This window comes from Leptidea sinapis, chromosome 3 (assembly GCF_905404315.1).
Source record: "Leptidea sinapis chromosome 3, ilLepSina1.1, whole genome shotgun sequence".
In the NCBI taxonomy this organism is placed as follows: Eukaryota; Metazoa; Arthropoda; class Insecta; order Lepidoptera; family Pieridae; genus Leptidea; species Leptidea sinapis.
The window spans coordinates 16,005,437-16,149,615 of record NC_066267.1 but is presented as its reverse complement, the minus strand read 5'-3'; the positions used below and the strand labels follow the sequence as shown (position 1 = coordinate 16,149,615).

The following is a 144,179-nucleotide window of genomic DNA, read 5'->3' as shown; positions in this document are numbered from 1 at the left end:
TGGAATGGTGCTCACAGAGGATTATGAAGTACGACCACGAACATTCTAATGCTGTTTATGGCATTGTCACAGGAGACGAAACGTGGATTTATTGTTTTGATCCCGAAAAAAAACAGCAATCTTGTGAATGGGTGTTGAAAATGAGAACAGGACAATAAAATAAAAGGCAGGCGAGAGCTTTGTTCTCAGCTATGGATCCTATCTGCACAATTCCATTTGAAGGTCAAAAGAGCGTTAATGCCGAGTGGCATTCTACTATTTGTTTACACAGGATGTTAACAAAAAGCTCGCGAAAGACGACCAAAAATCCGCTTTCAGCTACATCATGACAACGCTTCTTCACACACGGCCAACAAAACTAAGTTAATTTTAGCTTCCGAAAAAGTACAACTCGTCAACCATCCTACACTTAGCCCCGACCCGATGAGAGGTATCACCAATTATTCCGAAGAAGCAGTGATAGTGTTCAATCAGAACGTAAAGGACGTGCCTACAGATCTGTGGTCCTCCTGTTTCAAAAAATGGTTCGATCGCATGAAAAATTGTTTAAATGTATAGGAGAGTATTTTGAAAAGCATAAAACATAACTACTTACTGATACTAACACAGCGAGATTAATTTCTTTCAGTTATTTTCATTGTCAGCATTATGTCATATGGAAATGTGCTATGGAGCAAAGCAGTTGATATCGAAACAATATCTATTTCTATGTGTAGATAGTATATTGGGAACGATCATTAATGCAGTGTTATAAAGTGATAATATTTGATGACGTTAACGTGTTACACAAATGGGGCTAATCATATTTTTATAGTAACCAGCTTTAAATGTTCAAGACAGCAATTAATATTGTAATAACCGGTGAAAAGGATTGATTTTAAAGTAAAAAATTACCCCGGCTTTGTGTTGTTACTAACAATACCTACAAAATATTAAAAGGTATTTTAACAGACTTCAAAAAAGGAGGATGTTCTCAATTCCTCGGTATGTTTTTTTATGTGTGTTACCTCAGAACTTTTGACGGGGTGAACCGATTTTGATAATTATTTTTTATATGAAAGCCGGTGCTTCCCATGTGGTCTCATTGTAATTAAGTCTAGATCTGACAATAGCATCTATGAGAAAACAATAAAAGTCTTAAATTTGCTATTATATGTGCACGACAAATGGATGAATAACTTAATATCGCGCCAACTGATTTCTAAGATTCTTTTTTTATTGGAAAGAATATATCAATGGTAGTTTGGTGAGAATTTGGTAAGGTTCTGATTATGGGATCCATGCCAAAGTAACGGAATTCCTCAATTCTTAGAAGCAAATTAACGATACTCGGCCGAATCTTTTTTATGCTATCCGGATATTTGAGTCATTGTCGTAGTCGAATATGATGATCAGTTGAACTCCTTAACGACTTTCATTAAGGGTGCGATCTGTGGCAGAATTTCAAACAATCTGTAATCAAATCGCAATGCGCTTTCGTACCTTGCTGCATTGCAAAATTTAGTAGGTCTACACATATTTAGACAAACCAATGAATAAATTTTACAAAAAAATATTCAACTTAAAAAAAACTATTCAGAACTATACATATAATATGCACTAAAAAGTAAAAAAAAAAAAATTGCGTATTTTTATACAACCTAGTTAATTAATCTTATTCTAGTAACAATTATTGTAATTTTTGGAGTCAGTGTTAGCCAAGGATTTGCAACTATATAGTTGTAGATGTGCTTGTGTTGCACGCGCAACATGACAAGTCGAGGGCTGTGCCGCGGTGTAAGGACACCGATTCCAAAAATATCAAAAATTGTAAATAGAATTAGATTAATTAATTAGGATAATAAGCTTGTATAAAAATACGTAATATATTTTTAATTTTTTTGTGCGTATTATACCTGTTGTTTTGGTAAAATTTTTTTGAAGTCGATTGGTTTTTTGTTAAATTTTAATTTTATTAAAAAGTGATAATAATAACCCATTATAAATAGTAGTAAAATAACACAATACAGCACATTAAACAACTAATTACATCATCTTAACACAACTCTCCGGTACCTGATCGCAGAACCTACTCGTACTAGTATTATAAACGCGAAAGAATGTAAAAATCTGTGTTGGATTGATTCTCTTTCACGCAAAAACTACTAAATGGATTTTAAGGAAACCTTACAATAATACAGCTTCCACATCGCGTTGTCTATAATTTTTAAATTTATATTGTCAATTATCCAAAATGTAAAGATAAGTGTAAGATAAGTGTCAAGTAAGTAGAAAAAAAATCTGCCAACTAAAAACCTATCTATGCGTGTGCCGCAAAAACGATAGGAGTTACAAATGAAGGTACATAATATAATTTATAATAGAAAAGTTTATCTTAAAATGACCTATGAAAAAGCCCGCGACAGCACATATCTATCTTTTATTTGTAAGCCATTATTGCCAAAATAGTAAACCACATATACAATACAAATTATTAATTTATTTCCATAAAATCCAATTTTCTATAAAACTAACAGATTTTCATTATTTTTAATTTTGTTGTATTTGTCTCCGTCCCGAATATCAGAATAATATAAAAAGTTTGTAATATTGATAAAAAATCTCTGTATCTACTGAACGTTATTTAATTATGCATCTTTACCATTCTCGAATCCACAAAAAAATTCATCACTATTGATCCAGTCGTTTAGGAGAACTCCTCCTCTTCCATGACACACACGCATAGAAAAATTATATATATATTTCCAGGTCAGGCTGTCATCTCATTTGCTTCCTCTAACAATATAAGGTACAATAGTAGTTGAAATTGTTGCAGAATGTTGTCTGTAATGCAGATATGGACACGAGTTAAACTGCTGATGGGTGGACTAAATTACGTCAAAGATTAATTATCATGTTTTATTTATCTTTAAACAATCAATGTATTATATATACCCGATAGCATAATCATAATATTATTATTGGCTAAATTAATTTTTAGTATCAGTTAACAGAAGCAAAAAACACGATTATAATAATGTTTATGGCCAAAGCGTTCCTCTCGTCTATTGGAGCTTCCAGAGAATATGCACGTAAGCCACCAGCTTTCACACTGTCAATGCATATAAAAATATAATAAATAATGCTTGAACCCGAAACCGCTGGGGTTCCCCAAGGGTGTGTACTATCTCCTATACTGTTTCTTCAGTATATCAATGTTTATTAGACGCCTCCAACATGCTTTGCGGAAGCTAATACGGGACACGCCGTATACATGGGCCATCCAGGTCTCTCTCGGGAAATAATCGACCAGTGCTGAAAGCAAGGAAAGTACCTCTCCTCGTTTGCTGTCATCTGAGGGGCTAGGCCAAATTGTCTAAAAAGAATGGGGGGGGGGGGAGAGCAAGGAACTAAATACTTAAAGCTGACCCAATTTCTAGCGCTCTATAAAGCGCATTTCATTCATCAAAGGTCATCTCTGTTATGGTGTACCCTTGTTTTAGCTCGAACCATTTGATCGCATACATCGCAGTTATATTTGGATTATCGGAGATCAAGTGCTCTGTGAACGGCAAGATCACTTGGTGTTTCGTGAATACTTCACTTCATTGTGTGTATTCTTCCGCACTTACTAACGGAGTGTTTCGAGTCTGTTTGGCCTGATTTCTGCCACCGAATTTCACCTTCACGCGATACATCACACACTCGTCTTGTATTCAAAATTTGGTCCAAAGAGTAATGTGAACTGCAAACATTCAATTTATACATTTCACATTTTTAAATTGCTTATTTCTATTTTAATACTCTTCTTTAGTTAATCCATTTCCGGCTTAGTACTTAGTTGATTATACTTACTTGTTTGATTATCGAGATAATTATATCGTATTCAACTGTTTCATTATATTAATTATAGATACAGTTTCTCCTAATCATTATGAAAAATAATTTTACAGAGATTATGAACATCGTTTATTTTACAGGACTCTGAAACAAATACTTATCTCATAAGTGGTTATTAAGCATTTATTAGATTTCAAGCATAGTATGCTATCGGAAATATAATTGTCAAATCTGATAATGTCATATCTATCACAGTATATCACTTATAGTACAAAAGACTTAGAGTAACTGTTAGTGTGTTTTGCTTCGCTATGATGATTAGACGAAGAATTTTAGCCATTTTAGTGTTTGTGGTTCAATTGGGAAATGCAGCGCGAATACTGGCGGTGCTCCCGATGCCATCAATCAGCCATCAATTGGCATTCCGTCCAGTTATTCATGGTTTAGTAAAAAGAGGGCACGAAGTGACAGTTATTACTCCGGATCCAGCCTTTAATGAAACAAGTACTCTCGCAAATTTAACAGAAATAGATGTCCATGATGTATCATATTCAATAATGCGTGAAGTTTTTAAGCAAGTTAGAGGTGAGAGGATGGGTTTTGGAGAGACTGCAAAACATATGCTTGAACTACTTTTATTTGTGTTTGAACAACAGCTGAGACAACCTCAAGTGCAAAAATTATTGAATACTGACAAAAATGATTTTGATCTTATAATTACTGAATCTTTGTATCGAACTGCTCTCTGCTTTGGTCATTTATATAAAGCCCCTATTATACAAATTAGCTCCATGGGTACAATAGAAGATATATACAAAAGGTTTGGTGCACCTAACCATCCTTTATTGTATCCTTTACCCATGGCGCAAAGGATTTATAATCTTTCATTTACTGAAAAAATAACTGCACTTTGGAATGGAGCGCTAGGAGAATATGCGTTTTCTTCCACAGTAGATATTGAACGAGAAGTAATGAAGAAATATTTTGGTGACGATTTGCCCAGCTATAGTGATTTAGAAAAAAATGTACAACTTTTATTTTTGAATGAACATCCACTTTGGGCAAATAACCGACCTGTTCCACCGAATATAGTATTTATTGGTGGTATACACGAAAGACCTGAGGTCAAATTATCAAAAGTAATTATAACCATTTTTGCGGACAATTTACAATTTAATGTCAACAGTGATATTTATTTATTAATAAGAATTATATTTTTAGGATCTATTAAATCTTTTAGACTCCTCAAAAAATGGCATAATTTATGTTAGTTTTGGATCTAATGTGCAAACATCCTTCCTACCATCGCAAAAAATTACAATTATGTTGGAAGCTTTCTCTCAACTTCCATTTGATGTATTACTAAAATGGGAAAAAGATGATATTTTACCCGGTCTCCCTGCAAACGTAAAAGTTTTCAAATGGTTCCCTCAATCAGAACTTTTAAGTAAGTGTCTTAGAAACCTATTATTAATAAACAATTTGTTCTAATCAATGTCAATTTATTACTAACAAAACGTGTTTTGATGCAGAACATCCAAAGATAAAACTTTTTATAACACAAGGCGGACTTCAGTCAACGGATGAAGCTATCAATGCAGGAGTCCCGCTAGTAGGAATACCTATGATGGCAGACCAATACTACAATGTTGAGAAATATGTTCATCTCGGCATTGGCTTGCAACTGGATATAAATACACTAACTTTTGATGAATTTAAAAACTCTGTAGAGACAATTTTATACGAAGGAAGGTAAGCATTATAATTCTTTACTTAAAGATAAGCCCACATCAGATTCGTCAATTAAAAACGAATGAATCTAAAATAACAAAAGCTGCACTACTTGGTTAGCTGATATATTTTACAGAAAACTCTAATAACAAGAACTCCTTCAATTAAGTAAAGCTAAAATCGAACAAGAACGCGTATGTGTATAAACATAAAATTCGAACATATAACATAGATATTATCTTGGCTCAAGTGAGAAAAATGAAGAAAATGATGTATGATAAGAGTTTCTATTAATATGATTAGACCTTTTTAATTAATAAAAATATTTCATTTTGATGAAGATTATACTTTGTAGTCTTCTTCGTACATGGCACAACTTCAACATATTTCAATTTAAAATTTGAAAAACCAAATTTTATGATCGAACTCGAACCCACGACCTCTTGGCGTTCCGTGCCATTGCTCTAACCAACTTAGCCAACCGTTCGAGTGACATATCGTCGTATATAATAATTTCCTAATATGCAAATGTTGGGGCTGAGCAGGTTATCAACTGTAAAGTAGATCCTGTAGATGAAGCCACAACCTGAGAGTTGAACAAAGCATACAAGATGTATGACGATACGTCACTCGAACGGTTGGCTCAGTTGGTTAGAGCACTGGCAAGGAAAGCCAGAGATCGTGGGTTCGAGTCCCGTATCGTTCATAAACTTTTGTTTTTAAAATTTTATTTGTGTATTAATCCTAGAAGTGAGGGTTATCACTTTAAAAAAACAAATATTTCAATTTGTTCCCGACTCACAGATCCACCGGTTCGACGGCTGCAAATTCTATATGCTAGCTTCGAAATACTTGAGCATAGTATTTATCCACCCAACCTAGCCCCGAAATTTTTTATCTCCTTCCATTATTGGAAAGAATAGAGCATTTTAAGAAATTTTGAGAGTGAACAAAAAATTTAGATAAAATACTAGAATGTATTTTTATCTAAATTTTTGTCTGTCCAGTATTTCATGCTAAACGGCTAAACTAATCTAAAAATAAATTAAATTAAAAAAGTTTCCTGCAATATACGCACACATACACAATAAAATACACAAAACAGAATAAAACTGAATATTTTAAATACATTTTAGATTCAAAACCAATATACTGAGACTTCGAGGTATTATGAGAGATCATCCAGTCAAGCCATTAGACTTGGCAATTTGGTGGGTTGAACATATTTTGGAATACGGCGGTTCACATCTACGATCACCAGCTGCAGGAATTTCATGGACAGAGTACTATGAAATCAAATTGATAATAACTATATTAATAATTATTGTATTAACTGTTGTGGCATTGTTGTCTTTGGTATGTTATTTTATTATATTAGGGAAGAATTCACTTTCAATTATTATAAACGGAAAAAAGAATAAAGTTGATTAAAATAGAAAAGGTATGTGATTTTTATTAGTAATTATATAAAATTGATCTGGAGTGTATTTTAAATGAAATAGTTACAAGGATGCCATCTGAAAATCTTATTTTACTTTTAATGTCAGTAGTTAGGAATATGGCTCAATAAATATGATAAAACACCTTGGCATTTTCGAGTTTAATTTTAACTTGAAATGAGGTATTAAGGTACAATTTGTATTCACACAATTAATGCTAATTTTGTAACTATAATTATTTCAGGTTTACTAGGAAATTTTAAGTAGACATTATTGATTAAACGAGGTTAACAGACAAATCAAACTTATCTTTATTCGACTGACTGCTGGCAAACAACGTCATAATATTATATTCGCGGGATTATTACGATATTAAAATGTAATTATTTCATGAAATTAAATTCAATGAAATAAGCAATTTGTATAATTATGTTTTTTCAATTTGCACTTCATGGTCTTTTGGGGGCAAAAGCAACATTATTCGCTTTTTTTATAAGTTTTACAAAGATAGCCTCACGTGCATCTAATAATATTTGTTGAGGAATTTTTATGCGTGATTTTCACCCACTTCAAGTAGTCTCATTAACTTTATAATTTGCAGCCGTTTCAAGGACCATCCTATTTTCATTACTTTGGTATTGAACACCAGGATAATAGAATCTATGTATGTGTACAATGGAAAAATTTTAAGTGATTTTAAACCACCTCAAGACATAATATTAGACTTTAGTAGAATTTTCCATGATACAAAGTGACTAATATGACGCTACATTCTGAAAGTAATTAATTAACGTTATATCTAATATACCTATAAAATGCTCGTGTCATGGTGTTAAACTTTGAACTCCTCCGAAACGGCTTGACCGATTCTCATGATATATTGGGTAGGTCTGAGAATCGGACAACATCTATTTTTCATCCCCCTAAATGTTAAGGGTGGTCCACAGGATTTTCTTTTTTAATGTTTTTTGACATTTTTTTTTAAATTTGATTTGATTATGAGTCAGCATTAAAACATTCATACAACTTCAAATTTTCACCCATCTACGATCAACAGTTACTTTTGTATCGCGATTTTTATATCGGCAATACAACGTTTGGTGGGTCAGCTAGTAATAATAATAATAATTTGATTCAGAAAATTCCATAATAATTGTTAGTAAAATGACCTAAATTATGTAAGTATAATTATAACTTAACAGGCACGTAATATCATCCTTTATAACACAATTTTATTTCATTCATATCTGAAATTAATTCGCTTAGTCACTTTGGCTGATAATCACGTCAGTTCGAATGCATGACTCAATACAAACAACCAGTAGCATGCTGTTATTCACGTGGTGAGTCTGTGTTATATAATATTTTGGTTATCAGTATGACGTTTTATAGATTAAATGAAATAACAGCGCTCTTAGGGTAATATATATTAAAGGATTCAGGATGAAGATGGTAATGCTTCTGCAGTGTACCTAGGTAACACTGAAAATGTTTAGAAAATGAAAAATGGCTTAATGTAGCAGGTTGCCAATACTTTTATTGTTTTTCGAAGTAATCTCCGTTCCTCTCTACACATCGTCGCATTAGATGGAACCACTTAGAAAAGCAGTGGGCCCATTCTTCCTTAGGGGTCTCTTCTATGGCATTTTCGTACGCTTTCACCGCATCTTCAGGGCTCGTAATGCAAATACCTCGAATTTTATCTTTAGTTCTTGGGAATAAATAAAAGTCGCAGGGCGCCAGGTCAGGACTGTATGGCGGATAACTCATTACACACACCTGCCATAGTCAAATATTCAACAGTCCGGTTTGCGGAGTGCGCTGAAGCATAGTCGTGGTGAAGGAGGATCCTGCTTTAAGGGCGCTGCTATCGAATTTTTTCCAAGACAACAGGCAAACAGCTATTGACATACCAGTCTGCAGTAACTGTGCTTCAATCTTCTAGCACAACTGTCGCGAAATGACCTTTCCGATCAAAGAATGAGGCAATCATCTTTTTTCCTTGACTTCTTCCTTTCTTTACCTTAGTTGGCAGATCCTCGAAAGGAAACACCTACTGAGCTGATTGTTTTTTGGTTTCGGGTTCGTAGCAATATATCTAGCTCAATATATTAATCACATGTCAAATACAGCATTTGAGTCACCGCCGTTGAACTTATCTAACATTTGGCGACACCAGTCCATGCGAAGGTGTTTCTGGTCGTCGGTTAAAGTATGGGGAATCCATCTGGTACAAAGCTTCCTGACGCCTAAATGTTCGTGTAATATTTTTTAAACTTGACTCACACCAATGCCTAGGCTTGCCCGTATCTGCTTATATCGTTATCAAGAGTTTTAGATTTGCCGCCAATTCACAAAAACAAATGACAAATGAATGCAATATACCACATTAGGTTACCAAAGAGTTCTAAAATTGAAATTCAAAAAAGTTTTTTTTTTATGGAATAGGAGGACAAACGAGCGTACGGGTCACCTGGTGATAAGTGATCACCGCCGCCCACACTCTCTTGCAACAGCAGAGGAATCACAGGAGCGTTGCCGGCCTTTATGGTAGGTGTACGCGCTTTTCTTGAAGGTACCCATGTCGTATCGTCCCGGAAACACCGCACAAGGAAGCTCATTCCACAGCTTCGTAGTGCGAGGAAGAAAGCTCCTTGAAAACCGCACTGTGAAGGACCGCCACACATCCAGATGATGGGGATGATATCGTAACTTGTGGCGTGTCGTGCGAAGGTGAAATTCGGCGGCAGGAATTGCTTGAAGTATTGCCGTGCTCTATTTATGACGCCCAGCTTCTTCAAAGCCAATTTGGCTTTGCCCTCCAGATGGCCACGGAATTGGCAATCGATCGAGATTTCGAGACCCAGTATTCCGATACTAGGCGAGGCTTTAAGGGAAGTGTTCTCGAAGAGCAGTGATACGGCAAATGGGGTTTTTTTAGTGGTAAACGCGCAAACTTGAGTCTTCTGGGGGTTAAATTGGACAAGGTTCAACTTACCCCGCGACCTTCTCGAGAGAGGACTCGATAGAAGACACAAGTTTCTCTCGGCACTGCTCGACGTTTTCCCGAGAGAGACCTGCATGGCCCGTGTATACGCCATCACCAGTGCTGTCGTCTGCATAGCAATGCATGTTGGCGGTTTTTTCATTAGCAATGTTTCTAACTGGCCAGTTCTAAACATTTTCAGCGTTACCCACGTATTACAGATTGCAAGTATCTCTGCGTTGCAAAGTGTGTTCCAGATTTAACTCCATTCTGAAAACTATAGCAGGGAGATAGTATTCCTTGCTTATGAATTGTATGATTCAAAGATGTTTACTGGCTCAAACTTTGACAGAGTATCAGCCAAATTTCATCAGTTCAGCTATTTAGAATCCAAACTGTCACAGCTGGAGCAGTTCTTACCTTTAGAACAATTATTAATTAAATCATACATCTGTTGTAAAGATATAAATACGTGTATATTTTGGCACGTCGGATCAGCTACTTCAATGCGTTGTAATTGTTATGAAAATGAGAATAACAAAGTAATGTCTCTCCATGAACAAAATGTGTATTACAGTGGCAAACGACAATAAATTAGAAAAAAAAAAGTTTTTTTTTCTAGGCGCGCGTCGAGACGAAATACATTGCGTACTAATGTATGTAATGTATGTTTTTATATTATTGAAATGTGAAAATTATGTTTATAAACTTATTTTAACTACGTTTTAATGATGCACATAAAATAGCTCTCTTATAATATATTGTGTATTGTGTTTTTCCACATAGACATTTTGGTGTACGCCTAGTATACACACTCCGGAAACGTAATATTCCTCTTTTATATTCATCACGTTTTCATCGAAAGATGTATGTAAATGTTACAAAATAACCCGCAATGTATGTAGCCATTTATTTGAACTACCTTCCTTTACTTTGTACAACTTTTACCTTACAACTATGGCTACATACATTGCGGGTTATTTTGTAACATTTACATCGTTAACGATGATAGAAGAAAGTATTACTGACTTATTTTACCACAAACATTTGTTATGTTTTAAAGTATTTACCCTCGCTTTTGGGATAAATTACACAAATAAAACTGAAAACAAAATTTTTAACGATGCGGGACTCGAACCCGCTACCTTTCTCGTTCCGTGCGAGCGCACCAACTATACCAACCATTCGAGTGACGTATTATTTATAAAATCTAGTATGGTTTGTTCAACTCTCAGGTTATGAATTCATATACAGGATTTACTTTACAGTTGATACCCTGCTCAACCCAAATATTAGTATATTAGGAAATTGACTTGAGATGTCGCTCTTGCAAATCCAAACAATTTGTTATGTTTTAAATTGATAACCATCACTTCTGGGATAAATTACACAAATTAAACCTCAACCTTAGAGTTGAACAACTCTCAGGTTGTAGTTTACACACAAGATTTTATAACGATCCGCCACTCGAACGGTTGCCTTAGTTGGAAAGAGCGCTCGCACGGAACGCGAGAGGTCGCGGGTTCGAGTCCCGCATCGGTCGTAAAATTTTGTTTTCCGTTTTATTTATTTTACCTTAGTTATGTACCTTGGAGCAATACTAACGCTAGTTTTATATCTAAAAAAATTTTTTCACGTCGCGGTGAGCGATTGACTACCGACTGCATATCTATGTTGCGAATTGTTTTAATTTTGTAACATAATATAATTTTTGAAAATACAACAAATTTGTTTCCGAAGCGGTAGTAGTATTTAGTAATTATTAGAAATGACATCAAAAAGAATTCTAAAGGTATCAAATTTGAGAAAATAAATGCCTTTTATGCCTTTAATCACACGGTGCTAGGTCTGGACTGTTTGGTGGATGCATCATCAGTTCTTTATTGGTGATTCTAAAATCTAAAAATATGAAAACTAAATCGTTTAAAGGTTAATCGGTTGAAGGACTTTACTGCGAGGAAGTTTTTCACAATCTATCAAAAATTCTAGGCATGCATGTTGTAAATATATACCATAGTTTCAATTACAGCAGTCGCCAGGCGGCCTATACGAAAATCATTACTGATCTGAATTTACTCAAAACTACAAATATACATAAAATACAGCTAGGAATACAGAGCCACGCAATGGGTCTTCAACACTAAATAGCAATTGAAGGCTCTGGCAACATTTTTGTTGACTTAATCCGCAGCGAAAAATATAAAAGTAAATGTTTGTTAAATAATTGTATTGCGAATGGCCAGTCCAGCTTCATAATTAATAGTAATAATGGCCCATTTTCTCTATTATGGAATCAGAATCAAGTCTCTCTGACTTCATACTTCTTATCAGTGGCAATAAACGTCGGAATGTTGGTAACTTGGAAAATATCAGCAGGATCACCAGATTTAATGGGCATCCCACAGGGTTCAATTCTCGCCCCGTACTTGTTTTAAGTATGTCAATGACTTTCCTAAATAGATAATAATCTTTGAGATTTAAATTTTGACAGTTATATATATTGGCCACTTTTCGGAACTTATTGATGAAATATATTTGAAATTACGAGAACATGAATGAGAAAAAGATTTTCCATGCATTACTAACAATAAAATCTGTTAAAATAATGAAGAACACACACAAATATGAAATATCACAAACATTGCAATCAATGCGCACGCAATATGAAATTCTTTGTATTACACTTGATAGAAAATGGATTCACTGATTCAACAATCGCAAATTCGGGAAAAATGTGAATGCTTTTGTATTCTAAAAGTAAATATAATATCGTAAAAACCTCTTTTTTATTCTGTATTGTATTTGCATTGAATATTTACGTTTAATATTTTTTTTGTGGAATAAAAATGATTAGTTAGAGATTAAATTACAGAGTTAGCACCAAATAGTTTTGGAACATTTGGAGGTCCTAGGTCGATTCTAAAACAATTGATATAAGAATCTATAGAAATGATAAACAAACTTGCAAGGCACGGCTCTTAAGTTAGATATTATTAAGGTTAATTATATCTAACTTAAGAGCCGTGCCTTGCAATATATTCTTTCAGCATAAAACTAAACTAATAGTGTCAATGAGCGGTCAGTTTATTGTATCATATATATCAATAAACAAAAAATATTAATGTAGAGAGAGGGAGTAAAACAGAATTTTGAAAATGCGGCTTTACATGAAAAATCCTCAGCCTCATGTGCTGAGTACACAAGTTGAAGTTTTTTTTTTTCGTATTAGTAAGTCTGAGAATTGATCCTCATTAAACAGTTCCTGAGCATTGGTTTTGGGTCCGAAGATTGGTAAAATTTTATAGGTTTGAAACAAACATTGCAGCTATGCGTATCATGCCTAAGAAAACTGAAATGATTCAATGCAGCACTTAAACGATAAAAGATTCCCAGGAACAATTTTATACCGTTCGCCAACCCATGACGATACGATCGATTCATAACAATCCAGACTCTTATAGCACCAGTGAAAATTATTAGCCTTGATAAAATTAAAGGTCGGAACGCATTACAGCGGAGATGCGCTGCGCGTCGCTTCACGTCGCTAGACGGTACCTACCACTACAACTGCAGTAAGCGGCAGCTCGCGTCATTTCTGTAGCACTTCACGTGCGAGCATTACAAGATGAGCGATATTGTTTAGAATTTGGTCATTATTTCTTTATTGTGTGCAGAAGAATTAATTATTAATGGTAGACAAAAAAAAAACAAAGTCAAATAAGCTTTATTCAATTAGGCTCCAACTAAGGGCTTTTGAATCGTCACTATAAATTGTTCTTAATTGCTGAATCTACCATAATGTTCGGGAAAAGTAGAACTCTTGAAAATAACATACTTACAAAAAACACAAATGCCAATTCTTTCAATCAATAGAGTATTTTACAATGGCTGTAATATACAAAACATATTAGTTTTGTAAGGGTATGCATCCGATATATATAAACAAAATAATAATGAAATGAAACTTATAAAATTAATTATTAAATTATTTTTATTTAGTTATAATTAAATTATAAGACAAAATTCTAAAGACTTAACAATTAACAGTATACATACCGAAGCGACGCGCCGCCTGCTGTGTCGCACTGAATTGGTGCGACATGCTCCATACAAAATGTTTGAAATAATATTATGACGCTTAGTACCGCGCAGTGCAGCGCTGCGCAGCGCCGCGCTAATGGGTTCGGCCTTAATGCTCTTACGTTACTTCCGAGGAACTTGTATTAAGAAGGTACCTAAGTATTATATTAAGCAATTAGTTAAAACAAATTTAAACTTATAATAATTTATCATATTTTATCACAAATTATTAACCTTTTGCAACATCAAGTTTTCCTTGAAATGACAAATATTTTAATAAAATATGTTCCATCTGTACAAATATGAAATCATTAACTGGCTGGAAACAATTATATTATATTCATTTGAACTGTATGATAGCAAAAGATATTAGCTCTTTATTGCAAAATAAACTCAAGAAATTTATTAAATTTTAATTTGATTGTTAATACCAAACTGTGAAACTGTGTTTATTAGATATGTTTAGATTAATCATATTTCTTCTTTGTGCATATTCAAAAACAATAAATACCTACAGAATATTGGCAGTTTTTCCAACTCCGTCAATAAGCCTCCAAATAGTATTTCGTCCATTGACGCAGGAACTTGCACGGCGTGGTCACGAGGTAACTGTTATAACTACATACCCGGCATTTTCGAACGAAGAAAATCCTGACCATCTTATAGAAATAGATGTACACGATGTCTCATATGAACTGTGGCAACAAAATTTGAAAAAGAACAAACTTGGAAAAAGTAATATAATTGATGAATTGAACAGGGCTATTAATGTATCAACGAGAATAGTTGAAGCACAAATTAGATCAATAAATGTACAATATTTAATAAAGAATAAGAAGTTTGATGTTTTAATTCTAGAGGCTGCTGTACGACCACTTTTAGTATACTCGTATATATTTAGATGTCCAATAATACAAATTAGTTCATTTGGAATGGTACTTGGAAATAATAAAGATTATGGCATTGCAATAAATCCCATAGTATATCCAATGTTGGGACAGCAAAGAATTTATAACTTATCATTTTGGGAGACATTATGTGAATTATATAAACAATGGATGATAAAATCTCAATTTGATGCAAACGAAGGTTTGGAACACAATACTATCTCGAAATGTTTGCTGCGTAATAATTTACCAAATTATGGGGTACTTAGGGATAATCTTCATATGTTATTATTGAATACACATACATTATGGATGGACAAGAAACCGTTTCCTTCAAATATAATATCGATTTGGGGAGTTCACAAAAAAATACAACATGACTTACCACAGGTATGGCAATATTTTATATCTCCAAATGTTGAGTCTTAAGTTAAATATACTTAGTAATGTTAGTGAGATATAAGGCAAGTCTTAGAAATTGAATGATTATACATAGTTTATCCTACATAAGTACTCAAGTTTTTGTCGCTGTTAAAAAATTTTGTTACTAAATATTTCACAGTTTTCTATTAATATATCTCTAAATAATACTTCTACAACTATTTTCACAACAAAATGAATATCATAATTGTTTTGCAGTTTTGTGCAGTATTTGGATCATGGTCAACTAATCAATCGTAATGAGCCATAACATATACAGCACAAAAATATGCTATTTGCTACTCCTATCCTATAATTTGATGGCCGCTTCATGTGCTGGTTAACACTATTAATACACTGTGAAACACAAACGATGTCTTTATTCGATACATGTGTCCCAAATATCCTATTCGTAAGTTTACTTGTTCTTTGTGGAACAACGCCTTAGTTCATATTTTACTAATGTTCAGTTTTGCACCATCTGACATTTATCACTCATCGGCAACTATAGTTTATACTTAAAACTAGGTTGTCAATGTTTTGGTTGGGTATGAGGTATCATAGTATTTTATTTGATAAACATGAGCCTTGATACACAGTTATTTTAAAATAAAATACTTTTAAAGGATTAAAACGCGTATAATTGTTACTGTACATTAATGTTTAGTAAAAGTTGCGTTTTCATTATTAATTATCTTACCCGACGATTCGTGATCTTTGCAGGATCACGTTTCCAGTCACACTGGACATATAAGGTACCATGTTCTTTGTGTATGTTTGTTCGATTATTTCTCCTTGGTATACGTTGGCCTTGATAGAACTTCCTGTTGGTGTTATTAACGGCTAACTCTACCTGGAGTTCTCCAAACCACATTAATTTGAATACAGAACCATGACTACAATAAAAATTATTAATTTATTTCTAACGCACATTTGGTACTAATATGGTATGGTAATCTGAACCGATGTTGAAAATTCTGTTACCAATACAAAGCCACATTTTTTGTGATTGTCATAGGCAATATATTATTAACCCGAAAAAGGAAAAGCCTTTGGTAAATGGATTTAAAAATATTAAGTCGCAGAAAAAACGGCGGTACACTAAAGATTACTTATATGGCAAAACAACGTTTGATGATTGTTGTTTTACATACTCTGATCCACCATTTTACCAGCGGGAGGCTCCTTTGCACAGAATGCCAGCTAGATTAGGGGTACCACAACGGCGCCTATTTTTGCCGTGAAGCAGTGTATGTGTAAACATTCTTATTCATTCATTCATATTCATTTATTTGCTATTAAATACAAATTTGGTCTTACAATAGCTTAGAGTATCTCCTATTTAGCCATTACCAATAGCATGCAAACTTGGTCTTGGGCAATTTTTTTTTATTACAATATAAATTAATTTATTTTATATAACACAAAATTATAATTTTATACAATAAAAAAAATATTTAAGTCAAGATAAGAATAATCCACTTAGAATGCAATTTCAAAATCCTTTACTTTTTGTGGTCAAAAAACTCTTCTATAGAATAAAATGTGTTTTGAAGAAGCCAACTGTGTAAGGATACTTTAAATCTTGAAAAATTTACTTATTGTGTTACGGTCTGAAGGGTGCAGTAGCTAGTGAATTTATTTATTTATTTATTCATGTATTCATGTATAGGAAACAAACAGTATTATGATACTTAAATATTAACAAATCTTAAAACTTACACTTTCACCAGTGAAGTTTCCAACAATTTATACGACACTTTTAGTTAAAAGGTAAGCAACGGTAAGATAAAAACCACAAAACAAAAGTATTACAAATTAACAACTAATTACAAGCTATATAAGTTACACAAGTTTACTAGGCAAATGAGAATTAACATCTTATGTCTCAAGGTTGTCTTATGTCGCAATTATTGTTTTTCAAGAATCCTGAGCGGCACTGCACGGTAATGGACAGGGCGTATCAATTGCCATCAGCGGAACGTCACGCTCGTCCCTTATTTGCATAAATAAAATTCATTGGATAGGTACCACAGCTATTACAATTTTCAATATGATATAGTTATAAATATTGATTCTTCATTATAGGAACTCAAGACTTACTTAGATTCATCTAAAGATGGTGTAATATATATGAGTTTTGGAACAAATGCTTTATCATCAATGTTACCCAAGGAAAAGATTGACATTTTCACTAAAGTTTTTTCACGGTTGCCTTACGACGTGCTATGGAAATGGGAGGAAGATGAATTACATAACAGACCTCGTAATGTCAGAATATCAAAATGGGTACCACAGTACGATACATTGCGTAAGTAATAACTTTATTATTTCTCTGTTGGATCAAAGGAATAATAAAGGCAGCGGTACTTTATTTATTGCTCGTCATTCCTTGACTCTATGACTCACCCATTTGGGCTTTCTTATAATTCGTTGTAACTTTACTACTAGATTTCGTTCAAACTAGTTTGCGCAGTTTGCATTGTAATGTACATCATAATATATTTTTTTGAGTTTTATCATATTCTGGGAACTTGTTGTAAAAGCTTATAACATCACCCCACCAAAGACTTACTAACTCGATTTAGCTGAGTAGTAGTTTATGTCTGTTCCTTGTGTTAACATTTTCTGTTTGATATTTTCTAGCAAATTCACTTATGTGCCTATGTACATTCATAACATTATCAAGAATATACTGAGGAGCAACAGTTAAGATCTTTCTTTCTTTAAATTTTGCTCTCAATGATTTATTAGGAACTAGGTACATAAGTTTAAATAGCGCGAACAGCCCTCTTCTGCAGTACAAAGAAGTTTATTATTATCGACAGCGTTACCCCATAGCAATATACCACAGGACTTAATACTATGAAAATAACTAAAGGAAACAAGTCGCACCTTATCTATGTCAGTTTATTGTCTAATCTTTTTAACCACGTATGACCGCAGAAGTAAATCTATTAGCCAATCCTTCAATTGTGGGGCCCCATTGTAATGTGGAATGACGAGTTATACCTAGAAATATAGCAGGTTCCACCGGTTTAATGACCATTTAACAAAACACTTGCATCTACCTTTTAGACATTGATATTTAAAGATTAAAGAAGTACCCATTTGAAGTGAGGATTTGCTGTGAAAATCGAAAAGTGTACATTGCTGGATTGATTTCTATGAAAATGACAAAAGTAAGAAAAATCGATTGAAAAGGTTTTAGTAACAATATTTTAATCATTTTAGGACACCCTAATATAAAACTATTTATAACCCAAGGGGGCCTACAATCCATTGATGAGACAATTGACGCAGGGGTCCCTCTTATTGGTGTGCCAATGCTTGGTGACCAATGGTATAATGTTGAGAAATGTGTGCATTACAAAATAGGCGTTCAACTTGATATGGCAACTTTAGATGAAGACCAACTCGTCGAAGCAATCGAAAAAGTTTTGAAAGATGAAAGGTATATATTTAAAATTCAAATATAAAATATATAATGTATAATGTATACAAATAATTACGGGGATATAAGATATTAAATAAGATGCAGTTCCTGAAAAACGTTACAAGCCTCAAACATCACATTACAATTACTTAAAGTAATTCATCTTTAAAGTTTTATAAATATTAGTGTATTCCATACATGTGGGTTGGGCAACTGAGTCTTGATGTCATTTAAAGAGTGACAGTAGGGCTACCATTTTTTGTCAGTCCGTTAATATGAATCACGTTCTTAACTCAATTTCGACGTAATTGTGGTTTGGATCGTTTTTCTGGAATAACGTCCATTATTGCCCTTTCGTCTTGAAAAATTCAAGCATTATTTTAAGGTAAAATACATTTAATCGAAGTATTTACCCTAGTTATACATAAACTATTGCCATCTTTAGGTCTAGTCTTTATCCTTTTGTGGTAAAAGTCTGGAGTCCTGGAATAAACAATGTCTGTGAAAGCATTTTGATTTCTTTCTTAAGAACAACAATTTTACAACAATTTTTTTGTTGTAATGGTAGTTATAGTACGAAAAAATTAAGAAAAGTCAACCCTATTATGTTGATGTCTTATCATTATCATTTTACAGCCGAGCGTTTTGCGAGAAACATCTTGCCACGCAAAGCCACTTTAAATAATTTACTGGATGCAGTTTTCCCGAACCGATACGACTTAGGGACTATTAAGCTTAAAGCATACTCCCAACTTCAAGGCCCACAACGCATCTGACCCCTGGTGTTTTGGATGTTACCCATGTTAATATAAATGTATACACTTTTATAATTAAGTCCTACTACTCCACAGCTGAATATCTAAGTGATCCGACAGCCTGGGACTAGATTATGATTATTTTATAGCAATAACAATGACAGTACAATATTGTATATATCATTAAAAAGAACGCAGAAGAATGCTGGGAGAGTTTCTTGCGCCGCCTCTTCTCTCTCATCATTTGTTTCCGAAGCGGTAGTAGTATCTAGTATATTAGAAATTATATAATTCTTAGATGGAACGCCTAAATATAAGATAAGTTAAATAATAACCTATAATAATTTCATTTAAAAAAATCAACAAAAAATGGTAAATACAAACATTTTGAAGAAATAGATATAATTTTATATTATTTATGCAATGTCAATACGAAATATATTGGTCTCCGGTAGTCACTACTCAAATATCCCAACAGAGGAAGTTAAGTATATGGATGTTTGAAGTCGGTATTTTTTTCTATTAACTTCACCAGGTGATGTTTTCTCTATACAAGGGCTTTTTCAGTTGTTGAAAAAATTGCCTTCGTATGCCCATAAATTATGTAGCGTTTCTTCAATTGCTCAAACTAAATGATGTTCTAGAAACTAGACTCATCAAAGTAGAGCAATCATCTTTTAACAGTAATGCAACTACTTATAAGGAAAATTGTAAAGATGCTAAACTATCAGTTTTTTCGTTTTCAGTTACAGAAAAAATATCTTAAATCTTCGAAGTTTAATGAATGACCAACCCCAGAGTCCTTTGGATCGAGGCGTTTGGTGGGTCGAGTATGTTCTTCGTCACGGTGATGCAAGGCATCTTCGAGCGCCAGCAGCCAATATGTCCCTTATGGAGTATTTTGATATTGAACTTTGGATTGTAACTTTAATGTTCTTTATTTTAATATGTTTACTGATGATTATTTCCTTAATCATTCTTTATAGATTTTTAATTAAGACCTTGTGTACCAAACAGACAAATTTAGTTATTTAAGCCACGTTTTCAATAAGTCTATTTAAGATAACAAAATAAAAGTAGGTTCATGTGACTTTGGCATGGCTAAGTTTATGGAAGTCATAAGTGATCCAAATTTACAAATTAACATGTCAATAGATGGGAAACAACTTGAGCAAGTACAATAACATGAATATCTCGGTTCTCTCGTAAATGAAGATGAGGATCAGACCAAGACGTCAAAAACGGCACTATTAAAACAAACGAGGCTCATTTAAATAAATTGTGTAATATTCTATGTTGCTGACGATTGTATATAAAGCTCGGGCTGAAGTTATTTTACTGTATATATCTAGCAAGCCTTTCAGATGAGCATTAACTGGACACAAAACGTCAAGAATGAAATTATATTTCTGCCCTGAAAGTAAAAGCTTACTATAAAGAAACGCAAGATTGAGTATCTCGGCCATGTGCTAAAACACTACTAATATGCGCTTCTTCAGCTGATTACGATGGACAAGGCAATATTATGCGTGGAATGGATAAGCTGGACGAAGAAGCGAATCCAGGTAACGGAACATCCGAGACTTAAGAATTACCTCCGTCGAGCAATTGTTATGTTTTGCTGGTGATGGGAACAAATTGAAAAGCTGACATCAAAAAGTACCTAATTGCTTATTGCCATATTATATTTACCTTAATTTTTAGATTATTCTTCTTGTCAATATAATTTTAATAAGTTTTTTGTGCTTTCATTGTGTTATGTACAATTTTACTACATTATTCTAATATCACATTAATTCAGTTCAAATTATTTTTAATGTCAGGCTAATATGCAGAACTTAATAGAGAGAAATTAACTTAACTAAGATGAAGTTACAAGAAACTCAGGGAGCAAATTTATTTGTGATTACGTATAACAATGGGACTATATGAATAATTAACTATAGAGATTATTAAGAGCCACCTATTTCTTTGCCAAGCAGCCTTATTATTAATGAAGTCTCTTAAACTGTAATATAACTTATAACTCAAATTATTTTAAGCATAATGTTTAAATTTATTTAAAATTTTGGAAATCAAATCAACTACTTACTTATTGTATGTAGCCTAGTTTTCAGCACTTAAAGTTATTTCTTAAAATTTAACTGTGACGTATGCTATTTCTTGAACATTTACATTTAGAATAGACATTCATTATTTTGTCTCTGAGTATATCTTTAAGCATCTCACGTGGGCCCATTCCATATATAGCGTGGACATCCCTCTTCTACAACACATCAATGCAGTTATGAAGCTGCATGTGAATATAGAAAATGCCACAGGGGAGATTCGTCAGTTAGGCCTGTCGGATCATGACACAGCACAGTTCTTAGTAGTACCGACAAAAATAAATAATTCAGCACCGTCGTATAAGTTAATTTTCAAAAGAGATTTATGTAATCAAAACATAAACAAATTTAAGGACTGTATAAGAAGTCTTAACTGGATATACGTGTATGATGCTCAGAAATTGGACAAATCTTTTGATGAATTTTACAATACATTAATCATATTTTATAAATTATGTTTTCCTCTTCTTAAGTATGAAATTAATATTTCAAATTCGAAAATAAAATGGTTGTCCAGAGGTATAAAATATCATGTGCAACAAAAAGAAAATAAAGGTATCAATATTATAAGAATAAAATACCTGCCAACAAAAACAAATTGAATAATTATTCAAAGATTCTCAACAAGTGTATAGACCTAGCTCAGAGAAGTAGTAACAACAAATATATACTATACTCGAAAAATGTATGCAAAGCGTCGTGGAATGTGATTAAAAATAAAACTAACTCTAATGTAGGAAGTATCGATGAAATTAATTATGAAAATAAAATTCTCCAATAATCCAACTCAGATTGCTACTATTTTTAATAATTATTTTATAAATACAGTCATACAAAGTCAAAGTCAAAATGTAAAAAATAAAAAACCTGCATATAAATTAAAACATAACAATTTAAATATTTTCTTAATGCCAACTGATGAAATGGAGATAATAACCGTTATTAAGTCACTTAATAATTCAAATTCCACGGGCTGCGATGAAATAGCAACAAAGGTAATAAAGAAATGTGCAAAGGAACTAGCTCCAGTCCTAGCCTACTTAATAAATCTATCTTTTGAAGAAGGTAAGTTCCCATCAAATTAAAAAAAGTCAAAAGCCTTAACACCTTTACTCAAAGCGGGAGATAAAAAGGATGTTTACAACTATCGACCAATCACACTCATTCCTGTTATCTCAAAAATTTTTGAAAAGATACTGCACAAGCGATCAACATCTTTTTTAACAAAACATAATATCATTTTGGAGGAACAAAATGGTTTCCAAAAAGTAAAATCAACAAAGTTAGCGTGTTTTTCGCTAATAAAAGAAATATCGGAATGCATGGACACAAAAATTCCAGCAACATCAGTATTTTTTGATATGAGCAAAGCTTTTGACAATGTTTGTCATGAAAAACTATTAGATAAATGCGCTCAATATGGTATTCGAGGTCTAGCAAATGACTGGCTTAAAAGTTATCTTTCAAACCGCACTCAATACGTTGAAATTGCTTAGTTAAATAATAAACAAGAATTAATGCCTTATTGATCAGAACTTAGACTTAAAACAAAAGTTGTACCATAAGGAAGTATATTGGGTCCACTTCTATTCATAATCTACATAAACGACTTACCTAGCATTACTACTTAAAACTGTACTCTTTTTGTACATCTCTACTGTAATTAAATGTAACATTGAATTGACATATGATATAGAAATTAATAAAACAATAAAGGACACAATTGAATGGCTTACTGAAAATAACCTGACTGTAAATATAAAAAAACAATGTATATGCAGTATTATAATAAGATTGGGAAAGGAAAAGATATTAATGTTAATTATCATAATGAGAATATTAAAGAAGCACAACTTGTCAATTTTCTTGGTATTACTTTAGACAACAACTTGTCCTTCAAGTCACATGTTGACAAAATTAGCAAAAAAATTAACCAACATGTATTTGTCCTCAAACGCGTATCAAAAACAATAGGTGGAGAAACAGCGCTAATGGCATATCATGCATTTGTGGTTTCAGCTTTAAGATATGGATTGGTCATATGGGGCAACTCGGTGAGCATAGGGCATTTATTTATTGGACAGAAGAAGTGTATCAGGGCGGTTTGTGGAGCCGGCCCCCTAGATTCTTGTCGACCGCTATTTAAAAAATTGAAAATTCTATCGCTGCCATGCCTATACATTTATGAGATAAGCTTATCTGTTCAAAAACATATGTTTGATTTCTATACAAAAAAAAGCCAGAAGGTTTTAAGCACAAGGTATCCAAATAAACGCATAATGCCCTTCTGTAGAACTGCATGTTGTAGTAGAAATTGTTTCAGCATGTCTGTGAAAATATATAATAAATTGCCCAATGAATTGAAAGATTTACCGTTCAAAGTTTTTAAAAGAAGACTGCATCAGTGGTTAACAAATAAGTGCTCCTATAGTTTAAATGAATTTTTCAATACAGAATGAATTAGTCTATTTGATAATAATATATGTAAATTAATATACTTTTATGACATTGAATTTGTTAATATTATACATAGGTACTAAATGAATTATTAAGTTATTTACGTCTCATATTATAATATCTTAAAATGTCATTTTATAAATATTTTTGAGATCATTGTGAAATCCGACATGTTTCGGTATAACAGTACGAGTAGTGTTTAGACAATTTTGTAACATATTTTGTATATCAATTGACGAAACATATTGGATTATCCATTATATTGTTAACATCTTAAGTACAATGTTTCCTAGAAATAAAATTTCATTTCATTTCATGAAAGTAACTAAAGTAAACGAGACAGGATTGGTCTCCGCTGCGTTGCAACTAGATACAACATCTTAGTCGCAAAGTGCGGCAACTAATAATATGCACAAGTGGGCGAACCTACTTGAGACAGTCTCGAACAATGTGACGTTGACGCGTCACATGTTCTGTCAAACGTTGCTAATAATTGAAACTAAAATGTCGGGTTGCGTAGTACGACTTTGTAAAAATAATAATACTAGAAAATATAACAAAGACACTGCGATCACATATCATCAGAAAGTATTTTGTATTTTATTAATTTCTATATACTGTTATTTACTGCTACGGAACCCTTCATGGGCGAGTCCGACTCGCAGTTGGCCGCTTTTTATTAGTACTATTACTAAGTGGAGGGGCCGACTTTATTTGTAACTTACAGAGAAGGTTTCATAGTACCTATCAATATCCCAATACACAATTATTTACACGAGACTTTTTACTGTGTACCATTTCTACTATATTATTCGTTAATGCACTCAACTCCAATTGTATAACATAAGAATTATATGCGCAGGTTTGCACAAAAATGAGAAAACAATGAATAGTCGTATCACATTTATTTCTGGTATTCTACATCGGCCTGTTTCACAAAAAACATTTAGCCTCGCACAGCTACATTGCAGGAACTTTCTGATAATACGTCTTTAATCTATATCTCTAATATGTCTTTCTTTACTATCCATGAGCTGAGACGCATTTTCGTTTACCTCCTCAATTTATAAAATACTTAAATAAGAATGACAGGTAGCTAATTCAAACGTAATACTAGTTTTCTTCAAAAAGAAGGCTGTAGTATTACTATTTTGGCCAGACTATTCATTCCAGTTGTAAGGAAAATCAACTGATAAGCTTAAATATATCTTCACAGTTACAGACATTAATAAAAAAAAAGTAAAAAAGGAAGTAGCAGAGCCTCTGAAGCAATTTTGCAACACCATAGAACCTTTTTTATTGATAAAGATGAATAATTTTAAACATTTTAAATAAAAAATAAAAAATATAAATAAGCGAGTTTCATAACCACCAATAATAACCAAATGTAAATCGGCAGTACCACTGTAGTATTTGAATGCATTTCTGTCAAGATTTCTTAATTTTATGTTTTTTTATAAAATTATGTAACACATATTTCCATACAAAACATAGGAATATGACTATGAAAATTTTGCATGTAATTATCAATAATAGTATTGTTACTATAAATTGTATTTCGTAATACTCCATCCAGGACATATTGGCTGCCGGTGATCGAAGATGTTTCGCTCCACCGTGACGTAACACATACTCCGTCCACCAAACTGCTCGATCCAGGGCTTTTTGAGGCTCGTCACTAAGCAAACTACGAAGTCTTACAATATTTTCCTGGTAGCTGGAAGTAAAAATAAAAAAATTAACTCTTTTTGGTTGGGGCTTGCTTTTTAATGGAAAAGGAGGGCAAACGAGCATACGGGTCACCTGGTGTTAAGTAATCACCGCCGCCCACATCCTCTTGCAACACCAGAGGAATCACAAAAGCGTTGCCAGCCTTTAAGGAAGGTGTACGCACTTTTTTGATGGTACCTATGTCGAATCGTCCCGGAAACACCGCACAAGGAAGATCATTCCACAGCTTTGTAGTACGTTGAAGAAAGATCCTTGAAATCCACACTGTGTAGGACCGCCACACATCCTGATAGTGAGGATGATATCCTAACTTGTGGCGTGTCGTGCGAACAAAAAATAGATTCTCAGCCATACAGTGCGTACACCCGATACTAAGTGAAATACCCTGCGCAATTAATTGCTGTAAGGGATTCTTCAACAAGTTGAGTAGTAATTGTTACTACACTACTGCTAGGCAGCAGAAAAAAACAGCCTTGGTAGGTAGGTATATTGAAGCAGCTTCCCACTGGATCATATTATCCTGCCCTGCCTATTTCAGCGTCACATTACACATTGGTGCCCAGAGACGCGGAGAATGTACAAATTACTATCTACGTGCCTCAATAGGGCTACTATACACCCAAGTTCTGGGAGCCTTTTCGTTCAACGTATCAGCCTCTTTTTGGTCAATCCGAAGCATCTTTAGTATATTAATCCGAAGGATTTGATTTAGAATAATGATTTGTACAATATAAGGACAGACAAGACAAACGATAGTAAGTAACAATGTTAATTTTAACATGATAACCTGACGCAATCTTTAGAAAAGTTTTGACTATTTTGACGAAAGGTCAAGTAAGACATGTTATTCTTATAAAAGTGTTAAGAGATGTTTTAGAGGTATCGCTAAAAATAATTTGATTGAGTTGTTATCGAATGTCGTGCAACTAGAAGACGACACATGCGAAAATATTGTTATTTCATCTTATTTCTTACCTCTTATCCATCATCACTTTGTCAATTGTTGTTTTAAGTTGCGTTTCGGTCAATGTGTCCATTTCAAGACGAATACCAATTCTGTGATGAGCGTATTTTTCCACATTATACCATTGATCACCGTGCATTGGCATACCAATAAGCGGTACTCCAGCGTTAATTGCTTCTTCTGTTGATTGAAGACCTCCTTGTGTTATGAAGAGTTTTATGTTCGGGTGATCTGTTATTTAAGTAAATTATAATAGTAATTTTGAGAAAACATTTTCTTATTAATTAAATCTATAAATGTGATTTTGTATGTAAATAAATACAATTATCAAAAAACTTATTTTTTGCAAGACTTACAATTCGTTGATGTAAATTTGAAACAATATTTCAGACATTTTATAATAATTACTTAGTAATTAATCTTCTTTTACTTCTTATATATAAAATGAAAATTGTCTTTGTTTGAGGCTCTATCACGCCTAAAACACTGATCGTATCGACATGAAACTATATTTATCCTAAATGGTTTATGGCTCCTTATTGTTTATTTGTATTTGTAATAAGATGAACAAAATTTAATTTATTTTCATTTAAAATTCGCTAGTATTAATACATATTAATTTAAAAATTCATTCATACAATTCTCAATTATTTTTCTTGTTTCAACTAATAAAGTTATTTCAGTCACTTCGAAATAAAAGTTAGGAGCTAACTAATAGTTAATACGTAAGTATCCATCCCTACACTATAAATTCTATTTCTGTTAATAAAAATGTGTTCCAGGAAAATTCCTTGCTTTGAATAATACCTAATATCATAAACATCGTAACAAAATATTATTATTAATCTAAAATTTTAAAAATATTATTTTAATGTGAATTAAACATTCTGGTACGTACGCGTAGACAGATTCTAAATATCGTGTGATTTCCAATTACTAAAGTAATACTCACATAAGAGATCTGACTGTGGAAACCATTTAGATATTTTCACATTTTTAGGCTTGCCAGGTAATTCATCTTTCTCCCATTTCCATAAAACGTCATATTGCAATTGTGAAAATACTCGTATAAATATTTGAAGAATTTCTTGAGGTAACCTGGACGATGGGGCATTTGAACCTAAGCTCATATATATTACTCCTTTCTTTGATGAATCCAAATAAGATTTGAGGTCCTGAAATAGTAATAAACGGGATTGGTAAAACTTATAAAATATACTAGTTACTATACTAAAGTTATTTGTAGTAGAAATAAGCTCATTACAACATAATTTTTATAATAAATTAAAATATAATATCAACCACTAAGTGGCGAAATATAAAAAGGCTAAAAAGCATTGCAAAAATGTATTATAGAATGTTAACAACGATCTATAAACATTTAGCTATATTAGATAAAACGTTCAAGAAATGCCAATTTAATCAACTTTATTGTTACTGGGACGTACCTGGGGTAGTTCTTTTAGAGTAGTTTTGTGTATTCCCCATATCGAAATAACATTCATAGGTAAGGGTTGATTATCGGTCCATATTGGATGGATGTTCAGAAATAACATGTCAACATTGTTTTTCAATACATTATAACTAGGCAAATCAACTCCTAGAATGCTCTCAAACATTTCCAGTTCTTTAAATTCTGAGCTGTCATACATACTTTTCATTTTCAGGTGTTTATACAGTTCATCTATCTTCTCCCAAAAAGATAAATTATACAATCTTTGATGCATTATTGTTGGGTATAAAAATGGGTGTGTTGGTGAACCTACAATTTCTGCACTTCCCAGCATCATTCCAAATGAGCTTACTTGTATAACAGGAACTTTATATAGATGCGAGAATATTAAAGTCGGTCTGACGCAAGCCTCAATTAATAGCAAATCAAAACTGATATTTTTATCATTCAATATACTTTGAACATCAGATGATTTTGTTTGATCTGCAAAGATACCACTTAGCTGTTCAAATAAATGTATAATTTGATCAAAGACTAAATCTTTTCTTCCAAAATCAGCGGTTTCTACGAAATCCTCTTTCATTTTGTAAGATATATCATGTACATCTATTTCTGTTAAATTTTCTGGTCCTTTTCCTTTTTCAAATGTTGGGTTGGGTGTTATAACTGTAACTTGATGACCACGTCGTACCAATTCTTGTGTCAGAGGTCGAAAAATTACTTGGTGGCTAATCGAAGGCCCAGGAAAAACTGCCAATATTCTTGCCCCATTTGTTGCTTTTACAAGTGTATATAATATTATAACGTAAATATTATACATAATGCATTCGTTGTTACTGCTGTTCCAGTAAACTGAGTGACGTTTTTCTATAAAAGATGAATAATATATATTACAATTATTATTAAGATTAACTGGTAATTAAAGCTATCAGTCATTTTAAAATACTTATAACATCACGATAAATATTATAATGAACAACGCATTGTTACATTGTTAAAACAATTAAGAACAACATGATAAGTAAGCAATTAGTAATAATTTTTTGTATAATTAAACGTTTTATGCATCACAGTTCATCAGTTTAGTCTTCCATTTTTGTGACCGAATTCCACCTTCGCGCCACACACCAGAAATATGGATACTTATTAATCTCCACCATCTGGAGTGTGAGTGATCAGTGATGAAAACATGGGTGTTTTAATGCCTAATTATGTACAGTTACTTAAACTTGTACTTTATCTACACAATAATCATAACAGGTGTATTTCATAATATTGTTTTGGGTCTTAAAGTATTGGTATCAACCAAAAGAATATTGTAAAGTGGCAAAAGTCATATTCTGATCATAGATAATTTAAAAGTCTAGATAGAGTTTCTTGCTGTGACACAACCGATGAAAAAAGGCCACGAATATTAGTTTAGTGTGCGTGACAAACTAACTTGCGATTTGTATGAAACTTTGTGGTTGTGTGCGTGAATTGCTCAAAATAGAGGTTAGTTCTAATTTCAGACGTTTTCACAGCCCTCAGATTCTGATTCATACACATTGAACTGTGGAGGCAGGGTGGACTGACTTCTCCAATCCTATTTAATCTGTATGTCGACGCACTGATCGAGGAACCGAGTTCAGTCCATGTCGGATGTCATATTGGCGGATTTAATTCCAGTAACATAAATTAAGCGGATGACATGGTGCTCGTTAGTGCCTTGATGAAGGGTCTTAGAGGACTGGTCATCTATCAAAAAAATTGCTGGCATAGAGAGAGAAAGGCGAAGTTTAACTGTAAAATCTTATATGATTATAAGAAGATAATATAAGCAATGCAGTTAAAATCTTATACAATGCTTCTATTTACCTCATATTATCAGTCTTTTCAATTCAAGCAATCTCTGGGTTAATAATTATAATTGTAAAGCCATTAACAACTTAAGTGTTCAATTTAACAACGCATTTAGAATGTTTATGGACCTGCCGCGTTATTGTAGCGCTTCCTTAGTGTTAACACTGTATAGGGTAAATGATTTTTGGAACGAAGTTCCTTATAGGACGATGCGGAGGGGTACCCTAATCGGGAAAAAACGTCCGGAACGTAAGATTAATATTATTTATATATAAATAATTGACAAGTAACAATTATAGGCATTTGACACATTTCTGACAAATTACATTGATTGTTTATTTTATATATTCAGAGCATTGGTAACAAGGCCAAACTAAACCAATATGCAATAAATAAATTAATCATATTTAAATAGGCTTATATTTAAATCATATTTAAATAGGACGAGTAAAAAAAGAAGGACTCCGCGCCGTCGTATTAGCAAGTGAAACAGCGTAATGCTAGTGTGTGTGCGGTTACGGGGGATACCACACCAAAACCACTCGGTTTTTATGCAGTAAGTTGAAAAAATATTTTCCTATTAGAGACCGCATTAGTAAAAGTTCCAATATTGTTTTAAATATAGTGAAAAGTTATAACAATGTAATGAATAGACATTGGCTACTAAAATTAAAGTTTCATAAAATGTATTTCATGTGTGACTAGTCCTAGAATAAGATTTTACATTAAATTGGCTATATTATGTGGCATAAAATAAATGATATTATTATTATTATTACTACATCATATGCCTTCATGATGCGTTCAGGAGCCGTATCTTATAAACACAATCGATAATGGCGGTAATGAAAAGTCTTCTGACAGCTGTCATAGTTTTTTTTTTAATTCAGAGACAAACTAGAGAAGGCCCCAACTACCATATCGTTCGAAATCTTACTAGCAAATGGAACATTCAAATTTGTTTGCAAATTCACATTTCATTTTAAACCAAACGTTATCTCGACTGATATTAGAATAGAGGTCAAATAATTTTATCATATTAAGAAATAATAATGTGATTATTTAACAATAATAACATTTGTACAGATATGAAATTTGTTTTAACAATACAGTCTATTTAAAGTTGGTCATAATATAATAAAGAACCGCACGTGCTTGAACGCTCCATGGAGGGTCTTTTTTTTTATAGAATAGGACAAACGAGCGTACGGGTCACCTGGTGTTAAGTGATCACCGCCGTCCACATTCTCTTGCAACACCAGAGGAATCACAAGAGCGTTGCCGGCCTTTAAGGAAGGTGTAAGCGTCTATTTGAGTATATAAAATAATAGTACCTATTGTTATTTTTATGTGGACAATTATATATTAATATTTAATTCTCATCTTAAAAATACAAGAAAAAAATCTGCACAAACTTGATAATTATTGTAATTTGCACAAGTTTTGAACACAAATATAAACAATTAACTTTACGTACTTACTCTATTTCAGCGTACTGTAAAGTTAAATAAAAAGAAAAATAAAAAAAAAGTCCCCGGTGACAAACTAAACACATTACATCATAATATTATGTCGCGTGTGTTTGTGACGGAAGATACTAGTGGACTTAAGTATACATTACCGCGAAGACGTAGATTCAATTATCGTTTGAGGAACAAACCAGTCACAAGTTTTAATTGAGTAATCGTTTTCCTCCTCATCATCACGATACCACGGATAAGAAACTGGTTTGATGCAGTTTCTACTAAATAGCATTTAATAGGTATTTCAATTTTATAGACGTTATACAACAATAGAATAGCCTTCTATAATAAATTAGTTGACCCGACAGACGTTGTTCTGTACACAATAAATAAAATACTGTTTTTTATGTATTTGTCATATTTCATTACAATTTGATATGATTTAAAGTTATAACCCTCATTCTGGGAGTTGAACAAAGCATAATAGATTTACCAACGATACGTTACTCGAATGGTTAGCTCAGTTGGAAGAGTGCTCGAACGGAACGCGAGAGGTCGCGGGGTGGTGCATAAATTTCATTTGTGTAATATTTCATTACATAAAGAATGAATTAATTAAAAATGCTCCCTGTTCTTATATTAAAATTTTAAATAAATTCTCTCATAAAAATGTGTCCATACAAAACAATTATTGGAAAAAAATATATTTATGGCTCCCAAAGCGAAATGAAAATTATCGTATTTCTCAAGTTTGACTAAACTTACTCCATGAAGTAATCCCCATTAAAATCCGTTCATTAGTTTAGGAGTTCACTGGGAACAAAAATCAGGATACTAGATTTATTTATATATTATGATATCATTCATTGTTTATAAATCTACAGAAAGACAATAGAATACAGATAAAAATATATTTGTAATCCAATAAAACGTTTATTTTTGTTACGTTCAAATTGCATAATTACAAACCAATGACGTCCTATACTTAATATAAACAATTTACGTCAAACAAAGACGAATTATGGGACATAAATCCCCCCCCCCCCCCCCCAACAAAATATGGGAGCGGTCCGTAAAAAGATATTACCCCAGGAGGGTACCAGAGCCGGAGAATCCCTCCCCGAGCACTCTCGCTCGGGCTGCCCTTCGAATTCTAGGGTGGGCACAGAACCGCGCATGACCAAGGACAAACGAGGCAGTAACACCACGGCACCCCGCTCCACGCTCAACGTGGACTTTTGCAATATCAGGGGAATTCACTCCAATTTAAACGCCGTCCACCACCACCTTGAGATGGCGCAGCCGATCTTGTGTTTCCTTACGGAGACACAGATATCTCGACCTAACGATCATAGCGTCATATTTAACGTACCCCGGGTACAAAATTGAGCACAATTTTTTGCCTCATGCCGGGGTATGTGTGTACGTTAGGGAGGATATCTGCTGTCGCCGTTTCGGCAATTTTGAGGGTAGGGACCTGTCTACTCTCTGGCTCCGCGTAGATTTAGAGGACCGCGTCCGTATTTATGCGTGTGTCTACAGGTCCCATAGTGGTAACACAGAAACCGATCATCTCATGGGCTGCGTTCAAGCGGCAATTGACGACGTGCTTGCACAGATACCCTCCACTGAAATCGTAGTCTTGGGTGATTTCAACGGGCACAATGGCAAATGGCTTGGATCACGTACCACAGACTATGCAGGGCGATCTGTGCATGATTTTGCATTGGCGTATGGTCTGTCTCAATTGTCGCCAACGCGGCTCTCGGATGTGGATAGCCACATGCCGTCCTTATTAGATCTTCTGCTGACTACACATCCCGATGGTTACCAGGTCTTTGTCAACGCCCCTCTCGGAACGTCTGACCATTGCCTGGTCAGGAGTGTAGTGCCTATCCGACGCCAACGTCGCAGACTACCAGCGACCCGCCGCGTTCTGCACTACAAGTCAGCAGATTGGGATAGGATGCTTTCCTATTTTGCATCATAACCTTGGGGCAAGGTTTGTTTCCCTTCGGATGATCCTAGTGCCTGCGCCGCGCTGTTGCAGTAGCCGATGTGATACTGCAGGGCATGGAGATTTTTATACCAAGCTCTGTAGTACCGATCGGTGGCAGATCACAGCCCTGGTTCGATGCGTCAGTTAAAGCAGCATCTGACTGCAAAAAACAGGCGTACCGAACTTGGGTTGCGGCGCTGGGCACAAGGGATCCGAACTACAAAGTTCTTAAGAGGAAATATAACCGTGCCTCCAGATTTTTTAAGCGGCAAATCACCCGTGTGAATTCTAAGCACGTCGTCAAAATCGGCGAGTAGCTTTCCAGTTACCCGACCGGAACACGCAAGTTCTGGTCGTTGTAGAAAGCTGCTCTTGGTAACTTCTACCAGCCGTCCATGCCGCCGTTGTATATGAGGAATGACACCCTGGCCCATACGGCAAAAGAGAAAGCCGAGCTCCTGTGCGCTCTTTTCACCTCCAACTCGACTCTTGACGACAATGGAAAAACTCCGCCGACCATCCCGCGGTGTCGGAGCTCTATGAATACAGTTCAGACAGAAAACTGTTAGGCGAGCTCTGTTTTCGTTGGACGTCAGGAAGTCGAGCGGGCCGGATGGCATTTCTCCAATCATGCTTAGAACGTGGGCCCTTGAGTTGACGCCGGTGGTAACGCGTTTATTCCGGCACTCTTATTCCAAAGGCGTAGTCCCTGACACATGGAAGTGAGCCCTTGTCCATCCGATCCAAACCAAAAAGGAGACAGTTCGGATCCGGCGAACTACAGGCCTATTGCTATCACCTCCCTCCTCTCCAAAATCATGGAGAGCATAATTAGCCGCCAGCTTTTAGTATACCTAACACATAGATGGGCGGCGGCTATTGAAAGCAAGGGGGAAGGCCTGGCAGTTAGCCTGAATATAGCGAAGGCCTTTGATCGTGTATGGCACAAGGCACTCCTCTCAAAACTTCCATCATTTGGGCTTCCCGAGAGCTTGTGCAAGTGGACTTCCAGCTTCCTCACGGGGCGTAGCATACAGGTCGTTGTCGACGGATATTGCTCGAACCCGAAGCCCGTGAATGCTGGAGTGCCCCAAGGCTGTGTGCTATCTCCTACGCTGTTTCTTCTGCATATCAATGATATGTTGGACACCTCCAACATGTATTGCTATGCAGATGACAGCACTGGTGATGCCGTATACACGGGCCATGCAGGTCTCTCTCGGGAAATCGTCGACCAGTGCCGGGACAAACTTGTGTCTTCTATCGAGTCCTCTCTCGAGAAGGTCGCGGAATGGGGTAAATTGAACCTTGTCCAATTTAACCCCCAGAAGACTCAAGTTTGCGCGTTTACTTTAGTGGTAAAACCCCATTTGTCGTATCACCGCTCTTCGAGAACACTTCTCTTAAAGCCGCGCCTAGTATCGGAATACTGGGTCTCGAAATCTCGAGCGATTGCCAATTCCGTGGCCATCTGGAGGGCAAAGCCAAATTGACTTCGAAGAAGCTGGGTATCATCAATAGAGCACGGCAATACTTCAAGCCAGCCCACATTCTAGCGCTCTACAAAGCGCAGGTCCGGCCACACATGGAGTATTGCTGTCATCTCTGGTCTGGCGCACCCCAGTATCTGCTCGATTCATTTGACCGCGTGCAACGTAGAGCAGCTCAAATTGTCGGGGACTCAGTGCTCTGTGAACGATCTCTTGGCGTTGCGTAGAAACATCGCTTCATTGTGTGTCTTCTACCGCATTTATCACGGGGAGTGTTCCGAAGAGCTGTTTAACCTGATTCCTGCCGCCGAATTCCAACTTCGCACGTTGTGTGATTCCTTGTGATTCCTCTGGTGTTGCAAGAGAATGTGGGCGGCGGTGACCACTTAACACCAGGTGACCCGTACGCTCGTTTCTCCTCCTATTCAACAAAAAAAAATATTATTAGTCAATAGGCAGCAATGTAAACATTTTTTATTGGTCAATAGGTAGCAATGTAAACATTTTTTCAGTTTAAGCTGCGTATTTTGAATTTAGAGTCCGATTTGGACAGTGACCTCAGTGGAGTAGCAGTCAGGTATTATTTTTTTTAACCCTGCCGAAGAAGAGAATTGCTATTAGTTTTACTTTTGTCAGTCTGTCCCTATTTTCTGATGAAGATCTGTTCAGTCGTAGGTTTTTTACGTTGAAGGGGAAAGTTTGTAAGTTTATTTATTGGTTTGTGTGTATATTTGATACTTCTTAACGTTCTTAATGGATTTGCATATAAAAGTTAAGGTAACCTATAATGAGAGAAACAAACACTCAAATATAAAATTTTCATTTACCTCATTACCTCATTAGGTAAACTGCTTATTCAAAAGTTCCCGGAATCAAATTAAATTTGTTAAAATTTGTCTTTTAGTCTTAGACATCTTTTCCAGCTTATCTTTTTGGTAAATGTGTAGTGTAAACTGACATCAGTCTTTTATCTTTGTATGACAGCTTTTACCGAAATAAAAATATGGCTAAGTTTGACTTTTATGTGTGCGTCAATTTGATTAAATATATTGACATACGAAAATGATTTCGTCATACCTTTGAGCATGAATTTTTAAATGCTTAAATACTTTAGTGGTGAAATATAAATCAGCTTCGAGGAAATTATTAGAGCAAATAACACTCGACTTATTTGATTTCTTTAATTATATCTCTCTCTTTCTACCAACTAGCACTAACTCTCTTTCATTATCTCATGTACGTGTTCTTGTGTAAGCTGAAAAATATCAGCTTTTACAGATTTGCAGTGTAAAAAAAAAAGTTAAAAAAGTTTAATTTTCACTAGGTGGTATATATATACTTATATATATATATATATATATATATATATATATATATATGCTGCTCGTGTCCTTTCATCTGTCTCATTGAATTTGAAATTTAAGTATGTTTAATATTAAAAAACTTCTAATTAATTAATAACCTAAAAAATAAAAAGTACAAGGACAGTTATTTTCACAGCATCATGACGTACGGTATTTTACTGTGGGGTCATACTGCTGACATTGATATAGTGTTTGCTCTGCAACAGAGAGCTGTTCGTGCAATATTTTATTATAGACAGCCTCTCAAAGAAAAATTTAGAGAAATAAATATTATGACTGTTTATTGTCAATATATTTATAAAAAAATAATATGCGTTCACAAAAATCGTCACCTTTTTGCTCTTAACAGTGATTTTCATTATTATAATAATAGAAATAAGGGATTGCTTGTAACTAATTCTAGTAGGCTTCATAAGATACATAATAGCGTTAAGGGTAAATGAATACACTTTTACAATAAAGTCCAAGGCACTGTTCAGGCATTCTCTCTAAATAAATTTAAATGTCTTATTAAAAAATAGCTCAGTCGTAAATTCTAATACTCCACAGCTGTATATCTAAGTGATCGGACAGCCTGGGACTAGATTATGATTATTTTATAGCGATAACAATGACAGAACAATAGTGTACATTTCATTGAAAAGAGCGCAAAAAATAATGCTGGGAGAGTTTCTGGCACCGCTTCTTCTCTCTCAGAGCTCCATTTGTTTCCGAAGCGGTAGTAGTATCTAGTATTAAGAAATGTCATCAAAAAGAATTCGAAAAGTATTATTGAATGCCTTTTTTTTCGAGAGGAGGAAATACATTTAGGTATTCAAGGCCCCTGAAGCGGGGCCGATACGCCGGGCTCGGGTATAAACACCGACTAACAAACCTTCTCTTTGCTCATAGCCCTAGGTTTTTTCAGCGAAGCCGAGCGGAGGCCTTGTAGGCCGAAAATATAGCTCACAGGCGTGGGGCGTCTCGGAAGGAGGCTCGAACCTCGGACCGCCTGCTCACTAGGCTGGATGGAGAGAAGATCAGTAACGATCTAATATATCTGTTAGTCCAATGGACTCTAGGTTTGAAGAGACTTCACACCCGCCGGCGAGTGCGGTGATATATGTATGTGTGTTTGTAAATATGTGTATTCACACATATTTACAAACAAGTGTGTTACTATTTGTGTGTAGTGTTATTGTAGGTGTGTGATTTGTGATGTGAGTGTGAGTGATGTTAAACGATTACAGGACGAGGACTATCTCGTCGGGCTTCTAACAAAGTGTGTGAATTGTATTAGGTTGCGGCCGCTGGAAATCGTCAAAGTGATGAGTGGCAGTGGTTTGTTGTACATGGCCGCGCCTACGTCTACGAGGCGGTGTGAGGCCTTTTATGCCATTCTGATAAGTGGTGCAAGCAAGATTGCCCAACCCACTTTCTGACGAGAGAACTAGGGCACCACTAAAGCTCAATTTTATTGTATTATAGGTATTATTTTTCTTTGAATAATAGCAGATATAACCATTCAGATACTTGTTTTTGTACTAAATCAATAATAAATTGTAAGGTAAAATATCTTCTGCATTATTGGACTTACACTTTGCAATTACTTTTTCTAATTGACTACGTAGTCCTGGAGAATACGTCCTTGAATTAGAATAGAATTATAATAATAGATAATAATAATAGAATTTACAATTAGGACCCTTGCGTAATGGGGAATGCTCCAGCTGCCCCGCTGTAAGTGGAAAAACTATGCTGACTGAGAAAGACGCTCAAATCTCCCCCCTCCACATTCAGGGGGTTTAGATCTTATTTAAATGCCAGTCAACTCTATCTGGAGACGGTGAAGCTAATCCTGCTCTTTTTCACCAAGACACAGGTGGCCTCTCTGGCTGAAACATCTTACCTCTCCTACCTTAGGTATAAACTGTAACACTTCTTTACACCACGATCTGATGTGTGCGGTTACGTCAGGGAGGATGTCTGTTCTCTACGCCTGTGTATCCTTGAAGGACAGGACCTACCCATTATCTGGCAACGCATAGACAGCAACAACCATCGGCAAAACTACGCATGGTTGTATAGGTCACATAATGGTAACGCGGAGACTGATAGACTCCATGAGCATATCCAAATGGCTACAGATTCCATGATACCACACATGATTCTTGGCGATATCAATGCCCACAACGTCGATTGGCTGGGCCCACGTATCACTGATCATACACTACACGACCACTGAGATCTATTCATGACTTGACTTTAGGATATGGGCTGACACAATTAAATGGCTCAATAGCCATGTCTTGGATTCACGTCGGCATCAATATGCCGACGTGAATCCAAGACGTGGATCATGCACATTAACAGTCAGACCTTCTGAGGATCTCACATCCGTACGGCTACCTAATTACCGTTGACCCTTCTGTGGGATCGTCAGACCACTGCTTAATTCAGAGCACCGTACCGAACACGCGCCTAACAGGGTAATGCTTTTAAGGTTGCTACGTGTGGCTAGGTCAGTAGAGTGGAGCGATATGCAGTATTTATTTGCATCCTACCCGTGGAGGCAGGTTTGTTTTTTTCTGGACGATCCAGATGCCACTGCTGTCGCTGTTGCTGGTGTGGTACTGCAAGATACGGAACTCTTCATTCCATCCTCTTCAGTACCTATCGGTGGTAGGTCAAAACCTTGGTTTGACAGCTCCTACAAAATGGCCTCTTGCCGAAAGTAGGAGTGCTATGAGTCTTGGGTAAATGGAGTGGTATAGGTACAGGTACGGAAACCGTATTGGCAATCTAGGTATCTTCTCTAGGTATCTCAATAGAAAAATAATAAAATAGAATAGATTTCTCTAATAAACTAAACCAAGCAGTGGTGTGTAGCATCTTGGTCATCCAAATTCGTATTCGACGAGTACAGAGAGCCCATGAGCTCTTTTATGGTTATTCTTGGTAAAGCACCTCTTGTACACTTCACGGCAGACCTGTTTCACTGCGACCAATATTTTACATTAATTTACATAATATATTAACTCGGTAAATTTATTTACAAGAACAGGAGCATTTATTTCCTAATAACGATCTATTGCCGCAAATATGGCAGCTGTGCAATAATTTTGACAGACCTTTCACAAAGCTATGGTAATCTCAGGTGCCTAGGCAACTGAGATGGAATAATATGACTTACATAAATTAATATGATTTATAAAATAACAATTTGATTTTAAAAAACTCGTGCCAGATTTCAGTCTCGTGCCAGATTTTGGCGAGACAACACGTCCTGAGGATGCCTCGTGTAGAGGCGAAACACGTGTCGAATTGTTTTTAAAAACAAATATTGGCGGAATTAACACTGAAGAAAACTTAAATCATTTGTATTTTTTTAAGAGTAATAAGGGTAATAATAATTTATGGACAATAATTTAAAAAAAATATTCATGGGTCCAAATTTAATAGTCTTAAATTTGATTCATATTACACTGCCTTAGCATGGGTAATTTAAGGAATAATAATGTATATAATTACGAATTAAGAAGTTATGGTGTAGACAAATAAAGGAAACGATACAATGATGATTATTATAATAATACTAAATTCTTTATTTCGCCCAACAAAGGATCATAGTATGTTAGTAATAAAGTAACTTAAAACCTAGTGTTAGTACAGGATATCTTACAATCCAAGCCCTGATAACATAGGACAGTACCAACTTGCCAAATGTCATCAAAGCTGAAAGCCATATAACTTCTATCGATATAATATTATCCTCTAATGCTTCTAGAACGAGACAATCATGTATTTTCTACGTTCCTATATATTACGCAGTCTTAATTTTCATATTTGCTATGCAATTGCGAAGTATATATTTCCATAAGATAAAAACAGAAACAGCAAAAACGATACTGCATACAAAGACGAATATAAGTACTGTTAGTATCAATTGTATTTCATAATACTCGATCCAAGACATATTCGCTGCCGGTGATCGAAGATGCTTGGCTCCATTGTGACGTAACACATATTCTGTCCACCAAATAGCACGATCCAAGGCTTTTTGGGGTTCGTCACTCAGCAATGTCCGAAGTTTTAGAATATTTTCTTTGTAACTGAAAACATATCAAATTTGCAACTATGAATCGTGTGGTGAAGGAGAATTAGTTGATCTCGTCGCGAACTCATTGGAAAAAAAACGAGCTTAATGAAAAAAACTATCGAGCCGATATGCTCTTGCAAAACCGGTGGATTCAAATTGTCCTGAAAATATCAAGTTTCGAAGCCTATTCCGTAGTTTGGTTATGTGTGAAATTCCCTTAAACTCACAGTTGATTTACAAATTGGGTTAATCAGTCAATCATCATAACACTATGATGATGGAATACAGAAGCAGGTAGTCGATCAGATCAAACGGCATTATAACACTCTCCGTGACAATACGATCAAGCCGTTGACAGACTATTGGATCCCAATGATTCGAGCTCTATGTTGTAGGCCATTATATAATAAGTTCTACTGCTGTACAATTTACTTCAATATGAGATGATAACAATATCAAACCTTTTGTCCATCAAGATTTTGTGTATTGCTGCTTTTAATTGTTCTTCATTTAATGTGTCTATGTCCAGTTTAATCCCAATTCCGTGATAGACATATTTTTCTACATTATACCATTGATCAGCCATCATCGGTATACCAATAAGTGGTACTCCCGCATTTATGGCTTCTTCTGTTGATTGAAGACCGCCTTGTGTTATAAATAGTTTTATGTTTGGGTGCTCTGCAAAGAAATAGTGTTTAATATTCAAATAAACAAAATACTTATATGGGTTATAATGATGGAGAAAGGGGTTTCTCGTTCACTTTAAAAGAAAGAACCTAGAAAATGATAAAGAGCTACGGAGAATAGGAATTTCTGGAGTGCTATCAGTACTTTAGGGGATTTTGAATCTTCTTTGGAGGATGTTTGCATTTGCAGAAATAAAACATCTATTATATGCACGTGCATTTCCTCTGGGTGATGTTAAACGAACCGAAAACGACGAGCATCAGGAAACAGAAGTAATAATGATAGCACTCGATGCTTGACGGAGCAATCTGATTAGAATAAGCAACAAAAATATTGTAAAACTCGAAGTCTCCGTGTAATTAATTAGCAAGGGGAAACAACTACAACTTCACTTACCAACGTTTTTTTTGAATTGATTCCAAAACTGGCAACTTAAAAATTCAAATATTTTTATTCTATATATGATGTGACATCACTTATTGAAAATCCAAAAAAAACTACCACCCATTCCAAAATGAATACCTGACAAGAAAGGACACAACAAACTCAGCGGGCTTTTTTTCATCAAAAAATATGTTTGCAAAGTAACATTTTACAATTAAACAAATTATTTAATAGCCTGAGGGCGGTCGCTCCATTACCAATTTGTGGTATCATTTAAAAAGTCATTTATGTTATAGTAAACTTTACCACACAAACGTTTTTTAACAATTCTTTTGAATAACGTAATTTGTTTTGAACATTTTCTGGGAACTTGTTGCAAAAGTATATACATCGCCCCACAAAAGACTTACTAACTATTAGTAGGCATTATAAGCTTATATCTGTTCCTGGTGTTAACATTATGGTTATAACAATTTCTAGCAAATTCACTTATGAGCCTATTAATATACATTACCTTATTAAGAATATATTGAGAAGTAACAGTCAAGATATTAATTTCTTTGAATTTTGTTCTCAATGATTCTATAGGACCTAGGTTATAAATAGCGCGAATAGCCCTCTTCTGCAGTACAAATATTGTATTAATGTAAGCAACGCTGCCACGTAGCAATATACCGTAGGACATAATACTATGGAAATAAATAAAATATACTAGTCGCGCCGTAACTATGTCAGTTTATTGTCTAATCTTTTTAACCGTGTATGCTGCAAAACTAAGTCTGTTCGCCAATTCTTCAATATGGGGGCCCCATTGTAATTTGGAATCCTGAGTAATGCCAAGAAATATAGCAGATTTCAACGGTTTTATCACGTCTCCGTGTAACAAAACACTTGCATCAACATTTTTGACGTTTGGTACAGTAAATTTATATATTTCGTTTTCTTGCTATTTAAGGTTATTAGCGCTAGGCCAGTACACGATGTCATATAGAATATCGTTCACTTCGTCATACATAGCTTGGTTTATTTTCACTTTGAAAAGAAGTAAAGTGTCGTCCGCAAACAATACTACCTTATGTTTTTTCTCTATAAGATTAGTAAGATCATTTATATAGATAAGGAAGAGGAACGGTCCAAAAATAGACCCTTGTGGTACCCCCATACTGAGAGGAGTCTCAGAAGAGCTCCTGCCATTCACGTCGACCTTCTGAATTCTATTTTTTAGATATGAAATCAGAAGATATGAAATAGTGACATAGCTTCCTGACCAGCGTTGAATGTTGAACACTATCAAAAGCCTTTGATAAATCACAGAAGATGCCAAGTGAATTCTGCAATTCCTCCCAGGCATCAAAAACATTCTTGATTAGCTCAACACCTGCATCCGGTGTTGAACGTCCCCTAGTAAAGCCAAATTGTTTCAAATGAAGTAACTAATGGGAGTTAAAGTATGTAAGCATTTGGCTTAAAATATTTTTTTCAATAATTTTACAAAACCGACACAAGACGATATTTATTCGGGTCAGAAGAGCATCCCGACTTAAATGTTGGTGTAATTTTACTATGTTTCTGAGGGTCAGCAAACACGCCATGATTTACATGACGCCAATTATTAAAGTCTATTGCAAGATATGGTACTATGACATTACATTATTGAAGTTATTATTTTAACAGAAATGCCCCAGATTTCAGCAGTTTTTTCATGTCTAGAGATTTAAAAGTTTTAATTTTTTCTTCAGGGCTAACAAAACTAAAATTGAAACTAGTTGCCATTCTCTAACATTTTCCAAAAGAAGTGACTCAGCAACACTAGTGGAGGAGACAAGAGTGTTTGTGATAGAATCTGGAATCTCAGAAAAAAATCTAAAAAGCAGTAGCAACTTCCTGCTGAGATTGAATTATTGTATTGTTTATTGGTAGATTGTATACAATGTTGCGATATTTCAATGTTCCAGATTCCCAGTTAATAACATTCCAAGTCATCTTTATTGTATTCGGAGCATTTTTAATTATTTGTCTGATATGCACAGACCTTGCAATAGAACAAACACTTTTAAATAATTTAGAGTATTTTTAACATACTCGAGAAAAGATGCATCATGATTATACAATGATCTCTCACTATATAGTTCATAAAGCCTTTGTCTGCTCCTATGAATGTCAGCTGTTTCCCAATCAGTGATTCAATAAATGACAGGAGACCACCTGATTTGACTGTCTTAGAAGTAAATATAGAAGCAAACTCTGTTTTAATTATTTTAAATAACATATACATTTCATTGGGATCAATATTATATTTGAATAAATGCAAATTTGAGAGTTTAACTGACACTTTACCTCTATATTTCTCCATTGGCCTATTATTCACAGGTACAAACGTAAACTCTTTAATTTTAGTACATTTATTGACCTCAATATTAAAGGAGGTAAATGGCCAAAGTGGTTTAAACTCAGTTTGTTTATTATTGCCTGAGAAATTGGTGCATAATTGGTATTTATACACATATTTATGTTATCAAAACAGCTTTTGGAGGTGCCGGTAGTCGAATATGTTGATCAATGGAACTCCTTAACGACTATCTGTGGCAGAATTTCTAAGTGTCTGTAATCAAATTTTAATGCGCTTACGTTCATTGCTGAAGTGCTATATTTAGTGGATCTACACATATTTAGACAAATTATTATTTAGTGTACTTCAAATTCACCAAAAATCTGAAAAAAAAAATAACAAAAATATAACCGATCTCAAAAACACTATTCCAAAACAATAGATATAATATGCAGTAAAAATATAAAAATAATTGCGTATTCTTAAACAATCTAATAAATTAATCTAAAAATTATGTATTATATATTATATTTACAATTTTATCTATTTGTGTGCGTGTGTGTTATACGTAATCAATTTTAAACTATAAGTAAATATAAAGATTGATATGTTTTACATCTTATTACTACTATATACTTTATTTATTTTATAAAACAATAAATAGTCGTACCTGAACTAATGGTTCTTATATTTTTAACAATAACTTTACATGACCATTGTTTGTATGTTCGCACGGCCTTGGTGTCTATCGCTAGCACGATGCTTACATTCTAAACATAATTATATTAATACAGCGTGCGAACGCCCGGGTTACCGGACAGGACAGATAACTGGTCATACACTCACATCAAATCAAATCAAATCAAATCAAATCAAATCAAATCAAATCAAATCAAATCAAATCAAATCAAATCAAATCAAATCAAATCAAATCAAATCAAATCAAATCAAATCAAATCAAATCAAATCAAATCAAATCAAATCAAATCAAATCAAATCAAATCAAATCAAATCAAATCAAATCAAATCAAATCAAATCAAATCAAATCAAATCAAATCAAATCAAATCAAATCAAATCAAATCATATCAAATCAAATCAAATCAAATCAAATCAAATCAAATCATATCAATCAAATCAAATCAAAACTATTTACAGAATGTGCGTATTTCCTAAACACTTTTTCACGTTAAATAAATACAAAATTATAATTTATACTGGTTATAAATTATACCGATGTTATTCAAATCCAATTATAGCTGTAAGCAACTTACGTCATCAGAAATTTTATTTAAAAAAAATCGTACGATCATCATATTTTTATGTTTTGAATAAACATTAACTAAGTAATCGACAGATAAGTGGTTCTCTCCTAATACAGGTTATCTTAATCTACCAGGAGAGTTTCTTATGTGCGTGTTTTGGATTTATTTTTGCATTATTTTTAAAAGGTGTTAAATTTTCTTCTCAAGAAGCAATACAAAATGTCTTCAAATATTCTATTCAGTCTAGATCCACAGAGTGCTACCATAATGCTACTATGCTTACCTTCTATTTATATATTATTATCTATGATTATAATAATATTAATTTAATGGAACTCAATTTGTCATGGTCATGAAAGCTGTTAAAATAATGCAAAAATAAATCCAATTCACGCACATAAGAGCACCAAATTACAATAGGACCACACAGAATATGCCATCTGCCATTATTAAAAATTGTCAATAATTGTGTTACGTCAAATTTGTGTTATATACATCGTAACGCTCCTACCTTAGATTGAGAATTGGTCTCCGCTGCGTTCCAACAAGGTACCGCAGGCGTTGTGAGGCAACTAATGCTACGCCCAAGTGTCCGTACTTGAGCCAGTCTCGATGAATGTGTGACGTTGACGTGCCACATGTAATTGAAACTAAAATACCGTGTTGCGTAGAAAAACTTAAAAATAATACTACAAGAAATAAGAAAGACACTGGGATCACATATCATCAGTCAGTATTTTGTATTTTATTAATTTTAGTATAAATTAACAAAAAGCGTATGTTACAAAATTCGAAGGATGCCATGGAGTGACAAAAACACACTAGCATCAAATAGTTGACGTAATAAATAAGCTATTGTTCTTAGGTAGTGCGGTATCTAGCTGGAGCGCAGCGGCGACCAATCCTTAATCTAAGTAAGCTATATTATTCTAAATCTTCATCAAAATCCGTTTTATAGTTTTTGCATCAAACAGTAACAAAAATCTATTCATCCTGACAAACTTATGTATTTGCATAATTATAATATTAATAATAGGCAGGATGAATTTTTTTTTATGGAATATAAGGACAAACGAGCGTACGGGTCACCTGGTGTTAAGTGATCACCGCCGCCCACGTTCTCTTGCAACACCAGAGGAATCACAAGAGCGCTGCCGGCGCTAAGGAAGGTATACGCGCTTTTGGAAGTTCCCATGTCGTATCGTCCCGAAAACACCATACAAGGAAGCTCATTTCACAGCTTTGTAGTACGTGGAAGAAAGCTCCTTGAAAACCGCACTGTAGAGGACCGCCACACATCCAGTATAAATAATCCTAATTGTAAATTTTAATGGCAATAGATTTTATTTTGTAAATGTTTGTATGATAAAATGAGATAATCCCGTAAACTACTTATATTACGATTATAACATTTGTTTCCGCCAAGTATGTTTGTATTTAATCGTATTATAATATTAAATTTCTTGTTGTTTTTGTTTAACGCCTACTACTCAGCTTACGGCCGTTTTCAATAACCTATCTATCTTTAGTTTAACTTACTAGACGTAGATAAATCTATCCTTTAACCCGTACTTACATTTCAATAACCTATCGACAGATAGCATTGAACTATAACTATATTGGACATAACTATGGATAGATAAAATCTTGTCATTAAACGGTAACAGCAATGTATCCGTTAGTTAAACTAAGGTTATTGAAAACAGCCATTCGTCAAGTTACTAAGTCTTTTGTGGGGCGATGTATATGTTTTTACAACAAGATCCCCGAAAATGTTCAAAACAAAAGTTTTATGATATTCAAAAGAATTGTAAAAAACGTTTTTTTTTATGGATTAGGAGGATAAACGAGCGTACGGGTCACCTGGTGTTAAGTGATCACCGCCGCCCACACGTTTGTGTGGTAAAGGTAATTATAACATAAATGACTTTCTTAATGATACCATTGATTGGGAATGGAGCAACCCCCCAGGTTCAGGTTATTAAATAATAAGTTTAATTGTACGATATTACTATGTAACCATTTTTTTACGCCGCTGAGTTTGCTGCGCGGGCGCAAGATCTGAGGCAATCTTTTTGGAAATGGGTTGTAGTTTTTGACTTTCAATAAGTGATATCAAAATATTTGAATTTCAAATCAACGTAAAGAAAATTTTTACTGGGTTTTTCTTTATAGACGGTCGAAAGTATGGAAAAATTTGCATTGAAATAAATTGTCCTACTTTCTGCCCTTGTAGGGTAAGTAATATCTTTTACTCTAAAGGTGAAATTGGTGGCTACCATGATAAAAAAATGATGATGGTAATGTAAACTATTTTATATAAGTATTTTGATGTAAGTAACTTACTCAATAGATCAGATTGTGGAAACCATTTTGATATTTTTACATTTTGTGGTCTGCCAGGCAATTCATTTTTCTCCCATTTCCATAAAACGTTGTATGGTAAGTTAGAAAACACCCGAATGAACAATTGAATTATTTCTGGAGGTAGCTTTGACGATGGAGCGTTTGAGCCAAAACTCAAATATATTACGCCTTGTTTGCTTAAATCCAAAAATGTTCTGAGGTCCTAGAAATAATGGTTAAAAAAATTATTTAAATGAAAACCGAAGTTAATGAACGTGCCTATTTCAAATTATGTTTGTCATTTTACTACTTAATTATTTTAAGTAATTGTAAACTTTTGTAAGTGAAAACTTCTTTAACGGCGTTGAACACTTTTCTTGTGATGGGTATAAATGTATTATAGGATTCAAATTAGATTGTCGACAAACTTTAACATCAGGATATATATTGATAACTGCGTATTTTTATACAATCTAATTAATTAATGTTATTCTAGTTACGACTACTGTTATTTTTGGAATCGGTGTCCTTCCGCCGCAACCCGCTCTCGCCTCTCGCCTCCTCACGACTCAAGCACATCTCACCTATAACTATGTATGTAGTAACAAACCTACCTTGGATGACTTTGTTCAACTCTCAGTTTGTGGCTTCATCTACAGGATCTACTAGTTTAGATCTAAATGTTTAGACTTACAGGAGCGACATCTCAATTTCCTAATATCCAAATACTGGGCTTGAGCAGGTTATCAACTGAAAGTAGATGATGATCCTGTAGATGAAGCCACAACCTGAGAGTTGAACAAAGCATACAAGATTTTATGACGATACGTCACTCGAACGGTTAGCCCAGTTGGAAGAGCACTCGCACTGAACGCGAGAGGCCGTGGTCCCGCATCGTTCATAAAATTTTCACTTTAAAAACATAACAAATAGTTTATAATAACATGTAAGAAGTAAAATAAGAAAATTCACGAAATATACGTTATTTCAGACAGAGGCGAGACATATTTTATATGTATAGGTAACGAAATTATCTATTATGATATTAAATGCAAAGATAATGTTATCAATTAAGAAAAGTAGGCATTCTCTTATCTTAACTCAAGGAGCTATGCAATCTATACGTTTAAATATTTAAGAATTTTCTGGTATAACAAAATAATAGCTTTTTATTTAATTTATTTAACATTGATATGTATGTTTACACAGTACTTACAACAGAAGATAACTGTTAACAATCTCGTCTGTCTGTTTGTAGCGAGACTGATTATTACCATACTTCTACTGGCATTTAGCTCATAATATATGGAGTAATATAGACAATGTTTTTTCAATTAAAAATTGTGAAAATAAAGGTTGCACAAAACATAATAATCTATGAAATTGTAAACATGATCCGAATCGGGTAAAATTGGATAGAATTCCACGTAGGTACGCGAATTCTACGCAAACTTGCCTCAATTGCTTGTATAACATTATAATTACGTAGATATGCTTAAATTTCTGATTTAATTACTCATATGCATCGTGTATTAAAACTATAATTTTATAAAGTTCGTAATAAAATAGAAAAGTTAATAATAAATTAATTGGTAGAATATCTTCTCGAAGTACAATATCGATCGAAAATGTTTTCGAGATATCATATATCATATATATCATCCCTAGAAGCTTTGGGGGTTAAACCTGCGTGTAAGACAATTAGCTAGCTAATTCATTGGTACCAACCTGTGGTAGTTCCTTCGGTATTTTTTCATGAATTCCCCAAATAGAAATAACATTAGGTGGCAGAGGTTGATTATTATTCCACATTGGATGAGTATTTACAAAAAGCATATCAACATTATTCTTTAATACTTTTAAACTAGGCAACTCATTCCCAATAATCTTTTGTAATTGCTTATATTCCAACTCCTCTAATTTTTTATATATTCTGCTTAATCTCATGTATTTGTATAGTTCAATCAGCTTTTCATAAATTGATAAATTATACAATCTTTGGTTCGTTGATACTGGGTATATTAATGGGTGTGTCGGTAATCCCACGATTTCATCACTCTCAAGCATCATTCCAAAAGAACTTATTTGTATAACTGGAATTTTAAATATGTGAGAGAATACTAAAGCCGGTCTCGCACAAGCTTCCAATAACAATAAATAAAATTTGATATCTTTGTTGTTTATAATATTCTGAACTTCTTTTGTTTTCATTTGCGCTTCAATTACATGACCAAATTGGTTAAGTATTGCTTCAGTCTGTTTAATAAAAATATCTTCTTTGCCGAATTCGCTGCTTTCAACGAAATTTTTTTTCCATATTTTATACGATATATCATGGACGTCTATTTCTGTTAAATTGCTTGGTGCTGTTCCTTTATCAAATACTGGATCAGGTGTTATAATTGTTACGTGATGACCACGTCGCACCAGTTCATGTACAAGAGGACGAAATATTACTTGGTGACTTATCGAAGGTGATGGAAAGACTGCCAGTATCCTAGATGCACTTATATGCGTTATAATTGCATATACTGTTATTATGAATAATTTGCACATGTTGTCTGAGTTACGTTTGGAACGACTATAACTTGACTGTTAGATTATAATATATAATTTAATTATTTTTAATATACTACTTTACGCGTGTATAAATTATAATTATCAGTTATCTAAATATACACAACGATAAAACACAATGAATCTGCTTGAAAATTCTAGTTTGCGAAAACAACTTATGTAATTACTTATCTCTTTTTCCCAGGTTAAAAGGAATAGTTTTTATGTGTTGATTGAGAATCAATAATAAACAATTTAAAAAATTGCTATTAAATTCTTATAAATATCAATGACACTGTAGTAGATGGTACAAAAACCTAACCAAAATATTATTTTAAAGTGCATAAATATTATATTAAAATTCAAATTCAAATATTGTTATTCAAAATAGGATGAGACATCACTTATTGAAAGTCAAAAAAAACTACCACATATTTCAAAATGAATGCCTCAGGCCTGAGAAGAATGGGCGCAACAAACTCAGCGGGCTTTTTTTGTCATCAAAAAATATGTTTACAAAGTAATATTGTACAATTAAACTTATTATTTAATAGCCTGAGGGCGCTCCATTTCCAATCTGTGGTATCATTAAGAAAGTCATTTATGTTATAGTAACCTTTACCACACAAACGTTTTTTAAGAATTCTTTTAAATAACGTAATACTTTTGTTTTGAACATTTACTGGGATCTTGTTGTAAAAGCATGTACATCGCCCCATAAAAGACCTACTAACTCGACTTAGCTGAGTAGTAGGCATTATAAGCTTATGTCTGTTCCCAGTGTTAACATTTTAAATCATGATTTCAACGAACCCTTGGCAGGCCTGGGTCTGTCAGACCCACCAGGCACTGCTTCAGAAAAACATCGATATTTTTAGTTTTTTGCATTGGGCGTCTCTACAGCTTCAAGATACAGACTAGACGTCAGTTAACCACCCCTTCCGCATTTCTCCACGTGCACGCGTCCGAGTGAAACAGACAGTGGGGCCCTACCAGACATATGGCGTGACTCTTTTTGGTAAGAAAATAATAATAATAAAACTGACACACTCTTACACAAATTATCTTGCCCCAAACTAGGCATAGCCTGCACTATGGGTACGACAACGATATTTTTAATACATTATACTTACTTCAACATACATAAATACATATAAACATCCATGACTCGGAAACAAACATCCATATCATGATATAAATGATTGCACCTACCGAGATTCGAACCCGGGACCTCAAGCTGTTTTATATAAAAAAAATGTTTTGTAATTTTATGGTTTATTCTTTATTATATACATAGTCTGCACTAAAAGTATCGGGAATGGAATATTTCCACTGTTCTTGTCATATTAAAATCATTTTAATTGAAAACTCCTTGGTTTTACAAATCGAATACCATTTATTTATTTAAAAAAGATTCTCGGTCTTGTCACAAGGTCTTGTCAAACTTGTTTAGTCGTTGAGAAAATGGAATTGACTCGAGAAAATTCTAGAACGATGATTTATTATGACTTTCGAAGTGGTTTAACACAAAAACAGTGTGTTGACCGGATGATTTCTGCATTTAGTGATGAAGTCACATCCTGTTTTGAATAAAAATATTTGAATATCAAATCAACGTACTGAAATTTTTACTGGGTTTTTCTTTATAGATGGTCGAAAGTATGGAAAAATTCGCATTGAAATAAATTGTCCTACTTGCTGCCCTTGTAGGGTAATATCTTATATTCTAAAGGTGAAAATGGTGGCTACCATGATAAAAAAATGATGATGCTAATGTAAACTATTTTATATAAATATTTTGATGTAAGTAACTTACTCAAGAGATCAGATTGTGGAAAAGATTTTGATATTTTTACATTTTGTGGTCTGTCAGGCAATTCATTTTTCTCCCATTTTCATAAGACGTTGTATGGTAAGTTAGAAAACACCCGAATGAACAATTGAATTATTTCTGGAGGTAGCTTTGACGATGGAGCGTTTGAGCCAAAACTCAAATATATTACGCCTTGTTTACTTAAATCCAAATATGTTCTGAGGTCCTAGAAATAATGGTTAAAAAAATTATTTAAATGAAAACCGAAGTTAATGAACGTGCCTATTTCAAATTATGTTTGTCATTTTACTACCTAATTATTTTAAGTAATTGTAAACTTTTGTAAGTGAAAACTTCTTTAACGGCGTTGAACACTTTTCTTGTGATGGGTATAAATGTATTATGGAAAGTGAATTTTCAGTGAAAGGTTATAAGATTCAATTTAGACTGTCGACAAAATTTAACTTCAGTTGATAAATTAATATCAACATAAGACAGTCTTTTAAAGTATGGACGAAAGGTGATTTTTCTGAGAGATAAACTCTCTAATGTAAAATAATTGTAATAGTTCTGAAGTGTAAAATTTTATGTAATATAAATTATCATTTTTGTATTCGATAGCGCAATAAAGGAATATTGTATTTAACCACATAAAATAGTAAAAAAGCTAGTACTTGATACTGATAAAAAAAATTAACAAAAAAAACAACCGCCATCAAAATCACTATACCAAAACAATAGATATAATGTGCACTAAAAAGTATAAAAATAACTAAATATCATGATATAAATGATTGCACCTACCAAGATTCGAACCCGGGACCTCAAGCTGTTTTATATAAAAAAATGTTTTGTAATTTTATGGTTTATTCTTTATTATATACATAGTCTGCACTAAAAGTATCGGGAATGGAATATTTCCACTGTTCTTGTCATATTAAAATCTTTTTAATTGAAAACTCCTTGGTTTTACAAATCGAATACAATTTATTTATTTAAAAAAGATTCTCGGTCTTGTCACAAGGTCTTGTCAAACTTGTTTAGTCGTTGAGAAAATGGAATTGACTCGAGAAAATTCTAGAACGATGATTTATTATGACTTTCGAAGTGGTTTAACACAAAAACAGTGTGTTGACCGGATGATTTCTGCATTTGGTGATGAAGTCCCATCCAAAACCACAATTTATCGCTGGTTTGCTGAATTTCAACGTGGACGTGTCAAGTTCAGTGATGATCCTCGTCAAGGTCGTCCAAAAACTGCAGTCACGAAAGAAAACGTTGATGCTGTGCGTAAGGTGATTGAGGAAGATCGACATATGACATACCGCGAAATTCAGGCAACTTAAGAACCCGAAACAAAAAAACCAGTCTCGAAACCGAAGAAAAAAAAATGGTGGCCACGTTTGACTCCGAAACCGGCCATGTTGCGACTATTCCTCTTGCGGACAAAGAACGGTTAATGCAGAATGGTATGCTAGCATTTGTTTGCCACAGGTCGTTTCTGAAGTCCGTAAAGAGAACTGCAACCGCCGCATCATCCTCCATCACGACAATGCGAGTTCTCACACCGCGCTCAGAACAAAAGAGTTTTTAGAGCAAGAAAACATAGAATTATTAGACCGTCCGCCGTACAGCCCCGACCTAAGCCCTAATGATTTCTATACTTTCCCTAAAATAAAGAATAAATTGCGTGTTCAGAGATTTTCATCACCTGAAGAAGCTTCGGACGCCTACAAAACGGCCATTTTGGAGACCCCAACTTCCGAATGGAATGGTTGCTTCAATGATTGGTTCCATCGCATGGAAAAATGTGTCAAATTTCGCGGAGAATACTTCGAAAAGCAATAAATACGTATTTAAATAGAAATGTTGTTTCACTTCCTTGATTCGCGAAATTTTCAGTGCCACCCTCGTATTACCAATTAAGTAGTGATAACTTAAAACGTATTTTAGAAGAGATTATGACGAAAGTGGGGGCGACTCTGATCAGTTTAGTGTTCGGCATGACTCGGAAGAATATGTTGAGGAATTGGTTGTCCCAAGACAAAGTGGAACATGAAGTGACAAGGAAATGAATCAACCAATAGCGAATTTCGCTACACCATCCATCTATGAAGGAAAGACAATACAATATGGTAAGTCTTTGCGGCCTCCACGGCCCACGTCCTACTTCGCTGTAAAAGCCAGAGCTAACAGCATAGAGGAGGTTATAGTTTATGTGTCCGCTTACGCGGAGACTCAAGTCCGACATATTACGCCCCGTTCCGGGGCGTAAATACGTAACAGTATTTCCTCCTCTCACAAAAAAAAAAGAAAGATAAGGTATCGTTGTTTGTTCAATTGTATCTACTGATTTTAACGTGGTCAGGCTTATTAACTTACAGTCTACCCCCGACAAAAGTTATAAATGGCTTTTACACTAGGGATCATGCAACAATATTCAGTTTTCTCCGACTTATAATTTCAAAAAGAGCGGCTGAAGTAGCAATCGAACTATTAAAAATTTTCTTGAAAGTTGGTTGTCCTCATATTCTACAACGTTGCTTTAATGATAAAAATTATGTCTAAGTCTTACCAGATAATTCTTTTAAAATATACCAAAGAAAAGATTTTTTGTCATTTCACGGAACCAATTCTGGTATTTTATCAAATCACTAGATTTGTATAGAGAAATGATAAAATCCTGTTGTTATTTTAATATCTTCCGCGATTTGATCAAATCACTTAGAGAATTGACCAAATCTCTGTTTTTATCATATCCCTGCGACATATATTATATGGATGACCCCACCATATGACCATTTTATTGAAATAAAATAAACACGACTGTTGGTACCATGAAGAGCAATAAAGCATGAATACCACCAATTTAGTGTCTAGGAAAGAAGTAATAATCAAAATTTTATAATGTTTCTTCAATCTCGCACCCGGGAGGTTTTCTTTTCATCGAAAGTGGCTACCAGTGATACCAAAATGGCAAAGGCATGCTTAAGCCCCTAACATGTCGTTATTTGTATGTTATTTTAACGGAGTATTAGACTTAAACAAATTAATTACTCTAGATATCTTCATGTTAGAAAGGGATAAATTGAAGCATAAAATTATTAAATTACACAATTCTAAAGCAGTGCCTTACTCATTTGTTTAAAATATATACATATTGTTATCTACTAACCACACACATACGCTTTCACACCCGTGCACACACGCACAAACATGGCGTGTCGTGCGAAGGTAGAATTCGGCGGCAGGAATCAGGTTGAATAGCTCTCCGGAACACTCCCCGTGATAAATGCGGTAGAAGACACACAATGAAGCGACGTCTCTACGCAACGCCAAGTGATCTAGCCGTTCACAGAGCACTGGGTCCCCGACAATTTGAGCTGCTCTGCGTTGCACGCGGTCAAATGGATCGAGCTGATACTGGGGTGCACCAGACCAGAGATGACAGCAATACTCCATGTGTGGCCGGACCTGCGCTTTGTAGAGCGCTATAAATAATCTATAATGGCATTAAGAACTATGTTGTATATTATTGTTTATTAACGTTTACTGTAACGCTGTTGATTACCAATAAATAAATAAATAATATTAGGCCTAAAATTGTACTGAGTGTGATAAAACGCTAACTTGACTTTTACATTGCCCTGTCTTAGCTTAATTAAGCTCAGCTTAATTTCAACTCTCAAATTACTTTAAAAACTAAATAAAAGATTATGCTAAGATAACCACTCAGTAAGCTACGCTTACGCTAAGCTTACGTAAGCTAAGTACGCTTCTAAGTTTTTTTTATGAAAATAAGGGACGAGACGAGCACGACGTTCTGCTGATGGTAATTGATACGACCTGCCTATATATGCATAAAGGATTATTATTATTACAATGCAGTGCCACTCAGGATTCTTGAAAAACCCAAAAATTCTGAGCGGCACTACAATAATTGCGCTCGTCACCTTCAGACATAAGATGTTAAGCCTCATTTGCCCAGTAATTTCACTAGCTACGGCGCCCTTCAGACCGAAACACAGTAATGTTTACACATTACTGCTTCACGGCAGAAATAGGCGCCGTTGTGGTACCCATAATCTAGCCGGCTTCCAGTGCAAAGGAGCCTCCCACTGGTACGCTCTATACATCTCAAGCCTTAGTATTATGAATAATATTAGGTTAAATTCAAACGTAGTACAGTTAAGCTCAACTACTATCATTGTAGATCCTCGTTACCTTATCTAACTTGACTTGACTTCTCATAAAATACTTTTTAATGTCAAGGAGATAAGAGCGCTTCCATACTAACTTCTTAACTCTACCCAACGGCAGGATTTTGTTTGAAGTGTCTCTGTAAGATCCCAAACTTATGCCCCTTTTATAAAAGTGAAGTACAATTGACATCGTTTAGGAAATGTAAGGTTTAGTAGTAAATATATACAAGCTAATGTAAGAAATAATTTAACAATTGAAATATTAAATATTTTTTCAGTAAAAACTTTTTTAGCGCTGAGCACTTAGCTTTGTGGGTATTTATGTCAATGATCCCTCTCGGATGAAATGCTGAAGCATTTGCAAAAAATGAAATAATATATTGTATTTCTCGGTGGGCCTCTACGAGCGAATAGTACCTTGGAAAGTAAGTACTAATGTAAGGCTTACTTTCTACTGATTTAAAATTTTTCAACTGCAACTATAAACATAATAGCGTAGTCCTAGATTAAATACAATACACAAAAATCGTCACCTTTTTCCGCTTAATAGTGTTTTTTCTTATGGAATAGGAGGACAAACGAGCGTACGGGTCACCTGTCGTTAAGTGATCACCGCCGCCCACAATCTCTTGCAACACCAGAGGAATCACAGGAGCGTTGCCGGCCTTTAAGGAAGGTGTACGCGCTTTTTTTGAAGGTACCCATGTCGTATCGACCCTGAAACACCACACAAGGAAGCTCATTCCACAGCTTTGTAGTACGTGGAAGAAAGCTCCTTGAAAACCGCACTGTGGAGGGCCGCCACACATCCAGACGGTGAGGATGATATCCTAACTTGTGGCGGCAAGAATCAGGTTAAACAGCTCTTCGGAACACCCCCCGTGATAAATGATTTCATTATTATAACACTAGAAATAAGGGTTTGCTTGTAACTAATTCTAGTAGGCTTCATAAGATACATAATAGCTTGAAGGGTAAATGTATACACTTCTATAATAAAGTCCCAGCCACTGTTCAGGCATTATCTATAAATAAATTTAAATGTTTTATAAAAAAATGGCTCTGTTGTAAATCCTATTACTCCACTGCTGGATATCTAAATGATCGAACAGCCTGGGACTAGATTGTGATTATTTTATAGCGATAGAAATGACTGTACAATATTGTATATTTTTATTGAAAAGAGCGCAAAAAAAGAGTGCTGGGAGAGTTTCTTGCGCCGCTTCTTCTTCCCAGAGCGCCATTTGTTTCCGAAGCGATAGTAGTATCTAGTAGTTATTAGAAATGACATCAAAAAGAATTCTAAAGGAATCAATTTTGAGAAAATAAGTGCCTTTTATATCTTTTAATATTGGTCTTCGATGCGCTACATAGATACCTCACTACCTAAGAACAATAGCTTTTTTGTTAGGGCAACTATTAGATTTGTTTATTTATTTATTTAAAACATCACAAAATCCACAGAACTTAAATTGTGTTATAATAGTATTATTTTGTAGAACTTACATCTAATAACGGATTTACAATATTTATAATAAGACGTATTTGTGCGTGTGTGGTTTGGTGAGAGTGTGTGTGTGTGATTGTATGTGTGGGTGTGTGTATGTGTGGGTGTTTATTACTCTTAATTTAACCTTCCTTTAGATTTTTATTAACACTCCTTATAAATCAGCCGTTACTGTTACTAAAAAGTTCAGTACTGTTGAATTGTTTATTATAGTTGCATAGAGTGCGACAGATTACTGAATTTTCATAATAATTATTGTGACCAATTATTGATGTTTGTGTCTTTCAAATTTTGTTACATACGCTTCGTGTTATTTAACATTGAAATTAAAAAATAGCAGTAAATAAATAGAAAAACCGAACTAAAATATTTGATAATTTATTTTGAAATTTAAAATTAACATCAATTCCTTATAGATTGATGAAAATTATACATATAAAAAAAACTTATTTTGAAAAATGGAATAATTTAATCAAATTAATGCATTGTCATCGATCCTCGATAAATTTACGAAGTTTGAACTAAATCTGGCCCATTGAAGTGGATCAAAATCGCGCCCAAATGAGTCGTCTACAAACAAACATACATACAGGTGAAGCTAATAAAAAAGCGTGTTGAAAATACAAAAATCTTACTGATGACATGTGAGTGTCCTTCTTCTTTCTTGTAGTATTATTTTTACAAAGTTTTACTACGCAACCCGGCATTTTAGTTTCAATTATTAGCAAAGTCTAACAGAACATGTGGCACGTCAACGCCACACATGTTCGAGACTGGTACTACGCCCACTCGGGCGTAGTATTAGTTGCCGCACATTGCGACTACGCCTGCGCTATCTAGTTGGAGCGCAGCGGAGACAAATCCTTAATGTAAGCTAATAACATTCATTTTAAAACTTATATATTCATAAGTCCATTCTTCACAACAGAATGTCTTTGTCGCATGAATGGGCCTAAATTTATCGACTCAAGTGTGCTTATGTCTACTTCAATAAAGATTATTTCATTTTGATTGAAAGTTGAATATTTTCGTGAATTTAATAACGGCCGTTCCCAATATTCAGTATATCGCTTACTGTAGATAATAATCGTAACTATCGTTGACTTTTCTGTCCCAATAAACATATCGACGGTAACTCACCTTATCCGTACACGCTGTCTGTCAATGGGACGACGTATAGCTTACCAGCGATAGAAGTTTGTATGGAAGTTGCAATTCACGCGTCCCAATATAAGAATGACTTATCGGGCATATTGGGACAGCTTCAGATTATTGACAGCTAATTACTGACAGTTGAAGGTAGTAATTTATCTCTATCTGTATATAGAATATTGGAAACGGCCGCAAGAGACATTTTAGATAATTGTTTGATATTGCCCATTGGAGCGCAGTGGAGACAATCCTTAATCTAAGAGCGTAGTTGTCACCTTCACACGACACGCCACAAGTTAGGATATCATCCCCACCATCTGGATGTGTGGTGGTCCTCCACAGTGCGGTTTACAAGCAGCTTTCTCCCTCGTACTACAAAGCTGTGGAATGAGCTTCCTTGTGCGATGTTTCCGGGACGATACGAAATGGGTACCTTCAAAAAAAGCGCGTACACCTTCCTTAAAGGCCGTCAACGCACTTGTGATTCCTCTGATGTTGCAAGAGAATGTGGGCGGCGGTGATCACTTAACACCAGGTGACCCGTACTCTCGTTTGTCCTCCTATTCCATAAAAAAAAATGTTTCAAATAATTTAAATGCTTATGTGTACCATGCTGCTGCTCGCGACTTCGTTTGCGTGGACGCTGTCAGCTGCAAACATCTATCTCTGCATCTAGCATGATAATATGTAGCCATCGTGGTGTCCAAACCTCTTGTTAATATTCATGAATAAATTAAATTAAAACTCATGGGTAGTGTTTGCGTTTTCCCTGAATATACATGCAGACAAATTAACAAAAATTCTATTACTAAACAATTATTTTTGAGCTCGGTATTGTACACACAGAAGGTTTTCTTTAAAACAAACTTATGCGTCTCAGGACGCCCGAAAGAAGTGCTAACTTATACTAAGCTGAACTATTTGATATTGAAATTGCTTAGCATGAGAAATACTTTATAAGTAATAAACTTAAATATGTATATTAATATGATAACGTAAGGTAAGGTTATTAACTAATAAAATATTTATTCATTATAAAGCATATTTTATTGTAAAATACAATTCTTGAAGATGTACATTAGAATATTGTATATGTTCATTATTAGTATCACTACTTAATCCTATAAAAGTAACAATTGGTTAGAATGAGAGAGGAGAAGCCTTCTTACCGCTGCCGTATGCGTGAGAGAAAGGGAAGCCAGACAGACTGGTGCCGTAACGCGTTACGTTACGAAGCGGTTTACACTCCCATAAGAAGTTATTCACTTCAATCAATGCCGTTCTATACATAAACACAAAACATGTGGTACAAAAACAAATCCAAAATATGGAATATGCCACAAATTATACTATAATAAGATTCCACTGCTATATCTATACATTGCCGCATTGACTCCAGTTGTTTGAAATATTCTTGGTAAATAAGCAGTAATGTAAAACATTTATTCAGTTCAGATTCGATTCGGAAAAAGGAAAAGTGTCCTTATATTGTCTTTAAGCACACCTTTGCCGTTCCGCTATCAGACTGCGAATGATATGTTCTTATACTTAGTCGGGCCATAAATACTGAAACAAAGAAAAAAACTTTCATTGCTAATCGAATCGCTTATTCGAAGTGATCTCCTTTAGCTGCAATACAGTCCTTTAAACGTTGAGGCCAGTTATCAATAGAAGCACGCACTCTATCCATGCGAAAATTCTTCACTGCCAATTAGTTGTACTTGTTGGATTGTTTTAGGGACTCCAAATTATCACGGCGTTTAGAGCAAGCCGTACTCTCTAAAACTGACCATAAATCAATATTCAGCGGATTAAGATCGGGACTAGACGACGACCAGTCTTCAGCCTTGATGAAGTCCAAAATATTCGTTTCAAACCAAGACTGCGTAGACGAAAATTTAGGACCCGGCGCTAAGTCTTGCTGGAAGGACCATTCTTGGATATTGAACATGGTGTTGGTATATGTGTATAGACTTTAATATTCAATGTACGTTTCTACTTTACGATATTATAAGTATGAGACAAACGCAATCAAAATAAAGTTTCATTTTTCATATGAGAGAATTTCCATCATTTGTGTGATGTCTAGCGTATCGAAACATTGAATAATATTAAAGCGACTGGGAAAATCAACGGATAAATCTGTCGAAGAATATTGCGAAAATGTAATAGAAATTCCATCGCTAAGAGCTAAACCGACAAGACAGACGTGTGAGATTTAATAAATGGGGATTTAATCACGAGTAAAATAGGTTCGAGTTAAGTTAAAAATAAAATAAAATGCTTAATACTGAACACGGACAGATTATACATAATATATTCTTAAATCATTTATACGTCTAGATAGACTGTGACAACTGTGAAAACGTCGAAAACAATTGAGGTTGACAGTTGACCTCTATTTTGAGCAATTTACGCACACTAACACAAAGTGGCATGCAAATCAAGTATAAATTATTTCTAAGCTATATTCTAGTTATTTATCTATATATATAAAAATGAATTGCTGTTCGTTAGTCTCGCTAAAACTCGAGAACGGCTGGACCGATTTGGCTAATTTTGATCTTGAATTATTTGTGGAAGTCCAGGGAAGGTTTAAAAGGTGAATAAATAAGAAAATGCTGCTAAATCAAATAAAAACAACAAATTTGTTTTTCCTTTGATATGTCCATACATAATATCTATGAGAGAATTTATTGACGCACAGTTTGACAGTTCTGCTGTGAAACAATTTCATTACGACAGCAGGGTGCATATTTTACGAAGTAATTTTTTATGTTATGATATATTATTGACAAACTCATATAGAAACATAATTTTATTTATTATATACAGACAACGTCTGTCTGGTCAGCTAGTATTACATATATGTATTCAATCATGACTATATTCAAAGAAATATTTTCGATTTTTCTGGGGCATCTTACTTTGAAATGCATCAATTGTATTTTTATTATAAGCCTACATATTTTAAGCATCGTTTTAGTTAGGTTGATTTGTATGTATCTATGAAATGGAATTATCCTATGTAATTTTGAAAACCTTCTAAGCGTCTCATTTATTTTTTAAAATATTGTCATGACATTGACCCATAGATAATTTATACGTCTAGGTAGACTGTGACAGCTGCGAACATGTGGAAAGAAATATCAGAGAAACGTTCAACTCTATTTTCAGTAATAATACTTCACACACAATAAGACAAAGTGAGTGACGTATCGCGAGTGTAAGAAGTAGCTGTCATGCACACTAAATTAATATGCTTGGCCTGTTGTCATGCGTTGCCTAAAAGCAAGAGACACTATCTAGACGGTATAAATTATCGAAGTTCTGACTTTGAAACTCTTTCCGGGTACCTATCCAGGATAACCAAAATAATAAAAATATCGGAAAATAATACATTTTTAACTAAATTAAATCAAAATCACTTTATTCACGAAAGAAAACAACAACAACTTCAACCTGTTACTTTTGTGTTACAGTGATGCGCGCGCATCTTAAAATTTCACTCTTATAATTTTTTCATAACGCGCCTAAATTCAAATTCAAATTCAAATTTAAAAACACTTTATTCATGTTGGTCACAGAATGACACTTATGAATGTCAAAAAAAATATATAAATATTGTTTCTTATTGAATTTACCGCTACTTCGTAAAGGGTTGAGCTAATGAGAAGAAGTAGCAAGAAACTCATTGCCACTCTTTTAAGTCACGATTTACATTTTAGTTGTTTTACAAATCATTTCAATTACAATATATGCAAAGTGACGCAACAAAACTACTCAAAAGTCAAAAACTGAAAGGCTTACGTGAGTAAGTCAAAAAAAGAAAAAAAAGTAAATTAATACTTATAAACACAAGAGTTATTGAGTATAGTAGATGCATCAATCAACACATACCGTAAATAAATAGAGGCATTATGTGAGCATTTCATAAAATAATATATATATATAATAACTTTAACTTTAATAATAATAAAAATAAAAAAGAGTATAACTACAATATTAACCACACTTTTGAAGAAACTCTTAGAAAAAAATATAACCTTGATTTTGCAATAAAAGGAGATATCCAATGATCAGATTGCCAAGCCCATAAATATTTTTTTGAATATCTTCAATTTTGTTTCGTTAATCACTTTACACAACACTTGTATTCCTTGGCTGCAACAAAATTGGTTCAACCGATATATATAACAGCTATCCTCACTGACTTGTATATATACCATATGTTTGACAGCTAATTTTTGTGCCTATTTGAAGCGCCACTCGCGAGCGTCCAGAGAACTAACTTTGACGTATAATACAAATGGCTGCGAGAGAAGCGTATAGTACTCTGAATTATTATTGCGTTTTGAATTAATTTCGGTTCCGTGTTATATATACTTCAGGAAACAACGTTATAAAGTCCACAAATTTTTTTTTGTAATTAGTTTTACTATCGATGTTTGTTTAGCTGTGGTTGTCCTCACTAGTTTTAGTACTGCAGATTCTCGCTATATGGCCAATAGCGCCAAAATGGCGAATATTAAACAAGCACAAAAGAACTTTGACAGCCGCCATTCCAGTGGTAAATAGAAGAGGTCAGTGGATATCCTTATTGATACCATAGATATATTATATCAATTGTCTTTGGCAATGCGAAAAAGTAAGCATCTAGTATAAGACGAGACCATTTCCGTATCACGCTATCGGCTATCTGTCTTATTCATAATGACTTAACGGAGATTTAAAACATTGCTATATTACGCTTGTAAAAAATGGTATTCATAATCGCATATTAGAGCTAGAACGCTCATAATCTCTTCGATAAAGCTGACGTGACGTCTTATAAATCAAATCAAATCACCTTTATTTGCAAGATAAGGTAATAATAAGATGTTGTTGGCTTATAATTTACAGTTGCCCTTATCCTAACCCATAAGGCATGCAAACTTATAGTCGAATACATAGTCAGTTCACGTTTTAATTTCTGTAACAATTATAATATACTGTACTATACTAAAAAAGGATATACATATATACATCCCAAACAAACTTAAAATTAACATCAATCATACAATAGTTATTATTTCACAGGCTTATTCAATTTAATTTATAATATAATGTCATTAGCTACACAATGATATTGAGTTCAGTGGAAGTTAATTTTTATTATTTACTATTTTATCGTCAAGAAAATCTTTTAATGAGTAGTATGCTTTTTTTATTAATTAAGATTTGAGTAACTTTTTAAAGTAGAATATATTTACATGCTTAATATTGTCAGGTAACTTATTGTAAATTGTTGGTCCCATGCAAAAGATGCTGTTTCGATACAACTCTGTTCTGGACTTCATAGTAGCTAGGATCCTTCTATAAGCCTATTTTAAGCACTCGAACGCAAAAAAACATGGCCGACATCGATCAGCTGTCTAGTATTTGACGTTAAATAATATGACATAAAGCTTCCCGCTCAAAGTTGTTGGATATCCGTCATAGATTGAAAACCGACAGACATCAAAACTATGATTTTTGAAGTTTGAACTTATTTGACATCGACTTTTTACAACTGACAAACCATTGACATTGAAAATATGTCTGTTTCCGTTGACAGTTCCTCATTAAATTAGTTAAATTTTGTTTTTTTGCCATTTGTATAAATTTTATAACTGTTACCTAGAAAAAAAGTGTGTGTGTACTTGTGTGTATGTGAAGCAAAAATCATTAAAATGATTTGTTCCTCGTGCTATTCTACATTTTTAGAAATAACAATTTTGTAAAAATCTTGCAAAGATGTTTTGACAATTACTTATTAAATAATGAATACGAATAATTTAGTATTCAACACGTTGTAGCTAGGTAGAAACTTAGAAGATCCCACCTCCTAAGAATTGATGAAACACAAAAAAAGGTGTGTGTTTACTTATGTATGCACGCAAGAAGTTATACTTCTTTGGCCTAACAAAGCAAAAATCCTTAAAATTATTTATTCCTCGTGCTATTCTACGTTTGTAGAAAGAACAATATTGTAGAAATCTTGCATCGATGGCTTTGACAATTAATTTTTAAATAAGGAATACGGCTGTACGGGCTTGAACCCTTTGTCTATCCTAATAATGGATTAAGAAACCAAAAAAAGTGTGAGTGTCAGCTCCGACGCACGACTGGAGTCTACTCCTCAAGAACGATTGTCTTTGAACAGGTACTAAACAAAATCAAGTCCAATGGAGTCGGTTACTAACAGAAAAACAGCAGAAGCTAATAAAAGCGTATTAATTAAAAAAATATAGATATGAACAAAAAAATACGTTAGGTTAAAAATTGTCTATTTGGCGTGAAATGCGCTATATATACTCTCCATATTAAGTTAAACATTTAATTATGTGCATAGCTCATATAAATTTGTATCAACTATATTGATAATTCAATACAATATACTTAAATTCATATAACATACATATTAACATACATAAATACATTTAAACATCCATGACTCGGAAACAAATATCCATATTCATCATATAAATGCTTGCACCTACCGGGATTCGAACCCGGGAGGTAATTAATAGTAATAATTCAATATATACAATATATGTCACAATAAATGTATGAATAGTAACTTAGTTAGTACCCACGTGCTTATCAGATTTTACGGCACTATTATTTACACCACTTTCTTCCATAATTTATAGAATATTCACCTAATTTTATGAAAGTATAATAATAAATAAGTTTGAATAATATAATAAAGCTTTAAAATAAAAGAAAAGAAAAATGATGTTTGCTATCCGTATCACTGCAATACAACTAACATAGGGACTGAGCAAAGAGAATTTAAACACTAGCCCCCTTATTCATAGTCTGCTAGCTTAAAGCATTGCTAATTCTCACTCTGTCTTCTTCTATTGACCTAAGTCAGAATGAGAAAAAACACTCCTAAGCGGCTGTTTTAACTTCTAGACTGTCACGCCAACTGAAAAGTGCGCAAGAAATTTTCTCATAACGGGCGCCTCATATGAAAATCGATTCTTAAGGAGTAAACTCCAACAAACTCCAAAAAAAAATAACGAATGTCGCAAACGTCAAAAAATTTTAGGTTTTCACTCTCATAATTTTTTCATAACGCGCCTAAAGAAGAATTACTTCAAAACCCTATGGAGATTGTAGTTTGTAGTAACTAACATAAATAAAATGTTGTGCTAATGTTAAATTAAGATTGGTGGTGATATATATTTACACAGTAAAATATAACACTGTAGTTATGTAATTAATTTAAATTTTTAACACTGTTATAATAATTAACGTCTTAAGTTAACAATATTACCAAAAAAACCCCATTTGCCGTATCACCGCTTTTCGACAACACTTCCCTTAAAGCCTCGCCTAGTATCGGAATACTGGGTCTCGAAATTTCGAGCGATTGCCAATTCCGTGGCCATCTGGAGGGCAAAGCCAAATTGGCTTCGAAGAAACTGGGCGTCATAAATAGAGCACGGCAATACTTCAAGCCAGCCCACATTTTAGCGCTCTACAAAGCGCAGGTCCGGCCACACATGGAGTATTGCTGTCATCTCTGGTCTGGCGCACCCCAGTATCAGCTCGATCCATTCGACCGCGTGCAACGCAGAGCAGCTCGAATTGTCGGGGACCTAGCGCTCTGTGAACGGCTGGATCACTTGGCGTTGCGTAGAGACGTCGCTTCACTGTGTGTCTTCTACCGCATTTATCACGGGGAGTGCTCCGAAGAGCTTTTTAACCTGATTCCTGCCGCCGAATTCCACCTTCGCACACTTTGACACGCCACAAGTTAGGAAATCATCCCCACCATCTGCATGTGTGGCGGTCCTCCACAGTGCGGTTTTCAAGGAGCTTTCTTACTCGTACTACGAAGCTGTGGAATGAGCTTCCCTGTGCGGTGTTTCCGGGACGATACGACATGGGTACCTTCAAAAAAAGCGCTTACATCTTCCTTAAAGGCCGGCAACGCTCTTGTAATTCATCTGGTGTTGCAAGAGAATGTGGGCGGCTGTGATCACTTAACACCAGGTGACCCGTACGCTCGTTTGTCCTCCTATTCCATAAAAAAAAAGACCAACCCAACTCTGTAATTGCTAATGCCCTCGCAAGGTGACTGTGGATATCGAGCGAGGTGTCATGTTAATTTGACCAAGTTGTACAATTAAATTCCTTAAATTTATTGATTTACCAACCTCTTTGTAGTACTTCGAAATTGAACTTTCTAAGAGCTTTCAAAAATAAAAGAGGTTCTATACAGTGCAATCACAAAATTCTTCACTCTATTATCTGTATAACGCTTTGAGGTATAAAGAAACTCGCGTCAAAGCAACAATTCTGACTGTCAAGAAAGAAAATTAAATAAAATTTTATAGAGAAATATGAATGAAATAGAAAAATGCTCCAGGTTTTATTTTTGCTTATTATTGTCGACATTTTAAACGCCGTGTGTGAGTAATTTTTATTTTAGCACTGTCACAACTATTATATGAAAGAACTTCAGTTAATGTTTAGCTTAAGAGTGAATGTTATTTTTCATGCACATTAGTAAGAAAAACTGCAAATTGCATCTATTTCATTTTAAACTTTACTATTTAAAAAAATTTAAAGTACCTTAATATTATCACCGTATATTTAATATTAGATCATTGTACAATCTACCTTTTTTTTAAATAGCTTGTAAATCTACGGAATAAACAATAGAGAAAATAAAAACATACAACTCTGGGTTCTAGCCTTTTTAGTCTAAAATTATTATTAATGAAGTCGTTTTATCTATCCCAGACTATTTATTACGTTTCAATTTCTGTTTTTCATTTACAATTGACAGTTAATAGCAAGTTTTTAGACTCCCACCGCCATGCCAGCGCTCATGTATTGTTTCATTTACTTGATTTACCCATTTAGGTTAATTTTTTTCATTATTTTCTTGAAAACGGTGCACTACCTTGCAATTAAAGTAGTATCATTATTATCGTGGACTAAAGCTCTATCAACTACAATATTTTTACCTCCTAATTCGTACTACGGGATACTTAATCCAAACCCCAGATGTAACCAATTAAAACGCAAACTAAAACACTTGAGAAAAAATGTAATTATTAAATATCCGACTTGATCGGTTAATCTATTCGATTAATGAAACTTTAAAAATCGTGGAAAATGTATTAATTTGTTTGAAGCTGTGCATGGTTTATATGAAAATATAAAAATGGTAATCTGTGAACCGTTACAGTGTATGTTGACACAGGACCTACCAAAAGGCCACAATCGGAGTTCGAGACCGTCTTAACAGATGTGAAAGAAAAAGAGAAAATCATCAACTGTGAAGACTTTTCTCAATATTCCAGGAACTGCACGTCTGATGCTGCTCTGGTGTATAATTCAAGCAGAATGATTCCACCGCTACCTAACAAACTTTATGACTGGTGCAAGTATGTATACCTAGTCCAGCCATAAGTTCTGTTACAAATGAAAAGTGATAAGATTTTTTGCTTCCTAATGGGGTTTCGACGAATTCTGGCTTTAACAGCATTAACAGCCTTTGTAGTTCTAACAACACGCGGCCGCCCTGATCTTTTCTGATCTTCGACAGACGAAGTGTTGCTGTATCTGTTGATAGTACGATATACGAACACAGACGAGTAAAATAATAAGGACTCTGTGTCACCTTACATAACAGCGAGGCACCAAAACAAGCCGGTAAACGTGTAAATACATAGCCCCACGCATACACTTACACTAATACAAGCCGATCAGCCGCCATTATGAGATTTACCATCGTCTGTGACAGATCAGTTTGCGTCACAATAAAATATTTTAAAAATGCCGTCGTAGGTTGTGAAAAAGTTTAAAAACAATAATATAAAAGTATTTGTGGATATATGATTATTTAAGGGTGAAAAAATTGTGTTACTGGTATACCCCTTAACCGCACACACACTAGCATAAAGGTGCTTCACTTGCTAATATCACGGCGCGAAATCCTTCTTTTTTTTACTAGTCCGTGTATACGAACATCCGGCTGATATCAAGCTTTTGAAGTTGGAATATGATCGACGGCTCCATACACACTTTGTGCCAGGCGATCACTGCGATCCTATTTTCTATTTTGTTCCAGTTTCAAAATAATTAAAAAGTTGAAAAAAAATGAATTTTTTATGTAACAGTATTTATGGCCAGACTAATTATTTAAAATCTGATTTATAATATTTTACTATACCGAAAATCATAATGGACTATTCATATTATATGCCATACGAGTTCGATGTTTTTCTCCTCGTCTTGTTCACATTTGTGAGACTCCAGTTTTACCAGTCGGAGGCCCCTTTGCACAGGATGCCGGCTAGATTATGGGCACCTCAACGGTGCCTATTTATGCCATGAAACAGTAATGTGTAAACATTATTGTGTTTCAGTCTGAAGTAGCTAGTGAAATTACTGGGCAAATGAGACTTCATATTATCTTTTGTCTCAAGATATCGAGTGCAATTGTAGTGCTGCTCGGAATTTTTGGGTTTTTCGAGAATCCTGAGCGGCACTGCTTTGTAATGGGCAGGGCGTATTAATTACCATCGTCTCTTATTTTCATAAAAAACACGTAGTTATAACTTGACACTGGAGCAATCTATTAACGTAGAGCGGGAAATATTTTTGATTTTTTCATTAATAGTTCAAATATCTTACACTAAGATACCACAATACCAATTGTTTAAAAGTGACCACCAAATTTATGGACCTGCCCACCTTCTGTCACACAATGTCACAGCTCACCAATTACCTCCCCCCCTATAGTGTGATTTTAATAATCGATGGCTCCAAAAATCGAGAAGATATCGAAGTGTCGGAACAAAACTCGCTTTAAATATAATTACTGACGTTTTAATTTCTTTAGAAATCAATAGTGAGGAAGTCAGATCTAGGTACGATATACTTACATTATACTCGCATATCCGATTTCTGTAAATGATTATATTGAAAATACTATTTATATCAATCTACCCCAAAAATACTATCTACCCCAAATTTTACATTTCAATTCTATAAGTAAAAATCGAATTACATTAAAGGGGAATGACCCAAAAATGGATTTACAAAAGAGATCAAAACATTTTTTTTTAAATTAAAATAAGGGACGAGACGAGCAGATCGTTCAGCTGATGGTAATTGATACGCCCTTCCCATTACAATGTTCCGTAAAATATCATGACCAAAAAGTTAGATTTGTGATTGGAATATGTCGAAACCATATATTGACGATTGGTCTTCGCTGCACTCCAACTAGATATCGCAGGCGTAGTAGCAAAGTGCGGCAGATAATACGACGCACAAGTGGGTGTACGTATGTACCATATATTCTGTTAAGCTTTGCAAATAATTGAAACTAAAATGTCGGGTTGCGTAGTAAAACTTTATAAAAATAATAAGTACAAGAAAAATAAGAAAGACACTGGGATCACATATCATCAGTACGTATTTGGTATTTTATTAATGTCAATGTAAAATAACATGAAGCATATATTACAAAATTTGAGAGATGCCACGCACGTAAACATCTAGTAGTTGCCGTAATAAAAAAACCAAAAAAAGTAGTGCGGTATGTAGTTGGAGCGCAGCGGACACTAAATCTAAGATCGAAACTGACTAAAGTGACCGTTAGACTACTAAGTGCGGATTTGACCAAACTGGAGTAAGTTTTACTGGCGAGTAACTACTGCTATTATAAGATTAAAGCTATTTTTTCATTTCACCAACTACTAACCTAATAAATAGTAGTTAAAAAAAACTAAAAAACACCGTTTTTGTAGAAAACCGAACTAAAAAATAGAATAATTTTATCAAATTAATGTAGTGCCATCGGTCCTCGATAATAAGGAACGAAATCTGAACGAAATCTGGCCGTTTAAAGTGGGTCAAAATCGCGTCCAAATGAATCGGTGACAAACAAACATACATACTGGTGAAGCTAATATAAATAATATAACTATACGCGAGTAAACATTTAAACGGACGATTTTTGTGGCATAAAAGTTTAAACTGAGAATAAAAGTTGGCATAGCAGATATGTTACTTGTAACCAAGAAGACGAATTAAAATAAACAAGCTTCAACATTTGACATTCACACTATTATCCTAAAAAATTGAATCGTTACGACATTTTATGTCACGTAAGAAGAAACAAAAGAACAGGTTTTTGTCGGTTTATACGTTCGTTCATCATTCATTTTTAATCGATTGGATAGCAATACCGAGATAGCGTACTCCGCAAGGACGTTGTAAAAATGGAAACGAAAATATCCAAGGGATAAATTCAAGGGGTAAAATTATCCCTGTTTAGTTACCCTCGTGTAACATCGTATTTGGTCGAATCCGCCCTAAGTCGTTAACCTCCAAAGCTTTTATTGAATTGCAAATGACAATTTTTTTCCCACTTTTCCGTTTTCCTCCTTTAAAGACCAAACGAAAAGTTTAATTCTCCTCATCACGCCATGTTTAAGTTACATCTAAACTTTATTGAAAAATCGCTCTCTGAAGTAATCCGAGTCACTTGTTGACTCGACAGAAAATATGGAGCTATTTATTAGTAGCACGTGATGGTAACTGCAGAAATGACGTAAGAACTTATAAATTTCAGCAAAAGGAAATGAATTGTTCTATTGGCCGATTGCGAAAGAATGGCTGCACAAACGGAAATTCAATTTTTATTATATTTACGATGAGATAGATATTTATTCGGTTCCAATCTTAATTGGGTGTGCGTTGAACCGACAACACTAATTGCCAGATTAGTTCTCTAGGACTATCTAGATAATTTAAAATAGTTGGAAAGCTTGAACCATGGAAAAACGATTTTAAATTTAGCAAGAACTAATATAGAAAACTGGTACATTATCAGTTTTGAAATTCAGTCCACCAAAATCTTTGCGAATACTTCTAGATGACGAGTATATTTTCTCATTTTGACCTTAATTATTGGTAATCTTAAATAAGTTACTGAAAGTGAAGCTCTAAAACCACAGAACATATTGTTGTCTATCGTAGGTATATTTTCAGAGATATCTTCTATCTTTAAACGAGCGATTCTTGTACATATACACTGGCCTTCAAAAGTAAGTATCACACTTTTAAAATTGGGATAACGTTTTATGTTCACAAAATATACTTTCGAAATAAAAAGGACTCCAAAGAAAATTTAATTTTGTACATAAAATCTTTATAGTTGGTAACCTTCTTTTAAGAATTGGCTGAAAAAAAACTTCTAAAACAAAACCATTCCTTTTTCAAAGTGGACGTTTCCGAATTACAAATTTACCATTCACATTTTTCTTTCTGTTTTAAATTTTTTTCAAGATCGATGGGTCTTGTTTTAAAAATTTATGCTAAAAAGCACATAACATTTATTTATCATGCCTCTTTCAGTTGAAGAATGTGCCAGGATCATGGCTTTTCTCGAACTAGGCATCAGTATGCGTCGCACTGCAAGAATGGTTTGTGTGACGGTACGAACGGTCCAGAAGGTAAAGCGAAGGTACGAAGAGACTGGACACCATCTGAGGAGACCTTGTAATGGCAGGCCCAGGTGTACCAGTGCCCGAGAAGATCGTTATATTATTTCCACTGTGTTAAGAAATCGTCACCAAAATGCAGTTGTAGTCCAGCAACAGCTACTTCAGACCCGGAGGGACTACATTAGTGACAGTACAGTGAGAAGAAGACTTAATGAAGCAAATTTGAAACCCCGAAGACCAGCGAGTGGCCCAAAACTCGAGAGACAGCATCGAGTAGCGAGACTGCGATACGCCCGTGAACACATGCAGTGGGATGAAGAAGAATGGTCAAGAATTTTGTTTGCAGATGAGTCTCGATTCTCCCTTTACACTTCTGATGGAAGGCCAAGTGTTTACAGGCGACCTGGTGAGCGATACCTTCAAGCCTGCATCTCAGAAAGAGTCCAATACGGTGGAGGCAGTGTACATGTATGGGCTGGCATATCTTCAGAAGGTCGCACAGAGCTAGTAGCCATAGAAAATGGCACCCTCACTGGGCAAAGATATGCTCAAGAGATTCTCAATGAGTATGCAGGACCGTATTTAGCAAATATTGGTGATGGATCGATGCTGATGCATGATAATGCCCGGCCACACACGGCTCATATCGTACAAGAGTATATTCAGGAGGCTTGGCCATCAAGAAGTCCTGATCTCAACCCGATTGAACACGCCTGGGATGAGCTTGGGAGGCTAGTCAGAAATCGCAGACCACCACCTACTACCCTCAGGGCACTAAAACAGGCCCTGGTAGAAGAATGGGAGAATATTCCCCAACATCGGCTCCGAAACCTAGTGTTCAGTATGCCAAACCGGCTCGAAGCTGAAATCAGAGCTCGAGGAGGCAATACCAGTTATTAAAAATTAAATAACATGTAATACATTTTAGTTGATTTTTTTTACACTAAACTAAAAATGTCTATTTTCATTGTTTTATCTTTTTTAAGTTAAAAATGTTACAAATGTATAATTTCAGTTTCTAAGAATTAAAGCCTATAAAATTTCCGACAAAACGTTATTAATCTTAAATCTCTACCTTCTATAGTTAAGAAAAAAAAATTTGAAAAGTGTGATACATACTTACTTTTGCAGGCCAGTGTATATAATCTGAATCTCGGAAACGGTTCCAACGATTTAAAAAAAAAAGTAGTTTAATACATGTTTTAAAGAGAAACAGCTACAATAAAATTAGAATACAAAGGTAAAATTCGCCACTAAATACAAGACTATAATAGCTTAGATGGGACATTGGGTGATCCAGAAAGCAGAAGACCTGGGTTCGAATCCAGATGTCCTATTATTATTTTTTTGTTCAAGTTTTGTACATACTTAATAATCCGGGCAATGCTCGGTCATCCGGATAATTAAAATTATTTAACGGTAGATTGACAGTCGTTTTACTTCTTACACCTGCAAAACAACATCCTGGTTTTAATGAAATTGTAATTTCATGGGTACATTATAGTGATATTGTGAGGCAACGATATTTTCACAATTTTACTGGTCATTAGTTTACGAGGCCGTCTCTGATTGGTCTGTTTCTTGTATTTGTTTAAAGTCATTATTTTTTAGTTATGCTTTAGTGTAATCGACTAATTGTTAACTAACCGCTCGGCCCTGGTTAACTACTATTTCAACAATAATTTCAGACGGAAAATTGCATACACGCTCCAACGTTAACGATTATTGTTTTGCAAATTGAATTTTGCAAGTTGTATTAAAAAAAATTGACCAATTAGAACGCTCGACGTCTAACACTGCTAGCTTCATTTGTGTTATACCTAGATTTATTACAATATCACTATAGTGTACCCATGACATTACAATGTCACTAAAACCAGGCCGTTAAATTGTATGAAATTAAGTTGACTGACTTTCTACCGTTTAATTATAATATCACTACGGAAATTCAAATATCACGGCTTTGACAATATACCTGCGGCATATCCATCAATATCCGTTCATTAGTATCTATCAGTTGACTATGGGTATGCAGATAAAGAAGGTAGGCTTACTGTCTCACTATGAAGCTAGGTATCTTTATTATTCATAAGCAGTGATAGATATTTTGATATTGTAACCCAAGTGGGTACTAAAACCTCAAATTGTCATGGCACACTTTGAGGAGTGCTAAGTTAAAGTGAATTTTCGTATTTCATATATGCCTTAGCAGGTATGATTAAATGAAAAACAGAGACGAGCCGAGTAAGGTCATCTGATGGAAAGTAATACCCCCTGGCCAATACAAAGCAGTTCCACTCAATATTCTTGATTTCATAAAAAAAAGGTGAGGATTCTGTGGTGACAGATTGTAGAAAGGTGGGTTCGGACACAAAGCTGGGAATGAAACGATGCATAAGTGTGCTTGGCTGTCCAGGTTATCCGTAAAATGCACCTCCAGCACCACATCTTGAATGCTTCTATCCTTTGCCTTAACTTGTTCCGTCCATGTTTCCACCTCATAAAGGAATATTGGGAATATAATAATTTGAAGAATACTACACAAAAATACGATGGAGTAATACGCTATGTAGTTGGTATTCTGTGAAAAGGAGTTCCACTGGTGAAGCGCATAATATATTTTTGTTAATTTACAAAGTTTTTCAGAGCAATAAAACATCTAACAACCTGCGCAATGGATTGGAATATCGACTGTAAAGGACAAACTGACAGTTACTTCAACGAAGAAAGCATCAAAGGACACATACACGTGGCTAACAATATTTGTGACGATGACTTATTTTTGTTACGTGAGTTAAACATCAATACGTATATTCAATACAAATACTAGAGAAGTCTAGTATTTGTATTGAATATTGGTAATATATTTGTATAATAGTCAAGTGGAAGCACTTGACATAGTTTTGATGTACTTACCCATTATTTATATATATAAAAGTGAATTGCTTTTCGTTAGTCTCGCTAAAACTCGAGAACGGCTGGACCGATTTGGCTAATTTTGGTCTTGAATTATTTGTGGAAGTCCAGTGAATAAATATGAATGTGTTCGGAATTAAATAAAAACAACAATTTTGTTTTTCCTTTGATGTGTCCCCCGTCGTCCGATATTTGTTTTGTATGGACATATTTTCTATGAGAGAATTTATTGACGCACGGTTTGACAGTTCTGCTGTAAAACAACAACAGGGAGCATATTTTACGGAATAATTCTTGATGTTATGAAATATTATTGACAAATTCATAAAAAACATTATTTTATTTATTACTAGCTGATACCCCGCGACGTCGTTCGCGTACGTATTTTTACACCTTGGGTTACATTACTGGACTTTTAGTAGGGATCCCTAATTTATTTGAAAACGTTATATAGCCTATAACACTCGGGGATAATGTAGCTTCCCAACAGTGAAAGAATTATTCAAATCGGTTCAGTAGTTGCGGAGCCTATTCAATGCAAACAAACAAACAATCAAATCTTTCCTCTTTATAATATTAGTATAGATATACACAACGTCTGTGGGGTCAACTAGTAAACAATAAAAATACACTAACAGTATCTCGTTACCCGTCTGTTTCATAAGTGCTAATTTGATACGGGACGACTGTTGCGTTTAGGGAGAACTAGAGCTCTTGTGATTCATCTGGTGTTGCAGGAGAATGTGATGGCGGTGATCACTTAACATCAGATGACCTGAACGCTCGTTTGTCCACTTCTTAAAAAAAACCTATTTCCGAGCAGAGCAAATAGATATAGATACGCCTATTTCAAATAAAGATAAAACGTAAACTATCTCATGTAAATATAAAAATTGACGATAGATTTGACAAGCAAACAAGTTATTACTATGCGAGAGTTTGTTTAAATTTCAATCAATGCGACGGGGAAAAGCGTGTCTCAGGTACCCATAGCACAATTCACCCCAGTAACGCTGGATGACTCACCATACAACTCAAAATTTTCTAAAAATATGGAACCAAAAGAGAGGCCTTCCTAGTTTGTTTTTCGCACTGCACCTTGCCAAACATCAACAGCGTAGGATGTAGAAGTTTTGAATACAATTACCAACCTAGTATTATACTTATTTTGAGGTCACTCCAACATGATCTTTTATTTGCCTCCACGATTCCTATTTATTTATTTGTATGGATCTCCAACAGTTGCACATATTAACTTACATCTAACACATGCCTTATATCTTAACATTTGTATGTACTACCAATTATAGGAGAACATATCAATCCATAATATTGACTGTAATTTGCATTTAAGGTGATAAAAAACTACTTAAGTATCTTAAAAATAAGTTGTATAATAAGTTATAGTTGTAAAAATAATGTATTCTGAAATAGAACAAATATTGAATACTAGCTGACCCAGCAAACGTTGTTTTGCCGTCATAGTTAACAGCTGTAGTTAATCCACTAAGTACTAAGTAGAAGTACCTAGAATAAAGTTCAAAAATTTTTACTTCCTGAGAAACAAAGATTCTAATAATAGTAATTCATTTTTAACTATTCTTTCAATTTGATTTCTGAACGACGGAGGCATATCAAAGGAAAATCAAAATCGTTGTTTTTATTTCATTCCGAGCATTTTCATATTTATTCACCTTTTAAAATAAAAAGTTAATCACTAATTAAATTGGCCAGAGCATCGCTACATTTTTTCAGCAAGAGAGCCTGTCACAATATATGAATATAATAATTATAAAATATAAATACAAATTTTTGTTCGGATTAAATTTATTTGTTCCACCCAGTTGATGAACTTATAATATATGTTTGCGGAACCAAAATATTTCTCTTCGTCTATTACATCCATAAATGTCTTCGCTACAACATCTACACATCTCAGCATTAGTTTTGTCAGTGAAGGGCTTCTTTGCATTTCATGTTTCATAAGAATCGTGAGCGGCAATGCATATTAATGAAGTAATGAGCAGGGCTTTTAGTTAGTAATTCTGTTGAGTTTCTGATAAAGTTACCTATTCTATCTATTCTGTAAACAGATTTTAAATTGACTGATCAAGTTTAGATTCAACAACGAAATCGGGGTTAAATTCCAATATTGTATATTGACGTATTATTTAGTCAGCGTTTTTTTATGCCAATAAGAGACGAGACGAGCAGGATGTTCAACTGGTAGTAATTGATACGCCCTGCCCATTACAATGCAGTGCCTCTCCGAATTCTTGAAAAGCCCAAAAAATTCTGAGCGGCATTACAATTGCGCTCTTCACCTTGAGACATGAGATGCTTAGTCTCATGTCAAGTAATTTCACTAGCTACGGCGCCCTTCAGACCGAAACACAGTAATGTTTACACATTACTGCTGTAGTACCCATAATCTAGTCGGTATCCTGTGCAAAGGAGACTCCCACTGGTAAAAAGATAGCGTAGCGGAATAAATATCTCGATATGGCTTTTCTTTACAAATAATATTATCTAAAACTAGTAAAAAGTTTATAGCTTCCACAGACAACCCTGATTTATTGCCATAATTTTTACCATCAAATGAGCCCAATTTTAGTTCTTTGATGTATATGATTTTAAGAATACTTATACAACGGATTCCCTTTAGATTACGAAGGATTGACACAATGTATTGAAAGCAATGAGGACCGTTGGGAAGATTGCTACAAAATCTTCAAAATGATTGTCGAACAGGAGAAGAATACTAGTCTTGAATGGACACATTACGACATTCATTTTAATTTATGTTGGTAAGAAGCCAATTATACTTTTTTCTTTGTATACTCGACAGACCTAGCCCCTTTATGGTAAAAAATTCACATCACAAAAAGCAGACATGCGGCTGTTGACATTACAAAATGCCTTCACAGAGTTTGTTGAATCCAGATCCCGAAAGTTCAACCTCAAATGTAAAAATTACCTACCATTCAAAAGTAAAAAAAAAATGGTAAACACTTTGATTAAATTAAAATATTATACTTTCTTGTATGAAGATAAACTGACCAGGCACAATCACCAGTTACTAAGTAAAAAAATCGCATCTGGTTCTTGCGCCTGACTATTTTTCTTCATACTAAGATGGAAAGACGTATCTACGCAGAAGTGTCTTTTTTTTAAATAATGTAATCCAGAAAGGTTTATTCATTTTACTTAATTTAATTACTTACTATTTTTTTTAATGGAATAGGAGGACAAAGCGTACGAGCGTACGGGTCACCTGGTGTTAAGTGATCACCGCCGCCCACATTCTCTTGCAACACAAGAGCGTTGCCGGCATTTAAGGAAGGTGTACGCGCTTTTTTTGAAGGTACCCATGTCGTATCGTCCCGGAAACACCGCACAAGGAAGCTCATTCCACAGCTTTGTAGTACGAGGAAGAAAGCTCCTTGAATACCGCACTGTGGAGGACCGCCTTACATGCAGATGGTGGGGATGATATTCTAACTTGTGGCGTGTCGTGCGAAGGTGGAATTCGGCGGCAGGAATCAGGTTAAACAGCTCTTCGGAACACTCCCCGTGATAAATGCGGTAGAAGACACACAATGAAGCGACGTCTCTACGCAACGCTTAGTAATGTTTTTATCAATTTCAATTATTTTGATATCAATTTACTGACATTGTATATATTTATATTTCTTTAAGAACTTGTTATTCATTGATATTTGTACGGCACAGCATGTGGGCAAGGAATGGAGAACTTTTATTGTGATTTGTAACATCTTATGTATACCCATGACGACAAATAAATGATGAAATAATATAATTTTTTTTTATAATATTGACACACTTTTTACACAAATTATCTTGCCCCAATTTAAGCATATATAGCCTGTGTTATGGGTTACAAGACAACGATATATTTAAAACAATATACTTACTTAAAAACATACATAAATTCATATAAACATACATAAATACATTTAAAAACATCCTTGACTCGGAAACAAACATCCATATTCATCATATAAATGCTTGCACCTACCGGGATTCGAACCCGGGACCTCTAGCTTAGTAGGTAGGATCGCTAACCACTCGGCTATACAGGTCGTCAAAAAATGTCATGGATCAATTTAATATTCTGTAAGAGACTGAGACGTTTCTAAGTAAATGCGTTTTTTCAGCGTCGTAAAGACCAGAAGCGATTATTCGTTTTAGTAATACCTCCCATGATACTACAGATGTGCCCTATTTCACAGTGATAAAAAAAAATATATCAGTAGACGTGCCTTTTTTTACTGATTCCGAAAATATATGTAGTACAATTTTGGGAAAACTGTTAGATGCGTCTTTTTTATTACGGCAGATCAGCAATTGATCTATTTCTAATTCTATCTAAACTTAATTTGCGTAAATTTCGCATTACGCCAACTCCAGAACATTTTTTAAATAAATATTCGTTTTCTTTTATCTCATAAAACATCTTACTAAGATCTAAGTCATATAAAGCTTTACTATACATTATTTGTATTGAAAAAATCGTGCATTTTTTGTGACTTAAAATACTTTTATTTAATCGAATTACTTACCGCCATTGACTGTACAATTCTGCCATCTCACGGTTAGGAAATTTTTTATTTGCGATTGTACTTTCGGGATCTGGACGCAACAAACTCTATGAAGACATTTTGTAATGTGTTTGTCTGATTGTCAGCAACTGCATGTCTGCTTTTTAATGTTAATTTTTATCATACATACATTGTCCATATTGCGAAATAAATGGTATACAGGGGCTACGTTTGTTGAATATAGAAAGAATGTTGAAAGGATTCTAAATATAATTCCCGAATCAGTAAAACGGTTACTCGAGCTGTGTGACGTCGTATTTTCTTTAATTAACGCGAGTGTTACAGTTGTTTTTTACATTAGATTTTTGCGTAAAAGTTACATTTTTTAGTATTATTTTAGAGTTTCAAGACCTTTCCAGCTCTCGTTATCAGGGGAGACGTCTTGCGATGTAATGTTGACAATCAGTTGTCGAGTCAAACTTGATGACACTCTCACTGAAAATTTCGCCATCATTATTTATGTTAAATACAATAGACACATAATGTCATTTCATGATTGACCGATCAGAGGACGCTGTAGTGGATTACACTATGAAGTAACTAACAAATAATTACTATCGTTTCTGTCTGGGTCAGCTTGCTTTCGGGCATTGGTGCGGAGTACGACCTGGAATCAGCCATTGCGATGTTCGCTTAGGATTATCACTTAGAACTCACTTTACGTTTTACTTTACAATTCGCCCCAAATTTTCTTATTACTGACATAGTTCATAATTATACAAATGATTTAAGTCTTCTTTAGTGTTAATTCCGCCAATATTTGTCTTTAAAACAATTTGACACGTGTTTCGCCTCTATACGAGGCATCCTCAGGACGTGTTGTCTCACCAAAATCAGGCACGAGACCAGTCTCGTGCGAAACACGTGTCGAAATGTTTTAAAGACAAATATTGGCGGAATTAACACTAAAGAAGACTTAAATTATTTGTATAATTATGGATTTCCGCAAAGTAACGCCTAATTCAACAAAATAGTTCAAAATGGTAAGGCAAGGTTCAAGGCGTGTTTCTTCCTGTAGGTCACTCAAATGATGGGACAGTTCAACCGTTTATAGTTTATCAATTGGTTGCAAATAGTTCAATATTGTATGTTATAGTAACATCAAAGTATGCCGTTAATTCTTTGATAGTTTTATGTGAATCAGCTTCTACTACCGCATCCAATGCATCATTACCTTTTTATTGTCCTCGGGTGTCATTCTTCAAGTCAAAGCTTTTTCTACGAAAGCGATAAAACCAAAAACGTTGATGGATTCCTTATCCGTATCCTGTTCAAACATTATTAATATTAATATTTAATCCCTATTGTTTTGGTTCTACTCTGGAACTTATTGTAAAATTATTATAATTTCAATGAAAAAACAATTGAAGGTCAAGCAGTCAAGTGTAATAAATGTTATGTACATACTTAGATTAATGATTGGTCTCCACTGCGCTCCAAGTAGATAGGCGCAGGCATAGTTATAAAGTGCGGCAACTAATACTACAGCCGTTGGCGTACTCGAGCCAGTCTCGTGTGGTCTCGTGGCAAACAATGTGTGACGTTGACGTGTCATAATGTCATGTTATGTCAAACTTTGCTAATAATTGAAACTAAAATACCGGGTTCCATAATAAAACATTGTAAAAATAATAAATACTACAAGAAATAAGAAAGACACTGGGATCACATATCATCAGTATTTTATATTCTATTAATTTCAATGTAAAATAACACGAAGCGTATATGTATAAGTTATGAAATTTGAAAGATCCGATTGAGTGTCAAGATGTCACGTCACGCACACAAGGATCTTTACAAACAGCCAATACACACTACAATATAAAAATTGCCGCAGTAAAAAAGCTATTGTTCTTATGTAGTCGTAGTAGTATCTAGTTGTAGAGCTGCGGAGACCAATTATTCATCTAAGTGTACACATTTAAAATTTTTATATTTTAGCTATCATATGTTTTACTCATAAACCTCGTAAGAATGACGCGTTATTTCAAAGTAAACAGAACTTAATACTTAAAGACCTGTTACATTTTTGATAAATGTAATATGTATAAAATATTGTGTCATTAATCATTGCGATAGAAATGGATACATATATATCCATTTCTTGCTGGACATTTTATATCTACGTTTACACGTTAGGTGTTCAAAATAGGAAGTTAATTGAAACGCTTTCCTCAGTGTTGGACATGGCGTTAAGATTTCCTAAGGGAAGGAAAACTTTTTCGTTCCACCCTCGTTATTGATAACATTGAGGCATCAACTAGGTCTTACGTACAGGCTGCTCGAGATTTGGTTGAAATAAAAAAATGTAGTAAAATGTCTTTTAAAATCCATTTTAATATTGAGTAAACTCTCTGCCTTGCTGAAGATTTTAGTTTTGATTGCAGGTAATCACTCACACCCATTACATTCTTAACCTTAGATTAGTAAAATATATCATCATTCGTCCACATGATGACACGATCATAACTGATATTATACGAGTAGCAAACTTATTTCACCAAACTTAATCCTACAAATATAAACTAACAATTCTTTGTCATATAATATATTAGTACCTGGACGACCGAGCCTTGCTCGGATTTTTAAGAAGGTACAAAACTTGAACCAAAAAAAACTAATAGGACATCTGGATCGAATATCGATCTTGTATATAGTGACGAAATTTACCTTTGTATTCTAATGTTATTGTAGCAGTTTCTCATTGAAACACGGATAAAACTACATTTTTTAAAATTCAAACCTACCGAGATCGATTCGTCGCCCTCGACACTACCTGTATACTAAACATTAAAATCGTTGGAGCCGTTACCGAGATTCAAATTATATATATATACTAGCTGACCCAGCTAACGTTGTATTGCCGATATTAAAATCGCGATACAAAAGTAACTGTTGATCGTAGTTGTGTGTATTTTTTAATGCTGACTCATAATCAAACAAATTTAAAAATAATGTCCAAAAAATTAAAAAAAAAAAATCATGTGGACCACCCTTAACATTTAGGGGGATGAAAAATAGATATTCCGATTCTCAGACCTACGCAATATACACTCAAAATTTCATGAGAATCGGTCAAGCCGTTTCGGAGGAGTTCAAAGTTTAACACCATGACACGAGATATTAGGTATTTATGCAAGAATAGCTTGTTTAAACATATAAGATTTAATATATTGTATTATATAATATATCACGTGTATTTGGAATCGGCTATAATGGTTTTAAAGATATCTCTGTGGTTTTGTGGTGATGCCTCGAAAAAATGCGTTTTTCGAAGCATCACCGAACACATCTTAGTCACCGAGATCCTAACTTTATAATACATGACTCAAAACATTTGAAAGATTGACCATGGATATTCAATATACTTTATATGTTATAACCACATTGTGATGTCTGAAAATTTCTGCATTGTTTGCATTAGTATTCTTCAAAATTTGAAGGGCATTAGTAACATATATTGCTACGTGGGCTACATTTTCAAGTTTCAGTGTTTTTAAAGATTTATATTTATTTAAAAAACAAACACACGAGGGTAAATTTTAATTTGTGTGATTGTCATATGTTTTTCTATTGTGGCGTCGTTTTGAAAATTGTGTGGTGGCATTTAAGTTAATTTAACTCGAGTAAATACTCTATGTGCCTTGGCCTGGTAAAGAATAATCGTCAGGTCTGAAGAAGTATGAACTAATTGCTATCATCTCATGTTTTGTAAGGCTTGGATTCAACGCCGTACAGTCAATACAATTTGGTCCTGCTACATTTCCACAGCTCACCAGGAATCCCTTCTCAAAACATATGAGGTTACTCTAAGCACGTTTCATTCGGGCCAGGTATCCTGCCTACCTAATCAACGCAACCTCTCAAGTCGTAATATCTTTACAAAATCGGGTATATGTTGCTAAAGTTTGAAACAACTTTGAAAATATAAGCAGTTTCTGACATGACGATATAAAAATAAACACGTGAATTAATCACTATCATTAACTATTTTTAAGGACATCCTGTATAGGTTGAAAGTTTCGCAAAGTTTTGGGTGTTCATTCGGGACCAAAATCATGTTAGATTGTGTTGTCGGTTGATTGATTTTAGTCAACTATTTATTTTTGTTAACTCTTTGGAGTCAAGGGCAGAAAGTTGTTCTACCTCAAGATTGAAGGTAAAACCCCTTTTGTCGTATGACCGCTCTTCGACAACACTTCCCTTAAGACCTTGTCTAGTATCGGAATACTAGCTACTAGCGGGTCTCGAAATCTCTAGCGATTGCTAATTCTGTGGCCATCTGGAGGGTAATTGGCTTAGAAGAAACTGGGCGTCATTAATAGAGTATGGTAATACTTTAAGAAGGCCCAGATTCTAGCGCTGTACAAAGCGCAGGTCCGGCCACACATGGAGTATTGCTGTCACACAGAGATGGGGTCCGCCAAATCAGAATTTGGCGGACCCGAGTATCAACTCGATCCATTTGATCACGTGAAACGCAGAGCAGTTCGAATTGTCGGGGAACCAGTGTTCTGTGAATAGCTGGATCACTTGGCGTTGCGTAGGGACGTCGCTTTATTGTGTGTCTTCTACCGCATTTAACACGGGGATTGTTCCGAAGAGCTGTTTAACCTGATTCCTGCCGCCGGATTCCACCTTCGTACGACACGCCACAAGTTAGAATATCATCCCCACCATGTGGATGTGTAGCGGTCCTCCACAGTGCGGTTTTCAAGGAGCTTTCTTACACGTGCTACAAAGCTGTGGGATGAGCTTCTTAGTGCAGTGTTTCCGGGACGATACGACATGGGTATCTTCAAAAAAAGCGCGTACACCTTCCTTAAGGCCGGCAACGCTCTTGTGATTCCTCTGTTTTTACAAGAGAATGTGGGCGGCGGTGATCACTTAACACCAGTTTCTCCTTTATTCCATTAAAAAAATAAATAAAAGCCAGACTTTTTGAAGTGAAAACTTCCTTAGCGGCGTTGAGCACTTTCCTAAGGATGGGTATAAAATGTTAAACTATCGTCAGAATGCGTGACCTGGTCGAAAATTCGTAAGACAGTCGCTGTAATTATGGGTGTAAGTTGATTTTTCTGAGAGATAAACATTTTAATGTAAAATTATTGTAATAGTTCAGAAGTATTAATTTTTTTTTTGTAATATAAATTGTCACTTTTGTGTACGATAGCGTAATAAATGAATATTATATTTAACCACACAACTGCCAGTACTTTTATACTGATAAGTAAAGCAAGTCGTGCGAAATTATTCCCTAATCCCATTAATGTTCAAGATTTCCCTTCTACCGGCACTCCCGGAGTGCAACCCGTATTTTTTTTTATATTTTTGTGTCTGGTGTTCTAAAATTTGATTTACCCAAGAAAATAATTAGCTTATATTTAAAGGCTTTTTATTGAATTATTTTTTTTATGTCTTTGTTTGCGCTTAGAAGAGAGTGAAATCTACTAACAACGATATAATATATAAGGTTATGTAATACATCCTTAGGAGAGCCTGGATGCCAGCGATAACTACAAGTTTACCAGTGGGAGGGTCCTTTGCACAGGATGCCAGCTAGATTATAGGTACCACAACGGTGCCTCTTTCTGCCGTGAAGCAGTAATGTGTAAGCAATACTGTGTTTTGGTCTAAAGGGCGCCGTAGCTAGTGAAATTACTGGGTAAATGAGACTTAGCATCTTATGTCTCAAGGTGACGAGCGCAATTGTAATGCCGCTCAGAATTTTTGGCCTTTTCAAGAATCCTGAGCGGCACTGCATTGTAATGGGCAGGGCGTATCAATTACCATCATCTGAACGTCCTGATCGTCTCGTCTCGTATTTTCATTAAAAAAAAACTACAAGTCCAGATAACATTACATAACATAACAGATAACAGTACACCATTGACCTAGCTACATTTATTCATAGACTAGCGAATAGACGACGTGACAGCCCGATAATACGTGCTCAATTATGATTTGTCACTATGTGTACGTATGCTTTCAGAGTTTCATATTATAATAATAATATAATATTGACACACTTTTACACAAATTATCTTGCCCCAAACTACGCTTACTTGAATACACTTAAGCATCCATGACTTCGAAACAAGCATCATAAAAGGCCGGCAACGCTCTTGTGATTCCTCTGGTGTTGCAAGAGAATGTGGGCGGCGGTGATAACTTAACACCAGGTGACCCGTACGCTCGTTTGTCCTCCTATTCCATAAAAAAAACATATTCATCATATAAATGATCGGGATTCGAACCCGGGACCTGTAGCTTAGTAGCCAGGGTCACTAACCATTCGGCTATATGGGTTGTCACTCGTAATATTAACTATACTTAGGAGCTAATTCCAAGCATGGCTAACTGATTCGCACATTAGATTCGCTTACCTTTTCTATCTTGCTGTATCTCCGTGATAGATGTGCTTCTCTCTCTGACATTTCGTTTGTATATACGCCAGTATATTTTAAGTTTATGGTTGGAATGAGAGAGTAAATGAAGAACTATTGACGAAAAAAGTCTATAAGGCCCGTGTGAATGAAAGTGTTGGAAGGTAGTAGTTTCGAGACCAAATCAGGGACGTCTTGAAAAAAGCCCAGGTCAAGAGTACCCTAAACCGAAGAGCATGTATGAAAGGAATAATGGAAGTGGACGAAGCGAAACAAGTATGTAAGGATCGTAGCAAGTGGAAAGAAGAGGTCTCTGCCTACCCCTACGGGAAAGAGGCATGATTGTAAAATAATAATAATAAATAATGGTTGGAACATGAACCTATCTCAATTGAACACAATTATAATTATTAGCGGTTGCACCATATATATATTATAATGATGTGGTGCTATAATTTAATTCCTTAGATAATTTATTCGTCTAGATAGCGTCTCTTGCTGTTAAACAACCGATAATAACAGGCCAGGTTTCATACTTTATTGTGCGTGACAAGCTACGTCTTACACTCGCGATTTGTTTGACACTTTCTGCTAGTGTGCGTGAATTTCTCGAAATAGAGATTAGTTTTAAATTCTAGTTATTAGGCATTATCACAGCTTATTATTCAATTTTAAATCATTCATTCACAGTGCAAGAACCTCTTTTCGAAGATGTACGCTGAACATTATTTTTCGATCACCCTCAAATTGCACGCACGACCAAGCAGTGACGCTGCAGAAGTTCTCAGTCATCGTCTCTGAAGGAGCCGTCTATCAGGTTGGAAGTATTAAGTTACTAAATGGGGTTGGTCATGATCGTCTTTCTCGGGAATGCGTTTAAGTACAAAATTACAATCAACATCAAGTCTTAAGACTTGATATTACTAATCTCTATGGTCCCTTGAATAAAACTAATCAGAGGATACTTTTTTTATGGAATAGGAGGACAAACGAGCGTATGGGTCACCTGGTGTTAAATGATCACCGCCGCCCACATTCTCTTGCAGTACCAGAAGAATCATCAAGCGTTGCCGGCCTTTAAGGAAGGTGTACGCGCTTTTTTTTGAAGGTACCCATGTCGTATCGTCCCGGAAACACCGGAAATACTGATATACAAACACTGCGCAGTTTTAACTCATTACTGCTTCACGGCAGAAATAGGCGCCGTTGTGGTACCCATTATCTAGCCGTCATTCTGTGCATAGGAACCTCCCACTGGTGAACACTTTACTTATCTAGGATTTAGTATGTAATGGGTGTTAGTGATGACCTGCCATCAAGTAGGCACCGTGCTCGTCCATTTATAAAGTAGGTAAATGACATAAGATAGTAATTATTATTATATGGGATGGGAGACTAGGGTGAAATTACATCACTTATCCAAATTAACAGGGTTTTTTTATGGAATAGGAGGACAAACGAGCGTACGGGTCCCCTGGTGTTAAGTGATAACCACTGCCCACATTCTCTTGCAACACCAGAGAAATCACAATAGCGTTGCCGGCCTATAAGGAAGGAAGGTTACTCTGTTGTGGGTACCGGGTCATAAAGATAGCTAGAGACTAGCATAGAAACGAGATAGCCGATGAGCTAGCTAAGAAAGGAGCTTCTTCAACTTCCACTGGACCTAAAGCCTTCAGTGGTGCTATAGAATCCCTAATCTGCTGTCCGTGCTGCGAAACACGGTGCCCACTGAAAATCAGTGTCGAGCCTCAGATCGCTCGACGTATACTGAGTGGGCCTCCTTTTGGCAACACTAAAGTGATTGCACTGCTCCTCAATGTTATTATTTTCATATTCCTTTTAAACTTCCACTAGATCTGTATTAATTATTCTTTATTGTTGTTACACATTATGTTGAAATTACTTATTTTGTTAAAGGTTCATTTTTTAATGGTATAAATTTCGACCCGATATGTCCTGCAATGTAATTATGTTGCTAATAACGTTTATTATTATTATTAATCCACAAAGCCAGAAAAACCTTCGAATCTGGCAGAGATCAGGTCAAACAGCTGTTCGCGGAAATGTGATAAACGATTCACAACGACGCCAAGTCTCTGCATCATGCCAGTAGAACAGAATACGGTCAATTAAATTAAACATACATACATTGGACCTTCATATAGATCGACGGACATATGGCCGTTGGGGCAGTAAAGTCCTAGAATGGCGCGGACCACGTACAGGAAGACGGAGTGTTGATAGATGGACCCCCACAAGATGGACCGACGATCTGGTCAAGATCGCCAGAATACGTTGAATGAGGGCAGCGCAGGACCGATCGTCGTGAAAATCTTTGGGGGAGGCCTTTGTCCAGCAGTGGACGTCTTCTGGCTGATGATTACGTTAGACCTTGAAAATATTTTCATTCTAGGACTGTGGCAAGAATATAATGTATGAACAATGTCCTGGTGGAGATCCGAGGCCTTCGAAGCACATGCTGAAGCGACTAACTAGTGAAAATGATGCTAGGAGCAAAGCAAACGCCGATCTGTCAATGTTTTTTGTATTTGTCAGCGCTCTTATATTTTTCGTACACTGTTTATTGTTTCTTAATCAAAATATTTTAAAATAAATAACTCAATGGGATTCAATTATAGTTTGAATTTAATAATTTTATCGCCCTTGAATTTATGAAATCATCAGCTGTATCGGCTGCGGTAGAACAAAACAAAACACTATCATTAATTTACTTAGATCAAAAATAGAAAACAAAAAGCAGCCAAGTGCGAGTCGGACTCGGCCGTGAAGGGTTCCGTAGCAGCAAGTAACATAAGTTCTTGTAGTTCGTTGTAACTTTGATCGATGTTTTAATAATAGTGTATTTTTTTATATTTGAGATGATTGAATGAAAGGTTGATTGCGGTTTACGATTTATGACGTATTAAAAAAAAGTACTTATAGATCTCGTTCAAACCATTCGATTGAAGTATGCATGGTAATGGATATCTTATAAATTTTTTTTAGTTTTATCATTCTCTTATTTTAGAAGTTACGGGGGGGGGCACATTTTACCACTTTGGAAGTGTTTCTCGCGCAAACTATTCAGCTTAGGAAAATACACTTAAGCAGAGCATTATTAAAAAAAAAAGTGATAATTTTAAACAAAAAGAAACTAAATAAAATCACCACTTTAACTGCCCTCGTATTAGTGCCACGCGCTCATTGTTTTGCCATATAAGCAAATTTTTGCCTTTTTGCCTTTTAAGCAAATTTTTTAGATCCATAATTGATTATAAAATTTAATTATTAAAACTTCGTGAGATATTGTTTACTTATTTTACTCATGATTTATCGGTGTTTACGGTGAACTGACTAGTTTCGAACCATCCGGAGGTCCTTGATATCAGGGTGAGTGTAGTGGGTTCGCGATGTAGTGCGCGGCTGGACAGGGCGAGGGGCGCGGAGGGTACCGGTGGTGATGACGAGATATATTTATATGATTATGTCCACACAAAACAAATATTGAAAATAAAAATAATTATGGGTCCCAAATCAAAATGAAAACTATCCTATCTCTCAAGTTGGACTAAATTGCACAGCATGAAGTAATCCCCACTAAAATCCGTTCATTACTGTTTATATATATTAAGAAGAAGAATATAATTATAAATGTAGATCAGCAACTGTTTGTCTGTTAATTTTATAGCTAAACTATCAGATTTCATACTAACAGAAACAAACTCCCTAGAATGAACGTTAGAGCGAATTTCCAGGCGGACAAAACTAGTTATCATAAAAGCTGTGTTAGTTATATGAACATTAGATGAAATAGAAACAAGGGAGACGAAACATGAACAAATAAAAACCCACATCAAACAAGCATACGCATTAAAATAAAGAAAGTTAAAAGTAATAAAAAGTTCTCCGAAACATTTTCAGTTTCATTATTTGATACAAAAGAAATGCGATGAGTTTCTTGCGAAATTTGCGGTCCGAGACATAATATATTATGTAAAATATGGTAGTTTAAGACGTTCAAATAAGATTTTAAGAATCGTATTTAGAATAAAAAATTCTGAATTTGAATTTGAAGAATAAAACGATTACCTTTCCATACGATCACACAATGAATAGCCGTATAATCGCTTTGAATACTTCCTATAGCATTGAATAGTCGATATCATCAAAAACATATCAAGACTATGAAAGCGTTCTCGTTTTATTCCTTCAATGGAGCTTTTGAAAGATGAACCCAGACGCTTTTGTAAGAAATCCGTTGACTAAATGGTAATTTCAGTTTAATTTTGTGAAGAGTCATGACTATTCTTATAGTTTTATTATTACCTAGTTTTATCCGCTACTGCGTCATTGTGGAAATAAATATATCTCGCCATGTTAATCTATATATATAAAATTGAATTACTGTTCGTTAGTCTTGCAAAAACTCGAGAACGGCTGGACAGATTTGGCTAATTTTGGTCTAGAATTATTTGTGGAAGTCCAGAGAAGGTTTAAAAGGTGAATAAATATGAAAGTGTTTATTAAAACAATCAATTGTTTTTTAAAACAACAATTTTTTTTTTCCTTTGAAGTGTCCCCCGTCGTTCAGAAATCAAATTGAAAGAATAGTTTAAAATGAATAACTAATTAGAATCTTTTATCTGTCTAACTTTCTCAGGAGGTAAAAAACAAACTTAATTTTAGCTACCTGTAGTTGGTAGATTAACTACTTTGATGGCAATACAACGTTTGCTGGGTCAGCTAGTATAAGATAAAACATGTCTCTGTACATCTTTTAGTATTACTGTTGATCGAAACGTAACAAAACGGCTTGCAAATATAACTTATTTTTTTCTATTATTTTAGTTTTATTTATCTGTATTATGTTATAAAAAAAATAGCTTAAAACGCAAATCAAATCATATCAAAAATATTTTTATTTCATAAGTAAATCATATTACACTTGATATATGTAATTTTTTTTTCCTAGGCATGATTTTACTAGGCAAATGAGACTCAACATCTTGTCTCAAGGTGACAAGCGCATTTGTAGTGCTGCTCAGAATTTTTGTGTTTTTCAAGAATCCTGAGTGGCACTGCATTGTAAAGGGCAAGGCGTATCAGTTACCATCAACTGAACATCCTGCTCGACTTGTTCCTTATTTTCATAAAAATATAAAAATATTATTTTTTAGTATAATTGGCTTGTATTTTAAAATGTATACACGAGGTTATACATTGTTACCCTAAATCCGAAACACAAACACATAAATAAGATTTAATAAATGAAATATTTCAATTAACGTAATCGGCTTACAGGGACTGAGCGCATTCAACACATTTATAGCCGTGAGAGATAATCGACGAATTCGCAATCGAATTAATGATAATTACACGTCATGTAGATGCTTCTTTTTGTAATAATTATGCGATATTTTTATTGGTTACGATTGATATCTAACTAAATAGAAATATTAACTTAAATACTTATACCAGTGGGAGGCACCCTTGCACAGGATGCCAGCTAGATCATGAGTTCCAAAACGGCGCCTATTTCTGCCGTGAACCAGTAATGTGTAAATATTATTGTGTTTCAGTCTGAAGGGCGCGGTAGCTAGTGAAGTTACTGGGCAAATGAGACTTAACATCTTATGTCACAAGTTGACGAGAGAATTTGCAGTGCCACTCATAATTTTTGTGTTTTTTAAGTATGCTGAGCGGCACTGCAGTGGAATGGGCAGTGCGTATCAGCTGAACGTCCTACTCCTCTCATCCCTTATTTTCATTAAAAACAAAATAGAAACAATTATAACATTAACGCGGTCATTTTCAGTGTTATACTGTTTTTTGAGATATATTTAATCAAGAAATTTTATCAAACACACAAGAATAATAATAAATTATTTTATGCGTTTATAAATTGTTAATTGTAAAGCTTCATTATCAATCTTATTATTTTATCATTTATATAATGCTCATTTAACTCCTCCTCCCTGCGTCGTAATCCTCAGTACTGAGGGTCGTGACCACTCCTCTGTATCACTTTCTCACGTATGATCGCTCTCCATCTATTCCTGTCTCTGGCGGTGTGAAAGGCATTGTAAACCGTAGAGTCAAGGGCGGAGCGAATCTGGTCGGACCATCGTGTTGGACCGCGTCCACGAGGCCTCTTCCCATCTATTTTGGCGACCACAATGAGCCTCTCAAGGTTTCCATCGTCCTTCCTTGCGACTTTTAACTAATTCATTTTTAAATTTGAACCGAATTTGAATGTATTGAGATGGAAATAACATTAATTACTTACTTCATCCCTTGCAATATATCCTATCCTATAAACAAATCAGACCAACCATAAATACGGTAATTTGAGTAAGTATACTCGTCGGAATTATCTTTGGATGTATCTTGATGGAATGCGCTCCTCACGTCACAACTCGTCCTGCACACACACGAGTATAGTCGCCAACGCAAACAAACAAACGGATGCGACGCCGAGACCTTTAAGCATAGAGCATTCTTCAACCCTAAGACCAGCAATGCATCTCTTAACCCCTGTTTTGCGTCCATGCATTAGCTTCACCACTACCCAGTACGTGTGTTTCTTACCTGATTGTCCCCTCTTAATAAGAAAAACACCAAATAGTTTTGAAGGTATTCAAAAAATTGTCATTGATTGTAAAACTGTATGCTTTTTTATACTTTATTCTTTTAAATAAAATACTCTTAAAGGATCGAAAAGCGTATAATTATAACTGTGTTTTTACATTAGATTTTAGCGTAAAAGTTATATTTTATTATTATTTTAGTTAACACGAGACCTTTCTAGATCATGTTTTTAGGAGGACTTGTTGTTCTAAACTGATTGCATATAGTATATATAACAGTGAAACCTAATTCTAAAAGTAATAAATAGATTTTGAGATTTTAATGGAAAATATAGGAAAAAAAAACAGTTGTAAAGGCACTATTTCGTTGATCAAGCCAATAAAAGAACTTGTGTCGTTAATACTTTATCGAAATCAATCATCAAAATCAATCAATAAAAAACGAATCTAAAAAACTTCTATTGGGTGAATCCGCAGTAAAAATTAACGAAAATCGCTCTGATGGAGAAGAGCAACCAAGTACTTCAACTAATGTAAATAAATATAATAAAAGATGTTTAAGATCATATATATAAGCACATCGAAGTAGATGAAATCAAGTCATTTCAGGTCTTATCTCAGAATTTAATAAATATCCTGAAGTATAAATAAAATAAATTAAAAAAATAGCTTAGGCACACAATATCTTTATTTTTGTAATTATATTCAGACAGACGACTTTATCAGAAAATATGCATATATAATAAAAGAACAGCTTTAATTGAACAAATATGGACTAGAAGAAAAGCTTATATGGCGAACAAGGAAGGAGGTTTTTCTGACGTATAGTTTTAGCGTATCGTAAGTCTCAGCTTACTCTGGCAAATCAAATGTTGTTGTACAAATGTAGTATATATAATATGTCTGGACTTATGAATTCAAGCTGTGGGGCACAGCATCCATATCAAAAACAGAAATTCTGCAAATCTTTCAAGTACGGAAAGGTGTATAATAAGCCGATAAACCTTGATCTGATCACTAATAACTAACTAATTAACCAAAACGGTCATTGAAAATGATAAAAAAATCACCACTGGCATACATAAAACGAAATAATGCAAGAACCTTAATAGAAAATCAAGCGAAACAAACATTTAAAAGTCCAAATAAATGACCCCAAATTATCTTCCTTAAAACAGAAAAATATTGATTATGTCTTGGATAGTTTCCAGCAAAGAGAAGAGATAAATAAAAAATATAAATTAGATAAACAATCAAAATGTTCTTATCAAATTACTCGAAGAAAACGAAGGAATATTGTTCTTGATCGGGCCTTAACTGCACACAGTATAGTATTATTTCCTAAAATATGATTTATTTTTTTTGTTTTAAATATTGACTAAATTTTATAAATCTGTAGGCAACAAGGTAATTTAATTGATTAATATAGTCTCAAAATTAATCGGTACAGAGTTTTATTTCGCAGCAAAAATATAAATGAATTTCATAAACACAGCATAATGTAAATGTAAACACCACTTTTATTAATTACATAAATTTTCAGCGGCCTGTTTTCACAAAGTTAATTTATTAAGCTCCACAGATGACGCCTGAGGGATAACAGCCAGTTTTATGCCATCGTTCTGCCGACAATCGGTTTAACCCTTCGCTAATTAGGAGAACATTTCTGAGTTCATTTTGTTTATTATGATCTGGGACGTGGGAGCTAGTACAAATACGACAAATATAAGATATGCATCTTTATTAAATTTAGCATGTGTGGACTCATTGAAAATATTCAGTCGCTAGTTTTTACGAACGCTTGTCAAATATCTAAGAAGGGTGTGGAGCAGTATGATTTGTGTTCAGCAGCAAAATTTATTTTTAACCACAATTGTACGAACCTACATAAATTGTTTCATGACCCTGTTTACAGCCAATTTGGTGTTTATTGGCTTAGCAGTTGTGATTTCTGAAATATGGAACGAAAGAGTACCTAAGGTGGAATTGGGAGCAAAAATAAATTTTTGTACGAAGAAAATGCTTTACGGACCCTTTAACGTTTCGGCTTCAGATTTTTTTTTCTCTTTCTTCTAATAATCGTTTTATTTTTTCCTCCATTTCCAATAGCGGGCCCTACCGAATCGGACATAACGCCTTAACCTTAAGTGGCGGTAATTGTCAGTCAACTTCTGTTCGCAAGTAAATATTATGTATTCTGTGCCGTAATCCATTTTAAAGAACCTTATTCCAAAATAAAATTTTATTGCAATATTTTATGTATCGGCGCAAACACTATAACACACCTACTACAAAAACTAGAATAATTCAATTTAACAATTTTAGTTAAAATGAGATCATAAATCATTATTTGATTACATTGTGATGTGAAATTAATGTTAAAAAAACATTGATTGAAAACACGTGCCCGAGACCTATAAATACGGCCACACTGTCGACTATTGATGAATTCATACTCAAGCTGTCGTACGGTACGGACCTCTCTGGGATGTCGTTACACGAACATTACATCAAAGGTGATCAAATACTTGTTGCAGTTTTCTTTCGATGATCCAATTATGAGTGATCACCAGCAAGTCAACAATTGTGTCGTCGCCCCCTTTTAAAAACAATACACTGTTCTTACTGCGTCATATATGTATAAATACTTACTTGTCATTCAAATATTGTTCATTATGGTACTGGTGATTCTTAAATGTTTAATTTTAAAATCCATTGCTTTTGTTAGTCTTTAAAACATATTCATAACACAATATTTATGAAAACCTCTTTATATTACTAATTTCTCATTAAAATGGACTTATAACAATAATTTGCAATAATTTCTCAATGCTCAGTAACAAAGCCCCATTGAAATATCTGCTTGTTAGTGATGTAACCAAATTGCAATTTATATTCATGAGTCCATCCTAACATAAACATAATTACAAGTTGTTTTCGATTAAAACTGTTTTTGTTGTAAAATTATCCAATCAGTTGAAATTTTGCATTATTTTATTCATTAATAACTTAATTTCATAATTTACTGCGGGAAATTATATATAATTTGTAACGTTTAATTGAAATAAGGCATGTTTGGGGAATGTGCAATGAATGTTTGTACCCCAACTCAAACTTATACATGAATAACATAGAGTTTCTTATTTTTATATATTAACAGTTTGCTATTTTTATTTTTAAAGTGATGAACGTCACTTCTGAGATTAAATGTTCAAATAAAATTTGAGAATAAATTTTATGAACGATGCAGGACTCCAACCAGCGACCTATAGCGTTCCGTGCAAGCGCTCTTCCAACTGAGCCAACCGTGCGAGTGACGAATCGTTGATAAATATTGTATGTCTTGTTCAACTCTCAGGTTGTGGCTCCATCTACAGGATCTACTTTACAGTTGATAACCTGCTCATCTCCAATATTTGCATATTAGGAAATTGATTTAAGATGTCGCTATTTCAAATCTAAGCAATTTGTAATTTTTTAAAGTGATAACCCTCAGGTTGACTCAGTGGTAAGAGCGCTCGCACGGAACGCGAAATATTGTGGGTAATGTGTAATTTCCCAGAAGTGAGGGTTATCACTTTAAAAAATAACAAATTGTTCTTTTGTTCATATTTCTTGCAAATGTAGAGCATTAATATATTAACAATCCTATTGGCTATATGTTGTAAGCCTCATTTCACAATTTTATGAGAGATTTTCAAGACACTAATGATCAAAACATTTTAGAATATAGTCAGTGGTTTACGTATACAAGCTAGGGAGACGAGATTCAAACTAGGTTCATCAAGAGCTGTGTTCAAGCATTTATAGCGAATAACCAGTGGATGACGTTATGCGAAACGGTTTAGTTTACATTTATTTTTAGTCAGTAATCAATAAACTATAATTTAGGTTGGGTTGCATCATATGAGATGTGTAGCTTTAAGTTAAATTTAACGTTAACAGTAACGCTGATTTTACAATTGACTGAGGAATGTGTTTCACCATCGTATTTCTTGTCATAGTTAAAGTTAAATTAAAAAGTGAAATATCTCATATTTAGTTGAAACTTTTGACTAGTCGCTATTTAGCTATTTAACATTAACAGTAGCTTTATCCGGCGAAGATTGGACGGTATTAACCCTTTTATTGAATTAGGCGTTACTTTGCGGAAATCCATAATAATCCAAATGTTTTGAGTTTTCTTAAGTGTTAATTCCGCTACTATTCGTCTTTAAGCAATTCGACACGTGTTTCGCCTCTACAAGAGGCATCCTCAGGAGAAGTTGACTCGCCAAACTCTGGCACGAGATTCAATGTCTCGTGTCGAATTGTTAATGGTAATGAAAAGTTATGACGCCATCTAAAAATTGTCAAGTGGTGGAACTTGAATTTTGTTTAGCCGGTACTTTAATAATATTAATCTTTGGTTTTGCTAACGTTAGTTGATGAAACCCAGCCTAAGTATTATTTCAGGGTCATTCAAGTATCATTCAGGACTCTGAGAAACCGAATATTCTCAGCATCGCCGCGTCTATACTCGTTACATTGAGAAGTAGGATTTAAAGTCTCAGTCGCCTATAATTATAGCCTTACTCATTCATTAGATCATAACAACGGAGCCCTTCAAACCGAAACACAAGAATAGCCTAAACACATGGTTAGATTTGATCCGGCGTCGTAGCTTTTCGGTCCGGACGGTAATAATAATAATTTTGGATGATGGCTAACGTGACATACGATCGAATTTTGTCTACTACCAGACCGCGTGCGATGGTTTAACTGAACCAATTCCGATCAAGTGTTTAGTTTAGTTTAGATCATGAGTTGCATTTTGAAATCTATAATTAAATGATTTTCCGGTTTTTTTTGCGTAGAAATTACTATAAATACATTTTAAAATTGCGCTTAATAGCGTCAAATTATAAACCATTAAGTCCTTTTTACTACTTATCAAATAATAGTAATATAAATATTTAGTTCTTTCAATTACAAATTAAAGGTTTGATAAGTGTTCCCGTAAATATAATCTGATTAAAACGAGTTATGAACGCACATCCATTCATGTTTGATTTGACAGGAGCACAGAGTACATTTTTTTAATATCGTTCTTGCAAACAGGCTGAATCCAGCAACTTTACTGCCTAGTCCTGAGAATTTTTATTTTCGGTATTTATTCTCAGTATTCTGTTTTATAAGAAAGTCCAATAAAAAATTCTTATCTCATCTATTATTAATTCCATTTCCCTTTTTTGTATGTTTTCAATATTTCCTATAAATATCAAAACGATTCACTTTCCGCTAAGAAAGTAGCAACTTTTTTTGAATCGTTCACTTTGACACATAAGCTATCCAGTTTACGTTGAAATATTACCTCATGGTACGAATGAATGAACGAACTAAAACAGATTGCGATTCAATTTCCGACTTGATTCGACGTCAACCTAAGTTGGATAGCTCAAATGACGTCGTGGTATGAAATAGCAAAGCAGTTCATTTTAGATCATCAATTGAATCGCAATAACAGTTCATGGTAGGCCCGCAGGTGAGTAACTCGATAAAGAGCTGTATATTACTTTGATGGTAGCGACGACTAGTTTCGCCACCGTGGTGTCTCGTTGCAATATAGCCCTTACACTTACGGTATATCGTCATCCTATATAACGGAAGTACGCAAAGTCACGTTATTGAGATGGCTGTTGCCCTCGTGTCACTGAATTCATTATGAAGCATACGGGATTATACTTCAGTATAGAATTAAGTAGATTAAAATTTCGTCTTATACATTGTCGTGGATTTTGAAACTGAATAAATGGCTATTTTTCAAGAATTTCATTTGAAAAGTGCTTCTTGGTTTAACAAATAAAATGTTATAAGTACTTGTGTGCCTAACACTTACACTTTCAAAGTCAAAGTCAAAATTACCAAAGTAAATTTTTGTCATAAGTATTTGTGCGCCAAATGCTTACACCATCTCCACTGTAAAGCTGACTACTCAACAGAGAAATATCAAAGGCAATCTTTAGAGTGAGACCAACGACCTGAATTCTTCACCAAAAACACCATAGTACATTAAATGAAAGGCAGAGTACAGTTGATTCAAGATTTAAATATGTTAAAAGTAGCGACATCATAAAAATCTTTAAGTCAACCTTAAAAAATACAAAACACTTATTTATTTTTATTTTTTGAAAATAAGGGACGATACGAGCAGAACGCGTTCAGCTGATGGTAATTGATATGCCCTGCCCATTACAAGGCAGTGCCGTTCAGTATTCTTGAAAAACACAAAAATTATGAACGGCTCTACAATTGCGCTCGTCACCTTGAGACATAAGATTTTAAGTCTCATTTACCCAGTAATTTAACTAGCTACGGCGCCCTTTTGACCGAAACACAGTTACGTTTACACATGCTGCTTCACGGCAGAAATAGGCGCCGTTGTGGTACCCATAATCTAGCCGGTATCCTGTGCAAAGGAGTCTCCCACTGGAGAAGGAGTAATCCACCAATATTACTAAACTAGACTCTACATTTTGACGTCCAATTTTATTTTTTTATATTTACCAAATATTTTTAAAATTACAATTTTGCTCTACTAAGGGGCAACACTTTTAGTTTTTTTATTATTTCTAATCGAACTAGACAGCTAATTTTATTTAAAGCAAACATTCATGAATTGGTAAATATATATGTAAGACTGTGCAGGATTAACAGAATGCTAAAAGTATTTCACAATCAAGAAGTAATGCAGTTCTCTTGTACCATCTATTAGCTATATTTTCCTTTTAAATATCTTCACGAACTAAAGAGACTGAACGTACATAGACTTGTTTATTGTGACCTATAAAACTATTTATATCTTTTTAACAGCATTCTGTGTGGAAGCAGTAGTAGTGATATAAAGAATCCGATGTTTGATTTTGGAAATTTGAGAATTTATAGCTTCACTGATATTTATTTATTTTTATTTTATTTAAGGACAACCAGTTACAGTTAAACTAAAAGTAATCTGAATTACCAGTGGGAGGCTCCTTTGCACAGGATGCCGGCTAGATTATGGGAAACGGCGCCTATTTCTGCCGTGAAGCAGTAATATGTAAGCATTACTGTGTTTCCGTCTGAAGGGCACCGTAGCTAGTGAAATTACTTGGCAAATGAGACTTAACATCTTATGTCTCAAGGTGACGAGCGCAGTTGTAGTGCCGCTCAGAATTTTGGGGTTTTTAAATTCCTGAGCGGCACTGCATTGTAATGGGCAGCGCGTATCAATTTCAACGAACTTCCTGCTCGTCTCGTCCCGTATTTTCATAAAAAAATACAAGTAAATGTCTAAATAACTGTAAGTGCACTCAATATAGGTGCCACAACATGCAAGTGAAGTAACAAAATATATCAAGTTCATTAAGTTCAAAACTACATGAACTATTATAGCTTAAGAATTATAACTAACTTAAATACTATTTTACTTTACTCAAAATTTCCGAACAGCAGTCTTACGGCAGTTACCAATATACTATCCACAGATAGAGATAAATTAATACCTTCTACTGTCATTAATTAGCTGTCAACAATCTGAAGCTGTCTCAATATACCCGATAAGTCATTCTTATCGTCTTATATTGGGACGCGTGAATTGCAATTTCTATACAAACTTTATATCGCTGGTAAGCTATACGGCGTTCCATTGACAGACAGCGTGCACGGATAAGGTGAGTTACCGTCGATAAGTTTATTGGGACAGAAAAGTCAACGATAGTGAAGATTTTTATCTCAAGTAAGAGATAGACTGAATATTGGGAACGGCCGTTAGATGCAATGAGAGACGTGCTAAATATGTCTACAGATACATCGAGAGAATTATATGTTTGTCATAGTCTAGATATAGGTGAGTGTATTTTCAGATTAGTACGAGCACTGATATTATTCATACAGTCGCATTATGAAGTTTGTGGACACACTCCGGACCCGTATGTAGCTTATAACTTACACATCACTCGATTGTAATACAGAAAATTAAGCTATTATATAGCCATTTGCTTGTTAAAAAACTCAAACTACTGAAATAGGTTGGGTCACAGAGTACTTCGGTCACTATTATATTAAAAATAGTTAGAAATTACCAAAGTGAAGTTTGTTGTGTTTATCAAATAATATACAACGTGTTACAAAATACTCCGTAAAAATATAATTAACTAGCTAATACCCGCGACTTCGTCCGCGGACACACATTACTAAGCACGTAGTACTTATGAAAATCTTTATTTCTTTAAACATTTTTAACTTTATATTAAATGAAGATATCGCCATATTTTATCAATTTATATAGAAATAATCTGATAGATAGTTAACTACTTTAAGTAATCTACCAACTATAGTTAGCTAAAATTAAGTTTATTTTTTACCTTCTGAGAAAGTTGGAAAGATATAAAAATTCTAATTAGTTATTCATTTTAAACTAATCTTTCAATTTGTTTTCGGACCGACATACATCAAAGGAAAAATGAGATTGTTGTTTTTATTTAATTCCGAGCATTTTCATATTTATTCACCTTTTTGACCTTCTCTGGACTTCCACAAATAATTCAAGACGAAAATTAGCCGAATCGGTCCAGCCGTTATCGTGTTTTAGCGAGACTATCGAACAGCAATTCAATTTTATATACATATGACTAGCTGACCCGACAGACGTTGTTCTGTATATAATAAATAAAATAATGTTTTTATATGAATTTGTCAATAATATATCATAACATCAAACATTACTTCGAAAAATATGCACCCTGCTGTCGTAATCAAATTGTTTCACAGCAGAACTGTCAAATCGTGCGTCAATAAATTCTCTCATAGAATTTATGTATAGACACATCAAAGGAAAAACAAATTTGTTGTTTTATTTAATTTAGCAGCATTTTCCTATTTATTCACATTTTAAACCTTCTCTGGACTTCCACAAATAATTCAAGACCAAAATTAGCCAAATCGGTACAGCCGTTCTCGATTTTTAGCGAGACTAACGAACAGCAATTCATTTTTATATATATAGATGATTATCAAATCCAAAATTATTGCCAACCCTAGTAAGCTGTCATGTCAGGGAACCAGATTATTAAACAGAAATGCCTATGTACATATTTTACCTAATAATTGTCAACTTTAATAGTTTTTCTATTTTTCATTCATTAATGTTTTCTACCTCAATACAAATATATCTATCATTATACTCAGACGGAACAGCATGTTGAATAGGTTTTCACATCAACAACACCAATGATGGTGCGAAATGCCAAACAAGCCATTGTGTATTAAAGCAAGGCGGAACACACTTTGAACGGTTTCTGAAAATTTGACGTCTATTTTGAAAAAGTAAGTGTTCGTTTAGGTTGTTTCGGTAGGTAAGGTCTTTTTAAATTTTGGTCGTTCCGCGAATTAGGTAGAAATGCAGGTGCTTTCTGCGTAATTTACTCTTCTATTTTACTGAAATAGTGTTTGCACATCAGTGTAAATAAATGTATTTTAAATTTTTTGGGGTATGTTATAAATCGTTACTACGTATCTTAAATATTATGAATGGACTCGTTACAAGGCGCCATTTAACCTTCTTTCGGCTTTACGGGTAGTTTTGTAACTTCCTGTATAAGTTTAATACTATAAAACTCCAAAGAGGCAGTCTGTAGCATTAGTAATGGAACATTTATGAACCAGAGCCTTCCTGTATAGCCAGTCCCTGTATTCCAAGTGTCCCATCGTTCCCTTATCCAGCGCATCTGACTGGGCAAAAAGTTACCGTATGATTGGAATTATGATCTTCTTTTTACTATTCCAAAAATGTGGGAGTCACTGTAACGATATCCTCCGAGTAAATATATATATTATTAATATGACTTCAATCCATGCCAGACCAAACAAAAATAATTGATGTGAAATATTAAAAACCTGTAATGGAAATAGACAGGTCATATGATCATGAATAAATAAAGTCAAATGGTCGCAGAATGGTATCGTAGACAACTTATAAAGAAAAAAGGCAAACCGCGTCTAACATAGGAAGATGACTTAAAAAAGAAGCAGGTGCGACCTGGTCGAGAATAGCGAGAGACCGCTTACTATGGAAAAGTTTGGGGGAGAGATGCCGAAAGGCATGACATCAAGATCACCAGTGGAAGGCTTTGCACAGGAAGCCGGCTAGATTATGGGTACCACAACGGCGCCTATTTCTGCCGTGAAGCAGTAATGTGTAAACATTACTGTGTTTCGCTCTGAAGGGCGCCGTAGCTAGTGTAATTACTGGGCAAATGAGACTTAATATCTTATGTCTCAAGGTGACGAGCGCAATTGTAGTGCTGCTCAGAGTTTTTGGGTTTGTCAACAATCCTGAGCGGTACTGCATTGTAATGGTCATGGCGTATCAATTACCAACAGCTTAATGTGCTGCTCGTCTCCCTTATTTTCATTAAAATAAAAAAATACTATATAAGTCTAAACAATATGTTATGTTTTTAAAGTGAAAACCCTCACTTCTAGGATTAATACACAAATAAAATTAGAAAATTAAAATTTTATGAACGATGTGGGACTCGAAACCACGACCTCCGGCGTTCCGTGCCGGTGCTCTAACCAACTGAGCCAACCGTTCGAGTAACGCCTCGTTATATAATCTTGTTTACTTTGTTCAACTCTCAATCTACAGGTTCCACAACCATATATAGATAAGTCTTCATAAAAACTCCAGAAAACCCTTATATTATGATAAAGGGAAAATGTTTTATGAATGAAATTTGTTTCACAATTGAGGTATGAGTTTTTTACGCCATGTGTTCGTTATATTTATCTGTCACAAAGGAAAGTACCAAATCGAAATGTATCTTTATTCTGCTTTTGAGAAATTTTTTTCTGACATTCCAGTTTCTATCTCAAGCACCCTTGTCTCCTCCACCAGTGTTGCCGAGTCACTTCTTTTGGAAAATGTTAAGGAATGTAAAGAAAATTTCAAAATCAGAGTTGTTAGCCCAGCAGAAATGATAAAAACTTTCAGATCTTTAGAAATAGAAAAAACTGTTGATATATGGGGCATATCTGTAAAAATAATAAGTTCTGTTTTTGACGTAATAGTACCATACCTAGCACTAGTTTTTAATAGCTGTATTGAATATGGCGTGTTTCCTGACCTTCTGAAATATAGTAAAATTACACCAATATTTAAATCGGGACTCTCTTCTGACCCAAATATTTATCGCCCTGTTTCAGTGTTGCCGAACCTAAGTAAAATTTAAAAAAAAAAATATTTTAGTCCAAATGCTTACTCACTTTAACAAGTTACTTCATATAAAACAATTTGGGTTTACTAGAGGACGCTCGAATGTAGGTGTTGAACTCATCAGGTATATTTCTGAGGCCTGGGAGGAATCACAGAGGGCACTTGGTATCTTCTGTGATTTATCTAAGGCTTTTGATTCTGTTTAACATTCAACGCTGGTCAGGAAGCTATGTCACTATGGTATAAGAGGATCTGCACTCGATCTTCTGATCACATATTTAAATAATAGGATTCAGAGGGTCGAGGTGAATGGTAGGAGATCTCCTGGGTACCACAAGGGTCTATTCTTGGACCCTTCCTCTTCCTAATTTATATAAATGATCTACCTAACCTTGTAGAAAAAAAACACAAGGTAGTATTGTTTGCGGATGACATTTCACATATATTCAATGCAAGTGGCATGCATAGGTTTTCTAGCAAGGTAGGCACTGTACATCTAACTAGTCGTAGTTGCGCATTAGTCCGACAGTACAACACAAGTTGTATGAAACACTGCTTGCTTTGTATATGCAATCTGTAGACTGCCTACCGTATGTGCTAAATTAACTTTAACACTAGTGCTATATTTATTAAGGTTCATAATAAGGTAGGCACTGCCTAATTGCCTATATGATATGCACGCCCCTGATTCAATGTGAAACGAAGCCAAGTTTTATATAACGAAGTAAACAATGCTCTATCTGACACCGTGTACTGGTTTAGCGCCAATAACTTCAAATGTCAAAAATGTAGATGCGAATGTTTTATTAAATGGAGAGGTGGTAAAACCAGTGGAATCTGCTGTATTTCTTGGCATTACTTGGATTGGCGAATATGCTTAGTTCTGCAGCATATGCGGTTAAGAAAATTAGACGGTTAACTGACATAGATAGGGCGCGACTAGTATACTTTAGTTATTTTCATAGTATTATGTCCTATGATATATTGTTATGGGGCAGTGTGGCCGATATTAATACCATCTTTGTGCCTGCAGAAGAGGGCTATTCGCTCGATTTATAACCTAGGTCCTAAATAATCATTAAGAGAAAAATTTAAAGAAATAAACATTTTGACTATTGCTTCTCAATACATTGTTGATAATGTTCTGTATGTTCATAAGCACATTGAGGAATTTTCTAGAAACTGTGACATTCATAATGTTAACACGAGGAACAAACATAAACTTGTTATGTCTACTACTCGGTTGGGTGGAGTTATTAAGTCTTTTGTTGGGCGATGTATATGCTTCTACAATATGATCCCAGAAAATGTACAAAACAAATGTGTTACAAAATTATAAAGAATTTTTAAAAAACGTTTGTGTGGGAAAGGTTACTATAGCATAAACGAATCTTGCACATGCCATCGAGTTATTAAGTGAGAGCCTCTTGAGATGATGGTTGAGGCTCTTTGCTGTAAGACCGTTTACGGAAACGACTATTGGGACAATTATTGTTGAATCAACATCCCACATGTCAGTAACCTCGTGTGCTAAGTTTAGGTACTTCGACAATTTGTCTATTTCAGCTTTCACAAGGTTATCATCACACGGGATGGTGTCGGATTATTATTATTATTAAACACGTATACCTTCCTTAAAGGCGGGCAACGGTCCTTTGATTCCTCTGGTGTTGCAAGAAAATGTAAGCGGTGATGATCACTTAACAACAGGTGACCTGTACGCTAGTTTGTCCTCCTCTTCCATAGAAAAAGCTCAACACAGTGTCATATGGCATGTAGACTAACAAAAACTAGTTAACACTAAAGACACAAATTCATATCATTTTAAATAACCAACATATTGTATAATATTATAACATTCTAGATTTTGTATTAATATTTGTTAAACAAGAATACTTTTGCAGAAATTCGTAATGGTAGCCTTAAAGACAGAAATACTCTTTTAGAAAAACCAAGAAAATCTACGTAAACCAACTTCGCGACGGTAGGCAATATTTCAACGTTATCACTTTTCTTGTGTAGACATGTTTAAGTTTCTCTCGGGAAGGCCCAACAAAATTAATATAGCCGGTATTCTACGCATAGAGTTTTGTTATTAAATCTATACTAATTTTATTAGGACGTAGGGTTTTATATTTTTTAACACTTTTTATATAAAATACCTTGCCCCAAAGTATAGCACGTACAGCTATACACTAAGCAGTACTTTGCGTGCAAGACAACGATATATTTACTTTTAAACATACATGAATACATCCATTACTCTAAAACTAACATTCATATCCATCACATCAAAGTTTTCAGTAACCGGGCTTCGAACCCGGGACTTTTAAGCTCAGTAGGCAGGGCCACTAACCCCTGGGCTATATTATGATCGTCGATACTACTATGATTTTGTAATACACCTTCTTCCTATATAATGATCAACATGACTGTTAATTAGTGAGCTCGTGAGAAGAACATACAAAAAACTCAACGGCCACTCTTTTCAATCATAGTGTTTTACAATGGGTGTAATATACATAACAAATAAGTTTGTTAGATGCTGCATCTAATACATAAGTCGTGTTTAAATAATATAAATTATTTTATGAAAAGTAATAAAGAATTAACTGTATAAATATAAATTATCGTATATTGGATGCATCAACCTTTAGAGCTTGAACTCATTGTTTGTGTAAAAGATGCTTCGTGAACATGATGGTCGTGATTACTATATTATTATTGCTACATTATTAGTAATTGCATCCAACAAATACAATGATTACTAAAATAAGTTTAAGTCATAAGTTGAAGTCATCTCAAACCGAACTCTGCAGATCGAGAGTAGACCGTCTATGTAAGGCTAGAAAATTCCTTCTTTGCCAGCGAATCTAATCTACTTTTGATTATAAATGCTATTCATTATAATATTATCGTCCGCATTTGTTTTTATTGCCTTCGCAAAATTTCAATGGAATGTTTGCAATTCAATTAAGATTAATAACTAATTTACCAATGGGAACCTTTGCATTGGATGCCGGCTAGTTTATGGGTACCACAACGGCGGCTATTTCCGCCGTGAAGTAGTAATGTGTAAGCATTACTATATTTCGGTCTGAAGGGCGCCGTAGCTAGTGAAATTACTGGGAAAATAAGACTTAACATCTTATGTCTCAAAGTGACGAGCGTAATTGTATTGCCGCTCAGAATTTTTTTGATTTCAAGAATCCTGAGCGGCACTACATTGTAATGGACAGGGCGTATCAATTACCATCAACCGAACGTCCTGCTCATCCCTTATTTTCAAAAAAAAAGAAACTAAAGATATAACAACCATCTTATTTGTCCCATATTATAAGTATGAGTCTATTCGCAGCGAAGAACATAAATTTTTTTTCAAGTATTATTTGTCAGGAAACATTATTTTTTTAATTCTAACATGACAACAAACTACTTGCACATTCCAGGCTATAAATCTCTTCAGTGCCCGCAGTTAAGTCAAACTCGTAATTAGTGGCAAGACCAACTTTCATCAAGTAATAATAAATTATATTTTACACCAGTCTCACAAACTTTAAGTGTCCAGGAATTACAAATATTGAATTAAATCTATTCATCTTCGCCCGCCGCCGGACCACACTATAGTATCGCGCACTCGGTTGGTAATAGATGTAACAATCAAAATCTTTGTACGAATGATGTAGTGTGAAACAAAAAATTTATTTATCTTAAATACCAGAAACAATTAAAGAATTTGTATTTCATATTATTCAAAAGTCATATAATGCCTGAACATGTGATGTGCAAGACCGTGTGCTCTGCATGTATCTGTTAGATACGAAGTCAAATATGAATGCTGCATGTTATTAGCGAATCGCAGTGGGGAGATAAATAAAGCATTAATAATTTCACTAGCAGTACAAGATTTAAGCCATATGTACAGTTTTATACTAATATTATTTAGAAATTTATGTTGTTGAGCTCAGTATTAAATAACTTTTTGGTTGTACAACACAACTAAAGTTTGAATTTAATGCAAATATACCCTAACTGCGAGTTCACCTGGTTCAATTTTAGTTGACTAACTAAAAGCTTACTGCGCTGTAATAGAGTGAAATCTAATGAAAATGATGATGTTGAAGATTTCAAGGAAAGTGATACTAAAAATGTGTGCTGTTTAGAGCAATACATATTAATGATTTCAAAATACTTTATATTGTTCAAAAACACACGCTTCACACACATTGTCTATATAACAACAATCCCCTATGGGAAGAGAAAACTAAAACCCAAAGACATGTGGTAATTATAGTAAGTAATGTAAGGAAGCACTGTATGCACGATAATAATGAATCTTCTCAAATATAATAACAAATATTAATTACTATAACTTCTAACCACAAAGTTAATAATAATTGTTAAGACAAATGTCTTTCTCTAGAAGGTAAAGAGACAGTATTTATTTTCTTTTCTTCTGTGTAAAATATTCACCATATTTGCGGCAGTTCGAGATAATACATATTTTTAACAAACTTTTTTACCATGGATAACCACCACCAGAGGAATCACAAGAGCCGGCCTTTAAGGAAGGTGTACGCACTTTTTTGAAGGAACCCATGTCGTAACGTCCCGAATACACCGCACAAGGAAGCTCATTCCACAGCTTTGTAGCACGTTGACGAAATTTTCCTTAAAACCGCACTGTGAAGGTCCGCCACATATCCAGATGGTGGAGATGATATCGTGTTGTGCTAAGATGGAATTCGGCGATAGGTATAAGGTGAAACAGTTCTTCGGAACACTCCCCGTGATTAATGCGGTAGAAGACACAGATTGAACCACTACTATTCCATATAATATGACTAATAAGTGCGTATCACACTTTAAGTTGGGACTATGCTCTTAACTTGAAGGTCCCTATGTCGTATTGTTTTAGGAAAACTGCAGCAACTAATTGATTCGAGAAAATGCCTGTACGAGCAAATCGCACGTTTGTAGAATGCCAGGCGTCATTATGAAGCGATTCACCCGCATTTGGACATAATATCCGGTGGTGGAACTGGTTTGCTCGTACCCGAACAACTCCGATCGCACTCCCCGTGATAAGTGTGATAAGAATATGCAGAAATCTTGTAACAAATTACGAAATAGTCAATTAAACTTGCACAATAATGTGAATCCTGTAAACCTTTGCTTTAGAATTAGCTATCGCCTCAACAGAGCAGTAAATATTGTAGAAAATGCATTCGCATATAATTATCAACTGCTGTTACGTGTATTTCGTGAACCCTTCGAATGTAAATAAGAATTGGTGGACGACATTATAATACTTACCTTTGTGTAACACAATTAATGTTAATGTCTTTAAGAACGTCAAGTTATACTTCCAATACCATTAATATTGAAGTGCACTGTGCAAATAACTTGAAGATCGACACGAATATACGAAAACTTACAAACACCTAGATAGACATTTCGTCGTTCGGGGGGTAGTAATATCTAATGTATCTATAGGCTCAATTAAAATGAGTATTTTCTAATTAGTGGAAAGTAAAAAGTTTAAAAATAGAACTATCAAAGAATAAATTCACAACGCAGTTCTTTTTACAGCGTTTGTTACATATAAGGCACTAACATTTCTACAAATTTATACTTTCATGTATTCCCAACTATTTCCACTACCAATTCCTCGAACGTGTCTCGTATAATACTTCTCGAATACTCTCAACTTCATATAAAATATTCAAAAGGCGTGTGTCACAACATCTGTGTGTATCAGTGACAAATCAAATTTTGTTTTTATGTAAAATTACTTTCAGAATCTTAAATGTTTAAAATATACAACATATATTTCATGTCTCTTAAACTACAATGCCTTTAAATACTATTAGAAATATTTAAAGGGATAATCAGCGTATCTTAAGTACGCCGATATAATTTTCTAACTGAAAAAATCTTTGAAGTAAACTTAAGAAATACCTTCACGTACAGAAAAACTTAAACAATTTGTTAAATTTCTTATATTGAAAACACAAAGCCATTTGGAAAATTAATATCCAAGCTATATTATCATTGAAATATACTTAATAAGTTTTCGTATCGTCTAAGCTTTCAACTTGTGGAGAGACATTTTGAATATGTAATCAGGAAGCTTAATATAAAGTCGAACAGCATTGCCTGTAAGTGATCTCTCGATTTTAATAAGCGTAGAAGTGGTTACATTAACAGACCATTAATTGATTGTGTTTCATTTTTAGTAGCTTAGAAAAAAAATTTGACACTTCTGACATTGTTTACAAAGTACACATGTCAGAAGTGAAACCTGCATTGTGCATGAACCTCTAAACTGCATATGAAGTCCTGGTACATGTTGCTAGGATGATACATGATTTTAACCGCTATGAAAGACATGACTAACACCGCTACCATAATTATGTTCTCCTGGTGTCTATGCAGTTATAAGTCGTGCGTATGACATAAGAATATATTAAGGTATACCTACTCGCGTCAAACATAAAAATAAAATAGTATGAATATTTCTATCTCATTCTTTGCCGGCTTCATCCTACACATTTTTGTATTTGTGTCTCTTACCTGTCGTTTTTTCCGTTGCACCCGTTTTGAAATCACAACGATTCTAAAGAAGTTTCACTTCAAAATATTTTAATGATTTATATGATAACTAATAAAGACTTTATTTTTATTAACATTTAATTTCATTATATATGTGCCACGTTGTAGGTAATGAAATGATACCGTTGAAATTTTGGGTTTCCGAACTAAGAAAACAATAACCGCCGTTCCCAATATACTATCTAAGATAGAGATAAATTGCTTCTACTGTCAGTAATTAGCTGTCAATGATCTGAAGCTGTCCCAATATACTCGATAAGTCATTCTTATCGCCTTATATTGGGACCCGTGAATTATATATACGTCGCTATACGTTGTGCCATTGACAGACAGCGTGTACGGATGGATAAGGTGAGTTACCGTAGATATGTTTATTGGGACAGAAAAGTCAACGATAGTTACGATTTTTACCAAGTTTCAAGTAAGAGATAGACTGAATATTGGGAACGGCCATAATAGTAGTTTTGGCAATCCTGTCTTGATGTTAACTTGACACTGATCCCTGACATGAAAATCCCCATAGTGAAAAAACCATAATTTAATATCGTAAACCTGTTTATTACAAGGTTGCTTAAGTAAAATAAAGTGAAGAAACCGTGATTTTTAATTACAGTGCTTTGTTGATTGACTACAGCTTAAAGAAGCCAGAATGCAATGCTCTTATAGCTAGTACGAGTAGTATTGAGGTCGTCTGCAGTACTGAGCTCGATTGTCCGTTTCAGCTGGCAAACGTATTGTTTTTCCTTCCATTTCATATTGATGTTTATGCAAAAGTGTGACCAAACTAATGTGTGTTGTACCCATATCTAGATTGTTTTTGAAAAAAAATATAGGTACTCGCTTCTACTTTGAGATTATGCGGTTATTCCAAAGATGGACGCTCTAGTCGTTTAGGTAGCCTATATTTTTATTAAATTAGTAAAAAAAAATAAGAACCTTGCAATATAAATAGCATGTTTTTCTTAAATTTTGTTGAATCTTGTATCAAGATAACATTTTTTTAATCAACTATTTCATTAGGAAAAGTGGCCTGTTCTAATTTAAACTATGTGACAGCCTTCAAAATATTATTAAGTCTGTAAAAAAGACAGAAAAATGCTTTTCTGTAATAAATTTTAAAATAGATATTATTCATGGTAATTTATAAACTGATAGTTATAATTATAATACTTTCATTATTGATTTCCCGTGGGTATGAAACATTAAGGCAATAGCAGGCTCATTATATAAGCAAAAAAAAATACTTTCGTAGATGTCACATTACTGCATATACCATCCACGTTGAATGAACAGAAGATGACGATACGTCGCAATGCACATTCTTTTGGCTTGACGCCAAACGCGTACACTCGAGTACATATTACTATCACCTCGAATGTACGCGACTGTACTAATGAGCCTTCTCCGCTACATTTCACTGTTGTTACTTTGGCTGCATGAATATTTTGCTTTGAAGATATTGCTATTAATTATTCTCTGTTTGTATTCGTTAATAATCTGTATGCACCAGAATAAATTAGCAGAAAAGTTTAACAAACATACAAAGATTTATGCTCAATGCGTTAAAAGGACTAAGAAACTTGATGCGTAATTTGCATAAATTTCGAATTATATTTTTTATTCTTTTTTTTTGGGTTTAGTCAATAATGACTATGTCACCCCCGTAGCTTACAAAAAAACCTTAATTACTTCACACAATATATAAAAAAACAGAGAGCCACATATAACCAAAAATTACAAACACATTAATAACACATATACAGAATATATTTTCCGAACTACGATAAGAAAAGTACAAAATTAAACTTCTAAATAGAGTCAGTCACTACTTCTCCCTCTCTTCATTGATGTTAAAATTCAAATTCAAATATTTACATTTAAAATAGAATTTAATATCACTTAAAAATTAGCATTAAAGCATTTAAGCTAACAGTAATAATTTTATTAGACATCTATTGTCAGATTTAAGACTTATCTCACTGTTTATGAATCTTCTCCATTTCGTAGGTCTTTCGGACAACCGGTAACATGTTCTACCTGTGAAACAATGATGGCATAAAAGGTTAAATCTTAACAATAAGATTACACCTTTAGAAAGAGTTGAAAGAAATTTGCCATCTTGTTTAACAAATAAATTTTGCGTCCACCGAACTTTCATTGAAAGCGTAAGTTTAAGCTGACTCGTGCCAGTTTTTGGCGAGTCAACACGTCCTGGGGATGCCTCGTCTAGAGGTGAAACATGTGTCGAATTGTATAAAGACAAATATTGGCCGAATTACGAACACTAAAGAAAACTCAAATCATTTGGATAATTACGGATTTCCGCAAAGTGACGCCTACTTCAATAAATTTAGCGTAACTTTAAATAAATTTGACATATTATTCTTAATATTATTCGTAAGGATGTTACTTGTGATATTTTCACGATTTTCTCATAGTAAGATCACAAAACCCTTTTAAATGTCCTTTAGTCAACCAATTTGTTATGTTTTTAAAGTGATAACCCTCATTTCTGGGATTAACTACACAAATAAAATTTGTAAATTAAAATGGCATTTATGCTACAACCTGAGAGATGAACAAAGCATACAAGATTTCATAAACGATACGTCACTCCAACGGTTGGCTCAGTTTAGTTGGTTCAGACCCGCATCGTTCGTAAAATTTTGTTTTCAGTTTTATTTGTGTAATTAATCCCAGAAATTAGGGTTATCACTTTAAAAATATAAAAAATTGCTTAGGTTTGCAAGTGCGATATCTCAAGTCAATTATCAACTGTAGAGCCAAACAAAGCATACAAGATTAAATAAACAATACGTCACCCTAACGGTTGGCTCAGTTGGAAAGAGCGCTGTCACGAAACGCGAGAGGTCGCGAGTTCTAGCCCGCGTCGTTCATAATATTTGTTTTTAGCTTTAGACAACCATCACTCCGACAAGAGACATTATTGGTTGTCTAGTGGACTTATCTGTAAATTTGGTGAAAATATTTGATTCAAATGAATACTTTTTGTCAACTCTTTATTATTATTATTATTATTTATATTATGGAATAGGAGGACAAACGAGCGTACGGGTCACCTGGTGTTAAGTGATCACCGCCGCCCACATTCTCTTGCAACACCAGAGGAATCACAAGAGCGTTGCCGGCCTTTAAAGAAGGTGTACGCGCTTTTTCGAAGGTACCCTTGTCTTATCGTCCCGGAAACACCGCACAAGGAAGCATGACACTCATGGTCATTATTGCGTCTATTTTGTATTTGTTTCTTTTTTGTAAATGTTAATTCTGAATGTATCTGTTTGTCTATAATTTTCCTAATTAGTACGCAGGTTGTGTATTTGTATAACTGTAATAAATTCAATGACTTATTTCGCGTGCGACCGCTCGGGCTGCCAGGCCGGCTAGGGCTTAAACTTAGCCCCCCAAAAAATTTTTTTTTCTATTTTTGAATTTTCAATATCGCATATCGTTAGTTCGTAGTTTGTTCTTAATTGTTCGCTATAAATAATTGTTTGTTCTTTTGTTGTTTATTTGAAAACAATTAATAAAAAACATACCCTTTAGTTAGCCCCCGCCCCCTGTTAATGGGGGGAAACGCCTACTATTTGGTTCTGGCACTCGCCGGCCGCTGCCGCGGCACGCTACGCTCGGCTCGTGTGTATTTTTAACTGTTCTAACATAACCTAACCGAACCAATTTTAACGGATTGCAATTTTTCTTTAATAAATAAATCGAGAACCAACAAATGTTTATAGGGAACAATCAAGAACAAATGGCGAACTAACGATGTAATAAAAAAAAATAAACAAAATAAAAAATCGGGGGGCTAACTTTCTTGAGCTGCCGGATAGATAACTGGTTTTGTTTGTTTATAATCCAAGTCACTAGAGACATCTATATATCGATAACTTCATTATTTTTAGATTTTAATTTTATTTTGTATAACTTGCATTGAGCGATTCTCTCCTAACACAGATTATCTAAATCTACCAAGGGAGTTTCATAAGTGATTGTAAATGGCTGTGTACAAATAAAGACATTTTGATTTTGATTTTTGACCTGAAGGAAAATACTAAACTATGCCAACTTATAACAGATCTCAAGCAACAAGGAAATAACTTGCACGTCGATTCTTCTGCCTGTGCAATTAGCTACCTTATGTCGTGTTTCTGGGTTAAAGGCCGACAACGCTCCTGTGATTCCTCTGGTGTTGCAAGAGAATGTGAGCGACGGTGATCACTGAACATCAGATATAAATATTTCATTCATAATTTCACGCGAATAAAGTCGCAGGCCATAGGTAGTGTTAAAATAATATGTTGCAACTATGCATTTATTTTACTTCTATCTTCTTCTTTAGTGCTAACAGAAAGTTTAAATAATCTTGGCATAGTTTTTACATTTTCTTTTGTGTCGTGGTTATGTTCACTTGTATTAAAATTTTCGTTAACGTTTTACACCAAAATAATTGTTATATTTAAATTTTTATTTTTTAAAGTATCACATTATAATTCAGTGTACCTATATAGTAACAGTGTCAAATATTATGATATTTTACATGTAGATACTAACTAATAAGAAAATATCTAAAACCATACTGGATTGATAAATTTTTGATACGGAATAGACTAATAGCTTCACCAATTACAATTTATTTTTAATCTTTTATAACTTTACAAAATGTGTTGATTGGTTGGTTTTGTTGGTTTAAGCAAAAAAGATTGCCAATAAACTGCTATCATCAAAAATTTGTTGTTATTTCAGACATTAATTATGTACATGTTACAAAAGTGTTATTATAATTGGGTTATTAACATGCTAATTAGTCCCTAAATAGATATGTAGCTGCTATCTCATTTATATGAAACCTGAAATGTTATCAATTTAAAAGTCGATTCTTATTCTTTCAAAGAAAACACCAGTAATAATGTGTAAGACAAATTTCGTGTTATTATTTACGTTTACAACGAATGTAATTAGTTTGCGAATATTAGCAGTTTTTCCGACCACCTCAGTTAGCCACCAGATTGTTTTTCGGCCATTAACACAAGAATTGGCACATCGTGGTCATGAAGTACCTAACAGTTATCACTACTGATCCAGTATTTCCACCTGGAAAAAGTCCCAAAAATCTAAGAGAAATAGATGTGCATAATATATCATATGGAGTTTATACAGAAAATATTGTGGATAAAAATTTTGCCAGAAGTGATATTATTGTAGACCAGTTTGACCATATCGACGGATTGAATGCCAAAATAGTACAAATGCAATTATTTACAGAGGAAATACGTGATTTGGTTACTGATAATGAAAGTGCTAAATTTGATTTATTATTATTAGAAATGTGTGCAAGAGCATCTCTGATATACTCGTATCTATTTGATGCCCCGGTGATACAAATAAGTTCTTTTGGAATGTGGACTGATATTGATAAAACCATAGGAGCACCCACACATCCACTGCTTTTTCCAAATTTATTCCACCAGAAATTATATGATTTATCTTTTTGGGAGAAACTGTATGAAATATACAAAGATTGGATTATTAAATATAATTCATTAATATTGGAATCAATAGAAATGAGAGATGTTCTTAATTTATTCGGCAATCAGATTCCCAATTATGACATTTTGAGGAAGAATGTCCATATGCTATCAATTAATTCTCATCCTATTTGGTACGATAGCCAACCGCTACCGTTAAACTTAATTTCGATGTGGGGAATACATAACAAAACTCAGAAGATTCTTCCACAGGTACGAAATTGCATGACCTTCATTATTTTTTTTAAAGAATGCTTTTAGTTCCTAGGTTTGTTGACAGTTTAATGAAGCAAACACTTTATTTCATATATTGATTTTATTTATGTACTATGCTTTAATGTTGCAATTTTAATAATAACTGACGTAAATCCAAATGGCCTACCTCATTTACTTAGTATCGATTGCCACAACCAAGCCAAAATATTCCCAATGTACTATCTACATATGGAAATAAATTACTACCTTCTGCTGTCAGTAATTAGCTGTCAATAATCTGAAGCTGTCCCAATATACCCGATAAGTCATTATATTGGGACGCGTGAATAGCAATTTCCATACAAACTTCTACGTCGTCCCATTGACAGACAGCGTGTACGGATAAGGTGGGTTACCGTCGATAAGTTTATTGGGATAGAAAAGTCAACGATAGTTATGATTTTATCTCAAGTAAGAGATAGACAAAATATTGGGAATGGCCGTTAACGCGTGCTAGGATACGAATCTGATTCATTTCTATCATTTTTTAAATTAATAAAACAAAGTTGTTTAATTAATATTAATTTACTTTATTGAATACCACTGTTTTATAATAAAGGAGCTGAAAACGTATTTGGATTCATGCAAACGAGGAGTAATTTACATAAGTTTCGGAACAAATGTAAAATGGTTGCAGTTGCCACAAGAAAAGTTTGAAATATTTAAGGAAGTATTTTCAAATTTACAGTACGATGTCTTATGGAAATGGGACAACGATAATTTTCCTATTTTATCAGGAAATATAAAGATGTCGAAATGGTTTCCACAATCAGATATTCTGAGTAAGTACGTCTTTAGGAAAGTCGTTATCTCTGGTGACGACCATGATCTTTTTTCCATCACCAAGTTGGGTTATGCTTAAGGTTTATAGAACTTATTCATGCATTAAAAGAATAGTTATTGCAGCGACAGCGTTATCTCTGTCGACACTTATGAGCAGCAAAAATTCTAAGTCTTCATATAGCGTGATAATATGTAGCTTATATTTTGTACCTACCCTTTGCAAAAATGTTTGCAAAATTTGAATTAAATCTATTCGGTAGTTTTGGACATACCATACAAACAAACAGACAAACCTTAAAAATCTTTTTGGTTTCTATAGTGCTTGAAGAACACATAACAAAGATGCTTGTTGTGTTGTCAATTTTGATTAAGATTTTATTATAAACAGATGTGTATGAACCAAAAAATGCACCATAGCGTATTGAATTTTTGAATTATTAGTAGTTTAAATAATTATCAATGAATAATAAATAATATAAAAAGGTATTAGCATTTGATGAATTACTGCTGTTCTTTACAATATTTTTGAAGTGAAACTTCTTTTTATACGTCTTGAATTGTTTCTTATGAACAAAAAGAGAACTTTGAATAAGAGAAAACTTCTTTCTTGATAGTTTCCCATCCTTTGTCTCCATTTTGTTCTGATGTTCATAGCATCCCCGTTCTTTACCGTAACATCATTTTTATTCATTATCACGTCTTTTGAAGGTTTATTTATAGTAGTATGTAACGCTTGTTTGATGAGCAAAATTGTATTTTGGAGTTATAAAAGTCTTTACTCCTGTCCTGTGGTCTGTGTCTTCCAAAGATGGCGCAAAGCCAAAGTATGTTGCCTTTCATCCGGCAGTAATATAAAAACCAGAATTTGCATAAACTTGCTTTGCATTTAGTAGTAAGTACTTATTGCCCTAGGGCTAAGTTTTTGAAGCATTTTTTATTGGGTGCAGTACATGTTTATATAGCAGAATCCCAGAAAATAAAAAAATATATTTGTTACGAACCTTGAAAAAAAAGTAATACAAAAGTTTTGTGAGGCCAAAATTTCCAATAATAAATTGTATGCTGAGATCTCAAACATTTATTCTCCATATGATATTGTATGTATAAAGTAGTTGCAAATAAAAAATATTTGATTTTCTTAAAAAATCCCTTCCAATTTATTTTGTGGGATGGGCTTGCAAGGCAAAAATTTATTACTTTAAAAATCGAAATTTTTAACGATTCCTAAACAAAACATTTCTAAGAGTTATATACTTAATGATTAATTTTCATGTGCTAATATTCGATCTAGGACACCCAAACGTGAAACTGTTTATATCACAAGGTGGTCTTCAATCTATAGAAGAGGCAGTACATGCTGGTGTTCCTGTAATCGGTATACCAATGTTTATCGACCAATGGTATAACGTGGAGAAAATTCGTCACCACAAAATTGGCATTAGGCTAGATATGGACACGTTGGATCAACAAAAACTTAATGAATCAATACACACTGTCTTGAACGATGCCAGGTATAAAATTATTTTATAATTATTATTTAAATTATTTTTAAATTACATTCTTACCTATGGATTGTTCATTATAATTTCATCGGTTATTGATTATTATACGGTACCTCATTCACTTTCTTTAATATAAGTAAACTGTGTACACAAACTTCTTGGATCGACCATTTTCAAATTACCTTCAAAATCGTTCTAGCCATCTCAGAGATTTTCAGGAAAACTACAAAAAACTATATCTGCATCTATGTGAACATTCATAGGCTACATTTATATACCAAATATATATGTATGTCTCCTTCGTTAACATTGCAAACATACACTTAATTTTTATTCTAGACTAGCTGACCCGACAGACGTTGTTCTGTATATAATAAATAAAATAATGTTTTTATATGAATTTGTCAATAACATCAAAAATTACTTCGTAAAATATGCACCCTGCTGTCGTAATGAAATTCTTTCACAGCAGAACTGTCAAACCGTGCATCAATAAATTCTCTCATGGAAATTATGTATGGACACATCAAAGGAAAAACAAATTTGTTCTTTTTATTTAATTTAGCAGCATTTTCCTATTTATTCAACTTTTAAACCTTCTCTGGACTTCCACAAATAATTCAAGACCCAAATTTGCGAAATCGGTCCAGTCGTTCTCATGTTTTAGCGAGACTAACGAACTGCAATTCATTTTTATAGATATAGATTTCAGATTCGCAATTTGGTACTAATAAACTAACGAACTAATTCACAGTGTGTCACACATATGTGTTTATTTCTCAGATTTCAGAATAATATTTTACGATTCCGGTCTTTGCTGTCTGACCAACCTCATAGTGGCCTGGATCGAGCTGTTTGGTGGACAGAGTATGTTTTACATCACGGCGGAGCGAAACATCTTGAAGCACCATCAGCCCATATCTCTTGGGTTGAGTATTATGATGTTCAACTAATATCAACATTAATACGTGTTTCTGTTTCTTTTATTGTTATTATTTATTGTTTTATTGCAAAGAATTTTAGTTTTATGTTATTTAGTGATTAATGCCACACCTTGGAAATAAAGCATTCGTCTAGAGGCTCTTTATGAAACGAATATAGTTTTAATGCAATTTTATCTTATAAAATGGCCTGAGACTTCTTTGCGCCCATTTCTATCAGGTCTATGGCAAATGGTTCCGAATTGTTGTTAGTTTTTACTTTCAAGCTATGACGTAATTGAATAAAACTATTCATCTTGTAACATCAAGATGATTTTTTATGGGATATCCCTTGTGATGTAGTTTTTCTATGACCTCCTTTCCAAGTGATCTCTTGTGTTATAGTTTGATCTTATTACGTTTTAATCAATCTCATTGATGATTTTGATAATGTTTTATTTCATATTTATAATATTTTAAGTAATGTTTATAGCGTAATAAAATATCACTTATGTAATATATAACAACAGATAAACTGTACAAAACAAAATGCCTGCCAGCCTTGCTTGTTCAGGCATTATCTATAAATAAATTTAAATGTTTTATTAAAAATGGCTCTGTCGTAAGTTCTATTACTCCACAGCTGAATATCTAAGTGATCGGACAGCCTGGGACTAGATTATGATTATTTTATAGCAATAGCAATGACAGTAAAATATTGTATATTTTTATTGAAAAGAGCGCAAAAAAGAATGCTGGGAGAGTTTTGTACGCACTTTTTAGAAACCACCAAACCAACCATATTCCAAGTTTGGTTGGACAAATGGATAAATGGAGATAGGTAAATGAATAGCTAATTGTACAAGATTATAAAGGTACCTAAATTTTATAGTTTTTGGTTACCATAGTACACATATAAAATTCGACTCGTCTTTTTAATACCGTTTTGTAACATTATGCCTTACATGGCAATCTTTTAAATTAGTTTGGTTCTTATTTGGGAAAAATGGCGTAAATATTTCTTCTAGCTCATCATCATAATTGTATTGGCACTTTTTGCGTTCTACATGGGTTAAACTTTCTTTCGATTTCTTTGGATTCAGAGATGTAACATTACTTTTTATGTTAATTTTTTCTTCTTTTTCGGGGATTCTATATCGTCTTCAAAATAATGGTTTTGACACACCTTCACACAGGTAAGTAAAGCATCATTTAATTTCGATTTGACCAGCCGCGGCATATATGCCACTGAAGAATTATGTGGATTATTATAAAAATAATCTCGCCATATGCGAAATGGAATTCAAACCATAAGTCTGCACCCAACATCACCTATATGTTAGGTAAAAATGTTGTTATTAATTTCATGACATAACCCTTGATATTTATGGTAACTACGTAATCTTCGCCAGATTTAATGCTAGTCCAAATTGCATTCCATTTCGTTTAAGCATAGGTGTCTCCGCAAAGACCAGAGCTTAAACCTTTATGTGATGACAGAAGCGTAGGAGACTTGATAAACCAAGCATCTTAAAGATTATAACGGTAATTCAACAAAAAAGCAATTTTGTTCCAATTACTTACCTGTTTATGTCAAATTAATTTTTGAACTAACTTTGCCTATGGATCTTAAGAAATATTTTACGTTACATGTGAAACCACTCAATGATTATTCAAATTTAAAAGCTAAAACCTCTTGCAAAAGTTTTTAACCATCACGAGAACTATTGGGTATGTAATATGAATATTAAATATCGTAACCTTGCTTAACTTACCTATGCTTAAGTTGGGCTGATCTGCATAAAATGATGAAAATAATTTTTTTGTACATTTTAGTTAACTTGTTCTAAGGCATAAGCTTATTTTAGTCAGATTTTTTTGTTAAAAAGCTTTACATTTGTAACATCCCGTATAACAGCACCGCTTCAACCAGAAAAATAATAAAGTTGTTGATAAAACAATCGATGGAAAATTGTATACACCGATTCAATAAGAGCAATTTGGGGAAAAAATTCAAGTACTCGCGAGCTGTGGAAATATAAAAGTAAATTCAATTTCGTAAGCACCTATCCTTTGTTAGTCTACGTAAAAATACATGCGAGAGAGATCTATTCATATTTCAGTACGCATTGTTCAAATTATTTTTTACAAATGCTTTACGGAAATATTGTTACATATTTCAACACCTTAAGCATACTGAAAATTAAAATTTACGAAAATCTTGAATATATTATTTATATAGGCATTTTAAAGGAATTTCAATAACAAAGGATTGATAGTACACTTGATAGTAAAAGAAATACTACAAAATAATTTAATGTCGATCCACGATCAGGTGATTGCTAATAACACTATTACTAAGACTTGTTGAAAGCATGCCTTATAGCGGGAAGCATTGAAGTACGTACTTAACTGTAAACCTTTTAAGTTCAATCGATGTTCTGAATGAAAATTTTTCATGCTTTATAGTCAGGTTACAATAATTGAACTATATAAACACATGAAAATCGAATAACTCAGAATAAATTAAGATTATATTGTTTTGTTTCAAAACTGAAGCTGGCGTACGATAGGGGTGTACCTATCCTTTCACCATTACTGTTTAACATTTACACTGAGCACATTATGCGGATTGTTCTGGAAGACTGAGGTAACCACATATCTGTCGGAGGGTGCAAAATGTGTTATCTCAGACGAAACTACACTAATTGCCCAAGCAAAAGAAAATATTGAAGAACTTTCACGTTTGGAGATAACCAGCCTTGAATTCGTACTGGCCATCAACAGAGTTAAGACCAAGGTGATGAAAGTAGATCGCGTTATTAACAACGGAATAGAAATTGAATGCGTTGTCAACAATGTGGTGATGCCAATCTACATCTGTCTTGGTTCTACTATCTATAATATCGGGCGTTTTGAACTTTTTTGGAAATCCGAAGGCTATAACTAGATCTGCGGAAGAGAAGCTCAATAATAAATGAAAGGACAGAAGGATCATTAAAACCTCTAAAGATCGACTTAGGAGGTGCCTTTTGTTTCCAATCTTTCTCTACGGGACTGAAACATGATTCCCTAGAAAATTGATGCCTTAGAGATGTGGTGTTGGAGGCGACTCCTAAAGATCCATTGGACGACTTTCCGAACCAACATTTCCATCTTGATAGAGCTGAAGATAAATGAAAGGCTGTCGTCGACTGTGCAACTGCGAATTCTGTAGTTCTTTGGTCACATCTCCAGAAATGAAGGATCACTTGAGCGGTTGGTAGTGCAGGGCCAGATGGAGAGGACGCTCACCCATGCGATGGACGGATGTGATCAAAGCAGTGACCCAGACAACTGTGGTGGAGTGCTCCCGCAATGCTAAGCCGCCAAAAGTGGAGAAGCATCACGCGACTCAGCGATCAAAACTAAGGAGACTAACGACGACTAATGTTGCATCATCTTAGCAGCCAGGACAACTTCAACAAGAGTGACCGATTGGAAAGAATAATGATTTCTTCTTTGCTACTACTTCCGCATTACAACTTTTAGCTTTGCATAAGAGTTATAATAATAAGGTTAATGCTCACGAATCTCAGTAAAAAAATCAAAGTAAAACAATTAGTAAAAAATATTCTAAAATTGTTAATAAGTATATTAGTTAAAATTGTCGAAAACGTAAGACGATACATTTATGGCATTTATTTATTAATTGGTAAAAAAAATACAGAAACATCAACACAACAGTGAAATATTGAGATTAATATAAGAACATAAGGATGTCTCCTTAAACAATTTCACTATGTACACCTAATATTTAAATTAACACTTAAATTACTCCTAGTAGTAAGCAACCAATAAACAATATTCAAGATCTTAAAATTATACAAAAATAATAAATAAATCTGACACAATGCAATCGTGGATATTGTTAGAATCTAGAAGAAATTTGGTGATTTCCAACTTACTCTGTTTAAGCTAAGATTTGTTTTATTCTGAGTTTGTTAGTTTAAGGAGAACACGAAAACATATTAATGACACTAGATCACTAAATCTTGAGTATTGGCAAACTACAAAATTAATTACACATATAAATCTCACCGTCATATTTTTTTAAGTAAGGAGACCAAACTGGAAGTATACTCACCATTTCTTTTATAAGGAACTAGCTGACCCGGCAGACGTCGTACTGTCTTAATCGATAAAATAAAGACCTAAACTTTTGTATGTACGTCAAATAATATTGTTTGCATTCAGAAATGTAATTTGTGACAAAACTTTAGATATATCAATCTACATAAACATAATCTGATAGATAGTTAACAACTGTATTTAATCTACCTACTATAGTTACCTAAAATTAAGTTTCTTTTTTACCTCCTGAAAAAGTTTGAATGATATAAAAATTCTAATTAGTTATTCATTCATTTCATTAAATTCAGTAAACTATTATTTTAACTGATTTCTGAACGACGGGGGACACATCAAAGGAAAAGCAAAATTGTTTTTTTTATTTAATTCCGAGTATTTTCATATTTATTTACCTTTTAAACCTTCCCTGGACTTCCACAAATAATTCAAGACCAAAAATAGCCAAATCGGTCACGCCGTTCTCGAGTCTTAGCAAGACTAACGAACAGCAATTTTTATTATGTATAGTTAAGAACCTTGACTTTTTTTGAAGTCGGTTGAAAATTAAGAAAACAAACATATTTAATTTAACTTTTTCATTATAATACTATAAGATTTTATACAAATATTATACACAGCAATAGTCAACGAAATAGTAAGTAATATTAAGAAAAGTGCAAGTTGAACGTCATAGTACTCCATCCAGGTCATATTGGCTGCCAGACTTCGAAGATGTTTCGCTCCACGGTGTCGTAACACATACTCCGTCCACCAGGTAACACGATCCATGGCACTTTGAGGCTGGTCATTTAACAAAGTGCGAAGTCTATTTATATTAATTTTATAACTGAAAAATTATAATAATATAAATTAGGTATATTTTTTATAACACTTCCGTCCTTATACAGTAATATAAAATTACTCAAACTAAAACCACGTTCATAGATCAATGCAGGTGAATCGATCTAATACTAAGCGTATACTTGTTTCAATACAAAATATTCAAAAATACCGTTGAGGTAATATTATACAGGGTGTCCCAAAGTTATAATGAAGGGAAAGTACCTTAAATATCGAAGATAAGCTATTTTACTGAAAGAAGGTTTTATGTTATTTTTTAAAAGTTAGTAATTCTGCATTCAAAGATTTTCTAAAAATTACTTGCCTCGTCTGGGAAACGAACCGACTATAAATATATAAATACCGACTATAAAAATATAAAAATACCCACTTAAATGACTACTTTCTTTTAAAATACTATGTTACTTAAGAAGAGTTATTAGTTTTTGGCCATTCTTTCGATTGGTATCATAAAAGTAGGGGTGTTTTTTTTTACATTTAAGTCGGTTCGATTCCCAGACGAGCGAAGTATTTTCTAGAAAATCTTTGAATGCAGAATTACTAACTTTTAAAAATAACATAAAGTCTTCTTTCAGTAAAATAACCTATCTTCGATATTTAAGGTACTTTCCCTTCATGTCCGATAACTTTGGGACACCTGTATAGTAGACAATACGTCTCACTTAGTCTATCCTGAGCATCTATATTGATTTTCCTCATTCCAAAAATAAAAATAAAAATAAAAATAGAGATGACAAAAACTTCTCTTAAACTTAACTTAGATTTCTAAAATTTTAAACTACGTACTTATATTTGATATCTTAAATTTTTTCATCAATTAAAATTTACAATATACCTTTCAACAATATCAATTGACATTATTATGTTTCAATGATAATTTTTAAAAGATTTTAATAAGACCCTAATCGATATTTTATATTTTATATATTTTGCTATTTTACCTTTTATCACCCAAAACTTCTTTTATTGTTTTCAATAATTTCTCTTCGTCTAACGAGTCCATATCAAGTTTGATACCAATTTTATGTAGATTGACTTTCTCGCCGTTATACCACTGATCCACTTTCATTGGTATACTGATAAGAGGTACACCAGCCTGTATAGCTTCTTCCATAGAATGAATACCTCCTTGGGTTATAAAAAGTTTGACATTTGGGTGCCCTGTAAGTAACATTAGTTTTGATATATTTGATACGACATTCATATGAAATGCTTAGATTGAGAATTGGTCTCCGCCGCACTCCAACGAGATAATGATGTCCTCCCAGGCGTATCCGTCGACAGCGACCGCCGGACATCATCATCTCTCATTGTTAACCAGATACAGTACAATTTGTGACAAAACTTAATAAATAAAAGTAAAATTCCAAATTACGTTTTTTTTTTTAAGAATATCACAAGTCAGCTTTTCTCATTTTTGTCGTAGGAGTTACAGATTGATAGACCGATATTCCAAATATGTTTTTTTAACACTTCTCAGAGTATTATTCCATTGTCTTATATTTAATAAGAATTCGCGAATGTTAATAATTTTTTAACGATACTGGATAATTCTCATCTATCAGGGTTAGTAAAAGATATTGAGAATGAAGAATGCTTATCTCATTTTAAGCAATCCAAATCAAATCCCAATATTATACACCAATACAGACGTTTCATGATGCAAATTGTTTAAAAAATTCAACGATATTGATAAAATTCAAAACGAAATTGACTTGTTTAAAGTATCCGAATCTTCAATCTGTAGTATAGAGGAGTGTCAAACCTTCCTACCTAAAACCAAAAGCTTAAAAATATTTCAACAAAATATAAGAAGCATAAAGCGCAACATTGATGGGTTGTTACCAATACTCATCAAAAGTAATGTTGACTGGGATTATATAGTATTGACAGAGTGCTGGCTTCCCTCCACTCCCTATATCCCTACCATAGCAGGCTATAATTTCTCAGCAACAATAAAAAATTTAACTCAAAATGAAGGTGTTGTCGTATATTACAGACAAGATCTAATTGCTACAATCGAAGAGCCCGAAATTCTAGATGCAAATTGCCTACTAGTAAAACCGAGCAACAACACAATAATTCTAACTATATATCATCCTCCCGGGTATAAAAATATTGATAATTTTATTCAATCATTGCATAACGTATTACTAAAATACTCTTCTATACAAAATATCGTAATATTAGGAGATATGAACATAGATATTGGTGAAAATTGTAAGGACGTTAATAACTTTACTTTTTTGGATATGCTTGCTTTCCATGGCATTCTACCTGCTCACACTTTCCCCACTCATAGCAAAACGTGTCTCGACCATGTATTGTTAAAGACGAAAAAACATGCTCACTGTCTAGTCCTGCAAACTTCCCTTACTGACCATGACAGCGTCGTGCTATATTTAGCCTCTTGGCAACAAACAAGTACGCCCAGGACAAAAAAATGTATCGACAGTGTATCCCTATCTTGCGATTTAAAAAATTCAAATTTTAACCCCCTTTACCTGTCTCAAAATGTTAATAATGCTACTGATTTTTTCATACATACGCTTCAAACATTAATTGCGTCCAATTCAAGAAGTGTAATAATTTCAAGGCGTAAAAAAATTCTTAAGCCATGGGTAACACCAGGTGTTTTGAAATGTATTAGAAATCGCGACAACCTGTATAAAAAACTAAAAAAACACCCCAATAATACAATTCTTAATACAACATACAAAAGATATAGAAACTACTGTTCAAGTTTACTTAAAAAATTAAAAATTGATTATGAAAAATTGCAGTTACAAGGTGCCAAAAACAATAATAAAAAATTATGGAAGACTATCAAAGAGATTACGTATTCTAACAAACCTCATCAATCTAACTTAGAACTTATATCTACACCTAATCCACAACAAAAAATTAATAATATAAACCAATTCTTCGCGTGCGTTGGTAAAACATTAGCTGAGAAAATAACCAAAAATACTAACACTCAAACAACACCAATTGCCTTAAAGTCTCATCCCCACTCATTTGTTTTATTCCCAACCAATGTTCATGAAGTGTCAACAATTATTAATAACCTCAAACTTAATACCGCCGCTGGCCTTGATGGCATTCCACCAGAAATACTAAAAACCAATGTGGATACCTTATCTGAGCCAATAGCATTTATTTGCAATTTAGCAATGTCCACTGGTGAATTTCCTACTGCTTTCAAGAAATCAAGGATTCACCCGATTCATAAGAGTGGGGACAGAGATTGTGTCAATAACTATAGACCTATTTCGATACTCCCCACATTATCAAAAATCCTAGAACGTATAATTAATAAAAGACTCATCAGCTATTTGGAGAAAAACAGTCTACTATCAACAGCTCAATTCGGTTTTAGATCTGGAAGGTCAACAGCTGACGCCGTACACGAACTTACAAACTTTTTGGTTAAAAATATAGATAACAAAAAAAAAACCATCGCCATTTTTCTGGATTTGGCCAAAGCTTTCGACACAGTCTCTGTCTCTATCCTTTTAGAAAAGCTTGATCGTCTCGGGATTAGGGGTATACAACTAAAACTGTTTGAAAGCTACCTCAGTGATAGAACACAATGCGTCCAAATAGGTAATCTGATAAGTAATGAAGCCGCAGTGTATTTTGGCGTCCCTCAGGGAAGTATTCTTGGCCCTACATTATTTTTAGTATATATAAACGACCTATGTCAACTACAGCTCCCAAATGCTAAAATAGTTACCTTTGCTGATGACACAGCTTTATTGTTTAGAGGAGATACTTGGGAAGAAGTGTATTTGAGTGCACAAAAGGGCTTAAATACCGTCAGTGAATGGCTAAATAACAATGTCCTGACATTAAATATAGTTAAAACCAGTTATATTACCTTTTCTCTAAGAAAAACAGAATTTACAACCAATCATAATATAATGTTCCACTCATTTGGTAATTCTGAAGACTTACATTGTCCCTGTGCCAAAATACAGAAATCAGAGACCATCAAGTATCTTGGTATTATGGTAGATAACAAGTTAAATTTTCAATGCCACATAGGACAACTAGCAAAACGAGTGCGAAAATTAATAGTCATTTTTAAAAATTTGAGAAATGTAGCTGAAAAGGACTTGATGAAAAACATATATCAAGCTTTGTGTCAGTCGATATTAACATATTGCATCACTTCTTGGGGCGGCGCTACAAAATCACACTTCCTCAAAATAGAAAGGGCCCAAAGAGCTATATTGAAAGTAAGTAACTCATTACCAATCTACCATCCCACTACAGAACTCTATAAACTATCAAAGGTTCTAACTGTGCGTCAGCTTTATATCCTGCATACAGTTTTAAAAAAACATAGCCTTACCAGTTACGATCCGGAAAAAAATAAAGCGCAACGGCGAAAAGATAGAATCTGTGAAAAATTATTGTTTAATACTAGATTCTCCCAAAGATTCTTCTGTGTTCAAGGTAATAACCTTTACAATAAGGTAAACAAAGAGCTGTCAATTTACCACCTCAACAGAACTAAATGCAAGCGTATCTTGACAGAGTGGTTACAGAAATTGGACTATACCTCAACTGAAAACCTTCTACACTAATAGTAACTGAGAGTAGAGTACGCCCACACACACACACACACACACACACACACACACACACACACACACACACACACACACACACACACACACACACACACACACACGCCCTCCGCACACATACACACACACATTTTATTACTAGTAATTTACAAATTTAAAGTCATTTATTCTTATGATCTATTGTTGCTCTTCTAGCTACTAGTACGGATGTGTACTATTTTAATCATTGTGATCCTTATATCTGGGGGTGAGGTCCTGGTGATCTGTAATACAGGGTCAACCTACTTCAGACACCAGCTCCTCACAAAATACTATCTGTTAAAAAAAATGTAACACTACTGTACTGTTTTAGCTTTAAGATCTTTGTGAGGAGAAAAATAAATAGATAAATAGATATTATTATTATTAGTGCACATTAGACTCAGTTGCAATTTCCATCAGACAGCGTTTACAGAGAAGGTGAGTTACCGTCGATAAGTTTTATTGGGACAGAAAAGTCTACGATAGTTACGATTTTTATCTCAAGTAAGAGATAGACTGAATATTGGGAACGTCCGTAAGTCAAGCCACCCAGAACCTTCGAGTTCATTTTAAAAAGCAACATAAAGATAACAATATAACAAGACCTTATAGACATAAAGGTCAGACAGAGGAAGCAGATATATCAACACCCTGGACTTCGAAGAACGAATTTATTAAACAATGAACTCATAAAATGAACATTATGAAGGAATGTCACAATGAACTCATTAATGGAACACAATGAAGTAATATTGGGTATTGGTATTCAACAACATCCTACACAACGGTAACCCTCTTCCCGCGCTGCAGTACCGCACCAGTGTATATATACAGAAGCATGGGCAAGGAGCATCATTCTCCCTTAAAACCATCAACCGGACCCACCCGCGTACAAATCTTAAACGACTTCATGTAAAGAAAAACATATCTATGTATTTATTTACCTTGGTTTTTAAGTTAGTTTTAAGATCTAGTCATTAGTCTTAAGTTAGGTTAAGTGATAGGTTACGATTAATATCACGTTATATCAATAGCAAATAGGCAGGTTTTCCCAGTTTCCTGGATCCCCCCCCCCCCACAAACCTCATGTATTAGTTTTTAAGCATAATAAAGTTTTATCCCTCAATACGTAGATAGGGTTGTAGAAATAAGTTTTCTGATACCTACATATATAAGGCTTAATTGTAAATTGCTTTAATAAGTAGATTTAAGTAATTTTGTATATATACTTTAAGATCAAATACAGAAATTTGGAAATTTGATTTTATTTTTGAGGAGCATCATTCACATTACCATACCTTAAGTAATACATTTGTTAAAGTAAGATGAGAATTTTGTAATTATTAAATAAAGTATTTTTTTTAAATATCTTAAAATCAGATATTTTGACTGGCGCCCAACGTGGGGCCCAGCAACGTTAAAGTTTACCGACAAAATAACGCAATCATAAGTTATTCCGTTCGTCATTCAGTAAATTTTCACGGAGTCTTTTAAGACAGAGAGCTGGGAACTACAGAAATAAATAAGTCAAAAGAAGAATGCTGAAAACATCGGTCGTCATCAACATATTGTGAGTACCGAGTAGCATTATCCTTAATCAAAATTCCATTTATCCTGAAATCCCCAACTTTTGTATTTAAATCTAAGTTAGAAGGTGATGTGAATCACCCTCCTTCTAATAGCGATGGCACTTTAAGTTCGACTCATAATTTGTCAAACGATTGTGTAAATAAATTATAATAAATAAATTATTAAATGAAAATATAATTCGACCTTCGGAATCCCCTTGGTCATCCCCAGTTCATATTGTTCCAAAAACGATGGATCAATCAGGTATTAAGAAATGGCGTATAGTTATTGATTATCGTAGGTTAAATGAAAGAACCAAGTCAGATAAATTTCCCTTACCAAATATTGAAGAATTATTTTCTAAATTACAAGGTAATAATTATTTTAGTACTTTAGACCTTACTTCCGGATACCATCAAATTTTAATGGATAATAACTCCATAGAAAGAACAGCATTCAGCACACCTAACGGTTATTATGAATTCTTAAGAATGCCTTTCAGTTTAAAGAACGCTCCCGCAACTTTCCAACGCATGATGAACAACGTGTTAAAAACTGAAATTTCCCTAAATATATGTTTAGTATATTTAGATGATATAATTATCTATTCAAAATCTAAGCAAGAATACATAAATAAATGCCAACAAGTTTTTGAAGCGTTACGAAAAGCTAATCTAAAACTAAATAAAAATAAATGTATATTTTTGACCGAAGAAATATATTTTCTCGGTCATGTTTTAAATAAAGACGTTTTAAAACCTAACCAATCAAAACTGGAAGCTATTCAAAAATTTCCTATCCCTAAAACATTAAAAGAAATAAGAGGTTTCTTAGGATTAATTGGTATAGAAAATTTGTACCAAACTTAAGTAAAATTGTAAAACCATTGACATGCAAACATTTATTAAGTAACGCCCCAATATTAGCATTTCCCGATTATAATAAAACATTCGTAGTCACTACTGATGCCTCAGATATAGCATTAGGTGCAATAATAAGTCAGGAAAATCATACTATAGCTTATGCACCTAGAACACTGAGTGACACTGAACAGAAATATAATACTACAGAAAAAGAATTATGAGGTATCTTATGGGCATTGACTCAGTTCAGACCATACATCTACGGTAGAAAATTTATATTAAGAACTGATCACAAAGCATTAATACGGTTATCAAAATTAAAAGAGCCAAATCAAAGACTTACTAGATGGAAACTAAAACTACAAGATTACGATTATAAAATAGAACACGTAAAGGGTAAAGAAAACCATGTGGCTGATGCCTTGAGTAGAATTCAACTGCATCATACAAGTTGTGACTCGATACAAGCTCAATGTGGTGAAGACATGTTATTGGATAGCATTCCAACAAGTGACAACATGACACCTATAAACACAGGAAGCAATTCTTGGATGTCGAACAATGCCTCATTGTGTAGCACAGTACGCTCTTGTCAACAAGATAGCGATCAAGGTATATCCATCATAAACAGTTATCCACCCAAACGACTAAGACGTGTAGTTTTTGAGTTAGCTCCTTATAAGAACGCGAAGTACGAAAAAGGTATGTGGTATTTTTATATTTCACCTATTGATCAGGAAGATTCCATTAGAGAATATATGTTAGAATATTTAAATAAAGAAAAATATGCTTTTATTATACCAAATGGTGAGTTATATTGTAAAGTTTCGGAAGTTTATAGAATTTTTTTTGATCAGACTAAGTTTAAACCTGTTAGATATACAAAAACGTTAGTTGAAATAGATTATAGGGAAGAGCAAATAAAATTAATTAAAGATTATCATTTGTTAGATAATAGGCAAACCGGAATTGAAAGCGTTTATAAGCAGTTACGAGATAAATATTATTGGGAAAACATGCGAAAGCAAATTAAAAAATACATAGTTAATTGTGGAACTTGTAAAAAGCAAAAATAAAACAGACACCCTCATAATACATTATCAACGGAAACAGAGACACCTTATGAACCTATGGACGTATGGCACATTGATTTCATGTCTTTAGAAAGACAATGGTACCTAACTATTATAGATAAATTTTCTAAATACGCTATAGTCAAACCAACTGAAAAAAGTAGAGTCTATGATACCTTATGTGAAATCTATGCTTTAATAGGAGCACCAAATAAAATTGTTCATGATGGAGAACAATCCTTTTGTAGTGAAATTATTCAAGAACTTTTTAAAACCTATAATATAAGAAATCATACGACTTCACCTCAGCATCACAAATCAAATTCAGATGTAGAACGTTTGCATTATACTATCGTCTTCAAAGAGACTCAGAATTTGACCAAAATCAAAAGATTAGTTTTATTACCCATTCATATAATAATACAATGCATACCGCCATAAATATGACGCCTCTTGAGGTACATTTTGGTAGGAAACCTAAGTTGCGTAGGTTTGATAATTTAATAGTAGCTATACAAAGATACACAGCGCAACATCGCGATTTTGTAAGAGATTTAAATATGCAAATATACGAATGTTCATGATATATTAAAAAAACAAAAGGAGACTAGGAACAATAGGATAAATAAATAAATAAAGCATCCTAAAACATTTAATATAGGTGATACAGCTTATTTAAAGAATAGTATGGCAGAACGATATAAAACTAAACCAAGATTTTTGGGTCCATATCAAATTGTCAGTATAGAACCGCATAATAAATATAAATTAAACAGTGGCAGAATATATCATGTAGAAGAACTCATAATTGTTTCAGAATCATCTGTGTCATTGGATTCAAGTTCAGAAAATTAACACCAACTGAAAACTTAATATTAGTAGAACTAAAGCCTACTCGTATAATAGAAGGAGGATGGACAATTATTCATTAATTAGATATTAAACCTATTAAGTATAGTTTAGATAGTATACAGAGTTCAACAAAATATGCTGTTGCTAGATTAAAGTCTGAAGATTATAAACATATATATCAAAGAATAAATATTATTTTAGATCATGTAAAGGAAATATGTAAGCATTTAAATATTCAAAGTAAGAGCCGTGTAAAGAGAGGTCTTATAAATGGATTAGGATCAGTTATTAAATCAATTACTGAAAATTTTAACCAAAACGATTTAGATAATGTACAGAAAGATCTGGAAACTTTAAGAGTAGCTCATAATAAGCAAATATCTATAACAGATGAAACTTTAGAAGAATATAATAAACAGATTGCAAACATAACAAAAATACAAAAACAAATTAATAGTCAGTTTCTTGGTGTATTTAATAATAAAATTCAACAAAATGTTGCTATAGCATTATTGTTACAAGTGCAAACATTACAAGATGTGGCTGAAAGGTTAACAACAGCCATTACTTTTGCTGAGCAAAAAATGTATCACTATAGTATACTCATTACTTAATATACCTAAGGAAGTAGTTATTTCAAATAATATTAATGATATAGAGCCAATTATAACAGTTGATAGTAAGATAATAAATGAAGTAGTGTATTTTATAATAAATATACCTTTAGTTAAAAGAAAAGTTTATAAGGCACGAAAAATTGTACCTATTATCCATAACAACTTCTCCTGTTCCTATCCTATAATGCGAAAAGTAACTCTAGCATATAACGATGAAGAAATCTATGTAATTAATGCTTTGACCTTAATAATTTAATACGTAAAGGAAGCTTAGTAGAAATGAAAACTTGTGAAACGGAAATATTATATAAAATGGAAAGTGACAAATGTCAGACGGTTTCTATAAAATGTCTTTTGGAACAGATATCCCAAATATCACCAAAAGCAATATATATGTACTTTAATAAAACTACTGAAGTGAGTGTTAAGTGTAATAATCGTCAAGAAACCTTGTGGACAAAAGAATCGAATATTTTATATGGAGAAAATTGTGAGTTAAAAGTGGCTGGAATGAAACTTTTTCAGACAAAGGAAACAAATGAGAAAATTATCATTGCTAACATTGAAACACAAAAAGTTGAAGCATTTTCTGAAATAGAATTAACATATGATGCTTCAGAAATAAAATCTAAATTAAAACAGCTAAACCAAATACAGTCTTTTAGTGAAAATACACAACACGAAATTATACAGTACAGTTGGATAACAAGTATAACCATCATCATAATTATTGTTGTACTTGTTAAATTCTTCAGATCCAAGGTTTGTTCAAAACCACGGACTTCAAATTTGGAGGGGGATAGTCAAGCCACCCAGAACCTTCGAGTTCATTTTAAGAAGCAACATAAAGATAACAATATAACAAAACCTTATAGACATAAAGGTCAGACAGAGGAAGCAGTTATATCAACACCCTGGACTTCGAAGAACGAATTTATTAAACAATGAACTCATAAAAAGAACATTATGAAGGAATGTCACAATGAACTCATTAATGGAACACAATGAAGTAATATTGGGTATTGGTATTCAACAACATCCTACACACAACCGTAACCCTCTTCCCGCGCTGCAGTACCGCACCACAGTATATATACAGAAGCATTGGCAAGGAGCATCATTCACATTACCATAGCTTAAGTAATACATTTGTTAAAGTAAGATAAGAATTTTGTTATTATTAAATAAAGTGTTTTTTTTAAATATTTTAAAATCAGATATTTTGACTCGTATATCGCTGACAACACTATCAATACAATGACCATCCTAAAGTTTTCCGAATATCAAGCAGCCTTGCAAATAAACGCACGAAATGTCATACGTCAGAATAAATCATTCATAAGCAAAACATCTAATTGTAAATATTTTGCATACTCTTGGTTTGTTCTCAGGTATAACTTTATACTAAGTTTATTTGTAAAACCGATAATGTTCACCCTGAGTGTCCAGCTTGTAATTAATCTAGAATTTTAAAATTCTTGTTGTAAAGTTTGTAATATTTGGTCCGTCATCAATCACTATAAAAATGGAAACAGTATATTTACTCCCAAGCTACCCCATGGCTTAAAACTAGATAAAGTTAGGCGTTTTATTGGGAGACGTGTAACTGCCTCCCGCCCCGTTCCATATCACATTGAGATGCTGCAAATTCACGACGCTAGACTTTCCCGAAATTTTGAATTATCGAGAAAATTTAATGTGCATGGCCTCACAGTTGATTTATTGGTACTCAAGAGTTAATAATAATAAACATGAAAGCCAAGATACCTAAAGTTAAGTGATAAAACGCAAAATACTGCACTGCCACTATCGCTCTTATTAAGATATTATAGATTTAGAAGTTGACAAGTCTCAATATTCCGTTAATTTCGATACACCGCTTCTTGGCAGCAGGAAAAACATTAAACGTAATATCATATAGGAACTATTTTACTATAGGCGGCTTTATATATAGTCACAAATATAATATAGGCGAGCCGCCTATATTATAATTGTGACATTTTCTAGAATATAAATAGAAATTTTCATCAAAAGCTAAAGGTGTGATATATTAGGTATATTAAGTAAAGCCTTATATTTTAGGGTCCATGTGAGGACGATGACAATACCAGACTCTCACGACTTTCTTCATCTTTTCTCTTATTCGAAGGCTGCGAATTATATGGAAATTCAAATGGAGATATGATTAGTAGGTATATAGAATTAATAAAATATAATATCGCATTATCTTCAATTTGTAATATTTGCTGTATTTTGAATTTTTTTAAAAACAAGTGTTTCGTTTTGATAACTGACAGACTAGATTTATTTCGTGCGTGGTTTGTGCAAAGTGAAGTATTTTAAGTAGTAGGTTGAGCTGATGGTAATTGATACGCCCTGCCCATTACAATGCAGTGCCGCTTAGGATTCTTGTAAATCCCAAAAATATTCAGTTGCTCTACAACTGCGCTCGTTACCTTGAGACATAAAATGTTAAGTCTCATTTGCCCAGTAATTTCACTAGCTACGGCGCCCTTTAGATCGAAACACAGTAGTAAATAGGACACATTACTGCTTCACGGCAGGAATAGGCGCCGTTGTGGTACCCATAATCTTGCCGGCATCCTGTGCAAAGGAGCCTCCCACTGGTAGTTTATTTTAAAGACAATCAGTCACCTATCAGTCTCTTAAAGAAAGAATGAGTACTTACTTAGTATATCTTTTTGAGGAAACCATTTTGACATTCTTATATTCTCGGATGTTTCAGGTAGATCGTCGCTGTCCCATTTCCATAAAACATTGTACTCGAGTTGCGAAAATACTTGCTTGAATATTTGTTCCAATGCTTCTGGTAACTGGGACCATTGAGCATTTGTGCCTAAGCTTAAGTATATTACACCTTGTTTGCTTGAATCCAAATACGTTTTGAGTTCCTTGTAAGAAAATATATGTAAAATTAAAAAACCATTAATTTATCATTCAACTAACAATAATTATAATCCAAAACAGATATTATAACGTCTACTGCTTTTTAATCAAATTTAAGTGTGTGTTTGGCATAAAATATATTATAATATATATTATAACTTTAAGTTAGAGTGACAATTGTTTAACAATTAAAAGTAAAAAAGATTCTACACATAAATTCACGCCAGGTACATATTAAAATTAGATTTTTACTATTTTTACTTTGGATCTATAAAGACTAAAAAGTAAAAGTGAATATTATGATGTAAGATACCTGTGGAAGATCATTCTGAGTATTGTTGTGCATTCCCCATATTGAAATCACGTTTGTTGGTAAAGGTTGGTTGTCAATCCAAATAGGATGAACATTAAGAAATAACATATCTATATTCTCCTCCAAAACATCGTAACTTGGAATATCAATACCAAGTATAGCTTGAAATTTTTTGATTTGTATTGGTGCCAAATTCCTTAAATCACGTTTTATCCTACAGTGCTTGTAAATCTCGGAGAGCTTTTCTATAACTGATAAATCGTATAACCGCTGATGCATGAAATTCGGATATAACAGAGGATGTGTTGGTATCCCAACAGCTTCATCAACTACACCCCATATTCCAAATGAACTTATTTGTATTACGGGTACTTCGAATATATGCGAGTACGTAATAGCCGATCTTGAACACTGTTCTAATACTAATACATCGAATTTCGTTTTTTCATTAGTTCTCAAAGCATATACTTCTTGAGTTGCTAGTTGAGCTTGTACAGTTATACAATTTAATTTATTGAGTTCATAGATCTGGTCTATTATATGACCTCTTTTACCCAAATTATTGTCAACAAAATAATCAGAAACAGTTTCATATGATACATGTTGCACATCTATTTCTCTAAGATTTTCGAAGTCCTTTCCACTTGGGTGTACTGGGATTGGAGTAATAACTGTTACTTCATGTCCGCGGCGTGTCCACTCTTGTACAAAAGGTCGAAAAAATATTTGGTGACTCAAAACTGGAGTCGGAAAAACTGCTAATATTTTCGAAGCACTTGCTTTTGTAGTTAAGGCAAACACGAAATAAAAAAATAACCTACACATTTTTAACTGGATTAAATTACATTCAAGAAGGTTTTATTTATATATTGCTAAAATACTTTTAATAGATACAAAACTTGTATTCTCCTATCAGCCTGATTAAAATGTAAATTACATGGTACAAGGTTTGTTATTCAATACAATGTTGGTATAGGTGATAATGGCTTTATGAATATTTTAGACTGCGCTTAAAAATTTTCATGCAAGACCATCAAGTCGTCTTTATCAAGGACACAAGCCCTTCGTCACTGTGTTGGCACTGATGCATCTGTCTGATTTATTGAGGTCTTGGTGATTATTGTAAGTCAATGAACTTGTATATTAAAGCATTAAGAAATTATATAATTTAAGGTTAAATGAAAATATAAAATGGAAATAGCAATTACAACATAAACACTAAGTAATAAAAACACACAAGACATATTAGTGTAGGTACTAAACTATATTTACAGCGCGATTTGTATAGCTTGTAATCGTTAGCAGCACTAATAACTCTTTCGATGCTCTCTAGTCTTATTTGGCTAACCACTGTAAGTGAGGCTCCCGTATTCAAAGTGAAACGGCAAGAATTTCCATTTATCATTCCTTCTATAACTAAAGTGTTTCCGTCACATGTCTGCTTAACGAAGATCCTTGGGGCTTTGCTTCTACCGGCCAGCAATCAACCCCACTGCCCTGGCCTTTTCTAGTTTTCATAATCGTTAGCACTAATGTGTAAGTACTCTTAATTAATCTATGTTGGTAAATTGTCAACATTGAAGTACGCTTGCAAGACGCACGGACTAGTAAAAAAATAAGGACTCCGTGTCACCTTACATAACAGTGGAGCACCAAAACAAGCCGATTAAAGTGTAAATACATAGCCCCACGCACATTATTTACACTACTACAGGCCGATAGGCCGCCATTGTGAAATTTGCCATCGTCTGTGATAGTGATCTGTTTGCGTTTCAATAAAATATTTTAAAAATTCCGTCGTGCGTTGTGAAAAAGTGTAAAAACGATACTATTTAAGTATTTGTGGCCATATATGATTATTTAAGGGAGAAAAAATTGTGTAACTAGTATCTCCCGTAACCGCACACACACTAGCATAACGGTGCTTCACTTGCTAATATCACGGCGCGGAATCCTTCTTTTTTTACTCGTCCGTGGCAAGACGTTGTTGATTAAATTAGGAATACATTGAACATAGTATATAAGTTGAGCCAATGAGTGATGACTGACGACAGCGCAAAAATTTACAAAATCATTGACTGGTTTTTGCCGCCATTTTTGTTTTGGACACACAACTTTGTAATATTGTTTATTTCTTATAGTATTTTGTAAATACTAACCTATTTAACTTGTCCAAATTGAAATATAGTACATACTTATAACAATATACTGTGCTATATGAACTTTCTATGAGCTGATTTCTGATTTCCTGATTTTTCGGCGCTATTGCTAGTCATTTGTTTGCTTATCATTTAAAACAAATGATATTTCGTTTAACCCTCGTTTATATCTTTTGCTGCGTTCACGCAGGAAGGAATCGAACTCGAATGTTCGACTAGGCTTGTTATCAACATTTTTTCTACAGTTTTGTTTCACGGTCAAGTTTAAAGAACACGGTGATGGAGATCTGGCAACTATTTTTTGTTACAGTTTTTCACACAAGTTATTTTTCGAATGATGTTCAATTCATTCATATAAATGCATTTGAATTAGCTGAATTACATGCATCTGACATGGATTGTAGAACTATTATTAAATATTATTATTGTTTGTCTCCATTGTAAGTTTTATTTTAAGTTATTTGTATATTTATGTGTACTATACGTTTCAAAATAAATATTTTTCATTTCATTTCACTTCATATTCGTTTGAAATTTAAAATACATTCCCATATACATAAAAATAAGTTCCAACACTCCAAAGAGAATGAGGTATATATATTTTGGAAAATGGCAGGAGAAGAGGGTTAAAATGTACGTAATAAGAAGCAAGACTGCCTAAATAAAAATTGAAATTTAGTTAAGTATAAAACGTGCAGTGATTTGGCATTATTTTGAAACTGTAGTAATTACAGTACGGCGATTGGCGACGAAGTATAATCCGGCTAACTTTGAAAGCAAACAGTTGTTTAAAACGTAGTGGAACTCCGTTTTTTACAAGATTATAGTCGGCATCTGTCAATCTATCAATGACTACACGGTTCACACAATCGAGTGAATCGATTTCTGCTTAGAGAGTTTCGCTAAACTGCTCTTCCGCTGCAACTATTGACGAGTTATGGCGTTACTCCGTCCGGTTACTGTTTGAATATTCATTGTTACAATCGTAAATCATTCTTAGAATATTATTCTATTTAATTTTACAGTTAATTATTTAGATGTTAGCTTGTTTGTGAATTTTGGATAGGTGGTATTAAAATTTGTTATAAAAACCCCTCTAAATCTTATTTTCAAGAATGTCATAGAACAGACATAACAAAAATTATTTTGCATGAAAATATGATCGCTCTATATATTTAATATCTTTGCCGCCACAAATTTGACATTCAACATGAATTTAAAAGGTGAATGAAAATTGTTAGTTTTTTTTTAATTTAAAGATACGATAAACGTAGGCTGGTTTGTATCATATTAGTTGTAATAGTTAATGTTTAAGTCAATTAGTTAATGTTTATAACATTAACAGTGACGCTGACTGTAACAGACACCCTGATGTAAATTATAGTAAAATTGATAGCATTACATGAGTCATTCGATGACTTTGTATAATTTAATGTTGGAAATGTTTACTTTTATGTAACAATTAGTGTTTAAACAAGTGGCGGATAATCGAATCATTATTACGTACGACCTATGTTTTTTTTTTCAATACACAAAACACAAATTTTGCGTTTTAACCTCAATAATTCGATTCAATTTGTAGAATCACCGCTCTTTGACAACACAACCCTCAATACCATACGTAGTATCGGTATACTGAGTCTCCAAATATCGACTGATTGCTGATTAAATAATGCAGAACAGAGGGTCTGAATTTTATTGCAACTTATGTGAAACAGTCAACATGACAATGAATATGGAATATAGACAACCTATTCGTAGTAAGCATTGACATACAATAAACAACTAGACTCACAAGTTCTCACAATTAGTCTCAAAGTTTTCGTTCAGTTTTGTTTCGACCGCGCTTTGAATACAACGCCACGCACGCAAAGTGTTAACTAAAAACTATCCAAAAAACAGCATATCCAAACTTAAAAAGTATGGAGTGTCTTTTAGGTAAGTACACCTTTAAATTAACAGAATTGTTTAAAGTAACTTGTGATTTTTATTCATTTATGCTAAATAATTACGTTTCAATTGATAAAACAATATGTTCTTGCCTAGTGTTCGCTTTCGTCTCGCACGTGACGTAATTTTACTACTTCTAATGAGCTTATACAATAGACTTTTTTTTTATGGAATAGGAGGACAAACGAGCGTACGGGTCACCTGGTGTTAAGTGATCACCGCCGCCCACACTCTCCTGTAACACCAGAGGAATCACAAGAGCGTTGCCGGCCTTTGTCGCATCGTATCGTCCCGGAAACACCGCACAAGGAAGCTCATTTCATAGCTTCGTGGTACGAGGAAAAAGCTCCTTGAAAACCGCACTGTGGAGGACCGCCACACATCCCGATGGTGGGGATGATATCGTAACTTGTGGCGTGTCGTGCGAAAGTGAAATTCGGCGGCAGGAATCAGGTTGAACAGCTCTTCGGAACACTCCCCGTGAAAAATACGGTAGAAGACACACAATGAAGCGACGTCTCTACGCAACGCCAAGTGATCCAGCCGTTCACAGAGTACTGAGTCCCCGACAATTCGAGCTGCTCTGCGTTGCACGCGGTCAAATGGATCTGTAATACTGTCGTCTGCAAGGCAATGCATGTTGGCGGTGTCCAACATATCATTGATATGCAGAAGAAGCAGCGTGGGAGATAGCACACAGCCTTGGGGCACTCCAGCGTTCACGGGCTTGGGATTCGAGCAATAACCGTCGACAACGAGCTGTATGCTGCGCCCAGTGAGGAAGCTGGAGGTCCACTTGCACAAGCTCTCGGGAAGCCCAAATGATGGAGTTTTGCGAGGAGCGCCTTGTGCCATACACGATCAAAGGCCTTCGCTATATCCAGACCAACTGCCAGGCCTTCCCCCTTGCTTTCAATAGCCGCCGCCCATCTATGTGTTAGGTATACCAGAAGATCGCCAGTCGACCGACCATAGCGAAAGCCGTACTGCCGGTCGTTGATCAACTGGTGACCCTCAATGTATACCAAGAGCTGGCGGTTAATTATGCTCTCCATGATTTTGGAGAGTAGGGAGGTAATAGCAATAGGCCTGTAGTTTGCTGGATCCGAACTGTCTCCTTTTTTTGGGATCGGATGGACAAGGACTGACTTCCATGAAGCAGGGACTACGCTTTTTGAATAAGAGTGCCGGAATAAACGCGTTAGCACCGGCGTCAACTCAGGGGCACACGTTCTAAGCACGATTGGAGAAATGCCATCCGGCCCGCTCGACTTCCTGACGTCCAACGAAACAGAGCTCGCCTAACAGTTTTCTGTCGGAACTGTACTTCAGGCATGGAGCTCTGACACCGCGGGATGGTCGGCGGTGTTTTTCCGTTGTCGTCAAGAGTCGAGTTGGAGGCAAAAAGAGTGCACAGGAGATCGGCTTTCTCTTTTGCCGTATGGGCCAGGGTGTCATTTCTCATGTGCAACGGTGGCATGGACGGCTGGTTGAAGTTACCAAGAGCAGCTTTCGACAACGACCAGAACTTACGTGTTCCGGTCGGGTAACTGGAAAGCTGCTCGCCAATTTTGACGACGTGCTTCGATTTCGCACGGGCGATTTGCCGCTTAAAAATCTGGACGCACGGTTATATTTCCTCTTCAGAACTTTGCAGTTCGGATCCTTTGAGCCCAGCGCCGCAACCCAAGTTAAATACGCCTGTTTTTTGCAGTCAGATGCTGCTTTAACTGACGCATCGAACCAGGGCTGTGATCTGCCACCGATCGGTACTACAGAGCTTGGTATAAAAATATCCAGGCCCTGCAGTATCACATCGGCTACTGCAACGGCGCAGGCACTAGGATCATCCGAAGGGAAGAAACCCTGCCCCAAGGGTAGGATGCAAAAAAGAAACGCATCCTATCCCAATTTGCTGACTTGTAGTACCAAACGTGGCGGTTCGCTGGTGGTCTGCGACGTTGGGGAATGGCCTCCGGTCCTCGACACTAACCTATGAGAAACATAGCGGCACTAGGCCGCTACTTCACGCCGGTATTCTGTGCGAGTGTGGTAAATAACCCGGACGAGTCTGGTCCGATTGTGCTGACGTCATAAGACAGCAGCGTGACTCTCCCACTTTCAAAAAGCCCGTAGTCGCCTCTTACGACACCCTTGGACCTGGGACTACCCTATTCTTTTTACGCCCCGGGGCAGCACAGGGCACAGACTTTGAACATTACTGCCACAAAATTAGGTATTAATTTCAATGAATGTTTTAATGTTATGTGTATAAGTTAATATATTGTACGTATTTACAACACCGCTTGGAAATTTTAATAGAAGATTGTTTGAGTCTGGTTGTTTTTTATACGTCAACCTTAGTAATCCTTAGTCTTGGATTTCTCTTTTTTAGAACTGGGATTTTATTCATTGATTTCAATTGCTGTTTAGGTGAATCAGCAACTGAAACAAAGTAACTGCTATGTCAAATTTGTACTCCAACTACTAGTTATTAGTTGAGAAACAGATTGAGTGAAAGCTAAATGAGAGTGCAGGAACTGAAAATTCTGAATAAACGAAACTGAATGTTTGCGTTTTTGTTTGTTTGTTTGGACTAGGTCTAGATCCTAAAGAATCAAAAATAAATTTAACAAAAACACATCTGACTCCAAAAAAAATATTCCAA

General features: G+C 34.2%; 7 protein-coding genes across 9 annotated transcripts; 4 read left to right on the top strand and 3 right to left on the bottom strand.

Annotated features, from left to right (window-relative positions):
- The first annotated feature begins 4,135 nt into the window (after positions 1-4,135).
- On the top strand, positions 4,136-7,311 carry LOC126978799 (UDP-glucosyltransferase 2-like). Its single transcript, XM_050827880.1, has 4 exons — positions 4,136-4,958; positions 5,041-5,266; positions 5,352-5,571; positions 6,687-7,311. Exons 1-4 carry the CDS (start codon positions 4,215-4,217, stop codon positions 6,979-6,981), a joined length of 1,485 nt encoding a protein of 494 aa, XP_050683837.1. The 5' UTR covers positions 4,136-4,214; the 3' UTR covers positions 6,982-7,311.
- Positions 7,312-14,120: 6,809 nt separating this feature from the next.
- Positions 14,121-21,291, top strand: LOC126979013 (UDP-glycosyltransferase UGT5-like). Its single transcript, XM_050828160.1, has 4 exons — positions 14,121-14,206; positions 17,451-17,673; positions 18,597-18,816; positions 20,300-21,291. Exons 1-4 carry the CDS (start codon positions 14,153-14,155, stop codon positions 20,586-20,588), a joined length of 786 nt encoding a protein of 261 aa, XP_050684117.1. The 5' UTR covers positions 14,121-14,152; the 3' UTR covers positions 20,589-21,291.
- A 3,715-nt stretch (positions 21,292-25,006) lies between these two features.
- Positions 25,007-31,726, bottom strand: LOC126978711 (UDP-glucosyltransferase 2-like). Of its 3 annotated transcripts, none has more exons than XM_050827737.1 (5): positions 31,590-31,726; positions 28,262-29,133; positions 27,766-27,988; positions 26,825-27,044; positions 25,007-25,835 (listed from the first exon to the last, which is right to left on the bottom strand). In XM_050827737.1, exons 2-5 carry the CDS (start codon positions 29,084-29,086, stop codon positions 25,547-25,549), a joined length of 1,557 nt encoding a protein of 518 aa, XP_050683694.1. In that variant the 5' UTR covers positions 29,087-29,133; positions 31,590-31,726; the 3' UTR covers positions 25,007-25,546. The 3 variants fall into 3 exon arrangements, with proteins under 3 accessions (XP_050683694.1, XP_050683696.1, XP_050683705.1); XM_050827739.1 differs by having other exon boundaries at positions 31,586-31,716; XM_050827748.1 differs by lacking the exon at positions 25,007-25,835 and having other exon boundaries at positions 26,821-27,044.
- Positions 31,727-39,978: 8,252 nt separating this feature from the next.
- LOC126978705 (UDP-glucosyltransferase 2-like) lies at positions 39,979-50,368 on the bottom strand. Its single transcript, XM_050827727.1, has 4 exons — positions 49,244-50,368; positions 47,516-47,738; positions 40,964-41,183; positions 39,979-40,515 (listed from the first exon to the last, which is right to left on the bottom strand). Exons 1-4 carry the CDS (start codon positions 50,069-50,071, stop codon positions 40,227-40,229), a joined length of 1,560 nt encoding a protein of 519 aa, XP_050683684.1. The 5' UTR covers positions 50,072-50,368; the 3' UTR covers positions 39,979-40,226.
- A 16,687-nt stretch (positions 50,369-67,055) lies between these two features.
- Positions 67,056-88,791, top strand: LOC126979342 (uncharacterized). The gene is made up of 6 exons (XM_050828585.1): positions 67,056-67,192; positions 67,978-68,176; positions 74,897-75,039; positions 77,832-77,973; positions 86,865-86,991; positions 88,591-88,791. The coding sequence occupies exons 1-6, from the start codon at positions 67,141-67,143 to the stop codon at positions 88,789-88,791; spliced, it is 864 nt and encodes a 287-aa protein (XP_050684542.1). The 5' UTR covers positions 67,056-67,140.
- Positions 88,792-115,718: 26,927 nt separating this feature from the next.
- On the top strand, positions 115,719-119,976 carry LOC126978916 (UDP-glycosyltransferase UGT5-like). The gene is made up of 4 exons (XM_050828042.1): positions 115,719-116,374; positions 117,105-117,198; positions 118,491-118,710; positions 119,485-119,976. The coding sequence occupies exons 1-4, from the start codon at positions 115,883-115,885 to the stop codon at positions 119,744-119,746; spliced, it is 1,068 nt and encodes a 355-aa protein (XP_050683999.1). The 5' UTR covers positions 115,719-115,882; the 3' UTR covers positions 119,747-119,976.
- Positions 119,977-124,312: 4,336 nt separating this feature from the next.
- On the bottom strand, positions 124,313-138,330 carry LOC126978791 (UDP-glycosyltransferase UGT5-like). Its single transcript, XM_050827868.1, has 4 exons — positions 137,403-138,330; positions 136,872-137,094; positions 125,534-125,753; positions 124,313-124,578 (listed from the first exon to the last, which is right to left on the bottom strand). The coding sequence occupies exons 1-4, from the start codon at positions 138,225-138,227 to the stop codon at positions 124,314-124,316; spliced, it is 1,533 nt and encodes a 510-aa protein (XP_050683825.1). The 5' UTR covers positions 138,228-138,330; the 3' UTR covers position 124,313.
- Between the last annotated feature and the right edge of the window lie 5,849 nt (positions 138,331-144,179).

Coding starts and splice junctions, on each gene's coding strand:
- LOC126978799 (XM_050827880.1), top strand. CDS start 4,215: ATGCCATCAATCAGCCATCAATTGGCATTCCGTCCAGTTATTCATGGT. Junction 4,959..5,040: donor CTGAGGTCAAATTATCAAAA/GTAATTATAACC, acceptor TTATATTTTTAG/GATCTATTAAATCTTTTAGA. Junction 5,267..5,351: donor CCCTCAATCAGAACTTTTAA/GTAAGTGTCTTA, acceptor GTTTTGATGCAG/AACATCCAAAGATAAAACTT.
- LOC126979013 (XM_050828160.1), top strand. CDS start 14,153: ATGGGTTCGGCCTTAATGCTCTTACGTTACTTCCGAGGAACTTGTATT. Junction 14,207..17,450: donor GAGGAACTTGTATTAAGAAG/GTACCTAAGTAT, acceptor TCTTCATTATAG/GAACTCAAGACTTACTTAGA. Junction 17,674..18,596: donor ACCACAGTACGATACATTGC/GTAAGTAATAAC, acceptor TAATCATTTTAG/GACACCCTAATATAAAACTA.
- LOC126978711 (XM_050827737.1), bottom strand. CDS start 29,086: ATGTATAATATTTACGTTATAATATTATATACACTTGTAAAAGCAACA. Junction 27,989..28,261: donor CTCTAAAAGAACTACCCCAG/GTACGTCCCAGT, acceptor TTACTATTTCAG/GACCTCAAATCTTATTTGGA. Junction 25,836..26,824: donor AAAGTGATGATGGATAAGAG/GTAAGAAATAAG, acceptor TTTTACTTCCAG/CTACCAGGAAAATATTGTAA.
- LOC126978705 (XM_050827727.1), bottom strand. CDS start 50,071: ATGTGCAAATTATTCATAATAACAGTATATGCAATTATAACGCATATA. Junction 47,739..49,243: donor TACCGAAGGAACTACCACAG/GTTGGTACCAAT, acceptor CATTATTTCTAG/GACCTCAGAACATTTTTGGA. Junction 41,184..47,515: donor TCCACAATCTGATCTATTGA/GTAAGTTACTTA, acceptor ATTTCTTTGCAG/AGCACCCAAACATAAAACTA.
- LOC126979342 (XM_050828585.1), top strand. CDS start 67,141: ATGCTCCAGGTTTTATTTTTGCTTATTATTGTCGACATTTTAAACGCC. Junction 68,177..74,896: donor AAACTTTATGACTGGTGCAA/GTATGTATACCT, acceptor AAAGTTTTTCAG/AGCAATAAAACATCTAACAA. Junction 77,974..86,864: donor ATTCATTTTAATTTATGTTG/GTAAGAAGCCAA, acceptor ATTCATTCACAG/TGCAAGAACCTCTTTTCGAA.
- LOC126978916 (XM_050828042.1), top strand. CDS start 115,883: ATGCAATTATTTACAGAGGAAATACGTGATTTGGTTACTGATAATGAA. Junction 116,375..117,104: donor CTCAGAAGATTCTTCCACAG/GTACGAAATTGC, acceptor TCAAATTTACAG/TACGATGTCTTATGGAAATG. Junction 118,711..119,484: donor ACTGTCTTGAACGATGCCAG/GTATAAAATTAT, acceptor TTTATTTCTCAG/ATTTCAGAATAATATTTTAC.
- LOC126978791 (XM_050827868.1), bottom strand. CDS start 138,227: ATGTGTAGGTTATTTTTTTATTTCGTGTTTGCCTTAACTACAAAAGCA. Junction 125,754..136,871: donor TCCTCAAAAAGATATACTAA/GTAAGTACTCAT, acceptor TGTTACTTACAG/GGCACCCAAATGTCAAACTT. Junction 124,579..125,533: donor GAAGTTTTGGGTGATAAAAG/GTAAAATAGCAA, acceptor ATAATTTTTCAG/TTATAAAATTAATATAAATA.